This window comes from Xiphias gladius, chromosome 4, assembly GCF_016859285.1.
Source record: "Xiphias gladius isolate SHS-SW01 ecotype Sanya breed wild chromosome 4, ASM1685928v1, whole genome shotgun sequence".
In the NCBI taxonomy this organism is placed as follows: domain Eukaryota; kingdom Metazoa; phylum Chordata; class Actinopteri; order Istiophoriformes; family Xiphiidae; genus Xiphias; species Xiphias gladius.
Genome location: NC_053403.1, coordinates 21494756 through 21638934, shown reverse-complemented (window position 1 = coordinate 21638934; position 144179 = coordinate 21494756). Strand labels below are relative to the sequence as shown.

The following is a 144179-nucleotide window of genomic DNA, read 5'->3' as shown; positions in this document are numbered from 1 at the left end:
AGGTGTTTGTATTTCATACATGAGGAAAAGGTATTATTATTAACACGGTCAGTGACAGTAACAAACACATGCCTTCTCTCAGGCTGAAAGGGTGCTATGGTCGTGGTTTATCCATCGTCAGACAGAGAACATCTCCTACGTCCCCACAACCGTTACACCTTTCTTGACATTTATTGAATCTCGGAGTGCAGGCAGAACCCAATCTACAATCCTCCCTTTGCACCGAGATGTTAGGTTGTGGTGATGTGATTGACTATTCACTGCTGGTGGTGACTAAGGCCTTCAGCAAAGCTGTCACTTGTTGCAACTTGGCACGCTACTGGTGGAGGAAGATGCTATTTTACCCTTGCCTCTTAGTCGGAACCAGCAACAGGTTGTTCTTCACCCTCCGGATTTGGGATGTGTTTGCAGTGGCTGGCGTGGACCCAAGTCGCCTTACCTGTCACCTTTACTGCTGTCTCAGTGCTTCCAGTGCTTCATCCTATGATCTTTAATGAGCACCCAGTCTCCTGGCTTCAGGTGATGCTGGACTGCAGTAGCTGGTGATGGAATTCCAGCTTTCACCTGTGCATGAAGGGCTGTGAGGGAAGCTGATAGATTACTACATTATCTCAACATGCTCTCTTCGAAATGGCCAGTTGTCAAAGCCAGTTTTACTGGACCCAAGCCAGTGCATGGGGGTCTTCCGAACACTATTTCAAAGGGGCTAAGGCCGTGTTTATTTCTGATTCGCATGCGCATGCAGGAAAGCACCAGTGGAAGTGCTTTTACCCAGGACAAACCTGTGTCTTCACAGCACTTGGCCAACTTGGCTTTTATGGTGTCGTTTGCCCGTTCAACTGCACTTGCTGCACAAATGACACATTTTCTGCAAAAATCTGCAGCAAAAGTTGAAAATCCTCTGGTATACCAATTTGCATTTATAGCGGTTCACATCCTTCCTTTGCCCACATGGTCTCTTCTGTGAGATCGCTTAGCGTAAGTATGGAAAAGAACACACGGCAAACAAGGCTTACTATCAGGACCTGTCCAAACTCCACCCTTAAAGGAAGCACCAGAGCTTGTCCACAGGGAGCGCTCCTGTGCACTGGTGAGATTTGCTCTCACCAGTTTGCAACTCTACGTCCTGGTCTCAACTCTGGGCTGTCATGGTTTTGGTCTACTAATTATCTCAGTTAGATTTCTAGATATGAGGGCTACTCCATCCAAAGTGGGATGTATGCTGTCTCTCCTAATCAGACTAGGTCTTCCCCATAAAGTCACCAATTATCTACAAACCCACATCGTTTGCTGAACACCACCTCGACAGCCAGCAGTTGAATGATGACACAGGGCTATACATGTCATCGCTGGTCAGATTAGGCAGGAGCCCAGAGAAAACTGCAGAGTCCGACATTATCTTTGCATATCTACATACCGACTCAACATTAATTTTTGTGACCTCCGATTGGTGTAATCGGGTGTTGTTACTGCCAACGTGAATAACAATCTTACTATATTTATGTTTATCATTAGCCAGCAGTTTCAAATGGGATTTAACGTTGCCCGCTCTGGAATACATTTGACTATGGTCGATAGTGTCGCAATCTTCATGTTTCTCAAAATAGAGCTGCCAATAAGCAGAGTTGTTTTTTCTTCATTGGATGTGTTGCTGACTGGGGAGTATCTGTTTGAAACATGAACTGGTCAGTGGTGAGCCATGGGCTACGCTTCTTGTTTCAGACAGTCACCCAACCGCCCTGGCTTCCTGCTCGGGAGCTGCTGGGGGGAGAGTAGAAACTATGCTTGGTTGGCTGAGGGCTGGCCAACTACTGTGGCTAGCAATTTGGTTTCCATGGTGCAGAACTGTGCTTCAAATTCGATCCTCACCTCCATCATTCTAAATAAACTACATTTATTACATTTGCCATTATCGCTAAAGGAGTCAGAGGAATAGCTAAACTTAAGACACACCATGCAAGAGAGAGCAGGCGAGTGAGAAGGAGAGAGAGAAGCCTTTGCTAACTGCTAAGCTAAAGTAACTGGCCGATCTTAATGACCCTCAGAGCTAAATTCCATCATTTCTGCAATTCTTTGTAAGCCTCACTAATTGCTTTTTTACATTGGATTGGGTTGAAATTTTTTATTGAACATTCAAGAAACCCGGGAGGAAAACTGGTGACGCGAACTGGGGATATCGTCGTGTAGTGGAAGGAACACCATGAGGAACTCCTGAACCCAACCAACATGTCCTCTGAGGAGGGGGCAGAGTTTAAAGACTCGGGAGGAGCCCATCTCATATTTCGGGCAGAGGTCTCTTTGGTAGTTAAGAATCTTCTCAGTGGTAAGGTGCCAGGAGTGGATGAGATTTGACCCGAGATGCTGAAGGCTCTGAACATTGTTGGGCTGTCTTGGCTGACACACCTCATTGATGTCACATGGGGGTCGGGGATAATGCCTGTGGACTGGCAGACCGTGGTGGTGGTTCCCATTTTTAATAAGGGGTCCAGAGGGTGTGCTCGAATTGTTGGGGTATCACATTGCTCAGCATTGCAGGGAAAGCTTATGCCACGGTGCTGGAAAAGAGGCTCCCACCGATTGTTGAACCCCGGATTCAGGAGGAGCAATGCAGATTCTGTCCTGGCTTTGGGTCCTGGCCATTGTCATGGCAGTTTGCCCATCCAGTCTACATGTGCTTTGTAGACTTGGAGAAGGCCTAAGACCGGGGCTCACATGGGGTTCTTGTGGGGGGCACTGCGAGAATGTGGGGCTCCAGGACCGTTTCTACGAGCCATTTGGTCCCTATATAACTGGAATGAGAGTTTTATGTGTATTTTTAACAGGGAGTCAAACACGTTTTCCATGGATGTTGGCCTCCACCAGGGTTATCCGTTGTCACCAATCCTGTTTGTGATCTTCATGGACAGAATTTCAAAGTGCAGCAAGGGGGACAAGAATGTCCAGTTTGGTGGCCTAAGAATAACATTTCTGTTATTGGCAGATGACGTGGTTTTTTGCTTCACAGACTGTGACCTTCAGCATGCACTGTGAGGGCTTGCAGCCAAGTGTGAAGCAGCAGTGATGAGGTCAGCACCTCCAAGTCTGAGGCCATGGTACTCTGCCAGAAAACAGGGGATTGCTCCCTTCGGGTTGGGACAGAGTTTGACAGGTGGACTGGTGCAGCTTCATCAGAAATAGAGTAAGGAGCTCTGACATCTGGAGAGAGCTCAGAGTAGAGCTGCTGTCCCTTTGGGTTGAAAGGAGGCAATTGAGATAGTTTGGGCATCTGATTAGGATGCATCTTTAATGGCTTCCATTGGCGGTCTTCCGGGCATGTACATTGTAAAATGAAAAAGGAAAAAAAGGAGTTAAATTTGGAGGGAACATGTATTTAGGTTGATTTGTATTTTTACTGCTGTTGCTTTTTTTTAAACTTGTTTTTTGTCAAGTTGTTGACAGTCTATTATTTTAGACTGTTTTTGAGGAGACATTTCACTTTGTGATATTGTGATGGCTGCTCTGCATGTTGTTACTAAGATTATCTAAATAAATAAACCTTTTTAAACCTTTCAAACTGAATATTTACTGTCATTTTCAATTTTTCAGTTTTGTTTTCTCCTATGTGTATTCAGAGTGGGGCATGAGGCATGAAACCATATCAAGAATGAAGAGCTCTGTTTTGTTCTTTATAAATGAAAACAATGAAAAAGAATTAACTTGATCCCTAAAATGATTTAATTATTCTTAAAGTGGCAATCTTGAAGATTTTCATTTCAGTAAATGTCTGTTAATTCACTATCTATCTCTGAATGAGGTACACAATGGTGATTGAGCCTATGGCACACTGAAGAAAGTATTGCAATATTTATATGTGTGCAGTATTAGGACCTGGGTATCTGTAGCAACTTTCCTGGAAAAAATGCTGTATTAAGTTACTACTAATTGATAGCAAAATTCTAAAACAAACTCAGGAACGCCGTCTGAAATTCAAAACAGTAGGCTGTTTATTCTTGCAGCAAGGGAAGAAGTTACACACAGTTCAGAAAAATACAGAGTTCACATGAGACTTTTATAATGCCAGATGGGCAGAGGCTTGCATTCTGGCTGACATATCACACACATGGTGAAGATAATTCCTTGCTTATCATACAGGAACAAGTGAGATGGCCTTGAGGAGAGGAACAAGAGTGCCCTGTCCCTCTCTGGTATTCACTTCCTCCCCTGGGTGCAGCCTCTGTCTTCATGAGAAGACACAAGTAATAATACAAGGTCAATACGAGTTGATTACACAGTCATGAGCATAAAGGGTAAGAATTTTTCCAACATTTCCCTCTGTTTATACTTTATGCACAAAATCCAAAAATTGTAAAAATACGCTAAAAACAATAAAATCAGCGTTTTTTTTCGGTTTTTTTTTACACAAGTGAGTCAGAGTACAACTGTAGCACCCAAACACCACACTTCATTTAGATTTTCATAGTGTACTTCATGGGCCATTAACTCATCATCACGGGGTACATTCTTAAGTATAGGTAACGGAATCAGATACATCATCATAATCATCAGTTTGTAGTTGTTGATACATCATTGTCTTTGTTATGGCAGTATCAATTAGTTTTTGGATAAGTCCCCGTAGGCATGGTATGCAGCAACATCTGCAGACAGAGAGGAGGGCTGCTGCAACTGCAATAGAGTCTAGAAAAGAAGAGATTAATCCACTCCATCTCCCAAACCAATTCTGTGTCCACGCCTGAATTTTCTGCCAGCTCCTCTGAGAGAGCTGTCAAACCGTGGATGGCTCTAGTAATGCTTCCATCAGGGACTGTGTTGTTTGGAATAAAAGGTACAGCACATATCACCAAACATTTTGCAAACACCTCCTTTTTCAGCTAAGAGCATGAAAAATGCTCTTAGCTGGGTATACCCAGTAAAGCTATTTTTCTCTAATTGCTCCACTATACCTTTAAACCCATCTCGTGTTTAGTTCACGAACCGTTGTTGGTTATAATAAATGTAATTTATCCACTCTAAGTTTTTTATTGGTCGTAGCCCACCAGAAGAATAATGAATCAAATCCAGCGATAACTTGGTTGGGAGCTTTGAATTCGTCAGGTACCCCACAGGGCACACCGTTCTCATCGATGTATACATGCGAATCAAATTAATCGAGAGGAGAAGTTGCTGTGCGTTTTGCTCTATGTGATTTGAACATTTTTCTGGACGCAACAGGAGTAGTCAGAGGCAATACATAAAACGGCATGACCAGTTGGATTAGAGCACATTTCCCCCTCCAGTCATGAGGTAACGTGGATCTGAGTGTCCTTCCTCCACAGAACCACCACACATCAGCGTGAGGAGTGGACTAATTTTTTAAGCAGTCATCCTGAATGCATGTACCATTGTTTGACAGCGTAATGTTGCATCACAACAGCTCTCCCACTTTCTGCTCCAATCCTTTTCACTCGATGCAGGTGTAATTTCCTGCATACAGGCTGAAATAGGGTGGCTGGGTTACTGCAGTTGGAGGGAACAGATAGTGGTGGTACAATTTGTGGGAGGATTACGAGAGTTGAACAGTTTGAGGACACATTGGAATCCATTTGGATCATTGTGTTGATTCAGAGGAAATGGAACTGTGCCCAACCCAGGCCTGGCCGCTGCACATGCTAGACAATTGGTTGTGTTTGGCCTATTATTTTGTGCCGTATAAATTAACCATCGAAGCCATTCATTTGTATCAGTAAACCATGTTTCAATAGCTACCTTATCCATTCATGGTTACATTAGTAAGATCTAGATAAGTAACAATAGGGCCTCTCTGCGGTTGGTGTGGAATAATAGTGGAGCTAGTATTATTCAGATTGGAGATGTTTTCCTGCTTTTTATTTACTTGTATAATGAACTAGCCATGTGGGTCGGTGCCCGACTCATGGGCTCCTAAGACATTTAACCCGCTATCACTCATTTGTGGATCTTTGAGAGTTAACAGTAATGGATTACAATCACCGTCTTTGCAATCTAATGAGGTTTGTCCTTTAACGACCGACATACAACCTAGAAATGGGTTTGGTCCACTCGAGGCCTTCTGTGGTCTGTAACCCCAGTCACTCGGGCCAGAGTTACATACAACAGAGCACCAAGATTTTTTCCCACTTTGATCCCTTCTCAAGGTCTCTGTTTGTGGATGTGGTTGTCCCATTGAGTGGATGTTGGAGCTTGTTTCCCTGTAACTCATGACATATAATAGGGAACACAATGATAAGTGTTAAAGACAATAAGCAACAGATGGTACTTCTGAGGCCACAGAGGCCTGGCTGTCCAAACGGATGCCATGGTTGTGGCTTATCCATGTTGTCAGATGTTTTTAACTGGCGGATCTCCGTCAGATTCACCTTTGCCCATATACCTCTTATATCTCTGTGTGATGTTTGCTTCTTCACTGAGTCTTGCAACTGGGTGCACCTATTGTCTATCACCCCCTGCATCAGAAAGCACTCCTGCTGATTTCACTTTCTTTTTCATCAGACTTCTACCACAGAGATGTCGGCTCACAGGCTCAGGTTAATCAGAAATAAACTCTGTCAGTGACAATTGGTGCGCATTTTTGCAGTGTGAGAGATGGATCCAGGAACTTCTTTCTGCGATCTTTACTGCTGTCGGCATGTTTAGGAGGACCTGGAATGGTCCCTCTCCCCTTGGGCTGGACCAGGTTTTCTTTTTAATGACTTTGATGAATACCCATTCTCCTGGAACAGTGGTAGAAGTTGGTTGTTCAAGCTCCTGTGTTGGAACAGAGTTAGCAGACTGAACACTTTTGTTAGTAAACATTTCTTTCATGTAATCAGCTAAGGTGTCTTCTGCTGCTTCATCAGTTCGAGTGAATGGTTTCAACTGTGGGATAACATTTAAAACCAATCCAAATTGGAAGCACAAGAGTTGACAAATGTCTTTGGTATCAGCAGTGAAAAAATAGTGAAAACAAAAATAAAGTGATACAAACCCTGTTGTTTGAGAAATACAAGACATACAAGAGCCCTCAGGTTTAGAGTGCTGGGTGCCCCTTCCCCTGAAGCACAAGTCACATGGTATTGGTAAACATATCTACACCAACACAATCTTACACATTCTGAAATACCTTAGCAAACCACTTCTCTTATTCCTTTATCCGATTCATCCCTCTTTAGTGACATCATTATTGAGTCATTGATTTAAATTATCTGTTGCTAGATTCGGATAGGCTTCTCTCATAGCTGATACCCCTCAGTGGTAGTAGCCTCTCAGTCCATGGCCATTATATCCCTACAACTTGACAAAAAAGTGATTTGTTAGACACTCAAGAATCACAAATTTCTGATCAAGATCACTTTGGGATCACCATGACATCATCATACCTCAAAGTACACACTAAGGGCTAGGGGGTATTCCCAAAATGTATTATATGGCAAATCCAACGTCAGCATCAAGCACTTTATAAAATAACAGGAGGCTAACAACAATGACATGCTGACATAGCTGAGGTAAGCGTATTGTGTAATTTCCTGTTGCCGGCGTATGTGTGACTGGTAGCAAGCTTTGCTGCTTTGCCTCTACCCAGTTAATTTTGCTATTTTCTTCAATACAGCAGCTAATTACCTGGTGTAATTTAAACCTACAGTAGTCCTGCTTAAGGGCCCTTAGCTCTCTCCTTCTTTTAGCAATTTTCTCAATACTTCACAGTTGTGTACACGCTTTTCAGATCAGCCAGTTACTTTAGCTTAGCAGTTAGTGATGGCTTCTCTCTCTCCTTCTCACTCGCCTGCTCTCTCTTGCATGGTGTGTCTTGTGTTTAATTATTCCTCTGGAAGTACGGCTCCACACCATGTACACCAAGTCGTTAACTGCGGTAGTTAGCTAGCCCCCAGTAGCTGGTGCAAGCTGACCTAGCGTAGCTCCTATCCCCCCCAGCAGCTCCCGAGCAGTCGGGAAGCCAGGGTGGCTGGGTGTGTGTCCGTAATAAGAAGTGTAGCCCTATGCAGAAGCCCATGGATCACCACCGACCAGCTCATGTTTCAAACAGATACTCCCCACTCAGCGACACATCCGCTGAGAAAACAACTTTGGTTATTGGCAGCTCTATTTTGCAAAATGTGAAGGTAGCGATGATAGTGACAACCCAGAGTTGAGACCAGGAGGTGGAGTTGCAGCCATTTTCAACTCAAGCCTAATAATCAACCCTGAACCTAAACTCAATTATAAATCATTCGAAAGCCTGGTTGTTAGTCTTATCATGGAAAACTTTAAAGCCTACACTATTTATTATAGTGTACCGTGCTCCTGGCCCATATTCTGAATTTTAATCAGAATTCTCAGAGTTTTTATCAAGTTTAGTCCTTAGTACTGATAAAGTAATTAGTATGTGATCTCAATATTAAAGTAGACGTTGATAATGATAGCCTTAGAACTGCATTTATCTCATTATTAGACTCAATTGGCTTTGCACAGAGGGTACATAAACCCACATAGTGTTTTAACCACAACTTCAACCTCGTTCTGACTTATGGAATCAAAATTTAAATTTTAAGAGTCTTTCCACATAATCCTCTTTTATCGGACCATTGTTTGGTGACTTTTGAATTACTGTTACTGGACTACACACCATTAGGCAAAAATGTCTTTTCTAGATGTTATCTGATAGTACTGTAGCTTAATTTAAGGAACTGATTCCATCAGCACTTAATTCACTGCAATGTTTCAATATAACAGAGGACTCCTATGCTAACTTTAGGCCCTCCCAAGGTGATCATCTTGTTAAGAGTGCTGCAGGCTCAATGAGAGTCACACTCGACTCTATTGCCCCTCTTAAAAAGAAGATACTAAAAAAAATGAGATTAGCTCCATGGTTTAACTCCCAAACCTGCATATTACAGCAAACCACACAAAAACCTGAAAGGCTATGGCACTCTACCAAAACTAGAAGAACGCCGCTTAGCCTGGCATGATAGTCTTAAAACATATAGGAAGGCCCTCTGTAATGCCAGAACAGCGTATTACTCATCTTTAATAGAGGAAAATAAAAATAACCCTAGGTATCTTTTCAGCATTGTGACCAGGCTGACAGAGTTATATAGTAGCTCCATTATCCATGTAGTCCCATAGCTATCAGTAGTGACGATTTCGTGGGCTTCTTTAATGTTAAAATTCTAAGGATTAGAGACAAAATTCACCACCTCCTTTCCTCAACCGGCACAGATTTATCTTCAAACACAGGAACCTTAGAAACAGCTGTGCAACCTGACATATACTTAGACAGTTTTTCTCCCATAAACTTTGGCCAACTAACTTCAACAATGTCTTCATCTAAACCATCAACTTGTCTCTTAAACCCCATCCCAACTAGGCTGCTTAAGGAACTTTCACCCTTAGTTAGCACCACTTTACTAAATATAATAAATATGTCTTCATTAACAGGCTATGTACCACAGTCCTTTAAAACAGCTGTAATTAAACCTCTTCTTAAAAAGCATACTCTTGATCCAGATGTTTTAGCCAACTAAAGACCCATATCTAACCTTCCTTTTCTCTCTAAGATCCTTGAGAAAGCTGTCACCAACCAGTTGTGTGACTTTGTGTGACTAACAGTTTATTTGAGGATTTTCAGTCAGGATTTAGATTGCATCATAGCATCATAGCACAGATACAGCAAAGGTCTTGTCTTTATACGTGTGTTTTTATATCTTAGTGCTGCATTTGACACTATTGACCATCATATCCTGTTACAGAGAATGGAATATCTAATTGGCATTAAAGGAACTGCTCTAAGCTGGTATACGTCCTATTTATCAGATCAATTTCTGTTTGTGCACGTTAATGATAAATCCTCCATATACTCAAAAGTTAGTTACGGAGTTCCACAAGGTTCTGTGCTTGGACCAGTTCTATTAACCTTATATATGCCTCCTTTATGTAATATTATTACGAGACACTCCATAAACATCCATTTTTTATGCAGATGATACCAAATTGTATTTGTCAGTTAAGCCAGATAAAACCAATCAGTTAACTAAACTTCAAGCATACCTTAAGGACATAAAGACCTGGATGACCAGCAACTTTCTGCTGTTAAACTCAGACAAAACTGAAGTTATTGTTCTTTGCCCCCAACACCTCAGAAACACATTATCTAATGATATAGTTACTTTAGATGGCAATGCCCTGTGCTCCAGCACCACTGTTAGGAATCTCTGATTTCTCTTTGATCAGGATATGTCCTTTAACTCCTACATAAAACAAACTAAAGGACTTAATTGTTTCACCTACGTAACGTTGCAAAAATCAGGCACATCCTGTCTTAAAAAGATGCAGAAAAACTAGTTCATGCTTTTGTTACTTCTAGGCTGGATTATTGCAACTCCTTTTTATCAGGCTGTCCCAACAAATCTTTAAATTCTCTCCAGCTGATCCAGAATGCTGCAGCATGAGTAGTGACAGGACAAATCATATTTCTCCTGTTTTATCTTCTCTGCATTATCGGCCTGTAAAATTCAGAATAGAAATTAAAATCAAATTAAAAGCAAATTTCGATTTTTCACCATGAAACAGGAAGTTTTTGTAACTCATACGTACATCGTCAAATCTGCCCCAAACTTAACATAATGAGACTCCCGGCCTTAACATATTTCCATGCCAATATTCAAATATAGTCATAGCACCATTTACTGGCAACAGGAAATTACATGTTTTATGCTTTAATGTAGTCCTCCTAGCCTAGTATTCAAGCAAGAATGCTGAACCTGGCAATCACAAAACGGCTGCAACATAATCCGATGGTGCATTTGTGTGTGTCAAATTAAATCTACTAAAAGTGTTTGTTTGCAAATGATCCTGAGGTGTATGGTCATATATGTAGAATATAAACCACGTGTGAAAAATTGAGGTATGGCTCAGAGGCCATAGGTCAAAGGTCCTCAGAAGGGGTCTTGCAGTTCCCAAAGGAAGGTGATGATTTGTAGCAAAAACGATATGCGAGTGACAGTTTTTAGGAAAACAACTGTCCTATTTAAGAGTCGGTGACCAAGGCTGAATTTCAGAGTGTTTCATTGGCTTCACACCCTCTCACAAGCAGATCTGCAGATGCTTGACTTGACGCTATTCTTCTTTGTAATAAACCTTTATATGCAATCAAGACGGCGTCAGCGGAACTCTCCTTCATCCTCCTCACATCATCAACACCATCAAATAAACTACAAGAATTTTGGCGTCACGAACTTGGTCGTGTTGTGCCCTGCAGCATCTTCACCAGCATCAGCGCGCCGACTCCCGCTCCACGCTGGCAGTTCAGGTGAGCATTCTTCACGTTTTTGGGGCGCTGGTTTGTTCGTTGAGGCTGTTGTATTTGCTGGTTGGTCACACCGCAAAGAATCATTTGTGTTTGCGTGTCATGATGTGGTGATGTTTGGTTCGGTGCTCCGTTCTAAATTTGGTTTTGTTGCGTTGCTAGGGCGACGCAAAAGGGGGGAGTAGTGTAGTAAAGACGTAAAGAAAATAAGAAGTTAAAGAAGGAAAGACGTAAAGAAAATAAGAAGTTAAAGTAGGAAACGGTAGAATAGCCTAATTAGTAGCGGTAAAGTGTGCTAAATAACCGCCATGCAAGATTAATGAAGACAGGGCCCTTGTCTTCCTTAATGGTAAGACATGCGTCCTAGCCGCTGCGTAAAAGTTGGCTTTTAAAGAATAGTGGAATTTGACTGGAAATTAGAAATGTAACTCCAGGCCTGGAGGAATTAGGAGAAATTAAATAAAGTAAAAGAAACATGGTAAAAAAGGAAATGTAAAGGAAAAAAGAGGAAATACAGAGGTTAAGCCTCAGATTCGGATTAAACCCTTAGGAAGGCGGTGTTAGACGGGCCATAAAACCTGGGTTGTTACTAGGAGATGTTTCAGTTCAGTTCTAAGAACTGCAGGTGCAGATGGAGAAAATTCAATTGTACGCTCCCACTCGAACATTCGTTGACGAACGATGTCTGAAGCAGCCTCTCATTGAAATGTCTGCATCTCATTAAGGTAGCATAAATTTAGGAAAAAAGAGAAAAGTGAGCGGCAAAAATGCTTATTTAGTAGGGAAAGGTATGAATGAGTTAACTTCGAGAAATTTGGGATGATGAACCGCATTTGGCTTTGATGAGGGACCGATTGAGTGATTGATGAGCGTGTAGTTTTTCTCTGTTTTTACTGTATGCCTCTCTGTGTGTGAGAGAGAGAGTGACAGAGCGATGCACCCTCCCTCTTGGTCAGAAGCTGAAAAAGAAAAAAAAAAAAGGAAAACTGATGAACAGAGGCTTAGAGTAAATGGATAACTTTATTAGATTTAAGGAGTCAGAACGTGGAGGAAAAAGGATCAGGAGATGACAGCTCCAATGAAAGAGATTTAAGATATTATTAGAATGAAATAAAATTAAAATAAGACTTTTGATGCTCTGAAGTTGGCAAATTTATTTCACTTTTTGTTACTGATTGTGGCAATACAGTGGTTTATAATTAATTTAATTAGGTTATCCCTCTCTTCAATTTCCTATTTAAACTTTAAAAAAGAAAAATTTATTTGATTTATAATACGGGAGTATAAGGTAATTATTACAATGCCGAAGAAGGACGCTAATACTTTGAAAACAATCACTCCGGTTGATGTGCAGAAGAGTAATCCCCTAATTAAAGGTGTAGAAAAAATGTCGGAAAAGTGGCATAAGCGTTGGCCTGAAATTGACCAACCTTGGCCAGTGGAAGGGACACTAAACCCAGATGTAATTTAAAAAATGCAGGTGCCTATATCTACATGTAAGGCGGATCAGAAGAAAGGTAAAAAAGGACAGAAACGCAAAGAAAAAAGACAAACAGAGCTTGGCATTCTCCAGTTGTTTAAAAATGAGGGACAGAAATTATTGGAAGCTGCAAAAGATAAGAGGGAGAAAGGCTTCAGAAGAAATAGAGAAGAATGTAAAAGAAATAGAAAAGTTAATGGCAGAAACGAATACACCATTCTCACATACGGCCCCAATAAAGAAACCCCCACCTTATGAGAAGGTGAAGTTTGAGGAGATTTATCCCCAACTTCCAGTGATTAGTCAGGAGGGTAACTATCACATTACAGATGAAAATGAGCGAATAATAGAAAGAGGAAGAGCGGAAACAACCATAAAGATGTATCCAAACACCAAAAGTAAAAAGAAAACGGCTCGTTTAGAAGCTAAGGGGGAATTAAGAATCGAGAAGATGGAAATTGGAGAGGATGATCAGAGTGATTCGGATGAAAATATGGGTGGATATGACCCAGCAGTCAGATGGATGTTGGCTAAAACGGAGAGAAAAGGCGTCAGAACGTGGAGGAAAAAGGATCAAGGAGATGACAGCTCCAATGAAAGTGAGAATGGAAACAGCGATGGAGACTCGGAGAGCAAGGGTTCATCGTTTTTAAGAGGGTTTCTCCCAAGGGCATCCAGTACCAGATATGGAGAAGACAGATGGCAGACTTTAAGAGAGGTTGAGGAAAGTATTGATCAATGTCTTATTGACATTTTACCAGTCTAATTCTACCAGTCTAGAAAGTCGGGAAGCACTGGAGAATCAATTACAGGAATGGCAGATAGCTAAGAAAGAATTACGGAAGAAAGACTCTAAAAAGTCAGACACTATGAAATACTCATTACGCCCAAAAAGGGGAAGGTCACCAGATAAGATGTGTCCAGTGGTTATTCAAGGACAGAATCTGGAGTATAAGCCCTGGCAGAATACAGATATGTCAGAAATACTTGAGAAGTTACCTACTCTTCAAGATGGAGCGCATCCTTGGATTTCAGAGTTGGAAGAGATAATGGTGGGAACACAGTCTGCCCTAGGAGATATTAAGAGACTTTTGGCTAACCTCCTTGGGGTCCCAGCTATGGAAGAGATTTTGCAGAAAGCGGGACTAAATCGATATGTGGGAACTTCTGTGAACGATCCAGAGTTGTTTGCTGCAAATAGAGGTCGTGTTTGGAGAGTATTGAGAGATACATTTCCAACAAATGTACATCCTGATAATATACTTATTGAACCACTTGGACAGGAAGAGAACCCAAGGGCTTATATGTCAAGGGCTCATCAAGTGTGGAGAAATGTCACAGGAAATGACCCGGATTTAAATCAGATGGAGCAATCAATTTTGCGAGTGAAAATACAGAAGGGGTTGCCCCTACCAGTGAGGAGCAAGCTGGCAGAGGTGGTTGGTCCTGGAAGCATGGCAAAGGGTGTCTACACGGACCATATAGCACATCAAGTGGAGCTATATCGGAAGAAGGAGCATGACCAGAAAGAACAGGACCAGCAGACTCTCAGGAAACTTAATCAAATACAACTGGTGGATAATAAGAAGAAGTAGGAGAATTAACAACTATAATGTCAACTCTCCGGCCAGAAACTGGGAAAAAGGAACAGAAACCTATTCTTCCAGTTCTGCAGCTTACTGAAAGTACAAATGTATCACACTTAACAACAGTTGCACGGACGACTTCACCGACACCAACTGCTTCAAACTCTGTGATTAGGGTAAATTTAGGCAGTGCGGCTCATCTTCCATGTCAGCGTGGTAAATGGAACGTTGGTGGCAATAATCCTCCTAAGTGGAAAAATAATCACGGTGAAGACGTAGTGTTAATAGGACCTGCTGTCGACATTGTGCCTCATGATCGAAGGAAGTATGTATTGTACAATGACATGAAGTGGATGAAAATAGAGGGTGATTGCTCGCTTGTTTTAAGAAATGTTACTTTGGAAGATCAAGGGGAATATACATGCACCTATTATGAACCACACTCAAAATTTGTATCATTTAGAAACTATTGGATAGAGGGATATGTAACTCGCAAAGTGACACTTGTGATTATAAGTTTTATTCCTATTCAAGTTGTTAGAAAAGTTCAGGAGCAACTTACTACAGCAACTACAAAGGGGATATATAGCGACCAGGTGATGTATACTACTTTAGCTCCAGAAGTGACTAAGAGTGTCAAGATGACAACTCCGGTTTATACTTTAGTTACGACTCAGAAGGGGATAAATAGTACAACAATGGTGGTGATGTCTCAAACGTCCATTACTTTGGGAAATTCTACAAGTAAGGTTGTGACAGGGGCTGCCACAAATAAAACATTGACTGAACTCGTAAACAGGACACAGACGCCTGTTATAGCACTTCTGGCACCTGACGAACTTGTTAATGGGACTCAAAAGCCAATGTTGCGAATAGAGGTTAGCTTGAACAGTAGTAGTAAGAGATCTGGAATTCGGGAATCAATAGTGGACAACACTAATATAAACTCATCTGTAACAATTCAGAGGACCCTGTCAGATATGACCAATGACCTCGATGACCTTGACCGGACACCTGGCGACATGATTGAATCCTATCAAGCATTAAAAAAGAGAGAAACTACGTGGAAGGCATATGGATTTGACTCCTTGGTGCTACAAATTTCAGACCCATGGGCAGGTAGAAAGTTGTGGTTCCAACAATTGACTCATTCTGTAAAATCGATTAAGGACAAGAATTGCCCATGTGTGGTGAGAATTCTACCACCAGGCACATGGCCTGCAATTACGGAAACAGTACCAGAACTGTTGCTTCCTAAGTGTCAGTCTTATGCACTATCATGGCTGTTGTATGAGCAGAAGTCAAGAGAAGATAAAGTTATGGCTTCATCAGTACATCTGTTTAGACCCAGATTTGATTGCTCTTGGTTGAGAAACTTGCCATATTTAGATTTACTCGACAAACACGAGGATGTGACAACAGCAGTTCCTGATGGACAGGAAGTGACACCTGTAAAGGCTGAAGACTGTTTTTGTTCGAATGAAACACATAATGGCCCTGGTATGTTTATGGGAATAGCAGACTGTGATAAATATATGATGCAATTTAATGGGCGTGAACACAAGACTGTTGATTGGTTATATACAGTGACCTTTCATACACCACATCGCAAACACAGTAAAACTGAGGTAAAGGTAAAGAACCAAACTTTGCCTGCAAATGTGACTATAGGGAATTTCAGAGACATTTGGTGGATTTGTGGTGATAAAGCATACTTATTTCTGCCATATGGATGGACCGGATGCTGATATATGGCAAGATTGAAGATTCCATATGAAGTTTTGGCGGTCCAGAAGGGACAAGCACCTGATGAGGTCAGTGGAGTGGTATAATCAAAGGGGGGGAATGGAAATGTGAATATTAATTTGGGATAATGTGATAATCTGCATCTGATGTTTTTTCTTTTTGCAAGATACTGGTTGGTGTTTTCTTTCTTTTCTCCTAGAATGGTATTGGGGAAAAACCACTGTGAGGGTGGCTGACTGTTCGGGGACTCTGATATTCCCAAACACTCAAAACAAGGAGGGTGGAAAATGGATGAAGGGCCCTGAACAAGGACACTGTGGGACAAAAATATCTGGACTCAAAAGACCATCAACACTACAACGAGAGTCGACGCTGCTGAGGTTGCTGCAGTGTGATACCTTCTTATGTATATGTATACATTTTACAGTGTGAAATGTAATCTGTGATATTGATTATATCTAAAGTAGGACATTTATATGCTGAGTCCAAAATGATAATTTGCGTTACTTGGGGATCTTTTTGCTTTAATTGCTTTAAGAATGTTGTTCTTTGTCAGTAGGTAAATACACTGGGATACACTGGATTTTCTTTTTCTCGGTACTTAGGGAGATAGTTGCTAGGCAGGGAAAGTTCCATTGGAGGGTCAGATGGGACAACCAGCCTGAATTTGGACATTATTTCGTTTTATTTTCTGAGGTTTCCATATGTATTTGCTTAGGACATATCTCTATATATATTTTTCCCAAATTCTTTTTTAGCTTGGAGTACTATATGTGGTCGCTTAAGGCAGCGAGGGCCGTGAGAAAAATTTCCTGTCTTGATTGATTGATGAAAATTGTGAAAAAAGGACAGCTGCCTGACAGGTTTTTGCTCTCACACTCCATAAATTTGTTGTCTGGCTAAGGTTAAGCTGCCACAAGCAGTATAGGAGGAACTGTCTTTCTTTGTACATTTGTAAACATGCATGGGTAATACTTTTCTTTTTGAGGCTTTGCAAGCCTCAAAGGGGGGAAATGAGGTGTATGGTCATATATGTAGAATATAAACCATGTGTGAAAATAGAGGTATGGGTCAGAGGCCATAGGTCAAAAGGTCCTCAGAAGGGGTCTTGCAGTTCCCAAAGGAAGGTACTGCTTTGTAACTAAAACCATATGTGAGTGACAGTTTTAAATAGGAGAGTTGTTTTCCTAAAGAGTCGGTGACCAAGGCTGAATTTCAGAGTGGTTCATTGGCTTCACACCCTCTCACAAGCAGATCTGCAGATGCTTGACTTGACGCTGTTCTCCTTTGTAATAAACCTTTATATGCAATCAAGACGGTGTCAGCGGAAGTCTCCTTCGTCCTCTTCACATCATCAACACCATCAAATAAACTACAATCCTTACAGAGACAGATGTGTGTCTAACATGTAATAGAAGTCTCACTCAAGGATAAGTCTGAAGGTGAGATGTTACTGGAAAGACAACAGTGTGAACATGAGTGAGAGTTAGAGGGAGCCGTCTCGGGAAGAAATTATTACTGTTATGCATTTGGAGTACAGAAAACATAGCTTACTGCTATCCAAAAGATTCAAAAACAAACAACAGGTCGTGTTTGCACATTTCTGAGTTGTAGCAACAAAATAAAGCACTACAATTCACGAAGCTTTCACAGATTACCTTTGGGGAACAGGGACACACTGAAGTTGTGGTAGCAGACCATCACGTTTACAGTGACCATTTTGACCGGGATGACTATGGCCAGTCAAAGAAGAGAGGAAATCCTACATCAAAGCAATTTTTCCTGAAGAAAAATGCTGTTCCAAGAGTGGCTAGACCTGCTGCAGACAGAGTAGAGTCAATTTTATTAGCTAAAGTTATTTTGTTGACATGGCATTAGTACACACAAAAACATGGTAGGATAACGGCAAAAACAATCAGACAATAATTCAATTCAATTAATTTCAATTTTATTTATATAGAGCCAAGTCATAACAGAAGTGATCTCAGGGCACTTTTCATATAGAGCCAGTAATATGTGCAAAGTATCAATTGAGTCATGATGGATTATAAAATAATTATGTAGCAGAACAAAGGCTACACTTTAGATTTAAATTTAAATCTGCACTTGTTGTAGGGCACCCTCTTATAATTTTTATAAGGAAAATAGACAAAACGAATTAATCAGTTTTATCATTAGGATTAGTTTAGTGCTCAATTCAGGGTTCTCTTGTTTCTGCCTTAAAAAAACATGCAAGACAAGACTTGATGAGAAATGAGGATATTTATTGTAACTAAATGTCTATAAGCAACTGAGTACATGCAGCATTAGTAATGAACACAGATTAATGAGGTCAGAATCAAACAGATGAAGCAAATTGAAGGATGAAATGATCACTTAGTTTGGTAACAGTGAAATAGTGTCTGGATTAGGATTATAGGATTATCAGAGATAACACTAGAGGAATGAATAATTTCCCTAGGGCATAAAAAATAATTCAGAGCACTATCTGACATCAACTCTTAAGTAAAAGTTAGCCTACTCTGTGGCATCTGGTCAGAGCTGGCCCCTTTCAGTTTGATCTTAATTGGTTCTCCACTCACAGCTTCCCAGTGATGCCATGCTCTCTTAAACACAGCAGTTGTCAAGCACCAAGTGTCTTAAAGCAGGCTGCTCAGTTGAAGACCTTGTTCCAGCTGATGGAATAGATGTCAATGCTGAGGATGGCTCTTTGCCATCCAGACACAAGTTCTGGAAGATGCAGTCTCTCTGGTGGTTCCTTGGTCTGTTGGAGTTGGTTTCGGTTAAACTGGACTCATTTAATAGTCTTGAAAGTAATTTCAATGGCATGGCGACAAAACTTTCAAAATACTATCAGGCGAGACTGACCAAAGTACAAAAATAGGCTATAAGACTTAAGGTCTCTTAATTTAGTACTGGGTTGCAAACGGAGGCTAATTTCAATGTCAGTCTAGAAGAGAATGACTGGAGATGAGGCTTGGTGAGTGGACCCCAGAAAATCTTGAAGGACAAAAAGCAAAAGGGAAAAACTGAAGACAAGCCAAAAGTAACGTCAAATAAAGACAGAACTGAGTTCAGGTACCAAACGTGTCGAAGTGCAAAATGTCCTAAGGAGATCTCTCCCAAGTGTAGGGTCTTTTATTCAACTCGATATTCGTACCAAGCTGTACCTTTCCTTCAATGAGCTTTCCTTTCTTTGTTTTCAAGAGACAAAGGAAGGAGGAACTGATATGAGATTAATTAAATTTAAGTTTTACATGCAGAGACCACACACTAAAGCTTTTCAGTATGGTCAATCAACAATGATAAACATAAATTGTATGTGAGAGCACATTACATACAATATAAAGAAAATTTGGATAATCATAATAATCATAGTAGAGTAGGAAGACTTTTCAGAATGGTATAAGACAAGTTATCAAAATGATCCTCAATACTGGAACAGGATTTAAACCGTAATTTCATTAACAATGTAATGAAGAAAAGTCTTACAGTCACAAAAGGTCTGCTTTTCATTAAATGGTACATTGTGAACATTGCATAAATTCTAGAATTTATAATTCAGTCGTTTTACATTATAGCAACATGGGTGTTGAACTAATTTTTATTTTAAAAAGAGCATTTGCAGAGTATTATTAATTCGGTTACTGAATTTTTAAACAACAGATTAACGCTAATTTTAGACGTACTTTAAACAAAGTGAAAGTCAGTAGGATGTCATCCTTGTATATTTCTGGCAATATATGATGTGCCTGTTGAGGCTTTCTTTAGAGACTGCTGAGGATGTTACGTGTATGTTTGTGTGTGTGTGTGTGTGTGTCTGTGTGTGTGTGTGTGTGTAGTGCAGAGACAGAAAGAGGAAGAGAAAGAGAAAGAGGGGAAAAAAATGCTTATCAGCTATGTGTTCGATTCTAATTTTTTTCTTTGTGAAGCATATTTTTAAATATTAAATGCAGTCTTTTGTCTTCTGTTCCAAGAGCGTTTGTATCTTGTCCTCCTTTCTTTAAGTTCCACAGCTGGATGACCACAAGGATGGTTATGCAAGTTCAAGTCCTGTCCTTAATTGTATTATCAGATTTCAAAATGTCAGTTAGTTCCAGGTTGAATATGGTAGTGCCAGGTCTGGCATATGTTACTTTTGACATCTTTATTATAGGGTGATAAGTTACTCTGGAAAGTCCTGAGCCTGTCTGAAGAGTTTATTATAAAAAGGTAATAAGGTCACTAAGTGGGTCCAGAAAGTCTGCAAAACTTTAATTAAAAACCACCATTTATCTCCTAGTGGTATATGTGATGAAAAGAGGTTGACTAATCTGCTGTCCCATATACTGTAAATACTGTAAATTTAGGGTTCCTTTCACAAACTTTGTTCTCCAAGGATAAATGTGTCACTTATTCTCATTTTTGCAGGACTGTGCTTCGATGTCGCTGCTGCATCATATTCGTGCCGTGCATAGATGGGAGGAAAATGGTGTGGCGTACACCTGTCATCACCTAGTCATGACAGAAGAGCAGCAGAGAAAAAAGAAGTTGCTCAAAGCAGATTCAAATGCTTTCTGGGCTCTGAAAGCTGATGTGATGGACAAGAATCTCCTTCAAGACTTGAAGCAGATTGCACTCTTCAAGCACCCTGGTATGACTTTTTTACAGAGTCAAATGTGTTCCTTCAGGTTCACATTGTAGCATTGCCACATAAGTTTATCAGGATCACAAATAAGTTAATCAAAACAGAAGATAACTACTATCAAATGTAATCGGTAAAAGATAATTTCATCCTGTCTGGTGAAGGGTTATTTTTATATGTTTTTATATATTATCTTACTATGAGACTAAAAGAAAGCAGCTTATGGTGCTCATTAAACTCAGGTGCTGGTACTAAACAGAGGTGTTATTCTGTAAAGAATGCACCCAAAGAGATATGGTTGTCTATATGTGAAAAACAACCCCTTATATGGAAACGGCATTACAATTTGAAAAACTGTCCTTGGGTGCTGTGTAGTGTCTTTTCTTTTTCTACCTCTTTTTCTACAGATAAATCGTTAAATAGGGAGAGTCAATCATGTCCAGAGTGAAATGTCCGTACAAGGGAGGCACATACCTGAGTAGTGACGGAGGTCTCAGCCAATAAGATGATGACCGTGCCGACAATGTTATTTACTATGTTTAAACTTAATATCTGCTGGACCAGGGAGAGAATAGTCACACAGACTTTGTGAACTGATGTGAATGGTGTATGCTTGTCAGGGATGCATAGTCTGGTCCAGAGCTCTGTAAGCAACCTCAATCTTTAAGACACTGCTGTATTTTAATAAATAGATGTGAATTTAATGTTTTGCGTCCTGCATTCTTCACTAAAAGAATGCGTGAGTCCTGATGTTTTGAAGGATGGACTCAACAAGGGCTAGGCTGAGGTGAGTTGAAAAAAAACTACAAAGAAGTCACACCGGGAAACAGGAACACAATGAAAGGTTGGAACGCATGTCAGAGAGAACAAAAACGAAGTGGCACAGAGGGAAGGGAGCACAGAGACTAAATACACAAGGCAAGGGAGACATCGGTGCAACAAATCAGGGTCGGGGCAGACAATCATGGTGGCAGGTAACACATGAGGGCAGGAACTGGGGATCTGAAACAAGAGGAAAAAGGTAAGTGACACAAAGTAAAAAACAGGAAATGCACACAACTGAATGGAACAAAGAAAACATGACCTAGGAAGCAGAGCTGGACATGACATATTTAGCTGGACTGGGAAAGCAGTACATTAAGAGATTCATTTGACATGGAAACAGGCTGGTGAGAGAGAAAAAGACGATTTCTCTCACTTTCCTCCCACACACACTCATACTATAATTATGAACAGAAGAAAAAAAAACAAGATCCTTGAACATACCGTATTTCCTTTAAAATTGTGACTGGGGCCTTTATTTACCTAAACTGCGAAAGTTAACAGGCTTTTATCCAAGGCAGACTTGTATTAGAGAGAGAGGCATTTATATCTAATTCCCTCTGTTTGATAAGTATCATACCTGCATTTTAGTACAAAGCCTCGTTTGATCCGCTCCTGTTTGCCCAGTTAAAGTTAATGCATTACACTGTTAATACAAACTCAATACTTCCTGTAACAGTTTCCAATTAAAAGCCCTATAGTGTTTTGGTGGACAGAAACTCTTCATTTCTTAACATGGCTTATATTGTGGAACATTTGCAGGCATAACATATGCAACAACAGCCGGACAAATTAAAAGATGACAAAGCAAAGTGGATCAGAATGAATGAATCAAACGCCACCATTGCGCCAACAAAGTGTTGAAAATAGCCTGATTATACTGTTGAATTTATGAAATTAAAGCGGTAGAAATTCACCTTATGCTTAACTGGTATGCACATCATATGACGGGCACCAGGAGTTTATCCAGGAGTTTGTTTTTTTTTCAGCAAACCTGTATTTGGGGGCCGGTCTTTCTTTGTGTCGACCTTGCACCCAATTATCGGGGAATCAGCTTTTAATTGACTACTGGTTTTTATTTGAGAAAATATGGTATTACTCCTAAATGAAGAACAGGATACCTATCAGTTATTCAGTCAGGTTGAGATGTGGTGTGTTTGTGTGTGTGTGCTCTTCTACTGCATGTGTGCTTGTGCAGGTACCCTGGTTTGTCCGTATACTAAGGGTTTCCTTAATCCGTTCACAGTGTTCCTTGGCATAAGAACCTTTTAGAAGCTAAAACAATTCTTTTTTTTGATCAAAAGCCAAGCTCACGGCTCTTTAAGTTTCTCCAGAGAAGGATGGAGAGAGTTATGAAGGGTCAGTGATAGTGATAGACATAGTAAGGTAAGACCCCATTAATTAGTTTCTTTGTGGAAGAGAAAAGCTGTGACGTGGATGACTAACTCTGCCCAGGGCTGTCAAACACCTTTTGATGTTTTTATTTGTAGCTATACAGTGACAGGAACTTGTGGTAGATATTCAGAATCTGTGTTTTTCCATTCAGGAAAGCCATAGCAGTCAGTAAGTTTTTTTTTCACATTTTTTTAAATCACATGGACCTGAATACAATCCAGCACAAAACTCCCAATCCTCAACTAATCCAGTTGACAAAATTTAGTTTGGAGTTTTACAGGCTGATGAACAGTGACAATTGGTTACTGTAAGCAGATAGCTCATTGCATAAGAATATTTCTGTCATGGTTCAGTTATTCTGGGAGGAGGAGCTAGGACCCAAATGTGGAAACACCAGCAGGGTATGAACATTTTAGGTAGTTTATTTAACAGGGCTGTAGTACTTCATATTTTCTATTATCTTGGACTTGTCTCAGTCTTTTGGATGTTTTCACACAGACTAGGTTCCACTATTACAGTCTTGCCCATTACGTCTTTTCCGTCCAGTCACTGGTTGCTCACAAAGCAGAATAAGGAGGCTGCTCTCCTTCGAGTTAACAGTCTTAGTTCTCTATGTCATACAATATCACAAGTGCATGTAATGCCTATTTTGCATTGTGTGGCTGTCATGTCACAACCAAGTATTCTCATTTTAGACATTTATTCTTATAGGCGACTGTGTGTAAAGATACTGTCATAGTTAGTTAGCACTGAAAGTTTAAGAATTCAAGGTTCATCTAAGTTGAAGATAAAGATTCCAGCAAATTTACTGCTACCCACTGATTGTGGAGATTCAATTCAAGTTCACTTAGATTTTTAAATGCTAGTGTGGCAGAGCCTCAAGAGAACAGTTTGAAAAACATTGGGATGCCTCATCCATCATTTGCTCTCTTGCCTGTCTCAGGCTCAACGATAGTGGCTTTGGCTACAGATGAGCTTACATACTTGAATAGGCAAGTAGGCAGAAAATGGCAGGTATACAGTAAAATTTTCACAGCAGGCATTTGTCATTTCATAGCAGGAAAAGCACATATGCACTTATAAGAATAATGATGGCTAAATTTGAGGTGTTTCAGGGCCAGAGTCCTGCTATATACATACATAATACACGCTTATATGGCTTACTGGGTTGCTTAAATTGATTGGCCATCATTAACTTACAGCTGTGCATTTTTCCTGCTGTGACGTGAAAATGTGTGCCCTGAAAAACATCTAAAGCTACATAGAAAGATGAGCAATCTAGCAAACAAGGTTAAACAGTCAATAGGGAGTTAATGAATAAATTAAGAACAACTGTGCAGGAAGGTGGCTGATGGTCAAGTAACTGGCAAAGACTGGAAAACTGAACAGAGACAAGTAATGAACAGGTAAGGAATGGAGGAGTTGGCTCATGAGTCAACATTTTTATTAAGAAGAGATGAAAATTTGTAAATCTGAAATAAAAATACTGCTGAAATTATTTTTGTAGTGTTTCCTTTCACTCACCCTATTCTTTTTAAGTTTGTTTCTTTTGACAACACTGAATCAGTCCTCATTAATAGGATTTTTTGACATTGATCAACTGAAAAAATATAGCAATGTTCATGTAAAATTCAAATTTCAACAAATTAAAAACTTGATTCCATGAGTATTCACCACCCTTAAGTCAATATTTAGTTGTAGACTTTAAAAAAATGCAAGCTCCACATAGTTATGTACAGTATCTCCCTCTGCTGCTCTCTGTGCCTCTCAGACAGAACTACCTCTCATAAAGGCCTCCAGAGCTTCCAGCCCTTTAACGAACGCAGGCTTTGATTTCCCCTTATGAGAAGGGTAGTTAAGTGTGAGGGAACACCTCACTTTCATTATGTGTTATTATCAAGACATTTGGGACTCAAGGTAATTTGATGAAGTTGAAAATATTTTCACATAAAATGCACAAAAAAGGTTCAGTAGATTTCTGTCACATTCATATGCTTCTCGCATGGTCCCATTTCCCAAGATGGGAAGTAATTCTTCCAACTTTGGTGTGTTCATGTGCTTTTAAGTTGGAATGTGGAAACGACATGGAATCTAAACAGAAGATATGTTATATGTTATTTCTCAGAGCATCCCAGAGTTGTTACTGCACCAGTACATTCCCTGAAACCACTAAAATATTGCTTTACCTGACTTTTTAATCAGGGTTAGTGCTTTAAAATAATTTTTCTAACTAAAACTAACTAAACAGTTACAATCTAATCCCATATTACAAATTAAATGTTAGCAAGATAAAATGATATGCAATATATGATTTTGCTCTATTAATAAAAAAGTTTCTTTCAATCAACCAAACATATACTTTCGTCCACCATGTTTCTGTGTGTATGACGTCAATAACTCAGCAAGATGTGTACCAAAATCTTGGCCGAAAACTTTGGTCAGGAACAAATTTTTGAATGCACTATTAACTTTACCTTTTCATGAAGTGAAATGTATCACTCACTTTTCAAAATCCCAGTTTTGCTCTGACCATTTTTAAAGTTTCAGTTTGAAACTTTGAAATTACTGTCCAGTCATCTAGATAAGAGAAGTTCTGAGTTGATAAAAATATTGATAAGTTAATATTTCATCTGATATGCTCCTATTGTCAGGATGAATTTATTTATAAGTGTCTTAAAAAACCTAAGGTTACCTTTTTGAGTAGAGATTTTTTTGTCACACAAAGTGTTTCCAAGGTCAAGCATGGACTTCTGGGCTCACGTTTTTGTGCCTAAACCCTAACCAAACCTTAACAGTGATATAGATCATTTTTGTAAAATTCATATGTAATAGATCTGTGATACTTTCTACTGCATCTCTCTGAGCTGATGATGAAGTTAAACTGGAACTAATAGACAGGTTTCCAAGCGACATCAAGATGAATGGCAGAGAGCTTATCAGAAGATCGGCATGTGGAGTTGTTTTGCCTAGAACTGCACAAACTCAAAGTAGTGGGTGGAAAATGTTAATTATCCCACGATGGAAACCTCCCAAGAATTAGCTATTAGCTACAACAATGTTGTCAGACCCATGGATTTTATGAAAGCAGTGGTTTTGCACTAAAAATGTAGAAATAAACAGCTGTTACTGTGTATAAGACTGTTTAATAAAGAGTGCAATAACAAACAAGTGTTCAGTCTTTTCATGATCCTCTGTGGCTGTTAAATAATACTTAGTGCTTTTACAATGTGTTGCTCATTGTTTTTGGACAGTAACTGTCCATTTCTCACTGCCTGTGCAGTCTGTGTTAGAGTTATTGCACTATTACTACCAGCAGTTTCTCACTGGCATACTGTTTGTATCGTGTTAGCTAGCCAGAGCTGACAGATATTGAAGAAAAATAAATTCTGGATATGTGTGTTACGTACATATTTACTTCTAAACAAACAGTCATTTTACTGGTTTCCATAAAGTTGCTTTGTTTCTAAATACTGAAAATGTCAATATGTAAGCTGTCATGACATTGTGGCCATGTAGACTTTTATGCCATCGTGCTACTGCAAATCATTGACTGTTTGTAAATGGGAAACTCACCTATTTAACACCGTATTTAACTACTGCACCCAAAGTTTACGATTTTTTCTTTTTTTCTTTATGCTTAAAAAATGGTGGTTTCAGTCTTAACCCAAAGGTTGCATGATGTTATTTTAGCATTTTGACAAGTGCTCCTGAAATCCTGTTCCTATTTCAAAGGTTGGTTGTTGTATTAACCCTTTGTGAATTTGGCTTTGTCTGTAATACATAAAATTCCACTGCAAAGTACCAACTTTACATTTTGTCTATCACACTGGTCATTTGATGATGTAAGTACTGTTTCAATTACAGGTGGGACACGATCAGCTGTGTTTTGCCTCCAGAATGAACCGAGCGGTGGTTGTGTTCCTGAAGGACAAGCCTCAGGTGCATCGTCTGACCGAGAGTGGTGTGTTTATGAAGGAGATTTTCGTACAGGTCTCCCCGCTGTTGGTGCCCTCCACGCGGATCACCGTATCTGGTGTTCCGCCATTCATTCCTAATGGGAAAAAAAAAAATCGCTGGAGACCGACCTCCGCAGGTTCGTTAATATTCGCCAGCGGATTCAAGACAGTGAGTCTGGGACGTAAGGATCCCAAAACTGAGGCACGTCCAGTCTCTGAGGCGGCAGGTGTTCATGTTCCTGGACTCGCCGACCCAGACACTCGAGGTGTCTTTCAGGGTGAAACACGGCGATGGCCACTACCTGGTCTACACCAGCTCAAATGTTTCGAGTGTGGAGACATTGGTCACAAACGATTTGCATGTCTGCATAGACAACAACTGGTGGAAGCGCTTGGCAGGCGAGTCCGCCCGGGCCGAGGCGCCGGCGGCCGACCCCGCTTGGCATATTAAAAAAAAAAAAAACAAAACTGGTTGGTTTTGACATTTTGGACGAAAAGAAACGCTTCCTCTTTACTGTTCCCTGCTTGTCTTATGTCTGATGCTTTTCTCTGTCCTCTCTATGCGGAGCCTCAGAATAGGGTCTCTGAACATCAATGGTGGGAGAGAAGCAAAAAAGAGCTTTAATATCTGAGGTCTCTGCTGAAAAAAAGATTAATGTACTGTTTTTACAAGAGACACACAACTCAGACGAGGTATATTGGGGTTTATGGTGGGAGGGTTCATATGCCCTTAGCCATGGCACCAACTTCAGTGCAGGAGTAGCCGTTTTGTTTAAACCAACCACAAATACAACGGTTCTGTCTTCTACTGAAGTAGTGAAGGGACGGTTGCTGATGGTCAGAGCAGAAATAGAGAAATCTGTGTTCTGCTTTGTCAACATATATGCCCCGAACCAAGGGGCCGAAAGAGTAGTCTTGTTCAACAAGCTAACGAAAACACCCTCAGGATCAACTCATTTGTGGGGACCTCAACTGTACTGTCGACTTTACTGTAGACAGGACAAACGAGGAACCCCACCCACAGTCATCCCAGAACCTAAGGGGGGTCAAACATCTGCAGTCCAGACAGTACACATGGGTGAGGGTCAGAGACGACACGGTCAGTGCAGCCTGACTGGACAGAATCTATATCTCCCAAAGTCTCAGCTCCAGACTAGTTGAGAGCACAATTAGTCCAATTGGGTTCACTGACCATCACTTAGGTCAGCATAGATTTGTATATTTCAACAGGTGAAAGGGTTAAATCCTACTGGAGTTTTAATAAACTCCTGCTAGGCAGTACTTTCTGTCACTGCTTTGAGCAATTTTGGCAGCAGTGGAAAATTGAAAAAAAACTGACTTCAGTACACTGAAACTAGGGTGGGAGATTGGCAAAAAACACAAATTCGTGTTTTTTGCCAACAGTACACCTGCCATTCCACTGCTAAAAATCAAGTTAGCAGTGCAAGAACTTGAAGCCAACATTAGGGAAATTGAAGGGGGCTTGCATGGCAACCCAGATCCTGCTAAGGGCCAACTGTTGCAGGAAAAGAGGTTGGAGATGAGCTCCTTACTGCAGGAGAGAGTAAAAAGGAGCCCTCGTCAGGTCCTGCTTCCTCCAGCTGAAGGACATTGATGCTCCAAGCTCCAACCTGGAGCTTTCAACCTGGAGAAATCTGTAGCGCAACGAAAGCAGATGACCTGCCTTAGGCTGCCAGGAGGCAGAGTGACCGCTAGTCCAGATGAGATGAGGAACCATGCAATGGATTTCTACACAGACCTCTTTGGTGCTGGCCACTGCAACATGGTGGGTTGCGAGGAACTTCTACAAGGTCTTTCTCAACTTAGCCCGGACGAGAAGGCTGGTCTGGATCGGGAGCTGACTCTGGAGGAGTTGACGGTCGCCATCAACCAGATGGCATCGGAACGGGCACCAGGGATCGTTGGTCTTTCCAGTGACTTCTACAAGCATTTCTGGAATACCATTGGACCCAACTTAAATGGAGTTCTTCTAGGAGTGCTTTAGAACAGGATCTCTCCCTGCTACCCAAGAAAGGAGACCTGGCCTAACTTAAAAACTGGAGGCCAGTTGCCCTCCTCTGTACAGACTATAAGGTGCTTTCCAGAGCCTTATCAAAATCAAACAGACTTAAGGATGTCCTGGAAATAATTGTTAATATAGATCAGATATATTGTGTACCTGGTAGGACAATCATGGACAACATCTTTCTCATACGAGATGTTATTGATGTTTGTAAATATTATAATAATTGTGGGATATTGTCCTTAGATCAAGAAAAAGCTTTTGACAGGGTGGATCACTCTTACTTGTTTTCTGGACTTAGGGCTTTCGGTATTGGTGATGGTTTTCTGGCTTGGGTTGGTTTACTGTATAAAAAGGTGCACAATGTATGGTGAAAACGGGGACGGGGCTGAGCCGGCCAATCCCTGTACAGCGAGGGATTAGACAGGGTTGTCTTATCTCAGGTCAACTATATGGCTTAGCTATTGAGCCCCTGCTGTGCAGGCTGAGAGGTTGGCTCAGTGGTCTCTCACTGCCGGACCGCAATCATCCTCCCACTGTTTCTGCTTATGCAGACGACATTTACATCTTTGTGTCCAGTCAAGAGGATGTTCATCTGCAGGACACCCTGACTCTTTATGAAAAGGCCCCATCTGCACGGTTGAACTGGAAAGAAAGCGAAGCTCGGTTGGTGGGGCAGTGGCGGTATCAGGCAGTGCCCAGTCTGCCTGGGAGCTAGGGAGAAAGTGTGCTCTCGGTTGTCTAAATGGAAATGGCTGCTACCCCAGTTGTTATATAGGGGAAGGGTTCTGGTTGCCAATAACTTTGTCTCCTCAACTCTCTGGCACAAAGTTATTGCTCTGACGCCACCAAGGGGCCTGATAGAGGAAATTCAGAAAGCCATCCTGGACTTCTTGTCTGGTTACCACTGGTTCAGAGCAGCAGCCTTACATCTGCCTGTGGCTGAAGGGGGGCAGGGACTGATCAACATCCAGTCCAAAATGGCCTCATTTAGACTCCAGACCGCTCAAAGGCTGCTGTACAACTGTGGCCCAAGCTGGTTCGACACAGCTCATCTGCTACTGAGGAGAGCCTGCGACTGGGCTACGACAAACAGCTTTTCCTCCTCCAACCGGAAACAGTGGTCCTAACTGGACTGACACCTTTTTACAGCTCTGTCCTGCAGGCATGGCAGATCTTTAAGATCACACGTTATACAAATGAAACTCCGGGCATGTGGTTGTTTGAAGAACCGTTGTTTTTCAACAACTTTAAACAGACCCAGACATTGCAGTCTGCCAGCTTGCGAGCTGGTCTCAGGGAGGCCGGCTGCCCCAAACTAGGACATCTGATGAAGGTGACGGCAACAATCGGTGGACGACCTGGGAAGGAGGAGCAACATCACCTCTACCAGGCTGATTTAAAGAGTGGTGAAGGAGGTCTGTGCTGCCCTGCCACCTGAGAGCATTCACTGAAAAACAGAAACCTGTGCAAACAATGGAACGAAGGCTGCGAGTACAGCTTCCCCTCTCTGTCCGTCACCCCAGCTGTGGGAGAGTGGCAGGAAGGAGGAGGACAGCTGCTGACGTTCACAACCCCACACCTGGACCAGTTCCAGGCTGTAGGGAAAAAAGCAGCCTATCAAATCTGCGTGAAGGTTCTGAACCTGCGCTCTTTGGCGGGAATGAGGGAGTCGAGGTGGACTGAGTTTTTTGGTCCAGGCGCTTCCCCGAAAAGGCAGCTGGTGGGCCCTGTACAAGCTGCCAATTGAAAAGCGGACAGCAGACCTCCAGTGGAGGGTTGTACACGGGACGATAGCTACGAACAGATACAGAGCGCACCTGGATCCTGAGCTGGGGGAGGAGTGTGTCTTATGTTCTCAGGCGGAGACCCTGGAGCATTTGTTTGTTCAGTGTCCTCGGCTGGTGACGCTGTTCGAGCTTTTAAAAAGGTGGTTTCAGGGTATCGGGGAGAAATTTTCTGTTGATTTGTTCATTTTTGGCCCCAGGTACAGTGCTAAAAAGAAGACAGCACATACACTGGTGAACTTTTTATCTGGTTCTGCCAAGCTGGCCATCTGGCTGACACGCAGGAACTGGGTCCAGAACACTGGCAACGTGGAACCAGTGCCGGTTCTGCAGGGGCTGTTGAAGGCCCAGCTGATAGTGGAACACACTTATTATATGATGATGGACAACGTGCAGGACTTCAGGCACATTTGGGCTGTGGGGGGGTTTATGTTCTGTCGGGGGGGGAGGGAGAGCTGATTGTTAATTTTTTGACAAATTTTCTTTTGGGCGACAGTTCTTTGTTTCTTTTGCTATTTTTCTTTCTGGTCTTTGGGTGATGATGTGACGATGATGTGGGTTTAATAAATGTTTTTAAAAAAAATCAAATCTCTCTCTCTAGATAGATCTCTCTCTCACTCCTAAATAGTCATCAATTCATTTCTAGGAATGTTAATAGGGAGGCTTTTTATAAATTTTATTTAATGATATGAGCACTCAAAATAAAATATGCCAAACACTTCTTATGTTTTTGTATTAAAAGGTCAACAGTTGATTCCCAGAAAACATTAGTCGGACATTGTGTTCATGGCCAAAAGTGCTCCTGGTCGGACGACAAAAACCAGCACAAAAAAAAAAATAAATAAAAATAGGTTTTGCCATGGGTTCAGGGAAGCGCGCAGCAGGAAGGGAGCAAACTCTGTGGGGTGTGGGAAAGGTGGCAGTCCTGGGAAGCCAGAGAATGAGTAAATGAGAGGGCTGTAGGCTGGCAAGGCGAGCAGGAGGTCTGGAGCGTGGCACTCTGATGGGCTTGCAGGCAACCAGGTGAGTAGTGATCCTGATTACTAAGATACAACATTAACATGACAGATAAAACACTGGTAAAGAACTTAGAACTGTGATTTCTAAGCAGCCCGCACATACTCTACCAGACCAGTGAAAACAATAATCTGGCAACAAATGGTTGTAGGACTGAGGAATATATACTGCTAACTTGATGTGCTGATAAACTGCAAGTGTGCTGGCTGATTGGCAAGAGGTGGAGAGAGGGAGAAGGAGGTGCGCCACGTTCCAGATGCAAACACACACAGACTCGCAGAAACAAACAGGGGAAGACAGAAAACACTGGGAAAAGGGAAACGCAGTACATACGGTACTTTTCAGTTTTTATTTAGGCTAAAAGAAAGTCACAGTGTTTTGTAGGTCACTGGTAGGTATGTCAGAGGCTGCTCTGGAGTGGGCTGACTCAAGCATCTAGGAGGAAACCGGGGCAAAGTGCATTCGATGGAATGGATTATGGAGACATGGAAATGGGTTAAGATTTCAAATTGTTAGAATATCTATAAACAGCTGTATTGTTGATGATCATCCTTTTCTGTGAGTATGGATGTGTGGTTGGATCAGAATGGTGGACTATTTTAAACTGTTCATCAAAACATAGAGGATGTATAAAGCTAGAGAATGCATACTGTATGCATAAACCTTTGCGGAATAGCTAAATAGGCCTGCTGATGTTGGTAAAAACATTTTTTGGTGTTGCTTGTATTTCCAGAGAAAACATATCCAGGTGATGGTCAGGTAACTTCCCATATGTTGTTTCAGCTTTCATTTTGGAACTATTTTTGAACCATTACAGGACATCTTGGGGGGATGTTCAGACAATGGTCATAAAACATCACAATGTTTGCTGGGTTGCCTTGACCTCTTTTCCTCTCAGGGATCTTACGCTGTGCTGATGGTGTTCTGTATTGATGCTTGACCCACATATTGGAAACCTGACTCATCTTGGCAGTGGTGCTGATCAGTCATAGTATTGCTTTTCACTGATTCGTTCAGGTACTCACTCCAATAGCTTGCTTGTTGGATGGAGCAGTATCTTGGACTGAGAGACAAAATCATGCCACTCTGCTCCCACTATAGCGTCACCAGCTAACCAGAGAAGAAGATATGAAGGTCATAATACAGCCGAAATGCCAAGCATATGGGAAGATACAATCTCCTGGAGCAATTAAATTTTGTCCTTGACTTAGCAGCACTATTTGAAGGCTGCAGAATGGCTGCATTAACATATGCTCTACTTTAATGAGAGAAGGACAGCTGGTGGGCTATAGCTGTAAGTGGCTCCTATGACTTTGCAGCAGAGAGGGAATTGTAGCCAGAAGGAATACAGGGAGGGCACAGTTAATATTGATATTGAATATTTAATTTCAAATATGTTTAGATTCCATATACACAGCTTTCATTACTTATAATGAGTTTATTATTTTCATCTCTCACCATCTACATCTACTGCATGTACATATTTATCGTTTACAATTATTAATCATAATAGTTGAAAAAACTCTCACTGCATGGTCTATTTAGAAGGTATCCTTGTGCTTTTGATCCTATTACATGATCATCATCAGCGGATGCAGTTTGTTCAGTTGTCAGGGAATTGTAGATGTTCAAATTTCAATTTTTCTGAGCACTTTGAGTAAAGTCAATATTTATGTTTCCCTACCATCCAAAACATAATAAAAAGACTGAAAATTGTATGGGCAGAAAACAGAGAATAGGTATAAATAAATAAATTACACAAAACATTTTAAAAATTAAAAAATCTTGTGAGTAGCAGTCTATGTGCCTTATTGAATGTTAATGCTTCAAATGATAAAAAAAAGTTTGTGACATTGCAGAGTTTACAATCAGTCTGTTTCATGTCAGACTTTTTTTTTTTTTAATTTAAGTTCAATATTCACTCTCCTGCTCAGAGAGCATAGCACAGAAAAGGTACCACATAAAGATGGATAATAATAAAACTAATAATTATAATAATAGGGTGAATAATTATACTAATAAAACTATAATAATAGTAATGATAATCATAATAATTGATGTAGTGGGTGTTGAGCAGGATCATCGGGGCAGTGGGTAGTTTGGAGTCACAGATCCAGAGTCTGCATCACCAGGGGCAGAAAGACCTGCAGAAAGTGACAGGAGGGGAGAGGAGAGAGACAAGAAAGCACAAAATTACGGGAGAGAGAAGAAGTCAAGTTTGTAACTAGCATTGCTGGGATATGAATGTGTACAGATGGAGAGGGAAAAGGAGGAGAAAGGAGTTCGGTGCATAATGGGAAGTCCCCCGGCAGTCTAGGCCTATAGCAGCATAACTAGGAGGTGATTCAAGCCAAGCCTGAGCCAGCCCTAACTATAAGCTTTATCAAAAAGGAAAGTTTTAAGCCTTCTCTTCAACATGGAGAGGGTGTCTGCCTCCCGGACCAAAACTGGAGGATGGTTCTACAGTAGAGGAACCTGATAACTGAAAGCTCTGCCTCCCATTCTACTTTTGGAGACTCTAGGAACAACATGTAAGCCTGCATTCTGGGAGCACAGTGTTCTACTGGAGCAATAGGTTACTATGTGCTCCTTCAGATATGACGGTGCCTGACCTTTAAGGGCTTGTAGGTGAGGAGGAGGATTTTAAATTCTAATCTGGATTTTACAGGGAGACAATGCAGAGAAGCTAACACACGAGAAATTTGATCTCTTTTCCTAGTTCCTGTCAGTACTCGAGCTGCAGCATTCCGGATCAGCTGGAGAGTATTTAAAGATTTCTTTGGACCTAGAAGTAACAGAAGCATGATTTTTTGCAATGTTACGTAGGTGAAAGAGGCAGTCCTTGAATTTTGTTTATGTGGGAGTTAATGGACATATCCTGATCAAAGAGAACTCTGAGATTACTAACAGTGGTGCCGGAGACCAGGGCAATGCCATCTAGAGTAACGATATCATTAGATAGTGTGTTTCTGAGGTGTTGGGGGCCAAGTACAATAACTTCAGTTTTGTCTGAGTTTAACATGCTTGAAGTTTAGCTAACTGATTGCTTTCATCAGGCTTCATTGCCAAATACAATTGGGTGTCATCTGCATAACAATAGAAGTTTATGGAGTGTTTCCTAATAATATTGCCTGAAGGAATCATATATAAGTTGAATAGAACTGGTCCAAGCACAGAACCTTGTGGACCTCCATGACTAACTTTTGAGTATATGGAGTATTTATTGTTAACGTGCACAAACTGAAATCGATCTGATAAATAGGACTTAAACCAGTTTAGAGTGGTTCCTTTAAAGCCAATTAAATGTTCCAGTCTCTGTAATAGGATATGATGGTCAATGGTATCAAATGCAACCCTAAGATATAACAAGACAAGTACAAAGACAAGTCTGTACTTGTACAGTGCCCTGAGATAACCTCTGTTATGATTTGGCGCTATATAAATTAAATTGAATTGAATTGAATTAATGCAATGAGAGGGTCTTTCACCAGTGTTGTCTCTGTGCTATGATGCACTCTAAATCTTGACTGAAAATCCTCAAATAAACTATCATTATGTAAAAAGTCACACAACTGGTTGGCAACAACTTTCTCAAGGATCTTAGAGAGAAAGGGAAGGTTATATATGGGTCTATAGTTTGATAAAACTTATGGATCAAAAGTAGGCTTTTTAAGAAGAGGTTTAATTACAGCTGTTTTAAAGGACTGTGGTACATAGCCTGGTAATAAAGACAGATTGATTATATCTAGTAAAAAAGTGCTAACTAGGGGTAAAACCTCCTTAAGCAGCCTAGTTGGAATGGGGTCTAAGAGACAGGTTGATGGTTTAGATGAAGACATTGTTGAAGTTAGTTGGCGAAGGTCAATAGGAGAGAAACTGTCTACATATACACAGGTTTTACCGCTGATTCTAAGGTTCTAAGGTTCCTGTGTTTGAAGATAAAACTATGCCAGTTGAGGGCAGGAGGTGATGAATTTTGTCATATATATATATATATATATATATATATATATATATATATATCACTCTAATAACTAGAATTTTATCATCAAAGAGGCTCATGAAATCGTCACTCCTGAGAGCTATAGGAATACATAGATCAATGGTGCTATGCCTCTCTTTCAGCCTGGTTACAATGCTGAAAAGCAAACTAGGGTTATTTTTATTTTCCTCTATTAAAGATGAGTAATAGGCTGCTCTGGCATCATGCCAGGCTAAGCCGGATTCTTCAGGTTTGGTAGAACGCCATATCCTTTCAAGTTTTTGTGTAATTTGTTTTAATATGCGGGTTTGGGAGTTAAACCATGGAGCTAACCTCCTTTGTTTATTATCTTCTTTTTTAGAGGGGCAATAGATCGAGTGTCATTCTCATTGAGCCTGCAGCACTATCAATAAGATGATCAATTTGGAGGGATTTGTGGTTTTATTGTAACATGGCAGTGAATTAAGTTCTGATTTAATCATTTCCATAAACTGAGCTACAGCACTATCAGATAGACATCTAGCAACGACATTTCTGCCTAAGGGTGTGTAGTCCAGCAATAGGAATTCAAAAGTTACCCAACAATGGTCCGATAAAAGAGGATTATGTGGAAAGACTATTAACTGTTCAATTTCGATGCCATAAGTCAGACTGAGATCCAGGGTGTGGTTAAAACAGTGAGTGGGTTTATTTACACCCTGAGCGAAGCCAATTGAGTCTAATAATGAGATAAACGTAGAGCTAAGGCTATCGTTATCAATGTCCACATGAATATTGAAATCACCTACTATAATTACTTTATCTGTACCAGGGACTAAACTTGATAAAAACTTTGAGAATTCAGATAAAAATTCAGAGTATGGGCCAGGAGCGTGGTACACTATATGAAATAGAATCGGCTTTAGAGTTTTCCAGGATTGACGTTTAAGACTAAGAACCAGGCACTATCAACAAGATGATCGATTTGGGAGGGACTCAAGTTAGCATAGGAATCCTTTGTTATATTGAGACATGGCAGTGAATTAAGTGCTGATGGAATCAGTTCCTTAAATTTAGCTACAGCACTATCAGACATCTAGAAAAGACATTTCTGCCTAATAGTGTGTACTCCAGTAACAGGAATTCAAAAGTTACCAAACAATGGTCTGATAAAAGTGGATTCTGTGGAAAGACTATTAAATGTTCAATTTTGATGCTGTAAGTCAGAACAAGGTTGAGTGTGTGGTTAAAACAGTGAGTGGGTTTATTTACACCCTGACCGAAGCCAATTGAGTCTAATAATGAGATAAATGCAGTTTTAAGGCAATCATTATTAACAGCCATATCATAGTGAAATCACCTAATATAATTACTTTATCTGTACTAAGGACTAAACTTAATAAAAACTCAATTCAGATAAAAATTCAGAGTATGGGCTACGAGCGCAGTACACTATAACAAATAGAATCAACTTGAGTTATATGAATGAGTTATAACTGAGTTTAGGTTTAAGGTTGATTATTAGGCTTGAGTTGAAAATGGCTGCAACTCCACCTCCTCGGCCGGTTACTCAAGGAATGTGAGTATTAATATGACTGGGGGGATTGGATTAATTTAGGCTAACATATTCATCATGACACAGGATTCAGTGAGACTAAATATATCAATATGATGATCTGATATTAGATCATTTACTAATACAGCTTTTGGATTGGAGCAATTAGTTAAAGTAACTAATCTAAATAGCTTGTATACAACTGAGAAGCGAGAAAATCGCTAAGGGTGCTTAAGCAGAACTAATGTAGGCTTAAATGTACAGTGGTTAATTAGCCGCTGTAACGAAGAAAAGAAAATCATACAAACTCAACAATAAGCTGACACAATACGCTTACCTCAGCATGTCAGCACGTCCAGGAGATATTCCCTCACATGTTGCTTTGTTTTGTTAATGTCTATGATCTAGGATATGTCATTTCTTATGGTTGGTCTTAATGAAAAAGCATTAACATTGGTTAATTTTTGCTAACCATTTATGGGCCTGATGGATGACATTAGTAAATCAAAGAATTGGGTTTTAGTTTAATATCAGTGTAAGTGTTGTGTACTACGTAAAAACTGCTATCACAAACCTGCCTGCAGCCCACCCATTTAAGTAATAGTTTATTCATAGTTTGTGTCTGTGTTTATGGTGAATGTTAGACTTAGCTGATGACAGCAGCTGTAAGCTTACAGTGAACAGACGTTTAATTCTGGTCAGGTTCTGTTCTCAGTGGGGTGTTAAAGTGAATTTAGAGGGCTCTCGGGGCTTAGATTTATTGGGTGCTAGTTTGAGCTTCACTCAGGTCAGTTTTCCGGATAGGACAGTCAAGCGTATGATGCAGAAAAAGGTTTGCGGTATGCCAAAATAACAAAAAAGTATTTTGTTTTTCACTGACAGATTAAAGTGAGGTAAATGATGCAAAACTTTTAAAATACAAATGGTCCCTTTAAGTTACTGAAAGAATCCAGATAATTTAAGGTCATTTAGGTAACATTCACATATTAGAACTTTTATGCAATGCCAGTAACCATTGCTTTTGTTTTAATAGTAACAATGCACAGTTCTACCTACTGCTAGTGCCCCCACTGCACAGAGATGAACCATGCAAATAGGAGATGCACCAAGGTAAAAATGTGCAATAACCCATGGCATTGTTTTCCTTTAACATCTCTTTTTATTGATGTAATAGTCAACTTAGATCTAAAAATAAATTATTTGTAAATTGTCTTCACAATGTATAGGTTTAACCCAATTGATTGACTTGTTAACATGTATTTTTATATACTGTTTTTGTGCAATGTTATAGATCCATTATGAGTGTGGCCATCACTGATTCCTTGTTTGAGTATATTAGAACATGCCACCGGTTACTTGAGATCTGTATATTTAAAAAAAAAAAAAAATCCAAAACACATGGTAATGACAACACTTTGACATGATTAGGTATGTTTAGGATGGCTCAGACATAATGCCCTAGGTGGTCTATTGATTATGTTATAGTGTGTTCCTTATTTTGCATTTTATATTTGTGAGATAATGGACGATTTTGTATTTACGTTTTGCTTAATAAAACACGTAACATAAAATCATTCTTAACTTTCTACCTAAATATCAATGGCTTAAATGGATATTTGATTAAGTGAATTCTAGGCATCTATTACTATAACGTTTATCATAAATTATGTTGGATTCAAATAAAATCACATCCATGGCTTGTTAATGACAACTTATGATTTATTGATTGTGTCTTTCTTAACTGTTTTAGTCTGGAACGCTATTGTCCCTCAAAGCTCGTCAAACAGCCCGCATAGGCAAATTTCAGGAGAGTGATTAAACTTGTAAGTCATAAAAACAATAACAAAGACAAAGGAAATACATTTGTTATGTGTACCTTACATTTAAGTTACCATTTAAGGATCAATTATTGCTGTAAGGTAATTACATGTACCCTACACTGTGATGTACATTAATGTGATGTACAAATTACAACAGGGTAACAGGTTTTATAAGGACTAAAGAATGAAGTCCCCAAGAAGATTACCCAGAAAGACTTATTTGTATCTTTACAGACACACTGACATACTTTTGACACATTTTCATGTTACTGAAATATACGAGGAAATACACAGGTTCGGGTACTTCACCTAGTTCTGTTAACCTTTCAGTGATCAAGCAGCCAACTTATTTTATTTTGCATTTGTGGAATTCACTAAATGAAGAAAAAATCACTAGAGCAATATTGGTTTATTCACAGATTAATCGATTAAAATCAGTATTGTGCAATATGTCTACTGTATGTAGGCTTATCCCTTTTCATAACTTTAGAAAATCTATTAGAGCTGATTTTATATACTTTTGAAAATTTGCTGGTTAATCTTATAACATGATTTCTTAGTGTATCATTCATAGTCTTTTATAACTGCTAATCTGTTAATCCTATAATCTGTTTACTAATACTCTTATCTCTGTTTTAGCTTGAGAAACTCAAGGCTCTTGGGTATATCCCCCTCTTCATGTGGGCAAAACATAAACCTGGTGGCAATAAATGGACTGCCCAGCTTCAGCGCCAATTTGACTTGCCTGCGACTGAACATGCCATATTTGAAAACAATATCTCTTTGAAGGATTGTTAGAGGGTATGTATTTATCTTTAAACAACGTCAGTACATTAACTTTATATCTTTCCTGATACGGTTCCGAACATTAGATGCAAAATACTGCATGCACCATATTTTAATGAATGTCCAGTGCATTATCAATTACATTTTAGGATTTCTTTCATTGTTTTGGAAGTTCTAATATGTTGGATACCATATACCCCTGATGTTTTCATTTGCTACATTGAAAGCTTGGAGTCCTGAAAGGGAATAAAGAAAGGAGAGGGCAGAGGAGTACAATGAGGCAGTGGGAGGAGAAGAAGAAGAAGAAGAGGAGGAAAATGAACAGGAAAAAAGAGAGCACAGGATGGAGATTGATATTGGATCCTGAAAACCCTGGATAGAGGGGGGAGACAGTGAGACAAGAGAGATGGAGGAAGTGGAGGCAGAGCAGGAATTTCAAGAAGCAATTAAAGATGGAAGGACAGATGGAGGGGAGGTTTGTTGGCCACTGAACAGAACATGGAGCAAAAGCCAACCAAGTGCACAGAAGAAACTAAGGCACAGAATGATGTCAAGACAGAGAGACGACAGGATGAGGGTATGATGAGCAACTAAGTATGACAATAGAGCAAGAAATGCGATGCCACAAGGATTGGTGTTGAGCATGAACAAGAAAGTGGTAAGTGGAGGTGGCCTGTTAAACACAAAAAGGTTAGTTGGTGCAAGGAATACACCTTAACATCCTTCTACTAATTATACATTAGTGGAAAGCCATGCCAAATAACAATATGAACCAAATATATCAAAGTCTGAGGTTCAGTTTAATTCCAATGTACTATTTCTACTTTCAGAGGAAGAAATACAAGGAAGTTTGGATATAGATTGGTAGTTACTGGGAAGCAATGGGTCAAGGTTTGGCTTTTTTAGGAGTGGCTGAATAAAAGCATGCTTAAAACAGTCACACAACCAGTGCTAAAAGAGCTATTTACAATAGAGACTACTTATGGTCCCAAGGAACTAAAAACAGGTTTAAAAAGAGATGTTGGAACAATGTCAAGAAAGCTAGATGAGGGGCACTTTTGGGAGACAATGGCTGTGAGTTCTTCCAATGATAATGGGCTAAACTGGCTCAATAAAGGAACATGGGCCGGACAGTCAACCCCTGGAGTAGAAGGACGCAATATTTTAGACTTTATATCGATGGCCTTGTCCACAAAAAATTATAAAAAAATTGCACAATCATTATTTGAAAAGACCAGTACAGGGGGAGGGTCAGGGTTCACCAAACTATTGATAGTGCTGAACACAGATCTGGGATTTTTTTTATTGCAATCAATCAAGTTAGAAAAATGACCAGTTCGTTCCTCTTTCATTTTCTTATTAAAAGATGAAAGTAATTCCTTCATGTGAATAAAATGTACCTGCAATTTAGTGTTTTTCCACTTATGCTCAACCTTTCTACTCTCTCCTTTAAGTGGGCATATGTCGCTGTTCATCCAAGGGGATGCGTTAACAATGACAATAGATTTTTTTTAAGTGGGGCCATAAAATCTAGGGTTGACAACCAGAAGTTATTAAAGGAGTATAGAAGGAGCATTTGATGGATTGGGTGTCAGCACTGAAGTATCAAAAATAATACACTTGTGGTCAGACACGAATAAGTCAATAATGCACTGAGCATTAAGATTAAGACCCAAAGTAAAAAAACAATTCAGGAGTATGACAATGAATGTGAGTTGGCCCTGATACATGCTACGTTAAATGTCACGCTTTTTTGACTTGTGCTTAAAAACTCTGTCATCATCTCATTGGTCCACTTCATGGAGCACTGTTCTTTTAATGGAGGTTGGGGGTAAGGCCAGTAGGTCCACGAGTTTATCTAAAATGTTGTGAACTGTGGCACCAGGGAAACAGTGTATAGTGGCATTTATGAAATGGATATCCATGGTTACGGTTTCTTCAATAATTAATGTAGTGGGTGCAGATATAATGGCCTCCTGCATCATCCTAAGGCAGTTATTCCTCATGGTTGAGTGATGAATTGCCTGACCAGTGCTGGCCACAGGTGGAGGAGACACAGCAGGGATGGGAGGAGTCATAGCTGGTACTGCAGTGGCATCGTCAGGATGAACCAGAGCCTCATCTCTCAGGAGTGCGCAGTGGTTAGAGAGCTTTACAGGTGGAGAAACAACCTCCCCAACCAGATCTTTCCTTAAACCATGGCATAACACCTTTGTCCAGAGCGGCTGGGATAGCTTAAGAGTGCAGCTATGAACCAGGGCTAGGAGCCTAGTTAACTTCCGGTTAAAGTGGTGACATCAGTGTTGTAAGTGCAGCAGCAGTGGTGGTGGTGCCCGGTTCCCCTGCATCCAGCTTTTGTACAGAAATGGCCACTTAAATCGGCTGTTGGACCCTCTGGACAGACCAGCACAGTGCTGGCATATATCAAGGTCAACCAGGGAAGCGTAGCCGCAGAAGCCAAGACCAACAGTTACAAAAGGGAGGACGGTGATTGGGCCTCCAGGACAGCAAGACTAGAGGACCGTAAATAGGAGATATGCTTCGCCTGGGCAGCAGCTACAGAGATGAAGCTTTTTGATCAGCTGATCTTTTTTTCAAAGCTTTGACTTCAGGCAGTGGAAATCCTCCTTTAACTGTGAGTACTGAAGTTCAAAGTCCATGCACATAGCCATTAATAGCTGAATTCAGACCACAATAACTTACAAAAACAGCATAGTCATAAAGAAGGAGGAGGTTTCCATAGAGGTCTCTTCCACTCAAAAATAATGAAAACAGTAATTAAACTGGTAAAAAAAACTGAAAAAGAACAGTCAAATGTTAAAAGTCAGTGTTTCTGTGATGTTCAGGGAGTGGCTACAAGCTGAGCTGCCACTCACATATCCTCAGCTTGACTCACTCATAACTTAAAATCCAGCTGTCCGATGACTAAAACCCTTGATTCAGTTAAAAGATACAGTTAAAAACACTCAAGATCTAAAAAGTATAACATAAAAATATGGCTTAAAACTGCATAAAAGTCAATTTATGACAGTGTTTCCAGCGGACAAATCACCAGGTGATGTGTGTGAGGTGTGTGAGGTCTGCTGTTAAGATCACTGCAAAAACCGTGGTAAAGGAGGGACAAGGAAAGATGAGGGTATGTGAAAATCTGTATGTTTTCATATTTGACAAACTTTGAGAACAGTTTCAATCAATTAGATACGTTGTGAAATATAAATTTTGGGATGCATATGATAAAAAAATTTGGCAAATGCATACATTGTGTGAAACACATTTATGTACAGTGGGGTCTAAATGTCTGAGACCCCTTTCACTTGAATCTGTAAGTGATCAGGACCCCACTGTATATGTTTGATTATCCCCCATTGAGTTTATTAACATCCATGTTGGGGGCTAATAATTATAGGTGTTAGGACTGAATTTAAGTAATAAGATTAGGGTTTGCCACTCATGGACCACAATCTGCAGTTCTCTGATTTCCACAGTGACATATTACTTCACTCAAAGGTCTGTAACCTTTTTAAAAGTCTAAGTTCAGGTAAATAAGAAAGAAAATGACATGTATCAGTATGCAAACACACTGTTCTGTCATGATCTGCCCCCCTAGTGTCTTCCTGATTGGACTGTGTTTAGTGTTTCCTGTTATATTTTGAAATCACCTTTCTTTTGTGCTATGGTTACTTCCTGCCCTTGTGTGTTTCCCGCCTGTTTGATTGCATGCCCTGCCCTGATTAGTTTCACCTTTTCCCAGTTACCTTTTCCTTGTGTATATATTCTCTGTGTTCCCCTGACTCTTTGTTGGATTGTCTGTTTTTGTTCTTGGTTACGTTCTCCTGTGTTCCTTGAGAGAAGTATTCTGTTCCTGCCTGTTTGCCTGTCTGCCTGTTTGTCTGTTTGCCTGCCTGCCTGAATTCCAGTTTTTCATCCCGTCTTCCTGTAAGCCTGGATTTTCTTTATTAAGATATACCTGCCTGTGTGTCTGCCTATGGGTCCACCTTTCCTTTGCTGCTGATCAGCACTCCTGACATTTTCATTCATTTAATCACATAATTTTTACACATAATCTACGTCTTGAATGTGTGAGCAAATCACATTCGTAGTGATGTATCACATTGACTAGTCTACTCTTTCATCCCATCTATTCTTCATCCATCAAACCAGATAGACAATATATTGTTTTCATCTTGTAATATAGACAGTAGCCTATCAGCATGTGTTTGGAGTATTAAGTAGACCGACCTTCAGAAAAAGAAGCCCCGGTTTTACATACTCAATGTAGCACCTGAGTAATGGCATTTAATAAATACAGCTAATTAGGTTTAGTATTATTATTATTATTATTATTATTAGTAGTAGTAGTAGTAGTAGTAGTAGTATTATAAGTATAGTGAGAAGGGCCGATTGGGTTACAGTTACACAACCTGTTAAGTAGCTTTCTGATTCAAAATATCAAGATGGTAATAATGATGATTGTGCTGGTGATGATGCTGATGTTTGGCAACAGTGATATACACCCATGGGTGAGAGGCGGGGTAGGCTACATCCTTGGCAGGTCGCCAGTACATTGCAGTGTAAAAGTTCTCAATGCTTTCCCCTGTGACTGCATCATTACATTACTATTACTTGTGCATTAATATAAAAGCAGGATTTTAACGTTGTAGTCGGTTGAGCTGTAGCTAATTTTTAATCGTTTCTTATAGTACTGTGACTAATGAATTTCTCATCATGGATTAATCTGCTTAGTATTTTGTTGATTTAATTGTTTGCTTTGAAAGCATTCAGAAAGTAGAAAGAAATGCTGTCACAAAAGTGAAACCTTGACACTCCTTGTTTTGTTCAAACCAACAGTCTAAACCTATTTTCCGTTAGTCAATTAATCAACAGGTTGTTTCAGCTCTACCTATTTGTTTATTCTCTTGGGTAGTTCTATAACAAAGCATCATATTTTATAAAAATTTCATATATTCTGTATAAAATATCATCTTAATGTGTAAATTATCTTGTAAAAATAGCATACAAATAATTGTAGCGCAGTAAAAACTACAATATTTCCCTCAGAAGTCTAGTGGGATTGAAGCAAAAGTGGCATGTGAAGAAAAGACACGAGTAAGATGCAAGTACCTCAAATTCATACATAAGTACAGTTCTTGAGTAAAAGTGCTTTGTTACATTCCAGCACTGTTGGAAGGAAAGGCACATTGACAAAGGGACATAGGTTAAGCAGTAGATTCATATGATTGTAATTATGACTGTTCAAATAATAATATACATAACAAAAAACACAAAGTAAAGTTTCAGCTCTGTTAGTTCATAATTCTAAGGTAGTGATAGCATAAATGAAACAGCAGATGGGATGATGAGGTTAATTCAACTAGTGGTTTGGACTCACTGTACATGGCATCTAATGTCTTAAATGCCTCTGTTGTTGTTTGTGATGATCTTGCAATGATCGGCTTGAAGGAGATGTATACTCTGAAAACACATACACATCATTTAACTAACACTGGTTACATTATTTATAAACTATGAACACTAATTGTCAGAAAGATATAGTGGCATACACATTTATCTTAATTTAATTCTTTGATGAAATGTGTGACAGTCTACTAGAAGGTGCTTTTATTACATTGTTTAACACAAGGAAAACTTAAAGACACTATATTTATAAAAAAATATCAGTGAACAAAACAATTAACTTATTTTACATGCTGCTTGCAGGCTGTGAGCATAGACTAATACATAGCATATCAGTTATATCAGTTCCAGCTAGCTGCTGAACACATTATTTTAAAAATGTTACTGTAATGATCATACATAATGATCCATAATTCTGCAGAACTGAGTCCACAGCTGTAATTAAAACAAAGAAAAGGCAGTACTAAGTATTGCCTTCCTTGTTGCATGTCTTGCAATGTTCCTTTTTTTTAGAAAAAGAGAAAAAATGTGGAAGAAAAGGATGCAAGCTGAACTTTGCAATCAGATATTGGTAGCCTAGCTAGCTAAGCTAAAAGCTCTGTATAGGCCTAGACAGGGCTAATAATATCGCCAAAAACTGCATTTGTTTAATAGTTTTTGAGGATAGCAAAAATATCCCCAAAATGTTTACACAGCTGGACTAGCATCATCATCATCATTGTCCTCCTCTTCAGTATCAGAGTTGCTGTCATACTGCCAGTCCCTTTCCTCCTCCGTTTCCTTATCTTCCTCTTCCCCCAGCCAAGGACTTGGTTCAGAATGCAGAATGGCACTGTAGCAAATTAATACAGAGTTTTTCTGTCGCCTTAGGTCTTCAAGTCACCTCTTCAACAGACAGATGGGAACTCTTGACCCCTCCTCTGACAACCCAGTCAAACAACCTAAACATATGAGGGAAACAATTAAGACACACCTGCAATTATTGACTTTTATGGCCACTTAAGGCACTGTAAATGATTTAAACAGAACAATAACATGCTATATCTATGTTAAGACGCTTAATATGGTGAGACATGCTAACAAACAGTTACCAAATTCCCACATCCAGCCGTTATAAAGCAACATGATAATTTGGAGTGGTATTCACACACTTTTAGTTCCATTTTAGTCTCTACCAACTTCTGAAAACAATATTTGGCACTCAGGTAGTCTCAAATGTTTGCTGTAGTGGGTTTATCGCAGCTTGTCTGATAACAGCTGCTAGAAACAGAAACTCATCCACACAGTAAATAGCCCGCAAAACCCTAACATAAGCTAAAGCAGGCTACAAAGCTCAGTTGAAATGCGGAGAGCTCCATAACTGGATACCAATTCTTTCTGGGTTCATCAGTACAAATAAGGGGAAAGGGGGATAGAGGCTTGGTGGCAGCTTTTTCTAACTTTAGAACAGGGAAACGTGCTCATTAATACCAATTGTTTTTGCTTTGAAAGCTTTAATAATCCTCTGAAAGCTCAGATGTACTCTGGCTTTTAATGCAGAAGATGAAGCAAATAAGAATGCCTCATGTCAGCCAAAGTCTGTCATTCATTGTGATTAGACCCAATTTTAATATAGTGTTTTGAATAAACAGTACCGGCAAATCTATAATCATATAACCAACTTGAACTGTCAAATGATGTGAATGGTTGCAAGTCGTACACATGGGAATCAAATTCAAATTCAAAGTTGCGTTATTGGCATGAAATTTAAAAAAAACCAACATTGCCAAAGCATTAAAATATAATTTATCCAAGTGCACAATAACAGAAGAAATAAACAATAAAACAACACAAAGATCAATAAATGTGTATATATTTACGGTATATTATAAGCGTGTGTGAGTGTGTACGTCATTCACTGACCCTCAGGTTGATATATTGGGCAGCAAGATATGCCCTCCTTGACTTAAGAGTATTTTGAATTTTGTCATTTACCTCATTGGAATTTGGAATTAAAGAATTGAATTGGTTAAAGTAAATGTTCCTTAATTCATTGAATGATTTACATTTTAGGAAGAAGAGCATCTCTGTCTTAACCTCTGTCAAACAATGACCACATCTTCCGTTTTCTTTCGGTTACCATGATTTTTTTTGTCTTCCTTGTGCAAGTGCCAGTTTGTGGTCACTGAGCCTCTACTTGGTTAGGATCTGCCTCTGCTTTCTATCTCAGACAGTTAATAGATATTCTGCCAATTCTTAATCTCCGTCTGGTGACAGATAACATTCTAATCTACTTTGGCTTTTATTTTCTTTTTTCCAGTGTTTCAGATAGGTTTCTTTACATTGTGTTATAATTTGGTTTCCTCTGATAAGTGTTTGGAAAGCAGTGTTGTCATGAGACTGGTCAGAGTGTGTTTGAGATGGGTCAGTTAGTCTTCACACCAACTGACATAGAGGACTCTTTTCTGGGCTCAGCTCTTGGGTTTGGAGGGCTTTGGAATGGAGGGTGTCTAGGGGGCTGGATTTAAGGTGCTTAAAAACTGTATGTGTTCTCTTTTGAATGTTATCTGTGGGTATCTGGCTAATTATGTTTGACAGACATTTGTTGATGTTTTTTGTTGTACATGTAAAATGAATCTACAGAATTCTGCATGTACAGATTCTGTTGGGTCTACATCCCAGCGGGTATAGCTATATGACTGAGTGGAACCCATACTTCGCAACCATATATTGCATTGGGCAGAATAAAGCTATCAAATATTTTAAGCCAGATTCTAATTGAATTTGGAATATAATTTTTTTTTTCTTAATTGCTTTTAGAGCTTGTAGAGTTTTTTTTTTCTTTTACTTTTATTGCATTAACTGCCATGGTTATACCAAGGTAGGTACAGCTCATTCTGTGCTCAATGATTTGATTATTTATGGTGAAGTGGTATTTGTTTTCCTGATATCTGGGGCATTTTTGAAAAATCATGATAGTAGTTTTCTTCATATTTACTTCCAGGGCCCAGTTCTGACAGTATTTTTCTACTATGTCCAGCTGTTGCTGTAGTCTTTGGAGATACATGGTCATTTCAGGGAGGGAGAGGCCAGAAGCATCACATTGATCCAAGTGAATAGCAAGATCATTTATATATACATTAAATAACAGCAGACTTAAATTGCAACCTTAAATGAACACCCATTCTCTGGGTGAAAAATTCAGGTTGTCTCCAATTTTAACAGCAAACCTGTTTTCCAAATACATTGATTTAATCATATCATATATTTTGCCCCCTATACCTCATTGTAGAAGTCTGCAATAGATTCCTTCATGCCAAATGGAATCCAAAGCTTTTTTTGAAATCAAAAAAACATGCAAATATCTTACCATTTTTTGTTTTGTGTACATGTTTGTTAATTAAGGGTGAAGTGTATAAACATGGTCAGTGGTGCAGTGCCGTGAGAGGAAGCCAATTCTATTTTTACTCAAGATGGAATGTTTGTCAAGGAAATCTAGTTTTCTTTTATTTAGAATACTACATAATAAATTACCTAGACAACTGCAAACAAAGTTGCCATGGTAGTTGCTCAGGTCTAATTTTTCGCTATTATAAATGGGCAAAATTAACCCTTTAAACCAGATGTTGGGAAAATAGCCTGACTGTAATACAATATTGAACAACTTCAATACCGCCAGCTGCATCTTTAGGATGCTGCATTTGAGAATTTCATTTTAATGCTGTCTGGACCTCAGGCTTTCCTTGGCCAGAGACATTTAATCTGTTCAATTGGTCAATTCTTCCCAAGTAACCTGGAAATCAATATTATTATGTCTTTGTAAAGATTTTCAAAATGTGCACTCCAGATGTAATCTTTTTGGATGGGTAATGTTTGTGGTTGCTTTATGTTGAAATCGTTCCACATATCCCAGAATTGATTTTGGTAAATGGCATTATCAATATTTTTCAAGTTTCATGTGGTATAATTTTGTTTTTTGTTCCTAATTGTAAATGTAAATGTATTTAAAATTTCATTGTACCTTATCTATAAAGGTGGGTTGGTTGTTTGGTGGTGCTTTTCATTTTATTTTTTATTTTTCACGTCTTTTCTGATCATCTTGCATTCTTGATAAACCATTGTCAATGCTTTGCCTTTATCAGGCTTCAGTTTTAGTTTCATAAGGTCAGCCTTAACAGCTGCCTTATGAGATATTCTTTCTCATCATTTATTCTATGTGAATTTAACATGGTATAGATATCAGGGAATCTCCTGTTTTCATCACTACTATAAATAATTTGTACATTATAAAGGCAGTACATATAAAAACATATATTAGAGCAGACTTAAAAGTACTTCCTGAATGTGTGTTTTGGTTAGTTCTTCATCAATGAGTGGACCTTTTCCAAGGAGTCCCTGATGTTGAGGAAGTGCTGCATCATTACCTTTAAGAGGATCTGCTTTTCCTCTATTAATCTGGAAAGTAGCATCTAAATACATTTGACAGGAATGACAGCTGTTAAATCTAATATGCATTAGAGAAATGCCTGTACTCTGCTCCTGCCATTGCCATGTCATGCTCTCTTCAGACTTGCTGGAGAGATTCTGCACAACTGAATCCTACAGAGGTCTACAGAGGTAGCATCAGGCAACTCATTGTATCTCCCAATCTCTTGAAGTAGCTGTTTAGCTAAACCTTCTGAACAATGATCAGTATCTTGTTATCATAATCTAAAACTAAAGAGATTATTATGCAAATTGATACCTTTTCAGAACATGTCAAATGAAACATACAGGTTGTGTATGTTTTTATTTTGTGTTCAACATACCTTTCTGCCAATACAGATAGTGGTTTTTCCGGCCAATGGTGGTAAACAGACTTTCTACAGAGCTCTGCAATCCAGGTACATCACCTGACATGACCCCAGGATTTCTTATTGAAATGTAAAAAAAAAAAAAAAACAAGAAAAAAAACACGTTTCTGTTATTATTTATAGGTATAAGAACAATACATAAGTAGTTACACTGTCACTTGTGCTGAAACAAATCCAGGTTTAATTAGCTCTTCAAACGCTGACATAAAACTAGTCTAAACTAAACGAAATAGTGTATACCTGATGTTGTGGATTTACACTGTTCAGACATAAGTAAACAATATCACCTAGCATGGTCTGTCTTTGACTTGTACTATTAGTCTATTATAAATTGTACTTGTGTTAAAATGAGTTATCATACTAAGTGATTCTTGTATCATGTTGAAAAATCAAACTGGTCATTGCCACAAACTGCATGGACATGCTTAGTAAACAAAACTCTTCCAACTGAACTAAATATATAGTACAGTTGTATTTAATTTTCATTGTTTTATATCAAAATTTGCTTTTAATATATAGGCAACAGCCCCACCTGTAAATTTTTCACTGCAATAATCATTTTACAATTGGTCTGTAAGCTTATTACAATGTCCAGCCTCAATATGATACACAACAAACGGTGTTATGTATTATATTATGAGGATATACAGTGCTGAGATGTTGCTGTATGTAATGTAGAATCGGTCTGTTAAAACAAGCTCCAGACACAGAACTTTACTAATTTCAAGTCCGTCCACAATATAAAACACCTACACTAAATAATAAAATGAATTCTATAAAACAACCATACTCTTACCAGTACTGGCCCACACCTGTTTCAGTGCTGTGGTCAGTTTAGCATTTAACACATCATAAACTAACACCGATTTAAAAAGTAATCTAAGGATAGAACAGTTAATAAAATGCAAGAAATGTTTTAGCGAGATTACAGATCTCTGGGTTACAGCAAGCCATTAAAGGTTTGAATACATCAAGGCTTCATAAGTACACACTTTGATGATTAATAAGTAAAACAATACTTATGCATGAGGAAAGCTGGCAATCATCAACAGCAGTCATTAGCAATATTTACACATATTCATCAAGGTCATCATTATCATCGCTGAGTTGATCAAATGGTGGAATCCAATCTGATGTTGGGAACAAATCGGTTGTGTGTTCTACTGTCAAATTAACATATTGGTGAACGGATTTGGGAAATCAATCCCCTCAGAATAGGAAATACACAACAACCTAGAATGGCAAAAAGCAAGACTACGATAAGGATGACAATTCCAATTTTAGCACGATAAGCTCCCCATCTGCCAAAAAATTTTTAAAGCCAATCATCAGCAAATTGGCCGTGGACAGCATTTTCTTTTAGTTGTTTAGCCAATGTTTCTACAGTCAGTACAGTCATAGCCCTTGTGAAGGAACCATCATGGGCTGTGCTGTCTGGAATAAAAGTACAACATGAATCACCTTTTTCTGCAAGGAGCATGTCTAGGGCCATCTTATTTTGACAGGCCATCTCTGAGGTTGTCTCCAGTGCAGTGAATGCGTCTCTAGTATAATTTACAAATTGCTGTTGGTTGTAATAGATGTAATTGATCCAATCTGTGTTTGCACCAGCAATACCATGTGGACAAAAGAATGCAACAAATCCAGCCAATTGGTTATTCTGCGCCTTGTATTCATTAGGGAAGCCCCTAGGAACACCAATAGAGTCTATCCATACTCTGGGATAGTCCTCTATTTCTCGCTTGACTCTATGGTTCAATAGTTGTGCGTCTAAACTGCTGGCAGAAAGTCAAGAGCTGATTGGGAAATTCTCCCCTGTTGTTGGAGACTGGAGGCAAAAGGCTGGCAGCCTCTTTGATGGCCTGGTATGTCCATGGTCTGTAGATCAGCTGAGTGCCATCGTCCCGAGATGCCACTTCCTTCATAAGCATATTCCTTACTTCATGAACTGTCCCATCACTGGCTGCGCATGTTGAGGAGGAACTCCCTTCCCCATAAGGTGTTCCAGGCCTGGTGTGGCTTGGTGACATTAAAAGGCAGGTGGGAGCTCATGGGGCCAAACCGTCCCAGAGAATGGTTACTTTCTTCGGTCTGTCCCCTGTGTTGATTCCCACTGCTCCCAGTCACTCTATCTCTTACTGCAAATACTAATAGGGAGGTGGATGATGTAGAGGAGGTGGAGGTGGAACTAGGATGGGCCGATTTTGATTCTGAGGCTGGTCCTGCTGCTGCTGTCACTGGCGTCTTCCGGGCAAAGCTGAGTCCAGATCAAGATCTAGCTAACACACTGAGAGACACCTGTTAGTGGCGCTATCCCTGCCTTAGTGAGTCTGTCCCTACTGGTCACTTCCTCCTTCCAGTATGCATAAGCTTTCCAATCAGCCTGAAACACTTTTTTATTCCTGCTTTTTTTATTTTTCTCCTAACTCTCTTTCTCCTTCTCTTCTAATTTAGCTCTTAACAGTTGGAGTTGTTTGATGCTGAAGCTGCCTGTTGCTGGGAAACCACATTCCTCAACCCAGAATTTCAGTTGGTCGCATGTATGTTGACAATAATTATTAATCATATATTTGGTGAATTAATTTGGAAGAGATTACCTTCGTGTGTCTTACTTCTACTGATTTTTTTTTTTTAAATTTGGAAAACGTTAGAGAGTGAGTGAGTTAGACTTGGAGAAAACAATCAGATATAAAGAAAAAAAATATTCATTTATTTATTTATTAGCAGCATCTAAAACTTTTTAAAATGTAAATTAACACTCTTTAATTTACGTGAATCTGATTATGTATTATATTTTAACATATTAGATTATTTAAACTGATTTTACACAATTGATAGTATACTCATATAACTCTCTTTCTTATTTCTTTTTTTTGTGAAAATAAATTCCAAAACACTCTAGACATCTGTTATTCTCTAGCGGTGATCAGCCTTGACAATCTTTAATATAGTATATTCTCAAATATACTTCATGTACCCAGTATTATTCTTTCTGTCGTATATCATGACCTTGAACCTCTTGAGTGGAGAGGAATAATTCACAGCATGTCGATGCTCCTTTTGAGTTTTCTTTATTTATAAAAATCAGGTATACATAGTTTGCAGGGAGAGAATCATTGAGGTCAAATTAAAAAGCCTGCAAGGGTACAGTCGAGTCCGATTCTCCAATTCTGATTCTCCCACAATATCAGGGTGTTGTCCCAAATATATAGGCTTATGAAAATTAACCCTTTAATATTCAGGATATCCCACTCTAACTTTGGTTCGTTACCAATTATGGTCAAATTCAGTGTTCTCACTCCCCAATTGCTCATCCCACATATATCACTTTATCTCTGTTCTGACATTACGCCTTAATAAGGCAAGATGGAGCTTAGGCTACACGTTGACGTAAACCTCCTCTGTGTCCTTGGACCAGACAACACAGAATTTGACAGAGTCTGGAATTCGTCAAAGCACTTCCTGTGTCAATTCACAAAGAGCTACAGTCTAGAAATTTGGGAAAAACCCTCTTAACCCGTTATGAAATACACAATATGTCCCAGAAAGGTTAAGGATTAATCAGCGTCTATCTGCTGTAATGACTCAGCATTCATACACAGTATCAAAATACAGTCCAAGAATATTTTTGCATTCCCCTTTAGTTCATGAACATTGAGTTTTCTATGAAGTACCTTACCAGCGAGACAACTGAATAGCCACCAGGTCCTTTCTTGGATCACGGCGATGAGATGACTCTGGTCCACAGGCCTCAGGTCCCCACTTCTCTACCCTTGTTTGACAGGGAGGTTGGGGTTTTAAGAGTCTTCAGACTCTATCTTTACAGTCTTCAACCTTCAGTGCTGAGTATTCAGGGAGTCCTCCCACACAAGTTATCCTGCCTGTATCCTGTAATTTTAATTTAGCATCTGCAAATGGTCTCAAGCATACATAGATCAAAGGTCAGACAGCAATGAGCAGTGTATGGCAATGAGCAAAGTATGAAAATGAGCAAAGACTACAAAACTTAGTATTGTATTTATATCCTTTAGTGAGTACAGAAGGGAGGGGTTGCTGTGTAACTGTTCAAATAGATAAGACAGCTGCAGGGATGAAGGACATCTGCCTGGCATCACCTGGTTCATTTTATCCCTGAAGGTCATTGGTTTGTCTTTCCAACGGAACAGTCTGCAATCAGTGCATCCCATATAACTACGGCATTAAAGGTGAATAGTAAAATGTGAATAGTATTAAAAATTTCCATTACAATATAGACTTGTATGTAGCACTTTATATGTTGCCTCTCATTCAATCTTTAACACAAACACATCGTACTTACTACATATGTGACTATGATTAGTGGATAACCCACTTAACCTCCTAAGCCACAGCCACCCTTTAGGTTAATCACAACCAAAAATGACAACATTTCAATGAGATAAATGCAAAATCTTAACAAACCTTGATGTATCTTAAAGACAAGGCTCTGTGGAGGTTGTTCCTCTTGCGGTCATTCAGCCCCATGGCATGGCCCTTTTAACATGTCTGTTCTTACTGTTGAGTAGAAAATAAATAAACAAATCAAACTGAATTGACATTCAAAGGCATGCTAACAGGGTATGTGTACATATTAAAAAATTCATACTTTTGTGCAAGTCGTGTGGAGAGCTTTTCTTAAGCACCTAAAATAGGCCATTATAGAATTTACTACTAGTTAGGGCCAAACAATTGTATGGACCTAAAACTTTAATAGGCATGTACATTTGCAAAGCTGACTTGGCCATGGTGGTCACAGCATATCTGCAAAGAAAACTGTTTACTTGCATAACTCTTCACCAATAGTGGTGCTTAACCCTTCTTGGTTCCTTGCACTCAACACTATCTGCAGGGATATGTTGAGTTGGTTAACAAGGAACTATTAAGTTTTGTCAAGGTAGTGATAACATGTATACACATTGTTACCTATTGTATTTATATCATGGTCACGTAAAGTATTTGTTTCTGACTGGCTGGTGGTTGCTAGTCAAAATCATGCACAGTATGTAGACACCTCAATGACTGTTATTGTCAACAGTTGATGGATGTTCTAAATCAGTGGTCAAGAATCAGAGGTTTGTTTGCCACATACAAATAACCAAAGTAATTTAATGTGCAAGAAATGCATTGTATACACCAGTCTGTATCTTAATACAAATTGCATGTGTTATATAATGCCGTTACTGACTATTACTATATACAGTAGTTTGTGCATTTTCTTGTCTATGCTCAGGTTGTAACTCTTCTGTCTTTGTTGTAGGTAGATTATTTTATATATTTATGTATTTAATTTAACATTGTTGTCTATTTTATGTGTTTGTTTCTTGTGTTATGTATTGGTTTGAGTTATTTTTTATTGTGAGTGTTTGTTTGTTGTGTTTGAAAACAAGATGATTAATCTCAGGGGGTTTATCCTGATATAATAATAATGATGAAAAATATTTTTTTCTTTGCTTTGTTATGCAAAACAATTTTTGATATTTAAAGTTGTTGTGGTTGTTGAGTTGAGTTTTTTTTTTTTTTTTTTTTTTTTCAACACTTCTAAATGAATGCCCATGTCTATACAACTTTTGATTCTATGGCGATAGCATGTGGTGTGTTTAACTAACCCAGCCAACTCTTCTGTAAATGTTTAGTCCATGGGTAGAATTTTAAGGACCACCTCCTTTATGATTGGGTAATAGGAGCTTTATTTCTATAATTTTCATGTCATGTGAAATTTTGTATTGAACTAACTATTTACAGTATATCATCTCTATATCCCCGTCCTATTAAGCATGAGTGTTAACTATACTTTCAGTACATGAAAAAAGATTATGTCTTCATTAAAACTCATTTAAACTTTATCAGATATGTGCAATCAAACAATTTAACTTGAAAGCAAAGGAAAAGTCTTCATCCAGATGTATTGTGCAGTCAGTAACAAAGCCAAAGCCCCCCCCCCCCCTTTTTTCAATATGATCTAAAACCAGACCTTTTAGCATGTATAGGAGTGTCAACTCATATTGCAAATGTACTCTCTAGTTGCCCTTTTCAGGACAACTCTACATTGGTCTTACACCAGAGTGGTTGCATTTATGAATCACAGTTGTCAGGCCTCATCTGAAAGTCAGCCATATAGCAGGTGGATCAAACATGAGGTCTATGGATTGGATTCCATTGCCGAGTCACTGGTAGAGCTGCAGTGCTAAAACCTCAGCATTTATTATGAACGCCTGTTATACTCCAATAAAGTAATTGAACATAATAAAAATGAAACCCAGGAACAACAGACATCTGCAACTTTCTTGGCCTGATGCACAGGAGCATATTTGCATTTACATTAAGGGCATTTGGATGACACTCATATGCAGAGAAACACTTAAGAATTTCTGTTCAGGGACATGTAGGCAGCTGACAGAATCAAACCTTCAACCCTCCAGTTACAGGGCAGTCTGCCTGAAAACTGGACCACTGGTCTAATGGACTAGTGAGAGCATGCAAACAAATATGCACAAGACACACAAAAACACAAACTCACATTCAGCAAATCTCATCCCTCTAATGTCCTCTCCATTCTCTTACAGTATAGTAACACTGTGTGTAATGAGCAATGAGCCCAAATACTCTGGTTAAAAAAAAAAAAAAAGTGTTGAAGAAAGATTTAGAAAAAAAATCTATCAAGTTTCCATCAAGCATCAGTAAACAGTAAACAAAGCCTCGGGTAAGAGCTCTGTTTTGTGGAAGTGGAACTACACCAGCAGTGTTCTCTTTCACTAAAAAAATACTAATGAGATTAGTATTAATGAGACAATATCTGTTCAAGGTCTCTACCTGTTAAAAGGGAGTTTTTCTTTGCCACTGTCGCCAAGTGCTTGCTCATGTGGGAATGTTGGGTTTCTGTAAATAGAACTATGAAGAGTATGGTGTAGACCTGCTCTAGCATTTCAGTAGTTATCTGATCTGTTGATTTATAAAAATACTCACTATTACAACTGTAAGTATACCTTATACATGCCATAGCTGTCATGTGAGGATATTTTGCAAATAATTCATTTTAAAAACTGGCAGTGAGCACTAAATAGCTCTGTGAGGCTTTGTGCTACATGTTAACACCAACAACTGATGTTTAGCAGATATAATGTTTACCATATTCACTGCTTTAGTTTAGTGTGTTAGCATGCTACTGCTATTGCGGACCAAACACATTGTATAGTTGAGGATGATAGGAATGTCATAAGTTTTGCAGGTATTTGGTTTCATTTGGTTTTAGCATGGCTAAAAGAGTGACTGAAATTATGTTTGGCAGTAGGATAGGGATTTACACATCAAACTCAATATTAGTTAATGTACTGACAAGAGTATTAGCTGTCAAATCAGTTGTATAATATCTTATGTGGTTTTGGAGAAGCTTTATTAAAGCTGAGAAAATAAACAGAAAGAGAGTAGGGCCTCCTAGGAATCCACAAATGAATTTATTCATTGTGTGATTTAAGCTGAACTCAACTTCCCAGAATTCGTCAGGTCTCACACTTACACCTGAACTTTGCCCACGGACCCAACAAACAAATACCATTGGTCACTGTGTGGCCTATGATCCATGACATCACCAGGTCAACAAGACCAGAGTGCTCCTTTTGTCTAACTCTCTTCTCTTCACTGCTGCTGCGTGGGGGCTACAACAACTGCTTGGCTCCCCCTCTCTTTTCTGCAGCATGAGCTGCAGCTCTCTGACTTCTGTTTGGCCTGCTCAGAGCAGACTGCTGCACTTAACCTTTTCCTCAACAGCTGCGACTTTAAGTCCGCTGTCTGTTTGTAGTTTTCTTCTTTCTTCCTTTCACATACACCATGCAGTCCCAGCTGCTGTTTTTCTGTTTTCACCACACCTGTATATAGTACCATTAGTTAGATTACATATTGTGTGTTTTCACTTTTATTATATGTTAAATAAATGCTTGAATATACCTGCTGGTCTATTTAATGGTACACAATAGTGAATGACGCCAACCTCTACTATATAGAATTTCAAATCTTTCAACCTTTACTAGATATTGATATGGTAATTTTGGTTAAAGGTATTAAGTTAATTATTAATTAGAGTTTCAAATTGATAATATACTTTATGAAACTGAATCAGTAAATTGGCGATCCTTTCTCTTATTAAGGGTGGTGCCCTGGGGTGTCCTATTACTTAATGTAATTGTGTGATTGCTGACAGGAATCACACTAATGTGATCCAAATCTTTTATCCTTCTTCCTTGTGTTTTTTGGCATCCTACTAGTCCTATTCGCTTGCAGCTAGAAACATGGTTCCAAAGCTAAAACGTTAAGCATGTTTAAGAGATAGCTGCTATGACTTTTGGTGAGGATATCTTTAATGGTTGATTTTATATGATTTTTTAAAAATATTTTCTTTTGAATTTTTTTCATTGGGAATGAGATTAACACAATGAAACATGATGAATATCTCAAAATACTAAAGGGTACAAGACTGAAACTTGGTGAAAAGCATTCCCATACTTGAGTCTTTCAGATACTCGCAAATTGTATAGCGATAAGACCACCATGTGGTGAGAAATGAGCTAAGAAATTTCACTAAATGTTCTGACTAATATCTCAGCAACCATGAGGCATAAAAGAAAAAAAAAAAGGTAAAAGAAATGGACATTATTATTATTATGTTTATAATAAAATAAAACATGGTGCAGCATCTGCAAGCTTGTGTAGCTGCCAGCTTCAGTGGCTGCAAACAAGATTTTTTTTTCATCATTCCATTGGTAAGAGGGGTACTGTAGCATTTTCTGTAACAGTTATATGAGTGAAATTATCAGCAGAAGTATAGAATGGTGCACACAAGTCAGACACCAAAAATGACACGGATAGGTGGATATTTTTGCCAGTAACTCCCTTGCCAGTAACTTGTACGTTGCACTTTTAAAGACCTTACATACATTTGTTCCCTCAATTTAGGTGACTGTCGTTATATAGGCCACGCCCATTTCCTCCTAGCTAGCTATAAAGGAACAACTTCCTATAGGTTCCAGTCAGAACAGGAAGTGTTGCTTATCTTGCACACATAACATGGTGCAGTACCCCACTGAGGCTCTATGCAATATTGAGTGCCAATCGGCCACTATGTGGTGCTTTTGTTACAAAATCATAAAATATGCTAAAATTATTTTTCCAAACTCCTCTTAGACTGTAAGTGCGATCTGCATGATACTTTGTACCTATCATCTATGTACTCTCATGATCACAAGTTATTAAAAGAATTTTGATACTCCTTAAAAATGCAAAAGTTATAAAGGAAAAACTTGATAATGTTTTATCTTTACCCACTAGGGGGGTGCTTTTACAGAAATTTATAAATATGCGAAACCTACTTTTTCAAAATCATCTTAGGTTTAAGTCCAGTATTCAGTCAGTCTGATGAATACAAAACTAGGGCATTGAGTTTGCCATGCCCCACTGAAGCTCATAAGTCAGTCCGATTAACATGAAACATGCAGAATCATGAAATTTGCTAGTTATTTTTTCAGACTAAATAAATAATAAATAAATAACTACATAATATAGGAAGGAGAACGTAGACCAATACAGGTTGCACATAAAGATGTATAATGATAATCAGACTAATGATAAAACTAATATTTAATATAATAATAGAGCTAATAATAAGACTACTATTAATAATAATGAGACTAAATATAATAATGATAAAAAGAATTATATAGAATAATTACACTAATAAAACTTAATATAATAATAGTAATGATAATCATTATAACTGAAGCAGTGCGTGTTAAGCACGATCATGGGGGCAGTAGGTTGCTTGCAGGTACAGACTCTGCAGCTCCAGGGGCAGAAATACCTGCAGAAAGTTACAGGGGGAGAGAGGAGAGAAATGAGAAAGCACAAAACTACAGGACAGAGAAAAAGCCAAGTTAAAAACGAGCACTGATAGGATATGAATGTGTATGGATGGGGAGGGAGACGAGGAGAGAGGACAGAGTTGCATGGGAAGTCCGCCAGAAGTCTAGGCCTATAGAGCATGACTAGGGGATGCTTCAAGACAAGCCTGAGCCAGCCCTAACTATAAGCTTTATCAAAAAGGAAGGTTTTAAGCCTACTCTTCAATGTGGAGAGACTTTAGTAGGCATAAAATCTAGGCATAAGACTGCAACTCTGGCTCCTGGTCTCAACTCGGGTTGTCATGGTTTTGGTGTACTAATAAACTCAGTGAGATATCTAGATATGAGAGCTGCTCCATCCAACATGGGATGTATGCAGTCTTGGTCTGACAAGGTGAGAATTATCTACAAAGCCCACATCGTTTCCTGGCACCACCTCGACAGCCAGCGGTTGAATGATGACATGCGGCTATACATGTCATCGCTGGTCGGATTAGGCAGGGGTCCAGAGAAAACTGCGGAGTCTGAAACTGTCTTTGCATATATAAGTACATAAAGAAGTTATAAATAAATAAATAGAAAGATTAAGGCATGGAAGAAGCAGGAGGATCAGGTGAATGATCAGGGGAATGCATGGGATTTTGCCGGACAGATGAAACAGAGGAGACCAAATGCAAGATGCCAAGCACAAATAATCTCAACAGTAACAGGGAGTTCATTCAGATCACTGGATGGAGATTAGGGCACTGGGGCTGGGGACTTGTTAGGAGTCCTTGAAACTTATTTATGGGAAAGTGCTAATCTTCATTGCATATATATAAAAAATTAACATATTATGTTACTATATTATATTATATATATTATATGGTTTGTTGCATAGTAAATTGTGTCATTTTGTTCCATGTGTCCAGACAAAATCTTAATCTTAGTTCCTTAGCTCAATACACAAAATCAAATATTTGTTAAAGATCCACAGTAGTTCGAGCTCCTCAATCTAAGATCATATAGTACCACCAGCACTATCCAATCCACCCACGTCAAACCAGCTGACTTACTCATAGATTGTGACAAACCATCCAAAAATGAGATTGGGAAGGCCATGACACAACTCAGAAATGCCAAGGCAGCAGGACTGAACAACATACCTGCAGAAGCATTCAAGGCAGATATAGAGACCGCAAAGATCTGGGAAGAGGAACAAGTGCTTTCAGACTGGAAGGAGGGATATCTCATCAAGACTCCAATGAACAGAGACCTCAGTAACAGTGCACACTACGGTGGGATCACGTCTAAACAGTTCTAGGCAAGGTTTTCAACAAGATCATTATTAACAAGATTAAGGATTAAGTCTGAATTTGACTTTCAGCTCTGGGAGCAGCAAGTAGGTTTCCAGAAAGAAAGATCATGTACAGACCAGATAGCAACACTGCGCAAACGCTGGAGTGGAACTATCCATTGTATGTAAATTTCACCGACTACCAGAAGGCATTCAACAGCGTGGACAGTGACACCCTATGGAAACTGCTTTGACACTATGGAGCCAATCATGCTTGTCACTATCATCAAGAAATCGTATGAGGATGCAGCTCTGGCACTGCTGAACTACAATTAGCGATGGATGCAGGAGAAAACCAACAAGTTGGTCTCAGCATCTCAACATCCACAACAACATAACCAACACAGATCAGGTTACCATGGAAGGAGAAGCATTGGAAGAGGTGGAAGCCTTCATCTACCTCGGCAACATCATTAACAAACAGGGCTGCATGGGTGTAAATGTTAAGAATCGGGAAAGCAAGAGAAGCATTCTTGCAGCTATGCATAATCATGAACACCAGCAAACTCTCTCTTCACAACAAGTTCAGGCTTTTCAACACCAACATCATGTCAGTGCTTCTGTACAGAGTGGAGATGTGGAGGACGGCTGTGAGAATCACTGAGAAAATCTAGATGTTTGACAACACTTACTTGAGGAGGAATCTATGGATCTGTTGGCGTGACACAATCAGCAACAGTAACCTGTGGCAGAGGCACAACCAGCTTCCCTTCAAGGATGACATCACGAGAGGATGGTGTTGATGGATTGGCAACACGCTTCAGAAGCTGGCCAAGACAGACAGGAGAAGAAGAGGCCAGCCCAGAAATATGTGGTGAAGAGACCTCAAACCTGACCTCGAATATGGCCCAGGAGGGGTAGTCTGGTATAACTAACTTTATTTTTTTTAAAAGCTTGTAAAATACTTTTGTAATGACATCACAAATATGAAAATTAGAGCGTCATACTGATCTTACTTTTCAAAAAATTAAATGACCAAATAAACGACAACATGCAACTATAAATTAAGAGCTGTCAGATCTAATAACACTGAGACATATGCACCTTCACAGTACATTCCACTATGTATTTAGAGAGCCCAAAGCTGCCAAGAAAACAAACAGATGCTGCTGAAGTAACAGCAATGTCAGCACAAGAGCAAGTGCTTGTTTTGTTTGCTCGTAAAAATGATCCTCATTAAGTCACACAGAGAATAAAAAATAAAACAAATAGAGGAGAGAGTAAGATAGGAGAGGAATAGATGGCATGTCAAGACAATCTCATATAAGTGATCCTGCAACTTAAATTGCCACTTGTTTCATAAAAAGGAATAATGACAAGGTGACAGCTCAATCAAAGCACAATGCCATCGATGGAGTATGCAGGCATCACTGTGTGCACTGAACAAAGCCAAACTGGGTGTTTCAGTGGCACAATTTCACAGGCAGGTAAAAGAAGTAGTATCTTAGGAGTACAGCTATCAGAATAAAAACTTTGAGCATTCTCACACCCCCTCCCCCTGATCAGCTTCCCATATTAGCAATGATAAATGTGAACAATGAGGGGGGGGGCACCATATGCTATTGACAGTGGATACAAATCTGAACAAAAAAATAACTGCACAGCTTTGTGTTAATTTTATTAAGAGTAATTATGTTGGGTAAGAAAAAGTAATGTAGATACTTTAAAAGGGCATACATATCACGTCTTTGGCCCAATGTTAGCATTAGTGTTGGCTAACATAACGTTTATCTTACTTCCTTTCTTTTCTTTAAACTTATCAACCCTTAGCTGTGGCTAATGTTAACCATGCTGATTTTATGTGGAGATAAGATAATGTAAGCTTTAACATGGTGCCAGCTAACATTAAGCTAAGTATTTATAAAGGCTTATACGGGTTTACATTAGTTAGCTACACTGGCTAACTAGCCAGTGTAGCTAACTAAATCATTTGGCTTTAATGATATATATCAATGTTAAAAATGGTTGCACATAGCATTACTTTGATTATTTCATGAATTGGCTTGTCACTTGGTTAACATAGAAGTAACATTATCCAGTTCAGTACTAACTCAAGTTCTAAAAATGTCACCCGGCCTCCGGCTAACTGTTAATTCAATCAGGAGTTTGCTATGATGTTTCTTGTTAAACACAGTTTAACAATAATAGGGTGAATAATAGTACTTAAACTAATGTACCGCAATAATTATAGATATGATTATAATTGATTATAATTAATAATAATAGATGCTAATCATAATATTTCAAGAAGTCAGCGTTGAGCAGGATCATGGGGGCAGTAGGTGGTTTGCAGTCACAGAGCCAAACTCTCTATTACCAGGGGAAGAAATACTTGCAGAAAGCAACAAGAGGAGAGAGGAGAGAGACAAAAAAGCACAAAACTATGGGATAGAGAAGAAGAAAGTTAGTAACTAGCACTGATGCCTTATGAATGCATGCAGATGGATAGGAAGAGGAGGAGAGAGGAACTTGGTGCATCATGGGAAGTCACCCGGCAGTTTAGGCCTATAGCAGCATAACTAGGGGATGGTTCAAGACAAGCCTGAGCCAGCCCTAACTGTAAGCTTTATCAAAAAGGAAGGTTTTAAGCCTACTCTTACACGTGGAGAGGGTGTCTGCCTCCCGGACCAAAACTGGAAGATGGTTCCACAGTAGAGGGGTCTGATAACTGAACGCTCTACCTCCTATTGTACTTTTGGAGACTCTAGGAACCACAAGCACGCCTGCATTTTGGGAGTGCAGTGTTCTACTGGGGTAAGAAGGTACTATTAGCTCTTTCAGATATGATGGTGCCTGACAATTAATGTAGTCTTTGTAGGCCGTCAATACTCGTGCTACAGCATTCTGGATCAGCTGGAAAGTATTTAAAGATTTGTTGGGACAGCCTGATAATAAGGAGTAACAATAATCCAGCGTAGAGGTAACAAAAGCATGGACTAGTTTTTCTGCATCTTTTTGAGAAAGGATGTGCCTGAATTTTGCAATGTTACGTAGGTGGAAAAAGGCAGTCCTTGAAGTTTGTCTTATGTGAGAGTTAAAGGACATATGCTGATTAAAGAGAACTCAGAGAGTCCTAATGGTGGTGCTAAAGGCCAGAGCATAGCCATCCAGAGTAACTTTATCATTATATAAGGTGTTTCTCAGGTGTTGGGGGCTAAGCAGCGTAACTTCAGTTTTGTCTGAGAATATCAGCAGAAAGTTGCTGGTCATCCAGGTCTTCATGTCCTGAAGGCAAGCTTGAAGTTTAGCTAACTGATTGGTGTCACCAGGCTTCATTGACAAATACATTTGGGTATCGTCAGCATAGCAATGGAATTTTATGGAGTGTTTCCTAATAATATTGCCCAAAAGAACCATGTATAAAGATGAATAGAAATCGTCCAAGCACAGAACCTTGTGGAACTCCGTGACTAACTTTTGAGTATATGGAGGATTTACCATTAATGTGCAAAAAACTGAAATCGATCTGATGAATAGGACCTAAACCAGCTTAGAGTGGTTCCTTTAAAGCCAATTAAATGTTCCAGTCTCTGTAATAGGATATGATGGTCAGTGGTATCAAATGCAGCACTAAGGTTTAACAACACAAGTACAGAGACAAGTCCTTTGTCTGATGCAGTAAGAAGGTCATTTGTAACTTTCACCAGTGCTGTCTCTGTGCTATGATGCATCTAAACTATTATTATGTAAAAAAAGCTTTCTCAAGGATCTTAGAGAGAAAGAGATGGTTAGATATGGGTCTATAGTTGGCTAAGACATATGGATCAAGAGTAGGCTTTTTAAGAAGAGATTGAATTACAGCTGTTTTAAAGGACTGCGGTACATGGCCTTTTAATAAAGACATATTGGTCATATCTAGGAAAGAGGTGCTATTGAAGTTAGTTGGTGAAGGTTGATGGGAGAGAAACTGTCTAAGTAGTGCACAGCTGTTTCTAAGGTGCCTGTGTTTGAAGATAGGTTGGTGCCGGTTGAGGGCAGGAGGTGGTGAATTTTGTCTATAAAAGTTAGAATTGTATCATTAAACAAGCTAATGAATGGTCACTACTGAGAGCTATAGGAATACATGGATCAATAGAGCTATGACTCCCTGTCAGCCTGGCTACAGTGCTTTAATATGTGGGTTTGGACCATGCCCTAATTATGCTACTATAGGCCTAGACTGCCTGATGCACGGAGTTCCTCTCTCCTCCTATTCCTCTCCATCTCTACCAGTCATTTCTCATTAATGCTTTGTAGTTTATTAGGTGGTGATGATGATGTGAAGAGGATGAAGGAGACTCCACTGACACCGTTTTGTTTGCATATAAGGGTTTAAACAAAGAAGTACAGCGTCAAATCAAACACCTGCAGATCTGCTTGTGAGAGGGTATGAAGCCAATGAACCACTCTCCCCCTCAGCCTTGACCAGAGACTCTTAAATAAGGCTGTGGTCTTCCTAGGACACGTCACCCACATATGGTTTTATTCATAAAGTGTCATCTCCCTTTTCAGACTGTGAGGCCCCCTCTGAGTCCCCCCAATCTAGGGCCTCTATGATAACACTTAAATTTATCTCTGCATATTTCCATACACATCAGCTTGTTGCTAACTTGACTTCTTCTCTCCTGTAGTTTTGTGCTTTTTTTGTCCCTCTCATTTCTCTTCTTGTTGCTTTCTGCAGGTATTTATGTCTCCGGGGCTGCAGAGTCTGGATCTGTGACTGCGGGCCACCTACTGCTCCCATGATCCTGTTCAACACCCACTGCTACAATTATTATTTGTCTTATATTTAGTAATCATTATTATTATTAGTTTTATTATTTGCATTATTATTATCATTATTCATGTTATTATTAGTCTTATTATTGTTATACATCTTTATGTGGAACCTGCGTTCTCTTTCCTCCTACTCTCTGTCTTTCTCTCTCCCTCTCTCCCACTCCTTTCTCTCTCAGCCCAACCAGTTGAGGCAGTTGGCTGCCCACCATGAGCCCAGTTCTATTCAAGGTTCCTACCTGTTAAAAGGGAGGTTTTCCTTGCCATTGTCACCAAGTGCTTGCACATGGGGGAATGTTGGGTCTCTGTAAATATTATAATAAAGAGTATCAGGTCTAGACCTGCTCTATATATATACATAAATTGACTTGACTTGACTTATTTGAAACAAAAGATACAGGAATTGGAAACACGTCTCTTTACCGGCCCTCTCTGTGTGACTTTCATTCAGGGTGCACATGAGGGCGTGTTTCGACTAAACTCACTTCACCAACCCAAGCTGAGCACCAGGGCAGAATTTCTTTCCCAGTACAACCCTTATCGAAATGGTTACTCAAGTAATTTGAAAATAAAAAAATTAAAAGAAAGATGAGTTATGGATCTTTTTTAGGTTTAACAATTTTATTCTCATTGGCAACACAAATAAAGACACACAGCACAATACTGACCATTTCAAACAAACTCATCATATTTAATATTTGTGGAAAATCCTTTGCAGTCAATGACTGCCTGAAGTCCTTGACCCACAGACACCAGCAAACACTTTGTATCTTCCCTGGTGATGCTGTCCCAGGCCTTTATTGCCACCTCCAGCTCTTGCTTGTTGTGGAGTCTCTCTGCCTTTAGTCTAGTCTTCACCAAGTGGAATACTGCTCAGCTGGACTGAGATCAGGTGATTGACTCAGCCAGTCAAGGATATTCCACGTCTTCACCCTGAAAAGCTCTTTGGTTTCTTTGGCAGTATGTTTAGGATCGTTGTCGTGCTGAATGATGAAATGTTGTATGAGTTTTGATGCATTTGACTGAATCTGAGCACACAAAATGTCCCTGTATACCTCTGTATTCATCCTGCTGTTTCCGTCAGTAGTGAAATAAATGCCAGTGTAGCAGTTCCGGCAGCCATACACACCCAATCCATAACCAAACCACCACCACGTTTAACAGAATAGGTGGTGACTCGGGTTTATGACCTATTATCACTATCAAATATTATCTTCTTCACTTGCATGCTCACCTTTTCACTCCTCATATTGACAGAAAACTCCACCTAAATCTAAATGGCAAGTCTCAACCCACGTGAGAACTTTTTTTTGCAAGGACTTAAACTGAAACTACACACAGCTGCTCAAGAAACATTTAGACCACTTTCCCATTCAGTTTCAGTGTACTTTTGGACCCCCCTGTGTATATATACTGTACATATAAGGGTCTTGTTCTTAAAGTGATGGTTCATGGCCTTTTAATTTTTGAAATATTCCCAGTACTGTAGCTCCCTTAATACACAGTGAACATACCATAGGGGTTAACAGAAAGAAAAAAACAAAAAATAAAAACATTACCATTCTCTTATATCTCTTATTGGCTCCAGCAAATTCATCACTATTTATAAACTATAAACCCTTTTTTAAACTCCTTTTAACTTGATGATGATCTCTGATATTGCGCTTAAAATAATCTTATTTGACCAAAATGAGATATTTAAATGACCACCTTTTATGTCACTACCATTAATGTAAAACAAAAAATATAGCCTGTGTACCAGGATAAAAATAGCAATTTATCTTGTTTACACTTCCTAATTTATATCTCTGAAAAACTATAGAAACATCATTGCAATGTCATAAAAAACATAAAATATAACCCACATCAACCATGTGCATCCATCAGCCTAGTGCTGAACAAACACAAAATATAAAAATTAACCTAAACTAGAACATCTTGACATTCTTTTTTTTACACAACTAGTTCTTTTTCCTCGCTACCGTAATTATTCTTGAAAATAAAAACCCAACCCTCACAATAAAAGCGGCCAAACAAACAAAAAAAACACAGACTTAAGGAAATACTTATTAAACATAATAATAAAAGATTATGATTTAACATTTGACCATACTAAAGTTTATTAACAATGTATATATACGGTTAGATTCATAAGTATTTGGACAGTGACACATTTTCATAATTTTGCCTTTGTATACCACCTCAATGGATTTCAAACAAATGATTGAAGTTAGATTTTCAGCTTTAATTCAAGGGGTTTAACAAAAATATTGCATGAACCGTTTACAAATTACAGCCATTTTTATACATAAAAGTAATTGGACAATTGACAATTGATGAGTCTCATGGCCACTTGGTAACTATCTCATGGTAACTTTAAAAGTTTTACAAACAAATTCCTCAACACTATACCTGTTCTGTTATATTTAGTAATTGGTTAATTTTCGCTCTAGTCTTTTCCAGACAGCTTTGAAGAAGCTAAACGACAAGAAAGCAAGTACAACTCAACAATGTGTGCAACCTCTAGGATAGAATCTGAGGATGAAGGAGAACTACAGTTGAAAAGAAGATCAGGGTAAACTGAAAACTTTTTATTTGGTTTAATGTAGACTGACTTTGTCTGAAATAACATTTTCTGTTTATTTTATTCTTTAGGCCAAATCTCCTATTTTTGCAGTCAGACTCTGATGAACCATCAAGTGGTAATAAAAGATATAAAAGGCTTGCCTGACCGCTTGATGTGGGTTTCATAGGTACATATTCACACAATTGCATTGTAATACATTTCTTTTATACAATTTAAACAGTTTAATAGGCACACCTATAAAATATAATGCAATCCTGTACAATTACTGACATTTTCAAAATTAGTCAACTTTATCTAAACCTGTCTGACATTGTGTCAACAAAAACTGAGCATTTTAAGTTTTATATTTTATAATCTCGACACATGGGTGCAGTTTTACAGGTGTAGCCAAAAATTAAATGTGTGAAACGAAGCCAGACCCTTGCTGTGTGGTCCCCACAGCATTGAAGGTATTGGTATTAATGTTAATAAACTCCACATTTACAAATTAATTGCATGTATTACACCATTCAGATGGGGACAACATTAGTGGTGTAGAAGAACGTTCATTTTTATTACTTCATGGGCAAGACTCAATAAAACTTGCAAACTAATCAGTATAGCAGCACCAGGCACACACTCGTCAGCACTCAGACACTTGTCTTCTTCTATATAGCCTGCAGTAATGTACCACAAACAGCTTACTCTGCCACTTGCTGGCGAGTGCAGTATATGAAACTTAACTTTTAAACAAGAAATAAACATAATGTTAAATAAAAGGATTCGGGCAGGTATTACAAAATAATTTCTCCTTAAAAATGCCACACGTGACTGGAAAGCATTGACTGTTTACAATACAGTTATTAACTTGAATGCAGTTTGCACACTGTTTGCAGTATCTTCAATTCTTATACTTGCTGATATTCCTTGTGGACTCATTGGATGGCTGCTATCTAGATGAATTGCAGTCTTCTGACCCAAGTAATAACAGTAAGTGAACCTATGGGTGTTTCGCTGTATGTCCTTGTGAAGAGGTACTTGACCTCATATGTGAGAAACAAGACATGTTATCTAATTAAAATGTGTATGCACTTCACTTGTAACATCAAGGTCCTTTGCGATCCACCAAAACTGTCTAAGGCCCTCACAACATACTAGTAATGGTATATCACATTTAAAAATATTTATAGTAGTAAATCATGCTTTTAGATAGATAGACATATGTGTGTACAATTTCTAGTATTGTTTGATTCACAACTTGTGTTGAATTGCCATTTTGTAGATCTGTTGCCTGGCACCTATCAGCAATTAACTATCCATAATGGTGAGTTACCAAGTAATTCTCAGTATTTACATAACATGTTGTGCTTTGAGTGGGATACTAGTCACGTCTTAAACTTCTATGCGTTGGAATTTTTAATGTAATTCTAGTATATTTCACATTAATTTTCCACTATGTTCACCAGTTAGTCTCAGACTGGCTAGTACTGGGCAGTTATTGTACAGAGCTTGGGGGGGGCGGGGTCTTTTAGTGATCTCAGGTAGTGATGGTTCTGCACTTAGGATGTGCCAGTGTCTGTTGATTATGTCTCGAAGTTTCTGATGACAGTGATTGAATTCACTTGTGAAGATTATTCTTTCTGTTTTTTCAGATATGGCTGTAGGCTAAGGCTAAGCAACTCAGATCTGGAGGATATTAAAACATGGTCATGGGCTTTGTCTAATATGAATGGATGGTAATTTCTTTCATAGAATCTTTATTTCATCCCATCCTTTGCATTTGGATTCAACCAGTTCTGAGCAATTTCTCCTTAGCTGTAAGACCTGTCCATTAGGTATGTTTTGTTTCAAATGGCTTGGGTGATTGCTGTTATAGTGGAGGAGGGTACTGCGGTCCATGGGCGTCCTGTAAATCAAAGTATGAATGCTTCCATCCTGGTGTTTAATAGTGTTGAGGTTATATTCCATTGTGAATTTTAGAAAAGAGCTACTTGAAATCACGTCCAAAACATTTTGATTTCTTCTTGTGCCATTCCAAATATCAACATCTAAAGTTTTATCTTTGTTCTGAATGGATTCGTGTATGTGTATTATATTTCCTCTTCCTCCCAGTGTGTCACCACCAGGGATGCATATGCTGGAGCAGTAACTGTGCCCATAGCAGTCCCCCTATCTGTAGGAAGTAGCGGCCCTTGAATCTGAAATAACTTTTTTGTTAAAATCAGGTTAAGCATTTCAAGTAACATTTCATTGGGGGTGGGCTCTGGGTTTTCCTTGAGAGAGATATTTGGAGATTGAGGTTAAAGCTATTTCATAAGAATGCAAGTGTATAAGCTTTCTGCATCCAGTGGGGGATTGTTTGCATCTCTGTGTTTTGAGACTCAGTTTGGACTCAAAAGCAGAAATCGGAAAAGAGATGTTTGTAGATTCAAAAACAGGTTTATTGTGAACTGAAGATTGAGGGATTTCAGGTAACTGAGCCAGGGCTGCTGGTGGAGCAGGACAGGAAGGGATTTCTGGGGTTTAGCTGAACAAGCACATAGACTAGAAGCTGGACAAGGCAGGCAATCTTACATGGCAGAGGATCTTGGACCTGTGGCACAGAGACATGGCGGTAGGCAGAGGTCAAGGCAAATACAAGGAAATAATTTGACTAGAGACTAGAGCTTGGCCAAAGCGTTAGTACCACATTGGCAAACTGAACGATCTGGTGAAAATTGGAGTCTGGAACCGGGGTCTTTATACTGCAGGTCTTGATTAGTGGATGAGCTCAAGGTGCGCAGGAAGATTGTCTTCCTGGACCTCTGTGCCATCCCCGTCTTCCCGGGCGGTCTCTGCAGATTCTGCGGGTTTTTTCTTTCCAAAAAAGAGGGATCACATTGAATAGGAATGGATTCAGAATCAGTATCACTTTGAGTATTTCTTCAGATGAAAGCATGAGGTGGGTGGAATGTGCTTGTAGACATCCATGTGACTGGAAGTTGTCTCTTGTCTTGAGTTTTGATTTCTTTTGTCATAGATTTTCCTTCTTTGTAGTCATGGATGTTCCTTTAATATTTTTTTGTTTGTACTCAATGAGTTTATTTCTGAAGATATCAATTGAAAAGGCAAGTTTAGCCCATACATTAACATAACATAAGTTTTAGGGTCACTCTCAATTCTGTTCAAGTGCGTTTAGGGATTTTTTCTCTCTTCTTTTGTCTTTTCAATTATTAATACTTCCAAATCAAGCAAGTATTTATTAAGGATGTTTTCCAAATTTTTTTCACGAATTCTGGGTCATCCATGTCAAATGTGGAGGTCTTGTTAATGTGCAAATCTCTAGGAATATGCTGCTGTCTTCATTATTTTGATCATGTTACTTCATGCCATAGTATACGAATTTCCTGTTTTTTCAGGTCTTTTAATTCTGTAAACAGTGACTTTAGAGTGGTATTCTGATTTTCATTTCTCAACAATTCCTCAAAGGCAGGCTGTGATAATAATATATCCTCTAGTTCTTTTTTCATTGTAGTAGAATCTTGATGCTCTCACCTCAGTATAGTGGTTTAAATCATCAAATAATTTGGCCATGGTGGAGATCGTCCTTTTTCAGTCTTTTTGATGGGAGCTGCAGTCCAATGTGGTCAATAATGACCAGATCAGTCAAGGTTTTGTTGGTGAGTTAAATCAATACCTCTTGCATCAGATAAAAGAAGGAGCAACATACACATATAAGACGAAAGCCTTCATCCATAAGTCCCAAGTAAAGTTTTAAGTTTCAAAATCTAGGAAGTCAAGCTGAATTACTGCTAAAAGTCAAGGAAGATAAGTAAACTCATTGCTCAGGGTAAGCATTCTACACAGTCACATAGTGACTCAAACATGAACATCAGTATGTCTGTTAATGTACCAGGTAAAGTGATGTAATGCATGTAGCATACACATGTAAAACAAAATATTGTATACTGAATGATGTTGACACATTAGTCAAATATTTAATAAATACAAAGTCATTTCAAATCTTCTTTTTATATTTTTAAGTATCAGATAGACATCCATATATGAAAAACTAGTCAAAGTATAGTCAAGCAAGTCTCAAATTTGTGGCTCACATTAGGTCTCTATCTGCAAATATATAAGGAGCTGGCTACAAAGGCAAATGCTACCAAACTATACTGAAATTTAATTATAGGGTTTTTTTTTTCAACAGGTAAATAGGGATCCAGCGCAGGGCAGCAAAAAAAACCCTTTGTCCCCCACAACAAGCAAGAAATTGTATGCCATTGCACTCCTCACTAATAACCACAATTTTCTAATAATGCATGTAAAAAATAAAATTATTTTTGTAAAAAAATGAAATCACACTAGTCTCATGCTTTTTTTGTAAAAGCTGCAGCATTTGTCTTTCCTAGCTCTAGATTTCTTTTGAGGGAACTACTACCTTTATGATCATATGCAGTCAGTGCTTGATCAATGTTGTAATAGCAAGTGAACAAGACAAGATGTCATCTCTGTTGGATAAGTAGACAATTTCTGACAGACCCTCATAGTCAGATTGATACAGCAATATATCAGTGTCATCATGAATCTTTAGTATGAAATGATGATAACGCAATTTGGACATTAGTGCACCATCTAGTGATGTCAACGTCCTATTACTGCATGTTCATAAAGTTCTGTTTTGACATTAATCATCTTGATTAAAATGCTGAGTGGAATTTCATTCCATACCTTTCAAAATGTGTGCACTGATTAAGATGCACGATGTTTGTATTTTTTTAGATGTAACCAGACAGATACAATGTCAAGGCAAAGACACCATGCAGCTTTTGAAAGGCAAGAGTCTAAGAATTTTGCAATTCCGCAGTAGTAGTTTGCAATTTATTTTGTCACTTACTAACAATTTTCAGTTTTGTTTTTCTTAAGACCTTGCCATCCAGAAATGACTTAAGTGTTTGCTGAAGTACTAGTGGTGGTAAAGTGTTAGGGGACATACAGTTTGTCAAAAATGGTACCTTGGTGGTCCTCAGGGACCAGTGCCAGCCACTTTCTATGAGAAGTCCCCCATCCAGCTGCCGGTTATAAATGAAGAGGAATTCAATGAGGCGGAATCATTCATGAATTATGAATCAGTTTGTCAAACGATGGTTATTCATTTGACAAACTGAACTGCAGTATAATTTGAGAACACTTTAGAATGTTCTCCCTGTATGATAAACATGAAATGATGTGGATAATAACAGTGCAGCCCTGCTTACCTCGCTCATACAAAAATAACACTTCACACAAAAATAGAAAAACTACAGATAAAATTGCTAACAGCTTTTTGTATATCACAGCACAGTATAAACTAAAAAGTTAAAATAATGTTGCGAAGATAGAAGGGGTATCAGCCCTTTGTTGGAGAAAAAGATGCCCAGATCAGGGCCAGAGTGTCTCTCTGGACTTCTCTTCCAACACTTAACTTCAGTGAAGGTGATGAGTTACTGGAGTCTCAAAAAGTTCACAAAAACTCACTGGAGATGATCAGAGGTCAATGCAATAGAGTAAGTAATAAGACATAAACCCAAGTTAGCTCAGGAAACCAACTGAAGAAAGCATTAGTAGACATGAAAAAAAGAACTTCACCTCATCAAGATATAATGGTGTCATACTTTCCATATTTGGTCACATCCTCCATATCTACCTGGAAATAATGGTGTCCGTCTCTGTGGAAAATCCCCAACTCTCCCGGCCTGCCTGGGTAAGTCTGTGCATCTCCTGACACCATTATCTACACGGTGTCTTAAGCCATAGTTTTAAAAAACTTTAATATTTCCAAACTGAGTATTATAGCAATCATTTTCTTAACTCAGATTAATCACAATGCTTCTATTATGCATTGCAAGTCTAATGATTGATCTGATTATCATTAAAATCAATGTTAAAAATTAAAATCAATGTCCAATACATTCTCATCTATACTGTAACGCAGAGTATATTCTTAATATACTTTTGTACACAGAGTATATTTCTTAACATTCTTAATATACCTTGGCACACAGAGTATATTTCTTGGGATTTTACTACTACACCTTTCATTATAATTTTACAGCCATTTCAAAAATAAACTACCAAAAACAGGTAAACAGGAGGCTCCACATCAGACTCCATGATCCAAGGGATGCTGTAAACCACTTTCGCAATTATTGGCATTCTTTTGATGAACTTTTTTGAGGAATTAGTTCCTCAAACAAAATAACAAACAAATAAAATTCACGTGTGCTTAATCTTCAGTGTTCAAATGACCTTAATTAACCAATGAGTGATGCTTTACTGCATAAAAAGGGGCTGATTGTTTCCAGTTTCTTTTTCACAATAGCAAACACAAGAGCTGTCTGAGACCATCAGAAATGTTATTATCAAAAACATAATCGTAAAGGCTTCGAGGCCTTTCTTTTGTGGATCTTTGGCAATCGCCAAACACAAGAGCTGTCTGAGACCATCAGAAATGTTATTATCAAAAACATAATCGTAAAGGCTTCAAGGCCTTTCTTTTGTGGATCTTTGGCGATTGCCAAAGATCCACAAAAGAATTGTTGAAAAGGAAACGAGGGACTTTTTAAACTGGCCAGCAATGAGTCCTTACCTAAATCCCATTGAAAGCCTTTGGAGAGAGCTGAAATCTGGCAGTGCAAAAATTACTCCTGCAGACCTAAAATAGCTTGAATGTATAGCAATGGATGAGTGGCAGAAACTACCAGCGGACAGTGGAAGAAGCTTCTAGGTGGTTACAAGAAATGTTTAAAGGTTCTGCAACCATGTATTAGTGGAGAGTGCCAATAATTGTGTCTGGGGTACATTTTCTGTTTGTATTATTTCACTATCATGAAAGTTTTTTTTTTTTTTTAATTTTCTTTTGTTCAGTAACCTTGGACATTTTATTAAAATAATTTGATCATGGGGTTCCGAGAATTTTAACCAGGGCTGTATGCAAAGGTAATTTTGAACAAGCTAATACTTCAGTTTTAATCTGCCAACAATGCCTGGTTTGGTGTGTAGTGTGACTTTTTATAAGTTTTGACCACTTGAATTGCTTCAGAGGCAAAACATTCACTTTTTAGAAAGGTCTGGCTTCAGTAATTTAGTATTTTTATTACTGTATATGTTCAAAATATGTCAAAGAAGAGAAAGTTTAATTGAATATTTCACCATTGTTTCATTTTGAATCAGCTAAAATTTAGATGTAGACTCCTTTTTAGATGATGGTTGAATCAATATTGTTTCACTAACATTGTTTTAATATATAATCAACTAAAATGTAACTGCAGACTGACTTTTTGGATGGCAGTTGAATCAATATTGATTCAGTGTCATGGTTAAAAATGACATTCATTGAACATCAATCATAACGAGCGCTTTCAGATTCGTTGCTATGTCAGGCGTTGACATAGATTCAATACTTAAATGCGAAATTTTATTTTAATCTGATTTTGCTATCTGGGCTCATACCTAACTATTTTGCCTAAGTAGTGGGGTAATCGATTGCCAGTAACATTAAATCAAAATAATACCCCTCCCTTGCTTGCAAAACCTGTCACACAAACTAATGCTTCCTCTTCATTTAAAGTTACAACAGATAAAACTCACTTAAAGTGACTATAATCAATATTTTTATATTACCAGTGGATTATGTGGCTACTTATGTAAAAAGGTGTCTCTCATAGTAGCAACCCGACAGAGAATTAGCACCGTCTTTGCAGTTTCTCTCAGCTCTGAAATGTTACTTGTCTTTCGGGCTCATTGTTTTGGTTTTACAGCCAAAAACTTAAAAGTTTTAATATTCTCTTATTGCTCACTTTAGCATTGCATGAAGACATAGCACCAAACGGCAGACAGACAAACTTAGAAACTAGCTGTGGAACAGAGTGGAGCAGCTAAAGAGAGAGATGCTAACGTTGCTCTTTATCTGCTGGATGTGGAAATAGGCAACTGTTCACTAACGAGTTCACTATATTAACTTAAAAAGTGATGATATGTCAGTGTTGTGGGCACTCAGTGTTGTTGTGGGCAGCTAAGTCAAGCTAGTGTCATTACCAAGCTAACTAAGTGATACGTTAATGCCTTTATTTGTAACAACAAATTAAGAAACGCTTTAGTGTGTTTCACCATCACTCTAACCAGACATTATTCAACAGGATATAGTATCATGGACAACATCTTTAAGTCACTGATAATGCTTAGCAACTATCAAGTTAAGCTAACGTCAGCTAGCTATTTTCAGCTTTATTTCAGTTTAACATTACAACGGTGCTACACAAAAGAGCACTTAGGTTATCTGTTGGGACTTATTCAACTTCACTTTCACTTCAAAAATAATACTAAGTTATACTCATTTACCCTGTTCAAAACACTGAAACTTACCCAAATTCAAGACCCACAAACTGGTTAGCTGATCAGGAAAAATCAAAAGTTTAGGTCATTGCAAATGCATGACCTAAGTCCTTACACACCTAGTGCAGGCAAGACTAAATTAAAAATGTTTTTTATACAAAAAGATCAATGATATGAACAACAAGCTGATTTCACCCCAAAATTGATGTAATCAATGCCCAGTGTTTGCTGGGTCACATTAAGGCTGCAAATATTCTCAAAACTCCATACTTACATACATATTGTACACACTGTCTTTTCTCAATTACATGTCAAATTTACATACCTGAGTTTAGCTGCCGTTGTTTTTATAAGTCACTCATCCTACAGGGTCACAGGGGTTGCAGTCCTAGAGGAATGCATTCCACTGTGATCTAAAGGTGAAGGCACATGAACAGGGTCGACCTAGAGAGGAGATGAATAATCGAAGGACACAACTTCAAGCTCATTCCCTCCTGACACATTGGCAGGGCTGTTGTATGAATATGTACCTTCCTTGGACTGAATGGAGGAGATAACCTGCCAGGGGAAAGGATGAGGAGAGAGCTGAGGTGTGTCGGTGCATTCATTGATTTGGGAAGAGAATCCAGGAAATGAGTTATTTCTCAGTTTAACAATTTATTACAAACCAAAGAATCAAATTGAACATGTACGTTGATCTTTTCTATTCAGAAAACCACAGTCTGCAAGCAGTTCACTGTAGCCAACTTCCTAGAAAAGAGTGTCTGACTAAGCACTACAAAGGGTTTTCAAAGGGAATGTGCATCTATCTGATTGGTCAAGAACGTTGGGGAGGCGCCGTGGCTTAGGCTTACTGCTCCGTTGTCTGGCGGATAGGTTGGTCCCTCCTTTCTTCCACAGGCTTCCACCAGTCATGAGAGACAGTGCCCTAAAAAGGAAGAACCCCTACACTCCCTCATGTGTAGCTTGTTCTGAATGTCTTGTTTTTGTCTTATCCATCTGACATGACCCAGTACCGGTGTAGTGCAAAATATTGTTTTACATGATGTTCTTTCTTTATCTATCTTTTTGCACAACAGAAAGAGTTCTTACATGAGTAATCAGATATTACTTTTATGTTTGTGGCATGGTGTCCATCAACTTTCCTCCTTAAGACATCGCCTACGGAATGGCCTGTTTTCATAAGCCAATGCCTTTCTACATACATACAATAAACTCTGTGTGCAAACAGCATATATCTCTGGCGTGCTCTTTATATTCGCATGATTAATAAAAACACCTAGGTCTAACAAATCCCTCCTTTTACACCTTTTAAGGTGTAAACCAATGCTCTGTAGCAGTTCTCGTCTACGATATCTATTCTGACCTTCAGCCCCAGGTACAGGTCATCTGTTGTGAGTTTTATAACCTTCTTACTCATAGGTAGAGTCAGTTAAACTACATTGTCAGCCTCACTGTCCTCCCTAAGCTCAGTAGGAGCCCAACCAGCCCGACCAACTAAGGCCTTCTTCGTCCCCTGACTCTTCTGCTTCCTTCTCTTCATCTGATTCCACTCCAAAGTCTAACTGGGGCATTTGGTAAGAGGGGGAATTTGCATCTTTCGTTAAGGCAGTGGTAATTAGGCGATTTATCAGTGATCTGAGACAAGGGCTGCAGAAACAACCACAGCAAACCAAAATAGCTAAAAAACATCCAATAGAAATAACTAAGGATGTGATCATGGCTTTATATTTACCAAAAAATCGGTCAAACCATCCTCCTAGGGGATCATCAATGCCGGAGTTTTCTGCTAGTTCATGAGACAAGGAGGTAAGTCCAGCTAAGGCCTTAGTGATGCTACCAACGGGGGCGGTGTTGTTGGGAGTGAAAGTACAACAAAAATCTCCAAACATTTTACAAACCCCTCCTTTTTCAGCTAGCAACTTATCCAATGCCATCTGATTTTGCCAAGATATGAGAGACGCGGGCCCTAGTTGCTCTTTTATGCCTTTTACAGCATCCATGGTGTAATTGACAAACCTCTGCTGGTTGTAGTAAATGTACTTAATCCAATCAACATTTTTGTTAACTGTCACAAAAAAGAATAGTGATTCGAAACCTGCAGCTTCTTGGTTTCTGACCTTAAATTCAGGCACTACTCTGGGAACTCCTACAACATCTATGTATACATGTGAATCAAAGGATACCCCTGGGGTTTTGGGGGCACTTCTCTTCCCACGGTAGTGGGGGAGTTGAGGTCTATTATACAGGCTGTTAGCGTCCACTTGGAGTACTTGGAAGGGCATCAGCAGCTGAACAATTGTGCAAGTTCCACTCCACTCTGGGGGTAGGAGAGACCGTAACTTATTGTCTCCACATAACCACCATAAATCAGCTCGTGAGGTATTTTGGTTAAGGAAGGCGGAGGATGAGTAAATCCCGTTATCGGTGGCTATATTCACAGTAGCTGCACAATAGGTTCCTGGTAATTTACCTACCCTAAGGCCGCCACCAGTTCTCAAAAAACAAGTGCAGTTTCCTGCATAGACATTTATTGACGGTGGGGTATGTAGCCAGCAGTGGGAGGATAAAGGAAAGCTAGAGTTTTACATTTATCCTCGTTGGGTGGGTTAGCTTTCCTAAACAGCTCTATAACACATTTCAGACCGGAAGGGTCATTATCATTATTCAGCCTAAAGGGTACAGTTCCCAAAATTGGCCTGTCTTAAGCACATGCCACACAGTCAGTTTTTCCAGTGGTTAGAGCCGTATACCTTACCCGCTCCAGCCATTCATTCCTTTCATTGTAACCAATTTCTATGGCCAATTTGCTCTCATGTGTTATATTAGTTAGATATTTAATTACATGACTGCCTAGGGGGTTGGGTGGATTTGGCGTTGGGACAGAGCTGCCAGAAGCGGGGGTTGCTGAGAGGTCTTTTAAGTTTGCTGTTTGAGGATCAAGTGTGTTGACTTTTTCAACAGCTACAAAAACCAAAAACTCAGACATCCTACTGCAGCCCCACATCTCATTCCACACATAAGGAGTGGACATGGCAAGAGGATTGGATACAGACACCAGCTAAGCACATAATTGTGCAGAAAGAGAGGAGAAAGATGTAAAACTCAGAGCGGATCTGGAAGCTGATACCCTACAAGACCCAGACTCGACCCTGTTCACGGATGGATGCTGTTACAGTGGAGAGAACGGAAACGTCGCCTCATATGCTGTAGTAGAACAAAACTAGAAAACACAACGCCAGAGATCAGGGGAACATGCCCCAAGCTGCCTCAGCCCAGCTAGCTGAAATAATTGCCTTAACAAAAGCACTAGAGTTGGCTGAAGGAAAGAGGGTGAATATCTACACTGACTCGGCATATGGACATGGAGCTGTCCATGTTGACGGCTCGCCATGGGTTAGGAAAAATTTACTAATTTCTGCCAATACTCCAGTAAAACATCGAGCACAACTGGAAAAGTTAGTGCAAGCAGTGAACCTAGCAGCAGCAGTGGCAGTAATGAAGTGCAAGGGACACCAAAAATAGACACCAGTGTAGCAGAAGGCAATGATGCCGCTGATTCTGCTGCAAAGAAAACCGGTGGATACACACCAAGGTGGTCACGACAGAAGCGCAAATACCTGTGTTGATGGAGACAGACATCAGTCAAATGCAAGAACAAGCAGGAGTCTACGAACAATGTGAATGGAGCAGAAGGGGAGCAATGCAAAAGAATGGATTGTGGAGATCACATGACGGATGGCTGATTGCACTTGCTAAACTCTGCCACCTGCTTCTAAAGCAGGCACATGGCCCTGCACATGAAAACAAGAAAAGGACACAAAGAAACATTGAAACAAACTGGTGGCACCGACACATGACCACCCTGGTGGACAACTATTTTACTGACTGTCAAACCTGCAATTAACACAACCCCAGGCAAGCGTACCAAGGTCCGATGGGAGGATTCCCAATGCCCGAAGCTCCATTCCAGGACATCATATTTGATTTCACAGATATGGGGGTTGAAAACAGAACACAAGGCTACCGGTACCTGCTGGTGATGGTAGATAGGTTTACCAAATGGGTAGAGGCTATTCCCTGTAGGAACGAGTCAGCAAGAACAGTGGTGAAATGGTTATGAATGAGCTCATACCCAGATATGGAGTTTTCAAGGAGCTTACGCTCAGACAGTAGCAAAGTAGCAAAGTTAGGGTAAGTAGAAAAGGCATTAGGCATAACTCACCGTTTTGGAGCAGTATACCATCCTGCATCCCAGGGCTTAGTGGAAAGGGCAAATCAAACCCTGAAACTAAAAATAGCGAAAATCTGCTATGGCACGAAACTGACTTGGGTGGATGCGCTAACCCTCGCACTCATGTCAATGAGAACCTCACCTTGTACAAAGACCTATTTGACACCTCATGAGTTGCTGACAGGCAGGCCTATGCCCAGACCACCGAGGGAGGGAGGTCATATGTCCTCTCTGGATGTTTAGCAGTTGAGCTGTGATGAATATATGACTGCCCTGACTAATTTGACTCGAGTTTTGTCTAAACAGGTGAAGCTCACCGAGCCTGAAGCAACTCCCAGCGAGACTCCAGCAGTACAGGTAGGGGACTGGGTACGGGTGAAATTCCACAAAAGGAAGTGGCTTGAACCCAGGTGGACAGGACCCTATAAGGTAACAGCGGTTACCTCTCACACAGTCCATTTAAAAGGTAAAGCTGGAGCCAATTGGCACCACCTGACACATTGTGTACCTGCCCCACCACCCTCACACGCATTAGCGGAAGTTAGAACTGATTTGGAAGAAACTGATAAGGGCCCAAAAGACGCAGTTCTCATTTGATTCAAATTACACGCCCTGTCACAGCATGTCCGACCCACGAGGACGTCCATGGCATCTATTTAGACAGCCTGGCCTCTGTGGCATGAGGGGAACTTTGTTTCCTTGTAGCAATGACACTGATTATAGTACTCCCCATCTTGTGGTGGGGGACTTATAGCCCCAAAAGAACTGACCAAATTAATGGTAAAATCGTGCCCCCTACAATCCATCCAGCAAATCCCAGACCAAAACGTGCCTTTGGATCCTCCAGGAGAGGTTGGATGGGCAAGGGCTCCATGCTAGTCGGATCGCCCCAGGACTGGAGCATATATCCAGCTATTAACATAACATTTTATAAGGGACATACTGCCACTGTAGAAGTAGATTTCTGTACCTTAGTGGGTGGCAACTGCGGGGATAAATCATGGGCTTCAAAACTTACTGGGTCAGACAAGTACATATGTATGGTATATCAGAACACTCGATCAGGCAGGAAGTGTGGCCAGTGGTCCCAAGCCTTATGGCCCACAGGGGCTGATTACGGCTATGGGATGCAAGGAGATGATAACTTAGACTTAAAACAAATATTGATTGTAATTAAGAAAGCAGGTTCTGAATGCTCATCTAGCACAACTTGTAACAAACTCTTCCTAACTTTAACTGACCCCCGGATCAGAGACTGTTTGCCATAGGGGTTGACATTGCTGGAAACGATCCAATTGGCCATTTTTTCATAGAGATAAAAGAGATCCCACCTCAAACAGCAAACTCAACAGACCTCTCAGCAACTCCTGCCTCTGGCAGCTCTGTCCTGACGCCAAATCAACTCAACCCTCTAGGCAGTCATGTAATTAAATATCTAACTAATATAACACATGAGAGCAAATTGGCCATAGAAATTGGTTACAATGAAAGGAATGAATAGCTGGAGTGGGTGAGGTATACGGCTCTAAGCACTGGAAAAACCGACTGTGTGGCATGTGCTTAGGCCAGGCCCATTTTGGGAACTGTACCCTTTAGGCTGAATAATGATAATGACCCTTCCGGTCTGAAATGTGTTATAGAGCTGTTTAGGAAAGCTAACCCACCCAACGAGGATAAATGTAAAACTCTAGCTTTCCTTTATCCTCCCACTGCTGGCTACATACCCCACCGTCAATAAATGTCTATGCAGGAAACTGCACTTGTTTTTTGAGAACTGGTGGCGGCCTTAGGGTAGGTAAATTACCAGGAACCTATTGTGCAGCTACTGTGAATATAGCCACCGATAACGGGATTTACTCATCCTCCGCCTTCCTTAACCAAAATACCTCACGAGCTGATTTATGGTGGTTATGTGGAGACAATAAGTTACGGTCTCTCCTACCCCCAGAGTGGAGTGGAACCTGCACAATTGTTCAGCTGCTGATGCCTTTCCAAGTACTCCAAGTGGACGCTAACAGCCTGTATAATAGACCTCAACTCCCCCACTACCGTGGGAAGAGAAGTGCCCCCAAAACCCCAGGGGCATCCTTTGATTCACATGTATACATAGATGTTGTAGGAGTTCCCAGAGTAGTGCCTGAATTTAAGGCCAGAAACCAAGAAGCTGCAGGTTTCGAATCACTATTCTTTTTTGTGACAGTTAACAAAAATGTTGATTGGATTAATTACATTTACTACAACCAGCAGAGGTTTGTCAATTACACCACGGATGCTGTAAAAGGCATAAAAGAGAAACTAGGGCCCACGTCTCTCATGTCTTGGCAAAATCAGATGGCATTGGATATGTTGCAAGCTGAAAAAGGAGGGGTTTCTAAAATTTTTGGAGATTTTTTTGTACTTTCATTCCCAATAACACCGCCCCCGATGGTAGCATCACTAAGGCCTTAGCTGGACTTACCTCCTTGTCTCATGAACTAGCAGAAAACTCCGGCATTGATGATCCCCTAGGAGGATGGTTTGACCGATTTTTTGGTAAATATAAAGCCATGATCACATCCTTAGTTATTTCTATTGGATGTTTTTTAGCTATTTTGGTTTGCTGGGTCATGTCAGATAGATAAGACAAAAACAAAACATTCAGAACAAGCTACCAGGCTAAAGCATTGGGGAAACTGTACCCCTTGCTGCCCTTTCATACACACGATTGTATTAGACAAGGAACATTAATATGGATTCAAGATTAACTCACCCATGGACCCAAGCAGCTCTTGTGTCTTCTAGTCCTTGTAGTAATCCTTTATTTCTTTTTTTTTTTTTTTTTTGTATAATTATATTGGTGCTCAGAGACATGGCAAAAGAAGATCATGTCAGGCTGGATTAGCATGATTCATTTGAAATTTTGATTCAGCTAATTATTTTTTTATACAATCCTTTAGTTCTCATAAACTGCTGATAGAGAATGGGGTTGGAAGGGACAGGCTCTATCATTATTTCTCTTGGGAAGGAGTCGGGGGAGGAAGAGATAGAAGGCAGGCTGAGGATAGATAAGAGGACGGGAAAACATACTCTGTATAATGTGTCTGTTAGACTTACTTACACTTTCATAAAGCATGAATGTGGAAGATGTGAATGAATTTCCATTCTTAGGATTTGGACTGTTTTGTGAATAGCATTGCTACACAAGCAATTAGGTAGGTAGCAAGAAACCTACCAATTTTTCCTTTTCTAGACTACAAACAAATGTCTTTTTAGTTTGAATTAGACTCAGTTTTATTTAGCTGAGATTCTGTTTATGTGGAATTTGTCACTACAGCATTACTTAGTTTGGTATGACCAGTAGGGGAATAATGTTAGCTAATGGGGCAAACGTTAGCAAAATATTACTTTATAACAGCCATTACGGAGTCAGTTGCTGACTCGATGACTCTCCTCATTTTTCCCTATTGTTTTGCGGCGCACATGTTCATATATAGACCGTAAATACATGCAAAAATGTAAGCGAAAAGATTCATGTCAGTGTCTGAGTTGTAATTAAGAGTCAAAATATCGAGAATTTCTGAAAGTGATGATATCTCCCACTTGGTGAAAATAACTACAGAAGTGTCAACAAAACTAAATACACAGCTAATTTAAATGGGCTATACAGAGTTGTTTGTGTCTGTTTTCACTTGTTAATGGATCGCTTCAAATCTTTAACACCCCAAAAATAGGAATATATATTATTTTAACATTTCATTGCCCTCTTTGGTTAAAAGTTTCAAGACTGTTGCATCTCCAGCATTTTTACATCTTATATCCTTGCAGTGTTGTAGAAGTGTACTTGGGGGTGCCAGTACACTGTGACATCCCATCACTGCATGTTGCGAAGTTACTGTAGCTCAGCAAAAACAGGATTTTCAGCTGCTGTTAAGTACCTCTTTTTGAAGGATTAGTTTTCTTGAGAAACATTACAGTTGTGTTTATGTTCAGTATTTCTTACCAAAACACATTGTGTGTATTTTTCACAACTGACAAACATTTGCAAAGCTTATTTTTTAATCAGCTCAACGGTGGAAAAGGTGGCATACCATGAAAGCAGAATATTTGATTTAATTTTTGATGTTGAGCATCCAATCGGAATGCATTCTTTTTTCCCTTTTTTTGTCTATTTTTAAAATATTTTTAAACTAGCATTGTTTAGATCCAGGTTTGCTAGTTAGCAGTCTTTTGCTTCCCCTCCGTGCCATTAATGGCACATTGATTTACGCGTTAGTGCATTGGTGCGCATGGTGCGTTACCATCACCAACTAACCATGACTTGAATAGCATGAAACCATTTGCAAGAATGTGTTTTGTGTTTTGCATATGTGTTCTTGTGTGCACACAAGATACAAACAAAATGGGATCCACACGTCAAAGCATTGCTGCTTAGGGCTACAAGTGGTCAAAAACAGGACACCTTTAAAGCTGAGAGCACTTGCCGATCATGTAGGGGCAGTTGGACCAGCCGGATATACACCCAGTCATAAGACTAGGCTGGACATAAAATGCAACTTAAGTCCTATGTAGAATTAATACCTGTTGCACCATCTAGAGGTAGTGCTACAGAGACTAAATCTTCCACCTAGTCAAAGGTAGGTATAAAGTGAAAAGTCCTGACAAGTTTCCTAGGTGAAAATAAAAACGTTGATATAGTGGAGCATCTACAGGCTACACAATCATGCAATCATGCAATCATGCTTCCAGGCATGAAAGAGTAATGACAGACTGCACCAGTCCTCTGTATATACAGTATATGGAGATAGAAAACTTATTGACAAATTTCATTTCAGCAGGGCTGAATTGTTTGAATTGATTGACAAGTTATCATTGCAGTTGCCACATGTAACAGATAGGAACAGAGCACTGTCCCCAGTGCTGCAGATGCCAAGTTCTTTTCAATTATATGCCAGTGGATCTTTCCCAAATGAAGTCGCTGATACGGTGAATGTAAGCAGAAGTATTTCTAGGTGCTATACAAAGGCAACTGGACTTGTTTGAGGTTCTTGAAAACATTTTATTTCTCATCAAAGAGGCTTCTTTGTTAAATACCTGGGGGGTTCCAGGTATTTAACCGCTTGTGAGGTCGTTAACACCTTGAGAGTCTCTGGGGTCACATGTGGGTTGTTAGGATCACGTGAGTCATGGTGTGAATGGGTGTTCAACTGCCTGGGGAGGAATCTCAGGACTGCATTGTAAGTAGCTTGAAAGTGGTGTTGTAGACCAGGGGTCCCCAACCTTTTTTGCACTACGGACCGGTTTAATGTAAGCATTGTTTTCACGGACCGGCCTTCAAGGTGTGGCGGATAAATACAACAAGATAAAATGATAAGACCAACACAAAACATGTGGTATTTTGTAAATATAATAATAAACGTGAATCCACTGTGTACTTGTATGTAACTTTATTAGCAGCGTCCTCCTGACATGCGCCAACAACATAACAAGAGTAACATCCTCTCTGGTCGCATGGTAACACTTGAACATGCCTTCAAAATAAGATACGCCACAGAACAAATATAAAGTACATGAAAAATATAACTCAACATAATGCTAAATCAATGAGAGCCCTGAGCTTGTTTCTCTGCAACAAGACGGTCCCATCAGGGGGTAATGGGAGACAATGACACCCGAAGTGTGTTGCTTATGTCCAGTCTACTCCGTAATTTTGTTTTGGTTGCTGTGACTGCAGAAAAGCCCGCTTCACATAGATATGATGTTGGGAATGGCAGCAGGGTTTTCAGTGCTGTTGTGGCAATCTCAGGGTATTCTGCCATGACTTTCACACAGAATGTAACTGCTTCTGTCCTTCTTGTTCCCGCTTTTTCCTTTCAAAATACTCCAAAGGTTTGTTTTTTAATGCAGGGTGCTTGGTCTCCAAGTGGCGAAGCAGTTTTGAGGGCTTCATTGCCTCGTTGGAGAGACAGTCGCCGCATTTAGTGCAGAGCAGGCTTGTTGCATGGGAATCTCCTTTCGCAATAAATCCATATTTTAAGTACGTCTCCTGGTATTGTTTGGTAAATGCAGCTTTCTTCTTCTTAGTGGTCATAGGCTCTTCTTCTGTGTCCTTACTGGGCCTTTTCCCCTTTGTAAAGAAACTTTCCAACAACGTCTGTTTTTCACTCATTTTGCTAGCTTGTGGGTTTAATATTAGCGTTCCGTCACAAGACAAGCATTTTGACATGCATCAAGAGTGAGTGAAGAACAGACGGATGTAACGGACAGAATTTTCAATTATCATTTAGATTGACCTTTTTCAAAATAAAAGATTGTTCAGACTCGGATAATAAATAAAACGGAAATAATGTAAGTTATTTATTCTTTCTGTGTGGCCCGGTACCAAACGACCCACGGACCGGTACCGCTCCGAGGCCCGGGGGTTGGGGACCGGTGTTGTAGACCACCTCCTCTGTTTAGTGTTGGTTATTCCAGTTTGATGTAGAGGGCCTTGATGGTTTGAAAGACAGGTTAATGAAGATAGCCCTGGTGTCACAGTTTCTCAGCCCGTTGAAAGCTGGCAGGTTGTCTCCAAATATATCCATGATGATAGTGCTGTAGTGTGAGATTATAGGAGGGGGTCCCCCACCTGTTGGGAGGTTTTTGAGCAGGCTAGAGTCTCTTCTGGCTGTCTTTCCATTCTTTTACTCACTTGGTCAACCATCTGATTTCCTAATCCACCCTCTCCTTCACTGAGTGCAGCTGTTATCACCTGCCAGACGTCTTGTTTTTGGCTTATTAGTTATGGCATTGTTTACTTTGCATACTAAAATATGAATATACTTACTGTAGAGTTCAATATTTTTTCTTATTTCACAATCTGAGTAATTTCATTTTCATTTTTCAGCTAAGCAGTTATTTTTAATCTATTAGTTGGCACCAGTAGATGTAATTTTGTAACCATAGTAATGTGATTGGCATGGCATCTCTCACTATGGTAGAATGTGTCAGCATGGATGCACTCTGGGCGTAGCTGAGCCTAGTTGTAGTTTTAGATGGTGCAACAGGTGTAAATACTTATCACAAGGCTAGCGGTAGCTAAACCCAGTGTAGGGCTTACACCGAACTTTTTTACGTCCAGCTGGTGCAATCGATCCCTAGTGTTTAAGAACACTATTATTCTAGGTAACCCTAATTTGTCAGTCGCGATAACAATAAGACTCAGAGTTTTTACTTTGAAGGTACAGCATTACGACCACCTCCCAGGGGATAAATTATTCATGCTCAAATAAACACAAGACATTTGCTTTTTGACCATAAGCATATTAAGAAGGAGGAGTCATTTGAGGAGCCATCTTTGGTGACCTTTTTTCCAGGTGACACAGAGACACTTAAATTAGTTTAGAGGTTTTGATTGGGAATCACACCTCAGTGCTGAGGATTTAGAAAGAACAGTGTCTATTAATGGAAAACCCAGATGTCTGGAAACAGAGCAAAGCAACCTTAATCTCTACTGCCACACATCCAGTGGGGGAGATTGTTTCGACTATGTCTCAAGTGGTGCACTGAAGCACATCTTAAGTATTACACGGCCTCTAGTCACTGTCCTTCAGAGAACCTTCCACCTTCAGCTCGGACGTATGTTTATGTGACTGACAGCTGTCATCTTCTCTCATATTCTCATTGTTGCCCCAGGATCAGTGAAACAAATGGAACAGTGAAACAACTGTGTAAATTAAAATGTTGATTTGTATATACACCTGTCCAGGGTGTACAGGTCGCAGTCCCCCACTACCCTCAAAGGATATAATTTGCCGTAGAATAGATATTATTGAGTGCGTTTGTTAGAGTCAAAGCGTGTATGCAAATGAGTTTCTGATTAGGAACAGAAAAACTCTTTCATTTTGGTCCTTCCATAGCACAGCGAACACAAACCTGATTATCCTGGGGGGTCGTGACTCGAAAAGGTGGAGAACCACTGATCCAGGTAATATGTACTTATGCCAGTGTTGAAGCACTAAAACGAAGCCCTTCAAAATGATAGCACTACACGCTATTATTTTAATTGACACCTGAGTGTTTTACACAAGCACGAAGCAGTTATTTCACCTTTACCTTAGACTGAATGTGCTATTCAAGTATTCAAGCAAATATTAACTTCTCCTGTGCCAAATGACATCTGTACTTCTTCAACTTGTGTTGAACGCTTCTCTCTGATGGAGGTTCATTCATTTCACATTCAAAGACTTGTTACTACTCCATTAAGTTCTTACTGATGCCTACTTATCTCGGTATTTGTGAGCCACAGCCCCTTGGATAAAATGCTGCAATACCCTGCATAATGCTGCCAATACTGTGGCACACAGAAAGTATTCATTTGGCCAAAAATGTGTATTCCAGTTTCATATTTTCATTACCACATCATATCATTATCATATTTTGATATTTTGACATTTTTTTCATGTATTTTCCTGATACAAATACCCATCATATCTAACATATCTCTGCTCGGAACAGTAATTACCTGTTGCCAGGAGATCAGGCAAGAGTTTGAGGGATTATATTCACCTGGATTATTAACACCTGATGCCAAAACCTGCATCAAAATTATGAGAACTTTAGTACTCAGGATGCATTATAAATAACCCAGGTTTGATTTTAATATTTAATTTACCAAGTATTTGGGGGGTTTCATTTTTTTTTCTATGAGTTGTGTAGAAGCATCCCAGAAGGAATTACTAGATTTACAAGGGAAGCTTTATTTAAAGGTACACTGTTAAAAAAGAGTGACTCAATCAACATAACTGACCACAGCACAGGATTAAAAACCAACCTGAAATCTGGTTTAAGGTTCGGTGGTGCGCATACTTCTGGTTATCCCGGGATATTCAATTCAACTCAGTTTTATTTATATAGCGCCAAACCATTACAGACATTATTTCAGGGCATTTTTCATAAAGAGCAGGTTAAGACCATATTTTTTATACTTTGATTACAGAGACCCAAAATTCACCTATGAGCAAGCACTTGGCAACAGTGGAAAGGAAAAACTCCTTTTTAACAGGAAGAAACTGTTAGATCTGTTTTTATTAATCATGTGAATATAAAGAGCATACCAAAGATATAGGTAAAGAGAGGAGAGTTGGATGTGGAAATGCCCAGGGATGAGGAAAACCAGGCTTTCCAGGAGGTTGTGGCTGAAATTATTCAGACCATAACAAAACTCTCACAGCAGTCCTTTCAACAAATGGAAGACCTGAGACGTGACGTGGCGGAGCTCAGTATAAGACTTTGGATTCACCTATATGGGAGAAGCATACACATACACCAGACTGCCACAGGGGTACAGAGACAGCCCTGGATTATTTAACCATGTTGCCAAGGAACATCTGACATCTCTGTCATCCCTCCCACACGACGTTATTGTTCTTCAATATGTCGATAACATCCTCCTGGCGGCTCTCCATGGCTGAAGCCTGCCTCAAGGCTACACATTCTTTACTGAATCTGCTGGCAACCAAAGGCTACAAAGTCAAGAGGGAAAAGGTTCAGGTCAGCAGGAGAATGGTTGTGTTCTTGGGTCGAGAAATCTCTCATGCTGGACACACACTGTCGGCGTCACAAAAACCCTCCATTCTAACAAAAGCACTAGACCTGGCTGAAGGAAAGAGGGTGAACATCTACACTGACTCGACATATGGACATGGAGCAGTCCATGTTGACGGCCCGCCATGGGTTAGGAGAAACTTACTAACGACTGCCAATACTCCAGTAAAACATAGAGTACAACTGGAAAAGTTAGTGCAATGAATGAACCTACCAGCAGCAGTGGCAGTAATGAAGTGCAAGGGACACCAAAAAATAGACACCAGTGTAGCAGAAGGGAATGATGCCGCTGATTCTGCTGCAAAGAAAGCTGGTGGATACACACCAAGGCAGATGGTCGCAGCAGAAGCGCAAATACCTGTGTTGACTGGAACAGACATCAGTCAAATGCAAGAACAAGCAGGAGTCTATGAACAAAGTGAATGGTGAAAAGCAAAAGGGGAGCAACACAGAAGGACGGATTGTGGAGACATGACGGAGGGTTGGTTGCACCTGCTAAACTCTGCCACCTGTTTCTAAAGCAGGCATGTGGCCCCGCAAATGAAAACAAGAAAAGGACACAAAGCAACATTGAAAAAATCTGGTGGCACCCACACATGACACTGATTATAGTACTCCCCATCTTGTGGTGGGGGACTTATAGTCCCAAAAGAACTGACCAAATTAATGGTAAAATCGTGCCCCCTACAATCCATCCAGCAAATCCCAGACCAAAACGTGCCTTTGGATCCTCCAGGAGAGGTTGGATGGGCAAGGGCTCCATGCTAGTCGGATCGCCCCAGGACTAGAGCATATATCCAGCTATTAACATAACATTTTATAAGGGACATACTGCCACTGTAGAAGTAGATTTCTGTACCTTAGTGAGTGGCAACTGCGGGGATAAATCATGGGCTTCAAAACTTACTGGCTCAGACAAGTACACATGTATGGTATATCAGAACACTCGATCAGGCAGGAAGTGTGGCCAGTGGTCCCAAGCCTTATGGCCCACAGGGGCTGATTACGGCTATGGGATGCAAGGAGATGATAACTTAGACTTAAAACAAATATTGATAGTAATTAAGAAAGCAGGTTCTGAATGCTCATATAGCACAACTTGTAACAAACTCTTGCTAACTTTAACTGACCCCCAGGACGCGGATCAGAGACTGTTTGCCATAGGGGCTGACATTGCTGGAAACGATCCAATTGGCCATTTTTTCATAGAGACAAAAGAGATCCCACCTCAAACAGCAAACTCAACAGACCTCTCAGCAACCCCCGCTTCTGGCAGCTCTGTCCCGACGCTAAATCCACCCAACCCCCTAGGCAGTCATGAAATTAAATATCTAACTAACACATGAGAGCAAATTGGCCATAGAAATTGGTTACAATGAAAGGAATGAATGGCTGGAGTGGGTAAGGTATGTCCTATGGCCAGGCCCATTTTGGGAACTGTACCCTTTAGGCTGAATAATTATAATGACCCCTCCGGACTGAAATGTGTTATAGAGCTGTTTAGGACAGCTAACCCACCCACCGAGGATAAATGTAAAACTCTAGCTCTCCTTTATCCTCCCACCGCTGGCCAGAGACCCCACCATCAATTAATGTCTATGCAGGAAACTGCAGCACTTGTTTTTTGAGAACTGGTGGTGGCCTTAGGGTAGGTAAATTACCGGGAACCTATTGTGCAGCTACTGTGAATATAGCCACCGATAACGGGATTTACTCATCCTCCGCCTTCCTTAACCAAAATACCTCACGAGCTGATTTATGGTGGTTATGTGGAGACAATAAGTTACGGTCTCTCCACGGTATGGAGGGGAACCTGCACAATTGATCAGCTGCTTATGCCCTTCCAAGTACTCCAAGTGGACACTAACAGTTTGTATAATAGATCTAAACCCCCCCCATACCATGGGAAGAGAAGTGCCCCCAAAACCCCAGGAGCATCCTTTGATTCACATGTATACATAGATGCTGTAGGGGTTCCCAGAGTAGTGCCTGAATTTAAGGCCAGAAACCAAGTAGCTGCAGGTTTCGAATAACTATTTTTTTTTTTCACCCCCAGCAGAGGTTTGTCAATTACACCACGGATGCTGTAAAAGGCATAAAAGAGCAACTAGGGCCCACGTCTCTCATGTCTTGGCAAAATCAGATGGCATTGGATATGTTGCAAGCTGAAAAAGGAGGGGTTTCTAAAATTTTTGGAGATTTTTGTTGTACTTTCATTCCCAATAACACCACCCCTGATGGTAGCATCACTAAGGCCTTAGCTGGACTTACCTCCTTGTCTCATGAACTAGCAGAAAACTCAGGTCACGATGATCCCCTAGGAGGATGGTTTGATGTGTTTGCTGTATCCCTTGTCTCAGATCACTGATAAATCGCCTAATTACCACTGCCTTAATGAAAGACACAAATCCTCCCCCTTCCTAAATGCCCCAGTTAAACTTCGGAGGGGAGTTAGATGAAGAGAAGGAAGCTGAAGAGTCAGGAGACGATGAAGGCCTTAGTTGGCCAGCAGGTTGGGCTCCTACTGAGCGTAGGGAGGACAGTGAGGCTGACAATGTAGTTTAACTGACTCTACCTATGAGTAAGAAGGTTATAAAACTCCAGGTCACAATGGATGACCTGTACCTGGGGCGGAAGGTCAGAATAGATATCGTAGTTGTTAAGGTGTAAACTGTTGGTTTACACCTTAAAAGGTGTAAAAGGAGGGATTTTTTTAGTGTTTTTATTAATCATGTGAATATAAAAAGCATACCAAAGATATATACTGTTTGCATACAGAGTTTATTTTATTTACATAAAAAGGCATTGGCTTATGAAAACAGGCCATTCCGTAGGCGATGTCTTAAGGAGGTGGACACCATGCCACAAACATAAAAGTAATATCTGATTGCTCATGTAGGAACTCTTTCTGTTTTGCAAAGAGATAGATACTGAAAGCACATCATGTACAACAATATTTTGCACTACACCCATACTGGGTCATGTCAGATGGATAAGACATAAACAAAATATTCAGAATGAGCTACACGTGAGGGAGTGCAGGGTTTCTTCCTGTTTAGGGCACTGTCTCTTGTGACTGGTGGAAGCCTGTGGAAGAAAGGAGGGACCAACCTATCCGCCGGCCAAGTGAGCGCTAAGCTTAAGCCACGACGCCTCCCCAACATTCTTGACCAATCAGATAGATGCACATTCCCTTTGAAAAACTTGAGTAGCGCTAAGTCAGACACCTTTTTTCTAGGAAGTTGGCTACAGTGAACTGCTTGCAGACTGTGGTTTTCTGAATAGAAAAAGTCCATGTACCATAAATTGTTAAAATGAGAAATAACTCATCTCCTGCACTCTCTTCCCAAATCAACGAACGCACAGACAAAACTTTGAAGAGAACCCGGCTCATGGTGGGCGGCCATCTGCCTTGACTGGTTGAGTTGAGACAGAAAGGGTGAGGGAGAGAAAGATAAAGAGAGAAAAAGAGAGAGAGAGCAGGAGGAATGAGAACATAGCACAATGCAGGTTCCACATAAAGATGTATAATAATAACACTAATAATTATGATAATAGGGATAATAATAAGACTACTACTAATAATAATAATCAGACTAAAAATAATACTAATAATTTAAGCAGTGCGTGTTGAGCAGGATCATGGGGACAGTAGGTGTTTTGCAGTTAGGGATCCAGACTCTTCAGGGAGGATTTTCAAACATAAACATTTGCATTTTGACACCTTGGTGGCAGTCTAAAGGGACTTCCCATTGATTATTTGAGTCAATCTTTGATTGGCTGGATTAGAATTTTTCCCACCTTTCCAAACCATAAATATCTATGCTTGTTGGGCCCCACATGCATTGAAAAAACAATTTTTTCAATTTTACTACCTATCCAACTATTTAACAGTGGAAGATGCTGTGTACTCTTACTCTAAATCGTTTGAGTTACTACTCTGTACTTTAGCTTCAGCTACTTCAGGCCATTTGCCTCCCAAATCCAGTTCAGTTAATCTTGTCACAAACCTTCACACTATCCATCAAACAGCATAATTAACATCTAAATCCATCCATGTCCTTTCAAAATACTTAACCTACAAACATCTGATGTTACAATTGCACATATCTAAAATATCGTGGAAAAATTCTTAAGTTATGAGAAAACATTTAGCTTTAAAGGTAGAAACTAACCTGCCTTCTTCAACCTCTTTGCATCCACCAGACCAGCTGTCCAGTCAGTTAAAATCATTTCCTCAGTGTCCTCAGATGGGACAAGTGTTGCCATCTTTGAATTGAGGTCCTACTCTGTCAGATTTGAGTTGCTGACAAGAAAACAGATTAAAAATCTAGTAAAAGTAATTAAAAAAGCTGTAAAAATGTAACCTTCCAAAAATGTTGGTTCCCTTGAATATACAGGAGCCTGTCAAATTGGTCAGTTCTGCAAAACATTCAGCGAGTAATCACAAACCAATGATAAAATTATATTCACACTTGTACACTCTAACCCACTATTATCTACAACCAGGGGTTATTGCCGTCCCATTAGCAGTCTACAAAGTTGTAGGTGTATGATTGGAAAAATATAGCAGACAAGTGTCACACAACTCAGAATCTAAGAATCTGAGAGTTGCAGGAACCAGTTAGAAGTTAATAAACAAAAACAGTGGGCCGGGCTAATGTTAGCCATGTTAGCTTCATTTACAGGTAAACTGAAGAAGGCTGTAAAACGTATCTCACAATATTAAAACTCTTTGCTGCACAGCCAAACATAACAATCAATAATTAAAATAGAGGTAAAATCAAGCCGCTTAGCATCATTTCTTCAAAGTGTCCTTCTGATGAATGCTGTTGATACAAAGAATCCTTTGGAAAACAGAAAATCCAACCAGCTTGCGACATGGATGTTTGAAAACACTGTCACCTGTTCTATCAGGTTGCTTTTTTTTTCACAGCATTGCTTGCTTTTGGCACAACCCCAAGCAAACCTGGTACCTGATAGAACAGTTAAATATAGTGACCACAATGAGCATGTATGGACAGACATCCTGTCCATTTTCGTTACACCCAGGCAGAGAGGATTGAAAGTGTCCCCTCCCCTCTGCGTTTTGATGTACAGGAGGATAATTTCTAACTTCTTATGTTCAATTTTTTGCAAAAACAGGAGTGAGTGAAGCAGCACTGTCATTTTAATTTCTAAATTTCTTCAGCACCGAAAATAGATTTACACTCCTTTATGGTTGTATGAGGAAATACATATGGGCAGTTTTTCCCATTTTGGTTGGAGGTACAAATGTGTCAATTAGTGTCTGTGTTGCTCCCAGCCTTGCTATTCAAGTATGTTAATGACTGCACCATTGGATCCACTGAGACAAGTAGTGATTCTTACTAGTAATGTAATCCAAGACAGTTAGTTGTTTATACTGATAGCCTTTCCTCACTCTTGTAAGTCTCCTTACATCCATCTGAAGGCACCAGGTATCTTTTCCATCTGTAGTCTCTGACTGGAGTGATGTTGCACACTGTAAAGGCACAATCACACACAAATTTTGTGCAACAAGCACTATGCTGTTGCAAATTAGCCCCAGGAACCTCTGTGCTTATCTCCCCATCAAAATTGTTGTATTGATTAATTATACTACTGTTTCTTGTAAATCAACAGGAGTGTTGGAGATGGATGCATTGAAAACTGTTTACACAGTGTCATTAAAAATCATAGATCAATTAACACTTATTTTTTCGTTAATAACTCCCTCAGGACCATCTGTTTCTGCCAGTCCACCCCCATTGTCTCCAGAGCTGTTTGATTGGGTTCAAGTTAGGACTCTGGTTGGGCCACTCAAGGATATTCACAGAGTTGTTCCTAAGCCACTCCTACATTGTCGTGGCTGTGTGCGTAGGGTCATTGTCCTGTTGGAATGTGAACATACAGCACAGACTGAGGTATTGACTGCTCCTGACCACTTTTTCATTAAGGGTGTCTCTGTGCTTTGCTTCGTTCAGCTTTCCCTCTTCCTTGACCAGTCTCCCTGTCCCTGCCACTGAAAAACACCCATGCAGCAAGAGGCTGCCACCACCATGCCTCACTGTTGGGATGGTATTGGACAGGTTGTGATTGGTGCCTGATTTCCTCCAGATATGACACTAAGAATTAAGGCCATATAGTGAAATCTTGGTTTCATCAGAGAAGATAATCTTGTTGCGCACAGTCTGAGAGTCCTTTAGGTGCTTTCTCACAAAATCCAAACGGGCTTTCAAACTGATCAGGTGAAATGGGAGTCACCAGAGCTAAATTTCAAGTGTCTGAATACTTATGTCAATGTGGTATTTCAGTTTTTTCTATTTAATAAATTTTTAAAAAATTTATGAAATTTTTTTTTCGCTTTGTCATTATGGGGTAATTAGTGTAAATTGATGAGGGAAAAAAAGAATTTAAATGAATATGCATTGTACAGGTGGTCTGCCAAGTTTGGCCACAATATTTCCAAAAGCGCATTTGGCATGCCCCAAACGGACAAAGCACACTTGACAGTGATCTGCAGCACGCAACAAGGTTCACGAAAATAGAGCACCACAAAACAGCTGCATGAGATAGTAGTCACTTAGTTAGCAATTTGTTTAATGTACATAGTGCAAGACATGCAACAGAGATAACCTCTGTTATGATTTGGAGCTATATAAATAAAATTGAATTGAAATGAATTGAACTGAATTGAATATCCTGTTGTTCTGCATGTCCTAATTTTGTCCTAATTTTAGAACATTTTAGACTCTTCCTAAAAATCCCTCTTTACGCTCTCCACACTGTATGATATCACTTATAATTTATATTCCATATCTGCTAGTTTCAACACTATGATGCTTACACAAAGTGAAATACTCATTCTAAAATAGAGGTCTTGTGGATCTTATACACATTTCCCCAAAATTAAGTCAGACAATTTGGAAACTTTATTTTAATTTCTCCTCTGGAGTTTAAAATAATGTTCTATGGGGTTTGACTAAAGCTTAGAAGCACAATAAGAGTATTTATAGATGAACCCACTGGTGGGTCCATGACTTAAAGAGGTTAAATTGAAGAATGAAATGAAAAAGAAAAAGGACTGCATGTCCAAACCCATGTCCAAGTGCTGTTATTTTTTCACTACAAGGTTCCTGGTTGTTCCAATCTAGGTGCACAACACTGATGCCAGAAACAGTATTTCACTAAAGTGCAGTACTTACGATGTGGAAAGCTTTATAAATGCTTACAATATATGATCAATGTGAGTGCCAAACTCTAGATGGGTGTCAACTTGAGGTCACTACCACTCATTTGACCTTTGAACTCAATTCTGCCCCATGCCATTCCCAAGTGAACTGACTGGGCCAGGTGAACCATGTATATGTTTCTCCTGTCAGTGAATAACTAGAACCCCCCCCCCCCCCTTGTATTCACGACTCACCGCACCAATGGATTTTAACCCAACACTACATCACTCACGGTGTCCAGCTCCCAAAGACTGTGTCAGAAGCGATGATTTAGAGGGTTTCATGATTAGGCAGCTTGTGACATCAAAATGGTTACTCGCAACAACTACAAAATACTTTTACTGTATCCTTTTTGAAATGTGAATTTTATCATGTATCATGAATTGCTTTTAGTCTTCCATCTGGTATGTTTATGTTTGCTTGTCAAACACCACTGCAACATAAGAACATATGTGGAAAATTATTCAAATAATTACTATTTACTTTGGTCAAATCAGGGTTTAGGCCATTTGCCATGTTATTATGAAATTTTTTCTCATTTAACATTTTTGCCCATCAAAACCCCATCATGACAAAGAAATCTCTCATTTACAAAACTATTCAGACCCTTGATTCAGTACTTTGTAGAAGTTTGGATTTCGGCAGTTTATCCCATTTTTCCTGGCAGATCCGCTCAAGCTCCATCAGATTGGATGGGAAATGTCTTTGAACTGCCATCTTCAGGTCTCTCTACTGATGTATGGGTTTTAAGTCTGGGCTTTGGCTGGGCCACCCATGGACAGTCAGGGACTTGGCCCGCAGCCGCTCCAGCATTGTATTTATGTTTTCGGTGATTGTCATGCTGAAATGTGAACCATCGCCTCTGTCTCAGGTCATGTGCACTCTGGAGCAGGTTTTAGAGGACCCCTCTGTATTTGTCTGCATTCACCTTTCCTTCATTTCTGACAAGTCTCCCTGTCCCTGCTGCTGAGAAGCACCCTCATAACATTATGCTGTCACCACCATGCTTCACCTGCTCATCACCTGGCTAATACCAGTGCCTGTGTTTGCCAGACATAATACTTGGAGTTCCGCCAGAAGATTTCAATATTTGTCTTAGATTAGACCAGAGAATCTTTTTCTTGAAAACTTAGGGGCAAACTAAAAAACTCCAAGCGTTTCGGTCACAACTCAAGACTGGCTCCCATCTAGCCATTACCATAAGGTTCTCATTGATAGAGTGCTGCTGAGATGGTCATCCTTCTGGCAGGTTCTCCCATCTTTGCAGATGATTTCTGAAGCTCTGTTAGAGTGACCATTGGGTTCTATCACCTCCCTGACCAAGGCCCTTCTTGCCCAATTACTCAGTTTGACCAGATGGCCAAGAATCTAGGAAGAATCAAGTCAAGTCAACTCAAATTTTGTTTATATTGCTCAATATCACAAATCACAAGTTTGCCTAAAGGGGCTTAAGAGTCGTGGTGGTTGCAAACGTCTTCCATCTCAAAATTATTGAGGCCACTGTGCTCCTGGGAATACTTTATATCCTTGCCTGATCAATGCCTCGCAACAATTTTATTGCGGATGTCTACAGAGAGTTCCTTGGACATCATGGCTTGGTTTTGGTCCAAAAAGGTGCGTTCCTTGCTACATTATGTGTAATCAATTCAGTTTGCCTGTTGAAGGAGGCAGAAAAAGTATGAACTCTCAGCTCTTTCCATCATCCCAACTAATCCCTAACAATACTCATTACTGTGTTATTAATCAGTACTGTTAGGATGTTTTTACTTAAGTTTTTTACTTTTAAGTTGTTCACCTATCCTCTGTTTTTACTTTGCTTTATTTTTTTCTTCCTGTAAATGCTTTATTCTACCTTATAAGTTATACTGTGACATTTTACCATGTAAGTGCATGAAAGTGCATACCAGGATGTGCTGTTGACCATAACAGGAAACTGTTTTTCCTATTTTTGTCCACTGCATTGTCTATTGTCTCTGTCTATTCTGCAGGGACAAATGGAAAAAAAGAGACAGAACTAGAGGAAAATGACAAAAAACTGGAGTTCCTTGTGAATTTTGAGATCTGTCAGATCAGTCAGTGCATACCTTGTCAGCTAGCTAGCAACTACTGGTAACATTTGGGGTTTTTTTTTAACCTTTATTTATTCAAGGTAGTTTCTCTTATATATCAGTCAATATTTGCCAATATCTGTTCATTTAAAAATATTCACTAGAGCAGCTTTAATGTTTTCATTCAATGAGGTCAGCAAGGCGAAAGTCAAAGGAAACTGTACTTGCTTTCTGCTTCTGAAGATATTTAGTAATTAGTGTAAACCCATTACGCCTATATTTACTGAGCTTACAAACGTACTAGTGCTAATCCGAGTGTCATTTCAGATTCCATTTTGTTTTGAAAGAAAATGAAAATGAAAAAATGTATTTTGGTGCTGATCTAATCCTTGGTGGTGCCACATCATAAGCCTTGGAACATTTATAAATGTCAGCAAAGCAAGCCTTTAAGTGAACCTGCTCACTGGCTGCTAATCAGCTTTCGACTGACCTTGTTTCCCTCTAACCCTCAGATGATGTCATGCTCCATTTGCCAGCTGACCAAGCATGAAATGATTATTAGGTTACAAACTGTTAGATCTGGTATTCTGCTGAGCCTCTGTGCTGGCAGGCTTGTTTGGTTACTGGCATAAATCAGGTGAAGGCAGTCGAGCAGAAGGGGACTATTATTCAGATGCCATCTATTTTTAGACAGGGAACGAGGTGGATGGAGAAGAGATGAAATAGAGATGGGGACTTATTCATACAAAACAGAAAGAGATTGATACAGGAAGGAAGAGAGAAAAACTGAGATTAAAAGAAAGAAAAAGAATGAAAAAGAATGAAAGGACAAGGAATGAGAAAGAGAAGAAAAGGGAGACCTGAAGGGGGTATAAAGGCTTATTGACCATTTGCACAACTCATTGGTCAGGAAGAACAACCTTGGAAACATTGGCGGAGCCCAGGAAACCAAACAAGAACTAAAAGGAGAGGGAATATTGGACATGCATTCAAACAACACTCCAAATAAATGCCTACGTTGTTGTGTCTGTTTGATGTGGAAGTGGGTATATGCAACATGTTAGCCTTCTTTTTAGGCGATAATGTAAGACTTATTTTCAGCATGCCCTGCTGCCACAAAATGGCCACAATGTGAAATCAATTCAGCTTTACTTTTCATTTTCCTGAATTAATTCTTAAATATAAGTGTTTAATATTTGGTAGATTGATTGTTTAAAATGTGGTTTTGTTCTCCACAGAGGAGAATAGAGAAAGCTTTTTAAAACAAAATCAATCACCAAATCATCAAATTGAGAAGTCTCCTTATTCTTTCTTTACATGGTTAATTGCTGAATGTTAGAGAGATATAACAAAAACTAGTTGAAAAAGAGTAATACATTTTTATTTTTGTTCTTCTTTTTACAAATATGTTTGTCTATCTTATTAAAAATTTTTAGATGCCCCTATTTGGTAAATGGGTTGAAAAGTCACTGTGTTCATTTATGATGGTGTAGTATAAGATCTATGGAGATGGTTGGAAAGTGAATTTAAGTTTTCCTTGTTCAGCCATCTTGGCTGCATATATATTTCAAGTTTTGTCCAGTTTTGATTGATATGGAATTAATTTTCACGTAGAAGCCAAATGAGTTGACTAGTTTATTATATAAAACTAAAGATATCTTGAATCAGAACTCACTATATAAGCTGTATTGTTCTCTCATAGTTACATACATTACTTACTGTGTGGAGGTATGGGGAAACACTTATAAAACCAACACTAATCCAATTTTTATGCTACACAAAAGTGTTATAAGAATTGTAAATCGATCAGATTATTATGAACCAACCGACACACTATTTACTAACTTACATGCTTTAAAATTTTAAGATTTAGTTGATCTCAAAATTACACAGAAGATGTAAAAATCACAACATAATTTACTTCCTAATTGTATTCAGAGTTTGTTTGAAATTAGTAAAGAGCCAGTATGAACTCAGGGGAATAGGAATGTTAAAAAAAAAAAAAAAAAAGAGTAAGGACAAGTATAAAAAATAGATGTATTTCTGTCAAAGGGCTAAACTTGTAGAATACTTCTGTCAAGGAATTAGGAATATGTGGCTCACTTTGCATATTTAAAAAAATGTCAAAAAAAATGTGTGGTAAACAAATATAAAACTGAGGTATGATTATTATTGTGTATATTATTGTATATTATTATTATTGGAATTTTTGTTTTGGTTTTTGTATAACTTAAACGTGGTAGTGAAAGAGTATACCATAAAATTGTTATTTAGGATCAAAAAACATTGTTGCAGCTGCTACTACTACTACTACTACTGCTACTACCACTACATTTCTGATTTCAACCATCCACCAGATACGGCATTCAACAAATCTGAATATGACATTAAAAGAGAGACAATAAAAAAGACAATAAAAGTCATTCCAGTGGCAAACTACATGATTTATTGCATGACACATTTCTGTATTTTGATGAATTTTAGATCTCTTCCAGCCACTGATCAATTAACTAAATTATATATTTTTCTTTTCTGTCTCTAAGCCTAGAACGAGTATTGTATCGCTTTGCCATGATCCTGCAGCATCATTATCACAGCTCACCAACCCCTGCTGCTATGCATCAGTGATCTAAGGAGTACAACCAGGCAGTACCTCATTGTTACTAAGAATGACAAAGTACCATTTGTTATGACACTGGGTCATATTTGTTGTTTTGATATAGCAGATGTCTCTCTCCTCCCCTCAGTGTGTGTGTTTGTGTGTATTGGTGAGGAAACCGGTGGGGTCCTGTGATTGGTCCATTCATAGGGATTGCTGCCTCTAGATTGGACCAATGGATGACAGCATCTTTTTTAAGACCCATCTGACATTAATCTGCCTCTTCTTCACCTCTCCCACTGCCAACAATGAGCCACCATCTAGATCTGTGTAGTGATAGTAAGTAGAGTAACCATAGACCATCCATTTGGATGGTTTGTAAAGTCTGTAAATTGAAGTGATTCTGATAGACTGAATTCCGGTTAGGTTGTATACTGTAAATATGTAAATATGTCAATATAGAGCACCTAGTACCAGTTTGGTCGGAGTGAGAAGTCCTTTTTCTTTGTTTTCACTTTTTCTCTTGTTTATGGTTTAGGAGCATAGGTTAGAGATTTGTCATTTGTGTCTATCTTCTCCAGAGAAGCTTAGGGCTAAATAGTGAATTTGTGTTTGTTGTTTTACTAGTACTACTACTTTGAACTTTGACTCATATTGTGCAGCTGGCCTTTCTTGTCATTGGGAAAAGTGAGGAGTCACACAGCATTTTATGTGTAGGTTTAATTTTTGACTGTCTAGATAATGCAATAATTTATTCTATGATGTTGATACATTGTAGCTTGATTCTTAACTGTGTTTTGTAAGGTGTCCTTGAGTGCTTTGAAAGACGCCCATAAATGAAATTCATTATTATTATTATTATTATTATTATTATTATTATTATTATTATTGTTGTTGTTGTTGTTGTTGTTATTATTATTATTATTATTATTATTATTATTATTATTATTATTATTATTATTATTATCTACAGTTTAGGCTATCTATAGTATAGTTGTACAGTAGCCTATAGTATAGAGTAGCACCAGAGTAGGCTAATTATCTAAAAATCTACTCAAAGTCAATCGATTTCAAGTAATTTCATGTGCCTATAAACAGACTGTGACCAGCAGAAGAGAGTTTGCATGGGCACCTGCAAAATGCAGCAGAGAGGAGTCGTACTGCCATAGTATTGCCATCAGATAAAAGTCGCTCTGGCATATTCAGGAGATACAAAAGATGTTGGGACAATGGATAAATATCAGACTGTCATTGTTTATTTAGCAGCAAGCGTTTGCTGAAACATCAAGCATTGACATCTCAGCAACATTGGGTCTTCCTGACACGTTTTGATTACATCGCCAATAAGTTGCGGCAATGTGTTTGTGTTTACGGGGTAACTGTTTATGGATTTACTTCTGGGACAATTTACCTGTTAACCAAACTAGCTGCCTGTTACCGGAGTTTTCCCAATGTCCTATGAAGAGAATGACATTTACAAACCTTTTGGCATTTGCTATTTTTTATTTAGCATGTGTTCATGCTAAAAATCGCCAGCAACCCACAATCTCACACATGTAAACAAACTAGCTTACATAGATACCCCTATGCCCTTAGCTATAATAGCAAATCCAAAGTTAATTCTGTGTTTATTTTTGGTCAAAGACACTTATTCACTACTTTCTATACTGTATAACAGACACTTAATTGTTAAGTCAATAGTGAGCAGTAAACTGAGATTTTGGACACTCACTAATCATCATCATTTTGCATCATCACTGGAAGGTGAAGAGTAGCACATTGATAATTTAATTATAAAAAACAGAGAATTGCATTGTGGGATTGTAAGAAGAAAGTAATGTATAAATGCCATGGACACAATTTTTTCGTTTCACTGTGGAATTTTTGAGGGTGCTATATAGTGAATACATTTACACACTGAGCGTTCAGACACAAAGATAGCTTTGCTATGAACAGGGTATTTCTTTCAGGCACCCTTCTCCAGTTGTCTCTCTCAGAGCAGCTGGAAATCTCCATGCTTGCTTGATTAAAATATAAATGCATATTTTTTGGCTTTAATTGTATTTAAAGCTTAAAGTAGTTCTTAGTGGTTTTCACATGGGGGATTTAAACCAAGTGTCCAAAATATTAAGGGCTCATTTATCAGGAAATGACTGACAGGGGGAACCAGGTAAAAGCCATTATCTATTATTGATTTCAAATATTAAATCTTACCTAATATCAAAGGAGATGTAGATAATGACACACAAACAGTTAATGTAAAAGCAGACTGTGATTGGTAGGCGTAAAGATCGGCAAGTGACTTTGTGTCTAATGTCCAATATCGTCCATGAAGATGTTGTGAATACTTTGCTGGCTAAGGATAAACGTAAATACAGTAAAATTGTTATTCAACGTTGGTGGTAACGACACCCAATTATGCCAATTGGAGGTCACAAAAGTTAATGGTGAGTTGGTGTGTACATATGCAAAGACTATGTAAGACTCCCTAGTTTTTTGTTGTTTTTTTTATTTGGGGGGGGGGGGGGCTTTTCTAGATAATTGGTGGACTTTTTGGGGAAGACCTGGTATGATTAAGAGAGATGGCATACATTCCACTTTGGGAGCCCTAAGTTGGGAGCCCCCCAGAAATTGCATACAGCTGCAAGGATCCAAGGCTACAGATGTGGTAATGGTCATGGGAGTGAAAATGTCAGTGAGCAACCAAGACGTGCAGACCCATTGGTCAGACTGGCCATACAGGTGGACACAATGAACAACATCCTATAGACAGCCTCCAGTGGACAAGTGGCTACACCTAAAGTAGACATCAACAACCTGCAGTCAGACCAAGCCATCCCATAGGCCTATCCTGTGATTAAATAACAAAAGGTTACATTCCCAGCTTACACCAAAAGGGTCCCAGTTTGCCTGAGACTGAAGCCTGGCCAAACCTTAAATGACTCACTGGCATTATTTCAACCATCCCAAGAGTCCTCTGAACTCTAATTGGCATACTAGCCACACTGCTCCTGGAAGTAACATCCCGGGTCATGTATATCTGGTTAAACAGCTGCACAGCTGCTGACCTTGTCATTCTGAAAGCGACATCTCTTGGATGGCTAATCAGCCAACAAATTTGATCATGCACTCCTAGTAATAGGCCAGATTCCTCTAGCCTTGTTACTAGACCAACTCAACAGAGGGACAGTCTTCACAGCCCTAGCCCATGCCATTGTTATCACTTCCATGGTGACAGTGGCCAAAGAAACTGTATGTAGAGTCAAACTCACAGAAACCACCACTGGATGGTTCATGCCGTAACAACACAACTAATCCCAGATGGCAAACCAAGCCTGCCAGTCTCAGACTAAGGCTCTACTGAACCTGAAGCTGGATTCAAGGCACAAATACAAAAAATTCTATGGGAAGCAGATGCTATAGGCAATGACACCAATCACCAAAAACTCTCACAAATTCTCTACAAATAAAAAGACTCTGAGCTGTGGGATCACAGACATCCACATAGTATGCATCTCCACCAGGAGCTCCTTAAAGCTTTGTTTAGCAATATAGCATCAAAATTGTGTCCTATGAACCAGTCCAAGTTAGAAAAGGGAATCATTCCTCTATGCAGCACCACCTACTCATCACCCGTCTGGCCAGTGTTGAAACCTAATGGGAAATTGCACCCAAGCATAGACTACCAGAAACCGAACCAGCAGGTCCCCCTGTCTCATTGGCCAATGACCCAATTGGACCAAGAACACCGCAAGGTTAGAGGTTCCAGTGTCTTCTCTGTATTGCTTCCTGCTTTCATACAGTGCAGGTACTGTGCTCCTTGCTCTCAGCTCAACTTGCATATTTCTACTGGTATTCTTGATTTTCTGCTGTGAGAAAATACGAGCAGCGGCTCCAGATAAATTACTGGGACTATATTTTTTTTCGATATAGAACACTATTGACTGGGTTCTTGAGACTTAGCCAAAGCTAATTAGCAGCATGCTGCCCCCCTTTTCCACAGATGACTACCAGAAACTTCCACAGAAGATTGCAGTGCTGGAAACCAAAATTCAGTAGTTAGAAATGAACATGGAGGTAAATGAACCGTGTAGGAATGACACCACTTTACCATGGAGTCAAAATAGTTTTTAGGAGCATGTTAACACACAGCTAATTAGCACCAACAAGACTGCCAAAAAACAAGAGGGCTGTGTACCAGATTATAAATCTACAAGTGGCAGTCCTCCCTGTAGTTCTCTTGGAGCAAAGCCTAAAAGTAAATTATTTCCCTTGGAAATGGGAGGACGAGTAGCAAACAGAACCCAGCGCCAACCAGCTGGCCTGCATTATCATCCTCTTCAACTAGCCATTAAGGCTAGCGTTGATAAAGGAGGAGTCGTGGTTGTCATATTTCTTGACATGCGTATAGCTTTTGATACAGTTAATCATTCAGTACTCCTCTCGAAGTTGTTCAAGTTCAAATTTTCTGTTAATGTACTAAACTGGATTCAGTCTTACTTACTTGACTGTTCTCAGTGCGTCTGGTTAAAGGATTAAACATCATCTGTAAGAGCTTGCACTATGGGGGTGCTGCAAGGTTCCATGTTAGGGCCGTTGTTGTTCAGTGAAGACATCAATAATCTTCAATCTATGTGTGATGGTTTAGAGACCCTGATATATGCAGAAGACACAGTCTTATATGCACATTGGAAAGACTCTGAACAAGTTACTGCCTAATTGTCATTAATAATGGAAAAAGATGCAACATGGCTCAGTTATTTATGTGTCACTCTGAATAGTGAGAAAACAGTGACCATGTATTTTGAATAAACAAAACCAATTTTCCGAGTGTAAGGGAAATCATGTTTTCTTAATCTATTATTCTGATTTGGTGTATTAAATTGTATTTAATTGTGTGATAATTGTGTAGGATGTTCTCTCTGACCAGACAGAGTGCATGTGTGTATGTTTCAATGAACTGTTTAAGTAAATAGTACTGTACTCAATGTCTGGTCTTAGACAAACTGAAGCCTCTGCATTAGAGAACAGCGGATGGAGTTTGAACTGTTTATGTACGAGTTACGTCACTACATGCATCTACCACCTACTTGTGTACGTGACAGCTGCCTGGACTTTCTGCATTTAAGGGCCGTGATTTCCACCTCTTGTGTGTCAGTTTCTTGAAGCCTCCAGGCTGACAGACTGCCCCCTATTCGGCCGAATAGTTAGACTCTGACTCTGTTTGCTGACTGTTGTTGGTTGTTCATTTTAATTTGACTCAATACTCTGTAATAAATTCTTTAAATCTGAGTTTGAGCTCAGTGTCATTAATGCATCGGTAATTTCTTGTTCCTCACCATAGAGCAAGAGGGTTTTTTCCTCAACACCGAGTATCTGTAAATAGACAAAAGAAAAAAAAAAGTAGATGAGTTTAAATGCCTCGGTGTTACTCTAGAATACACTCTTACATTCAAAAGGCATATTAAAAAGATGTGCCATGTATTTAAATATAACGTAGTTCATTTTAGACGCATTAGGGACAGTTAAGGCCTCTAAGACACACTTGATTGCAATGATTTTTTCTACTTTTCATTACTGCATATTATGTTGGTCACAGGCAAGCAAGACCGTCTTAAAGCCTATTAGGATACTTTAAAAACTAAGCTCTTAAAGTCCTGGACAGGAAATCACAACAGTATCATTATTGCTATATACTTGTTAAATAAAAAATGTTAAGCTTTGACAACTTCATTCTGTATTAAGATTCCGTTTACTACATATATATATACTACATATTGTGGCTGCACATCCAACCATGAAAAACATCATACTGCACACTGAACACATGGCTTTAAACTACATGTACTGTCCATTCAATGCACTTTATTGACAGATTTAAAGGAATTAAAATGGGAGGTAGACATTACACAGTGCAGCTGACACCCTGAAGGAGAACCACCTCAGCCCCTGCCTGAAGTGAGCTTTAATCATGAGAGCCATCAGAGCAAAGAGCACCTTCCTCAAAAACAACCACCTGATGAAGATTCATCCAATCCTGAAAATCGATCATGTCCTGGGCCAATTGTCACAGCTGCTATGAAAATTGCCCTCCACAAAGGATAATGGTACAAGACCAAAGTCAACAACTTTGGACTCCTTGTTGGCCCAAATGGCACCGAGCCTCAATCTGGAAGCATTCAAGCCATACAAATCATCAAACCACCCTCAAACCTCTCAGAACTGTGTAGCTTCCTTGGCGTGTGCAATTACTCACGTCAATTCACTGAAGATTACTCAGACTTTACTCAACCTCTGACCACAGTCCTCAAGCTGGACATCCTATTCCAATGGATAAAGAATTATATCTGGAAGCAGGTTCATCAGACTACTTGGGTTTATACCAGAAATATGACCAAAGCAAACAAGCAGTCACATTTGCCAGCCTCCAAAGTGCAATCACTCAGACTGCGAAAAGATGCTGCTATGCACCGTTTGGGCCATCAAGCATTTTTCTATGTACAGTGGGTGTCAGAAAACCAACAGCTGGTGACTTTCCTTAACAGCCAAAGCATCTAGGATGGGATAGTTACCAACTCAGGTAAAGCCACTCGGCTAATGAGCTCCAGTATGCCCAGAACAACAAATAGAGATGATAATAGATGATAATCATAATATTTGAAGCAGTGGGTGTTGAGCAGGATCATGGGGGCAGTAGGTGGTTTGTAGCCACAGATCCAGACTCTCTAGCACCAGGGGCAGAAATACCGGCAGGAAGTGAAGGGAAGAGAGAGGAGAGAGACGAAAAAGCACAAAACTACAGGAGAGAGAGGTCAAGTTAGTAACGAGCATTGATGCCATATGAATGCGTGGAGATAGAGAGGAAGAGGAGGAGAGAGGAGCTCGGTGAATAATGGGAAGTCACCCGGCAGTCTACGCCTATAGCAACATAACTAGGGGATGATTCAAGACAAGCCTGAGCCAGCCCTAATTATAAGCTTTATCAAAAAGGAAGGTTTTAAGCCTACTCTTACACGTGGAGAGGGTGTCTGCCTCCCGGACCAAAACTGGAAGATGGTTCCAAAGTAGAGGAGTCTGATAACTGAAGGTTCTGCCTTTTGGAGACTCTAGGAACCACAAGCAAGCCTGCATTTTAGGAGTGCAGTGTTCTACTAGGGTATGAAGGTACTATTAGCTTTTCCAGATATGATGGTGCCTGACCATTAATTTAGTCTTTGTAGGTGAGGAGAAGGATTTTAAATTCTATTCTGAATTTTAAAGAGAGCCAATGCAGAGAAGCTAACACAGGAGAAATGTAATCTCTTTTCCTAGTTCCTGTCAGTACTCATGCTGCAGCATTCTGGATCAGCTGGAAAGTATTTAAAGATTTGTTGGGACAGCCTGATAATAAGGAATTACAATAATCCAGCGTAGAGGTAACAAAAGCATGGACTAGTTTTTCTGCATCTTTTTGAGAAAGGATGTGCCTGATTTTTGCAATGTTACACAGTCCTTATTAGGGATTTGGGAAGAGGTGAATAGGTGGGCGCGGAAGAGTCAGGTGGCTGAAAGGCGGGAAAGCCTGGGTTACTGAAGGGCAGGAGGGCATAGCAGGTTCTGAAATGACAGGAAAGTCAGTAATATGGAAAAAGGCAGGCGGAGAATGAAGGCATGAATGAATTCTGAAAGAACTGTCATTAAGATCACACCCTTACCTATTCGCAAGGACTTAGTTCATCAGCAGGTAGCTCTCACTGAAGTTTTAGATATTCCTGTCTAGAACTATAACTATAAAATTTGAAATTAAAGAAATCAGGTAACACTGGCAGGAAAACAGATACATTCATAGACCTATTCTCCTTTCCAATTTAAGGACAAATCAATTATTCTCTGGACTGGTAATTTGGATTCTAAAAAAAACAAATGTAGTCATGTATAATATCCAATAATCCCCATGGTACTGTTTATGTAACAAGCCACAATTTAGTCTAATTAGTTTGCCTTCCGTATTTTGTCAATATGTCAGCTACCGTTAAATACAGCACCATGCAAAAGTATTCAGCCTCCTTGCTGTTCTTCCTGTTTTGTTGCATTACAACCTGGAATTAAAATTGATTTTTTTGGGGGGTTTGTCCCATTTGATTTACACAACATGCTTACCACTTTGAAGATGCAAAATATTTTATATATATATATATACACATATATACATATATGTACCACTTTCCCTTTCAAGTGAACAGGATAGTTGTTACTGATTACTCAAGAGAAATACGCTGTTCTAGCAGCGGACAGAGTAAACTTGTAATTCAGTACACACTCATGCCACTTGAGGTAGAAGCCTTCTAGTTTAGCTTTTCACCAATTGCACTCCAGTCTCCTGCAGGCCTGCTTAAGGGCATGTGTTTCTTCAATAAACCAGGTTGTAGACCTATTTCACCATCTTGTTTTTGTGGTAAGAGGTGCATCAGAATCGAGGAGACTAGACAGAGCTGTGCTTAAGTCATTGGTACATTTACTCAACTACTGTTCTAACAATCTTCTGTAAGTTTTACTTAAATAAAGCCATAATATACTGTACTTTGTATTTCTACTACATTAAATTTCTGTAGAAAATATTCCAATCCACTGCTGTATATTTATCTGACAGCTATAATTTCCAGTTACTTTTCAGGTTAAGATTTATAGATCATTATTGATCCATAAAGCATTAATACATTAGTAAGTATCATAACTTACCTGTGCCTTACTATAAAGTAGTACCAAATGCTGCATAAATGTCAATGCATCATCAATAACAATTATATAATAATATTAAAACAAAATAAAATAGAATAACAAAAAATAAAATAACATATTATTTATATTATAATATAATTATAAACTTTCATACACAAAGTGCATATGAAAGTGCTTTATGAATTAAAAAGAAAAAAGCAGACAATTCTAAGAGTTAAAATATTAAAATACATTTAAAAAAGGAACAAAGTAAAATAATAAACATTTACAAATTGAAAAAATATAATGAAATAAAACAAAAACATAAAAGTAAACTCTATTACTGAATGTATATATACAATAGGGTCCGAACCCACTTTGGACCCCACTGTATATAACAACAGCAAATATCATTACCATGACCACTTTTACCATCATCATCTTAATAATTGTAATCCTTTTAGATTGAGCAGTAATATGTATAATCAAAAAACGACAGTGGAGTACTAATAATAGATTATTGGTAAAAGCAAGGTTAAAAAAGTGAATTTTTAAGGTGAGTTTTTTTTACCAAAAAACATTCTGCTATTATACATATGTGAATAACAAGTATCTAAACCACATCAAACACAGCAGGTGACAAGTAGTATCACAAATACAAACAGGTGTTATGTAGGCAAGCAATGGTCACACCTACAGAGCTATATTTTCAATTTTAGTGGACAAGTTTCTAAAGATGCAGAATATATCAGACATCAGAAGTATGGGTGACATTTGTATATTAAATAAAGCACCAGACTTCCAGAATCATTTTTATTTGATGTAATTATGTATACTGAGAACAACCCTCATTTTCATTGCAAATACGATTAGGAGATGGTGGTGTTTGATTAAAGTTTTGCATAATTACCTTATCACCTTTTTATAATAAACTCTTCAGACATGCTCAAGACTTTCCAAATGAACTGCTAACCCTATAATAAAGGTGTCAAAAGTAACATATGCCAGACCTGGCACTCTATCTTCAACATTGAGAAACTGACGTTTTGTTCAGATAATAAAATTAACAACAGGATGTGAACTTCCGTTATCACCCTTGTGGTCGCCCAGCTGTGGATCTCTTAAAAGGGACAAGACAAGATACAAATGTCCTTGGAACAGAAGAAGAAAGATTCTTCAAAATTGTGTTTCACAAAAAAAAAAAATCTGAATCAAACACATCTTTTTCTCTCGCTATCTCTTTTTCTCGCCCTATTTCTGTCTCTGTGCTACACACACACACACACACACACACACACACAAACAGACACACACACACACACACACACACACACACACACACACACACACACACACACACACACACACACACATATATATAGTTATTACATTGGACTATAAGACTTTACTTCACTACATTGTTAATCAAATTAGTGTTGTTTACCCCTTGTTCCTCTATTAACCCTACTGAAGATTATACCATTCTGGAAAATCTCCCTCATATATGCTTTCCTCTATAATCTATGTAATATGCTTTCACATACAATTTACGTTTATCATTATTGATTTACCATAGTGAAATGCTGAAGTGTGTGATCTCTGTGGGTGCACAAGACTTCAGGTTTATCACTCTCCCCATAGTAATTAATTTCAAAATCAGCTCCTCCTTCCTGCATCTCTTCAAACATAGAAGAAGGATTCTCATTGGAGAAATTTTAAAAATCTGCATGAATATCCAGTTGATAAAAAGAAAACAAAAAACCCTACACTTGGGTGAGATCTCCTTGGCACATTTCACTCTTAGACACATTTGTTACCTGAACTCAGTTCTGTCTTTATTTGACGCTTACTTTTGGCTTGTTTTCCCCTTTGCTTTTTGTCATTTAAGATTTTCTTGTAGCCGCCAACCAAGCCTCATCTCCAGTCATTTTACCTCTCTTAGACTGGCATTCCCGCAAGGCTTTTTTAATATTCTTTTAAGGTGCATGCGCATTTTAATTTTTATATGAAACCAGCCTCGGTTTGCAACGCAGTACAAGACTAAGTGAACTTAAGTTTTATAGCCTATTTTTGTACTTTAGTAAGTCTTCCCTGATTGTTCTTTGAAAGTTTTTTTCACCTGGTGAGTGAAATTACTTTCTCTCTCCTTTACTCATCAGAGTTTATCAGACACCAACGTCAAAGGAGTACGAACGAGCACAGAAACTGCATTTTCCAGAACCTCAGCCAACTTGCAAGAGCCCTTCTCAGCCTTAACAGCTGTTACAACTGCTAGAACGAGGCCGTTCAGCTGAGCAGCCCTGTTTCCAGATGCTGCTTGACAACGACTATGTGTCAGAGAGCACCCCGTCGCTGGGAAGCTGCGAGTGGAGTCAGCACTGAATCACTCCAAATCCAACTGAAAGGGGCCAGCCCTGACCCACAGAGTAGGCTAAACTTTACTTCTGCCTAAAGCTTGCAACATCCAATTAAAGACTGATTAATTCAATTAATTTGAGTAATTAATTTCCTGCAAAAGCAATTGGTGCCATGTAACGAGGAAAATTTAAATCTGTGTTATAAGTGTTGCCTTTGTTCCGCTACATACGCACAAAAAAAATACATGGCATCTTCAGTTTTAATATTGAACATAGAATAAGCATCAATAAGCTTGTGTTTGAACAGGTAGATAAAGAATATATTGACAAACAATATGGAAACATGTTTTTATAATGGCTAATTAATTGAAACACAGGCTTTAGAATTTAATGAATTGTCGATTAAATGTCAAGCTCATGTTTCCATCCAACTGTCTAATTAATTTTGCAAAAACTTTTGAAATGTTTTTTAAATATGAATTAGGAACATTTCAGCCGAGTTGAAGTCAACAAATCTGCTTCTTGAATGTCAAAACAGCTCACATCCATGAGAAAAACGTAAAGAGCTTTCTGGATGTGATTTGTGTTTGTCAGATTAATATTTTCTAATTAAGTAAGATTGGAGACATTTCATATCTAGCCCTTTCAGTCACTGATCCTTGCCATCGTCAAGTCTGTTCCTCAGTTTGTCCTTGAGTCAGCCATCCCAGCTGATGTCTCACCTATTCCTGAGGCTGTTCCTGAGTCGGCTGACATTAAGCCTGTTCCTCAGTCGGTCCAAGACAAGTCTGGTTTTTCTACCATTACCACACATTGTATGTTGTAGGTTACTACAAACTACAGTTGGCTGAGACATTTTCACACATACAACTGCAGTTCCTGAAATAGGACAAAAATATTTCTGATAAGTTATCCAGAACAACAAATTGTTGATAATAATAAGATTATATTGTTGAATTTATTACATCAAATGGTAGAAATATACATTATTCTTAACTGGCATGCACATTATATAAAGGGAACCAGGAGTTTATCCACCCTTGTTTTTTCCTGGCCCTTATTTGGGGGCCAGCCTGTATTTGTTCGTGACGACCACACCCCAGCCATTATTGGAAGCTGGGCTTTAAATTGACTACTGGTTTTTATTTGAGGAAATACGGTACACTATATGTGAAATGGCCTATCCCACATGGGATAAGGTACAGTAGTGTATTGGGATCATTGCTAATATTATCATGCTAGCATTCTCACATTGACAAAGGTAACATTCCAATGTTCAGCAGGTACAACATTTACCATAATCACCATCTTGGTTCAGCGTGATAGCATGCTAAAATTTGCTGATTGGCCCCACACACAATATTTTGGCCTTTTGGTCATAAATATTACGTTAATCTGATGATAGTTCTAGATGAGAAAAATTAATTATCACCAAAGCTATTACAATTCATCCTGAGGGGAACATAAATGTGTATACCAAATGTTATGGCAATCTATATGATAGTTGTGAAAACATTTCAATTTTAACCAAAAATGTCAGCCTCACAGTAGTACTAGCTTAAATATCAGATAATCACCAAAGTCAGTAGGATTCATTCTCTGGGGACCATGAATGTGATCCATCCAGTATTTAAGCCTGGACCAAAGTGGTGAATCGACAGACCGAAGGACTTACAGTCTGATGCTGCCATTCATATAGCCATGCTGCTAGTATGGCAAAAGACCAAATAGAGACACATTATTACAGCTACTACTTCCAACTAAAAGTAAACACATTTTTTAGTTCTACTAAATGACATCAATATAGTAAAAGAAAGAGTGTTTCATTTTCTTTTAACTCGCTTAACGGACATAACTTATCCTGCTGTTAATTAAAATGGTAATCACATTTTTATATCATCCAGCCAACTGTGGCAGTACTGAGTACCCTGTTGTGGAGAGGTACTTCAGTTGACCAAAGTCCAAAATAACTCAATTGCAGGCTTTTGGCAGGTGAAGTGCTTGAGTTATTTTGGACATTGGTCATTTGCAGATGGGATGCTATCAGCCACTCGTCTGGCCGGGACATTTGGGAAATACAAACAGAGACAATTTCTCAGACAGACACACACACACACACACACACACACAGGGCCTCTAAGGATGGCAGGAAACCTAAGCAACGCTTCTGAGTTGCAAACCAATTGATTACCATGTCCTCTCTGCTTTCTATAACAGGGCTCAAGGGCCGACAGCGATGGGGAACCTTTTAGGAGTCAATAACCTCAGATATCTGACACAAGCTACTGACGATGGCAATAATAAGGACCGTATATAATAACTGTTCCAGACATCTCCAATAAGCCGGGGCCAGACTAACACAGACTTTGCCTAAACTAATCTGACTTTGCATTAGGCCAGTATTAGCTCAGTCAAGTGACACTCAAATTACTCCATTTCCATCAAAAGTCCTCCCATTTTCTTCTATTCACTTTCTTTCTCTCTCATTCACTCTCTAAGTGACTTTACCACCACAAACATAAATGCTCTTCTTCAGACATAAAAAGCAGCTCTATCTGCTAGTGTGATGTGCACATACTGCACTACAACTCTTAATGGATGTTCGTGGTAAGACATGCATTATGCATGCTGTACGGTGAGGTTCATGTGAAGATCGTGTGACCTGGTGATGATTTTTGCATTGACAGTCAACCTGGTTGGACAAAGATTTTTCATAGATTTTAGGCCTTTTTTTTGCACTGAATCGGAAAAACATGTGGTAACACTTCATAATACAGTGTAATTTTTAAAGAGTAAAAAGGGGAGCACTCGCGGCCACACATTACCATTAACTAGACTGGCAGAGTCTAAAATAATAGCTCTTGTAAGCACACACAAAGGATATTAAAAACCAGGTACAAAAACTTTGAGGGAAGTGAAATTATTACAACAGCTCACATGATAAATTTAGTATACTGTAAACTTATAGAGTCATGTTATACTCACCACTCTGCTGCTCTCAATTTATATTTTTAAAAGAAATAATGTTTTCATACTGCAATTTATTCCAGTTGCTTATTTGCCCTTCTGGTTATCAAAGTAAAGTTATAATTGACAAAATGCAAAACCCCCTGATATATATATATATATATATATTTTTTTTTTTTTCAAATTAAAAGCCTACCTGTAAATGAAGACTGCAAATCTTTTAATGAAAAACTTCTGGTGATGTTATTCTTAGTGTGTAATGTATTATTATTGCGATGTTTGGGAGAAAATACAATATAAAAGAGAAGTGCTCACATTTTACAAGTAAGCTACAACCACAATCCAGGGATTTATTTATATGTCTTCTACTTCATTTTATGATACTGAATATCAACATGTCAAGTGAAATACAGTGGAAACAACATTTTGCTTTTTAAAAATAATATCTCATAAAAAATTATTTGAACACTTTCTGTTCAAGTGCTTCTGATGTTGTTCAAGTATGAAAACTAGGGTACATTCCAGTCGTCTAACTTTTATGACCTTAATTGGGGTTAAGGTTCTGGAACGGTCAATGTGTAGTCAGGTTTAGGCACAAAAACTACCTGATTAGGTTTAGGAATGATTGTGGTTGGTTTCAATAAGTAATTCTTTAAGGTTACACTGTAAATCATTTTAAGTTTGTTCCAATTTATGAATGTAAGTTCCACTGCTGCCTCATAAATGTATGAATTAACGGAACTTAGGTTGAATAGTTAATTCAAAGTCGTACTATGGGTTTTGAAAATGTAAAACTAACTGTGCTAGGTTAACTGAAGTTGAGAAAACATATTAAATAAACTTAAGCTATTAAGATGAATTGATTGTTAAGTGATATGGACAGTCATTACAGACAGATTTGCTTTTCTTTTACAGTTCTTAGTTTTAAAGAGTCAGATTTTCATTTAACATGAAGAACTTACTGCTCAGCTGTTGAAGAAATGTTGTACCACAGTAGGTACAAAGACAACACCCAAGGCTTTGTAGTTTATTAGGTGGTGATGATGATGATGTGAAGAGGATGAAGGAGACTCCAATTACATCGTCTTGATTGCCTATAAATGTTTATTACAAAGAAGTACAGTGTCAAATCAAACATTTGCAGATTTGCTTGTGAGAGGGTGTGAAGCCAATGAACCACTCTCCAACTCAGCCTTGACAACCGACTCTTAAATAATGCAGTTGTTTTCCTAAGAAACGTCACTAACATATGGTTTTAATCATAAAGTGTTACCTCCCTTTTCAGACTGAGAGGCACCCTCTGAGGCCCCCCGATCTAGGGCCTCTATGATAACACATAAATTTATCTCTGCATATTTAACCATACACCTCAGCTGCTGTCAGTTTCTTTCTTAAATTATTTGCGTAAGGAGGTAGCGCATAAACTGAATACCAACCTTCATAATGGTTAGCATAATTTTTCTTATTATGAAAAGGAAAAACCATGACTTAATTTTACATGTATTAAAGACGCAAAGCAAGTTTCCATCATGAATAGGTTCTTCAAACTACAAAGAGTCTCTGGAGAGATTTAGCTCTCAAACAGTGTATGCTCGGAAGACTGCTAATATGCCAATTATGTTTCTTTAAAAAGTTGAGTGAACTATAGACAGTTCATTCATTCAACTCATCATTTCAAGTCAACCTCAAGAGACCTCAAGTAAGTACAAGTCAGTGCAGTCACTTATACAAGTCATTTATCAGCTCTAAAGTGGTCTGAAAATAAAAACTAGACAGTCTAAGTTGAATTAACTTGAAATTAACAAAACGTACATACTCAAGTTAATGAGAAAAGCTCAGATGATTCAACTGCATAATGTTTTACAGTGTAGAGGGCCGTCGTCATAATGATAACGGTAATAAAATGTTGTTAAGGCTGTAGAACGGACATGGATAAAAGAAACACAGCTGACGCTGACATCGGTTTCACACGGGACAATAACAGCAGTCTCCAGTGCTATAGTCGACTGATTTGTCGACCCGTCCATCCGCCCACCCCAAACTCCTCCAAACATGAACTTTGTCACTCTTAATACTGCAACACCTAACTTCCTCCTTTGCTGCCATAATAATTGCCACTGCTACTAGCTGCTTGCGCAGACAAGCTATGGGATTGCTTTTACAGGAGGAGAGTCTTGGTACATTTGAAGGATAAACATAGCCTATAAGGCTTTCTACTGGATTATTCTGATGTGACTGAGTGCCTTCACCTCAGCAAGTTTAGAGAAGCTGCTAAACGTAACTGGCTTTCAAAAATTAATGGTGCATAAAAATACAGAAATTATATTTTTTCACTATAAATAGTCAAAAGTAACCCAAAAAATCAGTTATAAGGGAAAGGGAAACAGTGTCATCCAAACTTGAGTTTATGCAGGATTTACACTTTTTGTCACTCGCTCGTGGCTTTTATCCTGTAAATCAAGTCTTTTCTTGTTTTTAAAAAAAATGGAATCTCTATGTCCTCTTGTGCACAAAGAGCAAAAATTAACCCATGATAAACTTATTCAGGTTACAGGTGGCTGTGGCTCAGGAGGTAGAGGAGGTCACTCACTAATTGGTAGGTTGGTGGTTTGGTTCCCGGTCATCAGTGGTTAGATTCCCAACTGTGCCATCAGTATGTGTGAGTGTGTGTATGAGTGAGCTGTATGAATGTGTGTGTGAATGTGTGAAGGGCATGTAGTGTAATGTACTTTGAGCGCTCTCTAATACTAGAAAAGTTCTTTATATGTGCTTTTACCAATTACAGTATCTGAAACACGACACCTTATTAATATCAAGTTGAATAAAACACCATCAAGGCAGTGGTGTATTGAAACTGTAGATTTTATCCCCTTTTTCCATTTTTGACCAAGTCAGCAGCAGCTGAGCTTTCTGCAGGTTTAAATATCCTCATATCCCCACATCTTCATATTAAATGTTTTCAATCATATGGATCATACTTCTTATCCTGCTGTAATATTATGCCCTCACAAGTTTCAGATTTAACTATGGAAAATGTGATACTACATCTGTCAGCTGTTTGTTCTAAAAATGAATACACACATGCATGTATCCAAAGCAGCTCCCCTGAAAAAAGTTACATTCCCGCACACAAGTCATTACTTCTTGTGTTTCTCTCAGAGCATTTTAGTATGTTGTTTTCGGTCACTGGTTATATGCTGTTCACTCCTTGCTATTTATTTCTTATTTTCATGTATGAATCAGCATCACCGCTTTTCTTGCAATAAAATAAAGGAAAAAGAACTAAAGAGAAATATGTCGAAAATGGAGCTGGCCATAATCAGCTGCAAGTGCTGGGAATCACTGAGCAAAACGTGGAGTGCATCATTAAGATAGGAGATTTCTGCTGATTTATTCCCCAACAGCCAGTGTCCTTGAAAACAACTGTGAGCACTGCTGTAGGCTGTCCCAAAGAAAGCCCACTGCAGAATGATGAGGTCCACAGTGAATTCTGGGGGAGTTACAGTTGTGACTTGCAGTGGAAAGATTGCCAACTTTAATCCCTGCTGAAATCAGTGAGGCAAAGCGAATGAAGGCTCATCCTTCTTGTTGTGTAAAGTTAAATGCATTTACTCCCCAGCAATTAACTCCCAACTGCTCAAGTGGACCCACTCAGTGGCAAAGATGCAGATAGTGTCACCTGGAACAAGGACTTTAAAGGGACAGTAGTTTGGGGAAATTCTAATACTTTTCCTATGTGCTCTACCAACAGAAAAACTGCTGAATGCCATTATAATTTGTTTTTTAGCCATCTGAATATTTGTTGAACAGTGATTTATCTTAGCTTAGCTTAAAGGACAAAGAACTCAGGTTGTATCAGACTTCTAATTAATGTCCTATTTATGTGCACTGTTATGGTTTTCAGATGAATTATGTTATATGTGTATGCAGAGGCCAAATTACCGAAATGTTTTTTTTTAGAGTTAGAATAAGATGCTAACTTTTGCTAACATAATATCCTTAATGTTATATAACAATAGTTGTAATGTTTACATTGCGATTGTGGAGAAGTGTCACCAGTCAGACAACAACAACAACATAATTATATATATATACAATAGTAATGCATATTTATAGATGGGTGTCTTGTTCATTTGGTTGCTGCGGCTGTCAAGAAAGCTGTCAATAATAATATATATCAGTGAAAACATTCACTAAAGTAGAGATACTAAAACACATTCCTCCCACAACTCATGTTTCTTTTATCTCATTTTGTCACAGTTACAAGGTGGCAAAGTGCAGAGTTGAGATAATGTACAGAGACTCCAGCTACGAAAAAGGTGCAGGTGTCACCACACACTCAGGAAGTGGGCAGCTGAATCATCAGTGGCGCAGGCAGAAAGCATGCTGAAGTTGAAGGATATCATCGGGAACCAACTGCATAGGGAGGACTCAGAACCACCCACCTCCAACAACTGGGGAATGCAGGCCCAACGCAGAAGAGAAACATGATCCAAGCTGAGGTCCAACACCCGCAGAAGAAGGTTGAAGGTCAAGGGCCATGGAACTTTGATCACAAGGAGCCTGGACAAAGTGGGACCTGCCAAGGCAGAAGGTCATGTGACCTGATATTTGGTGTCTGGAGTCCTGCATCTCTTTCCTGCTCTGATTAGTGTACAACACCAACACCAACAAACCTTCACGGGTGGGGAATGAGGGAGGACCACTCTGCAAGTTATGTGGAGAGAGAGGAATGTTGACACACATACAGTGTGCAAGACTGCAATTAGCCAGGGGAGATATGGAGGGCGTCATAACAACGTCCTCATAGCACCTGCTGATATCTTGGAGCAGGAGAGACAGAAAAAGTGTCAGACCTATGTGAGATCAGCCCCATCCATACAGTTCATCGGGGAGGGGGAGTAGCCACCTTCCTCTAAGAAGACCAAGAACAGCCCCGTGCAGCTGGCACAATAGTGGGAGATGAGGGTGGACCTGGGAAGGAAACTAGACTTTCCCCAGGTTGTCCAGACATCCCTGGGGGCTAACATAGACTCTAGAACAAGACTCCAGAAAGTTACTGCTTCTAACCAAAAAATACTCCAACACATAACACATGGCACCACATCATGTCGTTTTACACTTAATTTTTGTACAGATTAAAACAAACAAAATACTATGTTAATTAATTAAGAATTCCTCCAGCTTTTGTGCTAAACTAAGCTATTTGGCTCCTCATGGTACCTTCATATTAGCATACAGACATTAGGGTAGTATCAGTCTTCCGATGTAAGTCTTTGTACAAATTGTATTTCCCAAAATGTCAAACAATTCATTTAAACAATAACTAGATTTCCATCCAAATGTAGTGCAAATCTTAACCAAATTTTGAGAAATACGCAAAGAAACGTACATTTCCATACTCCATCATTATGTGAATATTAAGAGTTGGTGGTGCAAATTTTAGGTGCCATTAAACCATAGTAGATGAAAACGGCACAATAAGCTGAAAAAATTATAAGCGCACCAGTCAAACCTCAAACGGTGAAAAACAATGTAACGACAGAAAAATGGTATTTCTGTTTTAAGTATTAATTTGAGGAATGTTACAGCATTCTCTTATTGAAGAGATCATTGCTCTAAACATCCTATGTTTTCGTCTGCCCCTATTTCAAATCACAGCCCTGATCTCAACATTATCCAATCAGTCTGGCATCACATGAACAGTTCTCCAAGATGGCTGAAACAACCTATCAGTCAAGTGAACTTAGGTGCTGTTTTAAAGGCAAGGGTTGTCACAACAAATATTGATTTGATTTAGGTTTTTTTCTGTTTACTGCACTTTGTATGAAGTTAAATGATAAAACTATTCATGGCATTATTTTAACATCTACATATTATTTTTAGTTCCTGTAAGATTTGCATTGTACTGTATGTGACTGGCAAAGTCATTTTTTTCTTTTTTTGCTAACATAATTGCACTTACAACTAGCATCCTCAGCTGTGTGTACAGTGTGCATTTACATCATTTACATGTTAGTAGAGCTGAGAGTAGCATTTCCATCCTATCCATATGGTGACTGTTAGAAGTTGCAGGCCCTCAATAAAATATACTGTGTTGTTACTTGAAAATCTTTTATTCTGTATGTCACTGCAATATTCTGTGTGTGTGTCCATGTCGTCTTATCATTGGTGTCCAGCAGAAGCAGGGTGCGTGTGGCACCTCTGAACAAACTATGACCTGGACACTGCCTTCAACCATCTGGATCCATACAGACACATATTCCCAGAATGTGTATATGTATTGTGTGTGTGTGTGTATAGATGTACATGTGTGGGCTGTTGTGGTGTCCTCTTCAGAACAGAACACTGCTTTTTTCAAGTTGTGATCAGCAGAGTTCAGCTGTATTAATCATTCTGGTTATTACTGATTTTCCTCTCTGCTGCTGATCTCTTTTCATTCTCCTGTTGTCTGTCTCTTTTATTTAATTTCCCCCCCTCTATACTCACTACTCTTCGCCAGTTATTATAATATGAACCAATAGCTCACTCTTACTCCCCCCTACTCAGTTTTTGTTTTCTCTCCAGGCAATTGGAAAGCCCATATCAGGAGCTAAATGACAACCAAGTATCTTTCTTCCCAAGCTTTATTTCCCTATTGAGGGATAGGTTTGGTGTAAAACAATGACACTTAGGCCTGTATGTTCCTTAAAAGAAATGGAGAGTGCATAATCAGATGTAGCAGTGCACAGTTTAACAGTGAAGACATAGATAAGTACAGTCCTACTAAGACATACTGAACACACAGATACAGGTAAAAATTAAGTTAATGAAGAGCTACTGGGTTCAAGTCAGGGCTTGCCAGACTTGTACCCAATCAAACATCTCTGGAGAGACCTGAAAATGGCTTTGCACTGGCAGTCCTCATTCAACCTGCCACAGCTTGAGAGGATCTGCAGAGAATAATGGCAGAAAAACCCCAAAACCATATATGCAAGGCTTGTTGCGTCATAACCAACAAGACCTGAGGTTGTAATTGCTGCCAAAGATGCTTCAATTCAGTACTAAGTAAAGGGTTTGAATACTTATTTCAATGGGATTTTTCAGTTTTTAATTTTTAATAAATTCTAAATAATTTTCAGAATTTCTAAAACATTCTAAATCTAAATTCTAAAATCATGTTTTTTCTTTGTCATCATGGGGTACTGAATGTAGATTGATGAAGGAAAAAATAAATTTAAACGAAATTAGCATAAGGCTGCAACATAACAAATGTGAAAAAAGTGAAAGGGTCTAAATACTTTCTGAATGCACTGTATGTTTTTTAGATTCTGCATAAAAACCACAAGTATCAATAGCCTGGAGATTTGGATTTTAGATTATTTGATTGGTAAGCAAACCGATAGTGATTTTCAATTCGTGTGACCCTTCAAAAGAGTACTCCAAGTGTAGTATAGTGTACTACATTGTGTATTTATTAGTAAACAATACACATTTTGATTCTTCTCAAGTTAGATATTTTAACTACAAGTAATTTTTTGTAAGTTTTTTTTTTTTTGCATTGGTGTACTGAAGTTAAAATGTTACTTCCATCTATTCAGCATTTAAGTCTGTTTCTCTCAGACAAATTAGTTTATCCAATATTAAATTACATTTTTTTAAGGCAATCAGTTGCCTCAAATTTTTTAAGTAAGTCAACTTGTCTGGGTTAACAGTGTTTAGCATTGCCACTCTATAACATTATCAGACTCACAATGGACAGTTCAAAAACGGCTCAAAATCAGTGCAGCTGAACCAGAGATATTGTCTTTTTTTATTCCATGCAATCTTCCCAGGATCTTCCGCGCCAGTGCACCCTCCCACCTAATCCACGCTCCCTGCTGCCGCATACCCACCATTCTGCTGGTCTGTTCCTCCTCGACTCCTGCCCGCATGTCTGTCCTTGCCATGGGCCTTGTCATAGCCAGGTTGTGGGGTGGGTCCCAGCCCTGCCCATCCGCCACTTCCTTCCTGTTGAAGACACTGCCTGCTGAAGACACTCTGGAGTCCCTTGGTGGATCTGTTGGTTCTGGTGGTCTTGCACTCTTCAACGCTGAACCTCTCTGTCACAAACCTGACAATGATGGTGGTCATTGCCTGAAGCCGTTTGTCTGTGTCTCCCCTTGCTGTTGATTCAATGATTCTGACCGCATCCTCATTGAACTGGTGCCACACTCTATGTTGGGTTGCTGGAGGCCACTTGATCCAACGCTGCTGAATTACTATACTCGGAGCTGGAGAGCTTAGCGCTTGGAGGTTCTTGGCTCTGTGGGGTGTCTCCAGGCCGGGCTCCTCCTGTATTTTAACAAAAATGGATCCTGTGTGCTGCACTGGTCTCCCCTGCACGAAGCATTTCATTTGACTCTGATGGATTTTAAGGCCGCGTTTGTTCTTGCAGACTTAGCCGCAAATACATCTTTCTGTAGTCATCATTGGTAATCCGTTTGCCAAGGTCATCACTGTTAGATCCGTCTTATTGGGTTTCTCATTCTCCACCCCTCTTAAGCTCCCCTATGGGTATGTCTCTCTAGTTCGGTCTGTAGCTTAGTTGTGTTCTTCCTCACAGAAGATGCAGGTTGGGCTGCTACCCCTTCCTTCTCCAGTTGCCATCTCTCTGAGCTTTCTACTGTCTCTCCAGTTGTCACCAAACTTTTCTCAGTTGTAAGCCAGCCTATTCCTGGGTGTCACTGGCTAAGCCAGTCTCAACAGTTGAAAGATCCGTCCTAGGATGTGCTGGAAAACATCATAAGTGATGCTTCCTGAGGTCATCGGGTGTTTCAGGTATATAGACAGTAAACTTCCATGTATAAATATTATAAAGGACTAGAACTGAAACATTTAGACAATTGACAAAACGTGAACTGGCAACTATTTGATCCCCGTTAATCAGACTGAGATGAGAAGATTAATAACACTCTCAAGTCTGTCTGTGTAGTACGGAACTGGACTAGATGCAGGGGGAATAGTTTCCCTGGCTCTGTACAAAGTTGAAAAATGCCTACAATCACCTCTTAAGCTCATTTATTAGGACATATCTTGTTTAATATGTACACAGACAGAAATGTAAAAACAACAATTTTTCGATTTTAGGGGGAGTTACATGATAAGACTAGAAGTGTCTAAACTTCTCAGATCGTGTAATTTGAATAAATATTTGAGGCCCAAAAAAGTAAAATTATCCTATATTTCAGCCAAGACCCCTCAAATTTTTCTTGTAACTTTTTGTAGGACCCTGACCTCTATGCTGGGAACCATTAAACTAACTGTATATAAATTAGTTAAAAGTAGCTTCACCTGAACCTGCTACAATAGTAAAATGCTGTTCACAAATTGGTGCATCAGCATTAACAATCTAATAACATAATTTCTTTAGTTTCTGCAGTAATAATAGATGACATTTAATACAAAATTAGATCTTCATCTCCGGCCACTGCAGAACTAGTTGAGCATTATATTGAATCCCAGAAAGTCTCTGTTTTAACAAATTTTGAGACTATATCTGTTGATACACTATTTAAGCTGGTGTCGGCTTCTAAACCTACTAGCTGCCTTCTTCACTCTCTATCAACTAAACAGATCTAGTTCCAGATCCAGTTTTGGGACCTACAAGGCTGAATATTGTTTACTTACCAATTACAACTGGCACTGTCACCACTAACTTCAAAACTGCTATCGTTAAACCTCAACTGAAGAGACCACAACTTGTCTCTTAAATAATTATCAACCAGTCTTTAACCTTCCATTTTTTTCCAGAGAAAGACTCAACTCTACTAGAAAGAATTGTGTCTCAGCAGCTTTCAGCTCACATATCTAACATATCTTCCTGAACCTTTTCAATTTGCTTTTAAGGCCTGTCATTCCTATGAATCTTCACTAGCTAAAGTGGAAAAAGATCTTCTGCTTAATATGGATTCAGTTTCTACCTCTAAATTTCTCTTACTCAATCTCAGCACGGGTTTTGACACCAAAGACCATTTTATACTCCTAGACCGATTGGAAAACCAATTTTTCATCTTTGGCCTGGCTCTCACTTGGTTAAAGTCTTACTTATCTGAAAGAACACAGTTTTTGTATAATAATACTAAATCAGCATTTTCTGATTGAAATATGGAGTTCTCCATGGTTCTGTTCTTGGCCCTCTGCTTTTCTCGCTTTATATTTCCCCCCAGTCAAATTATAAGCAGTCATGAAATAATTTTCCACTGCTAAGCTAATAATGCTAAGCTGTATTTAACTGTAAAAGCAGATGACTGTTCTCATATCATTCTATTAGAGGCTTGTTTGTATGCTGTGAAAAGTTGGACGTACATTATTTCCTCCTAAATTCCTGCCTAAAACTGAGATGCTTGTCATTGGCCCTACCGACGTAGACACCAGTTTCATCAAGTAGCAAGTAGTAGAAAATCTTGAGAACTCTGTGATATCTCAAAGTCTGACAGCCAAGAATCTTGGTGTTACATTTGAAAGACATCACCAAGACACCTTTTTTTCACCTACGTAACATAGCAAACATTGTCTGTTTTCTGTCCATGACAGATGCTTAGACCCTAATTCATTCTATTGTCCCATTTGTTTTCAGGCCTGTCATGCACTAGTACTTAAATTCTTCTAATGTTTCAGAATGCTGCAGCTAGAATATTACCTAAATCTGGAAAATGTTTTACCACATTACACCAATTTTAGCTTCCCTTCACTGGCTCCCTAACCTTGTCAGATGTGATTTTAAGGTTCTTCTATTGACAACACAATACAAAATCCTAAATGGCCATGGCCCTTGATAACTATCTGATCTCCTTAAACCTTATATTTCATCTCATGCTCGTCACTCTCAGAATATAGGGCTCCTGTCTCTCCCCAGACATAAAAACAGTTCAGTAAGCAGCAGGGCCTTTTCCTTTCATGCACCCTTCCTCTCCAACAGTCTTCCTACTGACGCTAGAATGTCTGACACTGTTTAGACCTTTAACTCAATACTTAAAACTAATCTTTACGCTTTAACTTTCACTTAGTGGCTTATTTTCTTTGATTACTTCAGGCCTTGTACCTGTTACCATTTTAACACCAACAGGTCAGTGCTCTTTTCATTCTGGCTCTCTGTGCTGGACCATCCACCATCCTGGGATCTCCCTCTCCCCTGGCTGTTAGTGCCTAATTTCAAATGTTTTTGTTTTGCATCTTTGTCCTCCTTGTCCTTGTCTCTCTCTACTTCTGCATGTTTGTTTCTTTCATGTGATTTGTGTGCTTCAATTGGCCGCTCGTGTGTTGAGTAGTTTGTCTTCTTTCCAGGTTATAATGGTGGAGAGGAGTATGTTTGGCTCAGGTCTCATCTCTGGTGGCAGTGCCTGGAAGTCGCTTGACGTCCTACTGGAATGTATTTCTTCATACTGTATATGTTTACAGTCTATAATTTTTGTCAATCTCTTTCCATCCTGGTAGAGGGATCCCTCCTCAGTTGCTCTTCCTGAGGTTTCTTCCATTTTTTTCCTGTTTTGGTTTTATGGGTTTTTTTATTTTTTTTTATTTTTCCAATTCAAGGGTCTAAGGACAGAAGATGTCAAATGCTATACAGATTTGTGATTTGTGATATTGGCCTATATAAATAAAAATTGACTTAAATTGATATCAACATATCATTTAAGGGTACATTTTTCTGTGGAACAAGTACTGTTTTTTTAATAGTTCAAGGTGTTTGATAAGTCCTCAATTCTAAGCATAGGCCAAGCTTTCATTTTAGCTTAAATTCAACCATAGAAATGCCACCATAACTTTCTTTTTGGAATTTGTATTAAAATTAGTTTCATATATATTATATATATATATATATATACATAAAAATTTATTTCAGTTGATTATGTTTTCATTCATCTGTTTCTTTGGTATATTTGTTGCTTTATTTTAAATCATTATTTTCCCATGGTCCTATCAAGGATGGTGCTCTCATGACTATGTGCACACAAACTCCCTGAACCAGGTTTTGGCCATCTGGACTTTATGAAGTTAAATTTGAAGGAGAGGGGAAACAATGGGCTCTTTCTCTTTGTGTTTTCCATTTTTGTTTCCCTAAGAGCCCTAGTAAGATTAATTATGTCCTGAACATGAAACCTAATGTAGCTTGACAACGTAATTGAGTCTTTTGTCTGACCCTTGATAATATCTAGGTGGTTTTGACCATGGGCCATTTAAAGTTGCTGTTCCAATTTGTCAGGTTTTTGTCTGTGGGTTGAGGAAACTTTGTATTTTTTTTTCAAGCATTCATGGCATAATGTATATAATCAAGCAGGAGAGTGAAAAAAGGAGATCTGATCATTTATGTTTCTATACACCTAAACTGAAACAGAAAATATGTTTTGTAGGAAATGTAATCGCTGGCTGTATTATGTTCAGAGGCAACATATTTTTTGAGTGAATGGAGCGCTACATTTATTAACAGCAGCAGAGTTGCTAGAAGGTGGTTGGGGTGGATGGCAGGCGTACAACGTGCACAACTGCTAAACCACAGACAAGGGTTTGTATCCACAGTCCTGACTATGGTTAGGTTAAGGCAACAAAAGCACTTTGGTAAAGGTTAGGGAAAGTTTGTGCTTTTTGTTAAGTATAAAAAAAACACATTGTGTCTGAAGTCACTCTAAACTCTCTGTATTAAACCACACTGTGACCAGACCACAAAAAGTCATAACAAGTGGATATTGTATGGCAAGATTGGATACTTTGGTGGAAAACAAATACGTTGTCTGTGAACATTTTACTGATATGTTCAGTATCATCATATTTGCATCTTGACAAATGCTTAATTCAACAACATATCCCATTAAATTTCGCACAAAACGTATTTATTGTATCAGTTTAGTTATATAGAAATGTAATTTCTTTGTCCTCTCTTATATCTGCATTTTCTTCCCTCTGGTGAGTGTGTTTCACTGTGCACCAAGTTGGTGTCTATCATGCTTGTATGCACTCACAAACATGCACACATCAGTACACCAGCCTTCATACAGTGTGTGTGACCCGTTTGTTATTTCTCCCTTTGGAGCTAAAGAGGAGATGGAATCTGCACTGTTGACGAGTTTAATGATTTCACCCAGAGCACCAGATCAGCTTTCCAGCACACACACACACAGACACACACACGCTGTGGCTTTGAAAGTATGATGAATTGGAGCAATGTGGAAATGCATTCGGACACCAACAAATATTCACGCTCACACACCCATTTACTCAGTCACACATTTTCATACAACTATGGACCATATTTCGGTGAGAACTGTGACACAAACAAATATGTACAAACAATTATACTGCATTATGCCATAATTGCACTTTTACAACGGGACTTTGTATGGACATACACATACAGAAACCACAACATACCAAATGCAGGCAACATTTCCAGCAGAAAAAAAATATGATAAAAAAACTCTATAAACAAAACGTTATGCTTCCAACTCATTTTTATGTTCCAGCTTGCTTATGTTCTAGTTGCCACTAAATGTGGAATACAACATGGATGACATTTTAATGTTAATGTAAACAATACATTAAAAGAGCATGTCTAGTCAGGGCTTTCATCTAAACAACAGCAAAATGTACCCCTGTTTGTAGGCAATGAACAAGCATAAAAACGTGCAAAGAGGCACGATGAAGAAGTCACACTTGTGCCTAAACGTCAGCCTATGGAATATTTGCATTTGCATACACTGCATTACCATAAACTGTGCTCCTGTGCCTTTGCTAGTTTTTATGCTTGTTCACAGCCTAAACTCATTAAAATGTCTTGTGCAGTTGAGCACACCTCCCTACAGTTTTGATCATGTATTTCTGTATTCATTTTCAGTTGAGCATAGCATTAGTTCAAGCAGAGCACTAAAGTCATGCTTGTATTAACTGAATGGCATCAGCTTTTTCATTCATACTTCACAATCTCTAGCTCATTCATCAGCTGTGTGACTACCAGCTGACCAATCACGGCAAATCATTTTCATGCAGGTATTCAGCACAATCATAACCTGACACTTTTAACCATTAATAATACATTCATGCTGATATCTTCATGCCAAAGAAATTTGTTGCAACAAGTTTCTTCTTGTGTGCCAAGCTTTTGGTCTCTTTGGCAAAATCTATCTGTAAGACCATATTGATATATAACTGTATTTACTATGGATGGTTAATTTCATGGTGTAAATAACTTAAGGATATTAAATCACACAGAACTGCAGAAGTGTAATAGATGAAGTCTAATACTAACTTCCATTGTGGGCCTGGATGTAAAGAGAATAAATCCAGGGGATTAGGTGACATTATATAACGGAAAAATAAATAATTAAAAACCCTATAAATTATCTTAATTGATGGTGTAGTCAGGCTGGATTTCACCAAGTAAAATTTATTTGTGTTGTGTGGCAAATCGCAGAAGGGCCAGGAAATAATGTGGACAGGATAAGAAAAAAAGAACCTATGTCATTGTCAGTGCACTCAGTGAAGCCAAGCAGCTTGCATCTTTCTCTGCTTCTTGTAGTACATGACCTGCATGAGAGATTAACCCACCTCCTCTCTCCAACAGGCCAGGCCACATCAGAAAGTGGCTCAGCAAAATTCATCCACAGGTCTGTGCAAAAATATTCGAACCTCGAAGCTTGTAACTTTTGCCACTGACTAACTGTAAGGATAGCTACACACTAGTCACACTATCCCACCCTCGCATTTTGTTCTCAAAATTTGCATAATTAATTCAATAAAGATTTATTGAGGCTGTCACCAGTTGTCACCATCGACTCTTACTTGACAACTGCCTGCAAACCATTGCTCTTTTTGTGGAACAGTTAATACTCAGGTTAAATAAAAAATGTATGGTGAAACAAATCTATTATGCTATGATAGCCTCCTCTATTTTGGACTCTTCAGTTCTCCGTTCCTTCAAAGATCAGCACTGTCAAGGCAGTTTTCCATTGGTCTGTGCCAGAAATTTGCATGCCAACGTTCTCTGAAGTTGATCTCGGCGAAAAAAAAAAGGATTTACTATTTAATTGATTTTGATGTGAAATGTTGACTCTTGAAATGCTAGTGTGACCTGGATGTAAAAGTCAGCTGAACAAAGCAAAATACCGTAGGTGTGATGAGTTCGCAACAGGACTGGATGGATATGGATTTCTCTTTAATATTTGGGAAATGTAACTGATTTTGCCAGCCACAGTCTCTATAAGACAAGAAGATGAGATAAAATAAGAAAGAACTTTATTAATCTTGAAGGAAATTCTTGCACCTTCTACACGGCTCGTATCATGTTATGGGACCTGGCAATAAAGGCCTGATGTCTTTTGGTCTTTAGTAATATAGAGTAGTTTTATCTGGAGCAATATTTCCTGTACTTGTTTAGTTGGCATTAATAATTTTGGAGAAAGAATCCATCCTAATTTGGAGCAACTCTAGACCTTGATGAGTAGGAAGTAGATATCACAGCAGGCAAGTCCAGTGGGAAAAATTAGATTTTGGTGAAAAAAAAAAATTTCATGAAAATTTCATGAAAAGTTCATGAAAAGTGAATAAACAGCTTTTTGCGAAGCACATCTTTACACTGTGCACTTTCCTTTGTGTATTTTCAATTAATCTCTTTCTCCCTCTATATGTAAAACTATCTATTCATAATTAAGTGTCTTCCTCCTGACTTAGCCATAGATGTATGATACTGTGATCCCAGCAAAGGTTATCCATTCTGCAATCACTCAGTCCTCCTCCTCTTCCACATCCCTTACTTGGCTCCCCGAGACAATCAAATAACTTTCTCCCTGACAGATTGTTTTAGCTCCATTCTCAACACCGACCACAATGAGTCACCTCCACCAGCATGACAAAGGAGGGGAAGGAGCAGAGGGTTGTTTAATGACACAGGGAGAAAGGGATGGCAAAAGAGAGGGGAAGGGCAAGTGTGAGAGATAAGATTATCGGACGAAAGGTATACAGAAAGGAAAGGAATAGGAAAAATCTCCTCCCGCCGTTCAATTAATGCATGCTGCATTATTCACCATCAGAGAGGAGGAAAAACCCCAGTCAATTAATTAGCAACTTCACATGTGGAAGATGGGGGTGTAAAGACAGGGGAGAGGAATGCCAGCAGAGTTGTAAGGGGTAGGTTGGGGAGGCCTCTGGAACCATATACTGAGTGTTAAAAAAAAGGATGAAACAGAAATGTAAAAATAGTATGGTTTTAGGTGGAGTTATGTGTTGTAACTATTGTTCTTGCTGAACAACTTCCAGATGCAGCCACTTTAAGGAGTCTTGTCCTCACAGGGAACTTGTCGGATTTGGTAGCATCATGGCTGTACCATGAGACCTACAGTGTATACTTAAACTTTGCTAACAGACCATATCTGGCAACCAATGCTATAGGTGGACTTACTCCACAGAAATACTGGGTGGATGGATGAATCATTTTTTCTCATCAGGTGGTTAGTGCACGTAACTCCTGGTGAAACAACAATTTGTCAGTTTTACATTTATGTTTGTGTATTGTACTCTATTCATCTATAAGTTTTGTATATAGCACCAATTCATAACACAGGTTATCTCAGGGCACTTTTCATATAGAGCAGGTTTAGACCGTACTCTTTATAGTTATATTTACAGAGACCCAACATTCCCACAGGATCAAGCACTTGGCAGCATAACTAGGGGGTGGTTAAAACCAAGCCTGAGCCAGCCCTAACTGTAAGCTTTATGAAAAAGGAAGGTTTTAAGCCTATTCGTAAACATGGAGAGGGTGTCTGCCTCCCAGAACCACACTGGAAGAAGGATCCTCAGTAGAGGAGCCTAATAACTGAAGACCCTGCCCCCCATTCTACTTGGAGGTTCTGGGAACCACAAGTAAGCCTGCATTCTGGGAGCGCAGTGTTCTAGTGGAGTAATATGGTATACATGTACTAAGAGCTCTCAAAGATATGATGGTGCCTGACCATTAAGGGCTTCATAGGTGAGGAGCAGGATTTTAAATCCTATTCTGGATTTTACAGGGAGCCAATGCAGAAAAGCTAACAAGGGATAAATAGGATCTCTTTTCGTAGTTCCTGTCAGTATTCATGCTAGAGCATTCTGGATCAGCTGTGAGTATTTAGAGATTTGTAGGGACAGTCTGATCATAAGGAGTTACAATAATCCAGCCTAGAAGTAACAAAAGCATGGACTACTTTTTCTGCCTTTTGTTGAGACAGGATGTGCCTGATTTTTGCAATGTTACATAGGTGAAAAAAGGCAGTCCTTGGAGTTTGTTGTATGTGGGGGTTAAAGGACATATCCTGATCAAAGATAACTCCGAGATTCCAAACAGTGGTGCTGGAGGCCAGGGCAATGCCATCAGGACTAAGTACATCATTAGATAATGTGTTTCTGAGGTGGTGTACAGAGACAAGTCCTTTGTCCAATGCAATTAGAAGATCATTTGTAACTTTCACCAGTGCTGACTCTGTGCTATGATACACTCTAAATACTCACTGAAAATCCTCAAATAAACTCTTATTATGTAGAAAGACACACAACTGGTCTGTGACAGCTTTCTTAAGGATCTTAGAGAGAAAGGGAAGTTGGCTAAAGCATCTGAATCAAGAGTAGGCTTTTTAAGAAGAGGTTTAATTACAGCTACTTTAAAGAACTGTGCTACATAGCCTGTTAATAAAGAGAGATTTATCATATCTAATAAAGAGGTGCTAAATAATGGTAAAACACCCTTAAGCAACCTAGTTTGGATGGGGTCTAAGAGACAGGTTGATGGTTTAGATTAAGACATTGTTGAAGTTAGTTAGTGAAAGTCAATGGGAGAAAATCTCCAAATTTATAAATCTGGTTTTACCGCTGTTTCTAAGGTACCTGTGCTTGAAGATAAACCGGTGCCGGTTGAGGGCAGGATGTGATGAAATTTGTCTCTAAAACTTGGAATTTTATCATTAAAGAAGCTCATGAAATTGTCAGTACTGAGAGCTATAGAGCCGGGACATGGATCAATGCAGCTATGACTCCCTGTCAGCCTAGCTACTGTGCTGAAAAGAAACCCGAGGGTTGTTTTTATTTTCCTCTGTTAATGATGAGTAATAGGCTACTCTGCCATTAGAGAGGGCCTTCCTATACGTTTTAAGACTATCATGCCAAGCGGGATTCTTCCAATTTAGTAGAATGCCATATCCTTCATCGTTGTTTGCTTTAAATTGCAGGTTTGGGAGTTAAACCATGGAGCTAACCTCCTTTGTTTTATCATCTCCTTTTTGAGAGTCATTTTCATTGAGCCTGCAGCACTATCAACAAGATGATTGACTTGGGAGTGACTAAAGTTAGCATAGGAGTCCTCTTTTATATTGTAACATGGCAGTGAGTGCTGATGGAATCACTTCCTTAAATTTGGCCACAGCACTATCAGATAGAAATCTATTAAATACCACACTACATTTAACTAATTTAAATGAGCTAGTTTCTATCTGCTGATCTGCTTGCTTTTGAATGACCAGCATGTCGACACGCCAACACTTAACTGTAATAACGTTATCATTTTTGTAACCATAACAACATTGACAACCCACTGTCACTGTTAACAATCACTAAGTTAGTTAATGTAACCTTAGATTTTTGGGAAAAAAATTAAAGCACAATGTTAACAAAGTTAATAAGCTTTACCCTTTATATACAGTATGGTTTCACCAGAAGTCGTTACAAACAGTTATATATGCCAAATGTGGACATGTTTGCAATTAGCTACTAAGATTATTTTAACTGGTGTATAGTTTACCCCGAATTATGGAAACTAATTAGCGACTTAGCACAGCGCAGTCAAGGGCCTGGTGTAGTGAAAAAAAAACAAATAGCAATAGAGGAGAGTGCTGGTGAGGATATGGATTGGATGAAACAAAGTTATCATGATGATGTAAAAACCTGTGCTGCAACATTGGTATTTTTTATATGAAAGCTGTCACTTTTTGTATGCTAACATATTAATTCTTTAACTTTGTTAAAATCCCAAAAGGTTTCTGTATTAGATGACAATTTATTGAATAAGGAGCAGTAAACTCAAGGAACACATTTCATTTTTTCTGAGAGGCCAAGAAAGAAATGTTGAACGAGATACTGCATTGAGTTATAGAAACTAGTCGAACAGAGGCTAGCCGGGATGCTCTCTGTTGTGACTAAGAAGCATTTGCATGTTATCAGCTGGCTAATGTGCCAGCTAGTTAACTCACCGGCTACAGTAATTCACCAACTAGCATAGTAAGTAGTCACTATGTCATCAAGCATGTTATGGTTAGCACCTAGATAGTACCACCTTTTTTGTGAGGATGTGCAGAAAAACTGGTGGCCAGGGCTTAAATTATTTGTAATCACTCATAGCTATTCTATATCTCGCCCACCCATTGTCACTCCTCAGGCCCACTACCATATTGATAGACAGAGGTGATTCATGTTGTGTTTGTGTACTTGTGTGTGTGCGTGTGTGTGTGTGTGTGTGTGTGCGCGCGTGTGTGTGTGTGTGTTTGTGTGTGTGAAATTTCAGACTAAAGACCAGTTAACTGGGTACAGCTTGTCCAATTGGTTACAAGCTGTTCCCAATTAGACAAGCTCTTGGAAAGCTTTTTTTTGGGTCAGTGATTAAGGTTTGCTTAGGTTAAGGTAAGGTAAGTGTTAGCGTTAGGCAAGTAGTGGTTATGGTAAGGGTTAGTCTCGAGGAAATTAATTAATTTCCCAGAAGTGATGAAAGTAAATGTGTGTGTGTGTGTGTGTGTGTGTGTGTGTGTGTGTGTGTGTGTGTGTATGTGTGTATACAATCCATCCACAATATTAAAATTGGTAACAGGTTTTAATGTCGTGGCTGATTGGTCTATACGTATCATTTTTTTTCACACATAGATACTCCAATAATTAGTATAAAAAGAGTGTCTAGTGTTACTGAAGGTTTCATCAATTTCCATTTTACAAGCAAAAGAGAAATTATGCTCTGAAAATGGATCCCAGCACAACAAAAGATAACAAAAACTGAGTGTCTGTCTTGGACATTTTGTACTGGAGAGACAAAAAGAAAAAAAGATACAATTGTATCAAAACCTGGCACCATCACTGTGATGGTAAGAGTTTAGGATTCTTTGCACAGTGTCTGCACTTGACTGTTGTTGGCCAGAGAAAATGTGGTTACAGCATCCGACTCCCTCTAAAACCACAAATATTCCTGTTTTTACATTCCTTTCTGTACAGGTTAAACAAACATGATTAAATTTGCTAGTCAGCTTTACAGTTGTTGTCTGATTTATATTTTAACTTTATTGGAAAAAGCCAAGCTAGCTGTCACCCTCCCTCTAGTCTTTATGCTAAGATGGGCTAAACACATCAAGACTACAGCTCCATATTTAACACCGGGACATGAAATGGAGAGGGATTTTCTCAACCCAATCTCAGGAAGAAAGGAAACAAGAGTATTTATGTAAAATGAGTCACAAATGGGTCAGAAAGATACCAAAAGAGATGTGTATTCGTCCTATTTGGAGTTTTTTGATTGTACACAGTAGGTATTTAGTTTAGTCTATGAGAGTCTGATGTGATAGCCAGTTAATGACACCCAATTTGGGTTTAGTGGGCTTACTATGAAGAAGAGATGACTTATTAGGGTCTAGTCTGAGGGGAATAGTGGAGTACAAGCACAATCAATCAGTGATATCCACTCTCATAAAGCAAACCCTATAGATTTTTTCACTAAGTAAAATTAATAGGCAGATGAAAACGTTTCTTCTTATTAAGATTGCTGGAGAATGAATGGGAAAAGAGGCTGCTAAATTTAGCTAAAATGGTTGAAAAAGTCTTTCTCTAAAGATGAATGGTAATTAGAGGTGATGCTGAAGTGAATAAGAGCATGAATCCAGTGACAAAGGCCTGTGTTTCTGTTCTTGACATAATAAGTGGAGTCTGTGTCTATGTGCATTTTAGAAGGTATTAAATGTATCAATCAACCCATAAATCGATTACATAAGTACATCATTAGATAATGTGTTTCTGAGGTGGTGTACAGAGACAAGTCCTTTGTCCAATGCAATTAGAAGATCATTTGTAACTTTCACCAGTGCTGACTCTGTGCTATGATACACTCTAAATACTCACTGAAAATCCTCAAATAAACTCTTATTATGTAGAAAGACACACAACTGGTCTGTGACAGCTTTCTTAAGGATCTTAGAGAGAAAGGGAAGTTGGCTAAAGCATCTGAATCAAGAGTAGGCTTTTTAAGAAGAGGTTTAATTACAGCTACTTTAAAGAACTGTGCTACATAGCCTGTTAATAAAGAGAGATTTATCATATCTAATAAAGAGGTGCTAAATAATGGTAAAACACCCTTAAGCAACCTAGTTTGGATGGGGTCTAAGAGACAGGTTGATGGTTTAGATTAAGACATTGTTGAAGTTAGTTAGTGAAAGTCAATGGGAGAAAATCTCCAAATTTATAAATCTGGTTTTACCGCTGTTTCTAAGGTACCTGTGCTTGAAGATAAACCGGTGCCGGTTGAGGGCAGGATGTGATGAAATTTGTCTCTAAAACTTGGAATTTTATCATTAAAGAAGCTCATGAAATTGTCAGTACTGAGAGCTATAGAGCCGGGACATGGAAGAGTGTCTAGTGTTACTGAAGGTTTCATCAATTTCCATTTTACAAGCAAAAGAGAAATTATGCTCTGAAAATGGATCCCAGCACAACAAAAGATAACAAAAACTGAGTGTCTGTCTTGGACATTTTGTACTGGAGAGACAAAAAGAAAAAAAGATACAATTGTATCAAAACCTGGCACCATCACTGTGATGGTAAGAGTTTAGGATTCTTTGCACAGTGTCTGCACTTGACTGTTGTTGGCCAGAGAAAATGTGGTTACAGCATCCGACTCCCTCTAAAACCACAAATATTCCTGTTTTTACATTCCTTTCTGTACAGGTTAAACAAACATGATTAAATTTGCTAGTCAGCTTTACAGTTGTTGTCTGATTTATATTTTAACTTTATTGGAAAAAGCCAAGCTAGCTGTCACCCTCCCTCTAGTCTTTATGCTAAGATGGGCTAAACACATCAAGACTACAGCTCCATATTTAACACCGGGACATGAAATGGAGAGGGATTTTCTCAACCCAATCTCAGGAAGAAAGGAAACAAGAGTATTTATGTAAAATGAGTCACAAATGGGTCAGAAAGATACCAAAAGAGATGTGTATTCGTCCTATTTGGAGTTTTTTGATTGTACACAGTAGGTATTTAGTTTAGTCTATGAGAGTCTGATGTGATAGCCAGTTAATGACACCCAATTTGGGTTTAGTGGGCTTACTATGAAGAAGAGATGACTTATTAGGGTCTAGTCTGAGGGGAATAGTGGAGTACAAGCACAATCAATCAGTGATATCCACTCTCATAAAGCAAACCCTATAGATTTTTTCACTAAGTAAAATTAATAGGCAGATGAAAACGTTTCTTCTTATTAAGATTGCTGGAGAATGAATGGGAAAAGAGGCTGCTAAATTTAGCTAAAATGGTTGAAAAAGTCTTTCTCTAAAGATGAATGGTAATTAGAGGTGATGCTGAAGTGAATAAGAGCATGAATCCAGTGACAAAGGCCTGTGTTTCTGTTCTTGACATAATAAGTGGAGTCTGTGTCTATGTGCATTTTAGAAGGTATTAAATGTATCAATCAACCCATAAATCGATGACAGAACCTGCTATGCACACCATGCAATGCTGCATTGGATGAAATGATCAGATATTGATTTGCTGTCATGCAGGAAAAAGGGTGTAATCATCAACTGTCACTGTTCCCAAATGTTATTGATGGAGCAGAGAGAGAAATAGAAATATAATGCCTCATTATATGCAGGTATTTTTGGGATACAACTGACATTTTGCTGATGTTCCTTGAGCTGATTGTGAGTTATATACAGGGAGGCACACTTCTTTTCTTTTGATTTCAGAATCAGAATCAGATTTTAATGTTATGTTTTTCAAATGCAAACAATTAGCAATTGGCAATGTAAGCTGACGCTCAAAATTCAACAAGAGACAAGTGATTGGACTACAATGTCTGTATTTTTAGAAATAAAAATCTGAATCAAAGTCCTGGCACATTATATAAATGAAACTGCAGCTGACATACAATAGATTTTAAATGATAGTTTGAATTTGTGGGAAATGTGCTTTCTGGGGGAGATTTAGATGAAAATATGTACTTCATATTTTTCCCCTAACTGTAAGGCTACAGCGTGCTTCTCACACATCCATTCAAGTTGAGTACCTGTGTCATTGTAAAAACATGACAATATCTACTTTTCTAACTTAATAACATGATATTGATGTTCTGTGAAATCACATAAGGGAGGAGGAAATTAATTTATGAAGTCCTGGCAAAATCATGAAATTCTGCCTAGCCTGTATCTATCCAGCTATCCAGCTAATTAGCCAGCCTAGACCTGCTTTTCTCAACACTGAACATAAAAAGGTACGGTGGCATCAGAACGTATCCAGACCCCTTAACTTTTTGCACACTTTATTGTGCACCCAATAACCCATAATGACTACTCACTGTGGCACTCCAAATTGTGGTCAGGTGCATCCTTTTTGCTTTAATTATTCTTGAGATGTGTCTAGAACTTGACTGGAGTCCACCTGTGACAAATTGAATTGATTGGACATAGTTTAGAAAGGCAAACACCTTTTTATATAAGGTCCCAAAATTCACACTGCATGTCAGGCCAAAAACCAACCCATGAAATCCAAGAAAGTCTCTGTAGAACTCTGTGGCAAAATTGTAGCAAGCTATAGATCAAAGCAAGGGTATACAACCCTTTTTAAAGCTTTGGGTGTTCCAGGGAGCAAAGTGGCCTAAATGATGGTAGTGGAAGGTGGCAGTTCACAGACATTTCCCATCCAATCTGATGGAGTTTGAGAGGATCTGCCAGGAACAATAGGATAAACTGCCCAAATCCAGATGTGCAAAGCTTGTAGAGAAGACCCAAAGTTGTAATTGCTACCAAAGGGGTTTCTACAAAGTACTGAATTAAGGGTCTGAATACATTTGTAAATGAGATTTCAGTTTGTGATTTGTACATTAACATACATACATATAGTAACAAAAATGTATAAAATCATGTTTTGACTAGGTCATTGACTGTTGATTGATGGTCAAAAATGGCACTTGCATCCATTTACAATTAAATCTACAACACAAAGTTTGCAAAAAGGGGAAGGGGTCTGAATACTTTCTGAAGCGCCTGTAAATTAAATCTTTACTTGTTCATTTATATTTTTACAAAGAGGCCTTTTATTGCCATTTGAGTTTGCCAATTAAGTGTTTCAACTGGGAAAATTGGGGTTTAATTCCACAACCAGTAAGCCTTCCAGAGGACATGTGTCTGGGTATCATTTTTTTTCAATGAAATTTTGTAGAGTTATGTATGAAAAACTGGCTTTATTTGTGCTTGCACTTGCATCTGTCAGTGTGTTACTGTTGAATTCAAATTTGATCATCTTCGTGTAAGAGCTGTCTTGTGTTTGTGTGTGTCTAAGCGTTTGTGCTTTGTGGAGGTGCAAATGAATGGCTCTAATTAGCAATGAGGGTGATACTGAAGCTGCTATAGTGCCGTGCAGGATTACAGGACAAAACAACCACTCAGGTGGAAAATCACTATCTCTCACACACACACACACACACACACACACACACACACGCACACACACAAAAGCAAACACACATGCAGAGGCATTTGAATGACTGAAGGAATGGCACATAAATACAAACTAAACACACACTGAAACGCACATTAACTGGAAATACTCTATACGTAAAGGCATATAAAGGTTGGAATTTAGTACAAATGAGTCTTTACTAGAGCTGTCACTTCAAAAAGTCAAGCTCGAACAGTTTCAAAATAAAATGTAATTTGATCAATTCAAACACAACCCATATAGCTTAATTTCTCCAGTTAATAAAGATAAAATGCTTAAAATATTTATTTTTGGAGCCAAAGAAGAACATATAAAAGTCAGGGGTCAGCTTAATTTGCTAACATTGAAGACCACAAACCAAGCCAGAAATCTTGGTATAGGCGTGGCCTCAGAACTAAATTTTTATTAGAATTAAAGGACTTATACATGGGGAAGCAGCATTCAGTTTTTATGTACCACACATGTGGAACAAATTCTCAGAAAACATGAGGTCTCATATGCAAATTTTATGGGTGTATCAACAACTCAGATTTTTGCTCATGTGGATTTTGGTGGCTGGACAGTAAGAAAACAATGTTTAGAGATATTTTAGTAAGAAAATCAACCTGAAACTGTAAAAGTGAAGGACACAAAAACTGGATTCTGGAATATGAGGGGGACACGCCCCCCACATTCCCAGTGGAAATAAGTCCCTGTGCACACTGCATTCAAGGGTACTTTTAATAACTTAGCATTCCTGCTCCTTTACAAGTGTGCTGGAACCTGGATATAATGTTTCTCACTGATTTCCCAATCTGAAGAAGGCACTACTGGTGAAACATGCACATTGCTGTATGCATTTGACTTTTATTTATTTACTGATTTTTTTTTGGTAAATAACATAGGGTATTTATATTTTGATACTTTTGCATTCCTGGCAGCCAACTTCTGTATTTAGATAACCAAATTTTTCCTTGGTTTGGCATGAAACCAGAGCCATGAAAAATGTATGTACAGTAACTTGGTGACAATATCCATGATCGATTACAGTAAAAAAAAACTAAAAAAAAACAACACACTCGTACACACTGGTTTACACACTGTCATTCTGCTATCAGGTTGCCACTGGTGACCATCTCCTCACTGACCACAGACTTTGGTTTCTAAAGGGACGCACTTGTCATCCAATCAGAGGCTAAAGGGAATGTGGTCATTGTGTGGCCTTCAATTAAGTAATTCCAAAGGGGAGGATTTACTATTTTGGAAATAGAAAAGAATGACTACATAATATTTTTTCACTTACTTAGGCCAGTAATCCATGAAGCATTTATGTTACCGCAAACAGTCCATACAGATGAAGATTCATGCATAAGCAATGCCTGTGACTTATATCATAACACAGTATATGATGGCATGGCACAGAATGGCTAAATTTGAAATGATCTTCACTCAGAGGGTAACACATTAGATTTATAACCAGCTCTAGAATGTCTTGTCTCCCATTTCTGCCTCTGTATCACTTTGAATGGGCTGTGCCAACCGTGAGCTTGTTAAAACCAATGTTTTGTGTTAGATAAAGCTCTTTTGTAAAGGCTACTCCAACCTAGCTTGTACTAGGTTTTTTTTAAGTCCTCAGCAAAGGATTTCGTTGTGCAAACTGAAGAATTAATTTTTGGAACACTGAAATGTTTGAAATTTTCAATAATGGTTTATTCAACAAAACTGTACAGATGTGGATTTTACAGTAGTCTAATAAGCAAGGTCGAAGCTTTGTCATTTAAATAGTTAGATAAATATAAACAATCAAATGAAAGGGAACAAATCAGAATAAATAATGCTGCTACATCTCTTGCTCAGGAGGCTTGATTGGCAAACTGATGAATGAGGTCTTACTCATGCCAAAAAATTATTCAGGTGCAGAGGTAGTGACTATACGTCCCCTGCTTTGTATGCTACTTCACTGCTGTTTCTCCAATCGTAAGAGGTCCTGCTTGTAATCAGGCTCTTCTTAGGCAAAATTAAGTTCTGGGCCAGCAACATTGTGGCAATGCTCTCCACCATGACATCACAGTGGCTGTCTTTGTATACAGATTTGGAAGGGGCTTCAATGGGGATTACCACGGTAAACCCACGAGTATACAAAGTGTTTTTACTGTGTAACAAGCAGGAGTTAATCCTAATTCTGGATTGTAAAGCATTTTTCAGTGCTGAGATGTTTGCTAAAAGATATTCAACCAGGAGATGAGGTTTAATCCTTGTCAGTAAAACTAGTCAACAAGCAACTGGCAGCCCTAGATTTGACTGGCTGACTGTAGCAGATGCTGTAGCACCTAATGTTATTAGAAACTTTTTTTTTTTTTTTTTTTTTGTTAAACCCAAGGCTGGATTGCCAAGAAAGCAATTGCCCCAGGGCCTCAGATTGTCAGTGGTCATTAAAGTAAAATAAAAATTGAAAAACCGTTACAAATCAAATTTACAAAAAATATTCATATGATAGTTTTCTCATGCCACTATGGTTAATGTTTGGTTAAGCTTTGGAACAAAAATGACTTTTTAGGGCTAGAAAAAATCGTGGTTTGGGTTGGAATAACTACTTTGTTAATGTAAGGGAACCCTCATCATCATGGTATAATGCAAAATTGACGGTTGGAAGCGGGAAATAACAGTTTCTGATGCTAAAATTCAGCGATTTGTTGACATTCATCCACCCTGACCCCCTGTCAACATCATCATGCTACTTATACTTTTGCTCCTGACAGACAAGACT

General features: G+C 39.0%; 2 pseudogenes; both read right to left on the bottom strand.

The window, feature by feature from the left end:
• Positions 1 to 34096: 34096 nt before the first annotated feature.
• Positions 34097 to 41929, bottom strand: LOC120789364 (annotated as a pseudogene).
• Positions 41930 to 63892: 21963 nt separating this feature from the next.
• On the bottom strand, positions 63893 to 135213 carry LOC120789363 (annotated as a pseudogene).
• Positions 135214 to 144179: the final 8966 nt, after the last annotated feature.